Here is a 109293-nt window from a genome sequence, read left to right as displayed (position 1 = left end):
TATTATCTATTATGAAAATATGTTTTGGCTATTTTTAATTATGTAGGTGGAATTATTGTAATCCTAACAATTATTATTTATACTTTTCAACTCTTTTTAAATTTATTTTTGAACTCGAATTTAGAAAATAAAATATTATTTTTAATTTTAATCTTAATTTTTTTGACAATTCATATTAATCATAAAATACTATTTTAATCATAAATTTGGTAATAGGGATATTTTGGTAAAAAAAACCCTTATCTTGGTGCTTATCATATGTATTAACAAACATGTGGAAAGAAAAAATACAGTTACCAATGGATTCTAAAAAATTTAACAAACAGTCTGATAGAAATCTTGGAATGCTTCCCGGCCTTATCTTGATCATTCCATATCTTGGTCCGAAAAGTATCACAATCTTATCTTGATATCACCTTATCTTGCTCATTTTAACAAACGCCCCCCTAATAAATATATATAGAGAGAGAGAGAATAGTCCATTGGTGGCATCAACCAACCAACTGATAATCATATTCAGCTTTGGTAAAATTATCTTTGTGCAATATGTGTTATTTTAATTTTTTTTTGGACTTTAATGGGCTCAAGTGAAAACAAATTAAAATTACTGTAAATAATATTAGTTACCTAAATTCATATTTTTGTTTTTATATTTTCATATTTTTTTTGGTGCAATCATCTAAATTTTTTATTATTTTAATTATACTCTTAGACATACATTTTCAAATCAATTTAATTCATATACTTTGACATTTTTTTCGTATACCAATTTGAACTTTTTGTTGTTTTGATCATACATATAAACTTATATTTTCGAGTTAATTTAACTTTTATACTTTGATGTGTAAAAAAAAAAAAAGATAAAATGAGATGATCAACACTTGTCTGATCATGTCCAAATGATCATAATATGTCTGGTAAAAAAAGTAAAAGACTATGAGTACAAAATAAAACAATTGCTGGCAATATTTTTAATTTGACAAATCAACCAAAGTCCTCGTTCAAAGTGCTGACTCATTTTTTTTTATTTTTTTTTACACATCAAAGTAAATGGATTAAGTTGACTGAAAATGCAGGTATATAAGTTTAATCAAAATAACAAAAAGTTTAAGTTATCATATGAAAAAAAAAATCAAAATTCAAGAGTTAAATTGACTAAAAGATACAGTAATTGAAATAATAAAAAATTTAAATACACATAAAAAAATAAAAGTAGATAAACAAAAATATGAATTTAGCCATATTAATTACATGTTGTGAAATAATATATTATTTATATATCTTATTATTTTTAAGATTATGCTTGTAATTATGAGCCTTTCAGCATTTCAAACAATGAACTCTTGATGATTAGTATCAGGACTAGGGGCATGCATGAGTTATAGTCCGTGCCCGCTCTAGCCCTCCTCCAAATTTATCGTGAGATTTGAACTATTGAAGGTTGAAATGACTTTTGGATCTGGGGCAGCCCTCCCCAGATCCATCACTAGATCCGCCCCTGATCAGGACAACCCATAACACTCGCCACAGACACAATAGAGCTAGGTTCTTGGATGGTATGTGGGGAGAGAGATTTGTATAGAAAATTGTATATTAAATTTGTGAAAAAAGATATTTATTTATAAGTAATTGGTAATATAGATAATTAGCTAATAACTCTCTTTTAATCTCATATAATTATAAGTGAAAAGGTAAATTTTATATTTGAGGTATACTTATCCATTGGGCAAGCAAGAGGCCCATAACTTGGCACCTTGCCTAGCCCCCGGGCTAAATTCTTGCATTAGTAATAGATTCCATCAATCCCAAATAACTCGTGCATTGATTTTCATTAGCTCATAGTCCTCATTAGATCAAGTTTCTCGAGGATGATTCCTTTCATTATCATGCATCTTGAACTTTTATCCTTTCACGACGGCCAACGACACGTAAGATACTTTCATCTTTATATAAACCAAATTGATTATAAGCCAAGATATGTTCTTTCTGAGTCTTACTAATATTCTAGCATTTTGAATAGTATTGACTTGAGTGTTGGAGTACTTGTAGGTGTTGGCCACCCCCATCGCCCAAATCACTAGATCACGACACTCCGTCGCCATTGCAACCAATCCGATCAATCTCGTTGAGCCGAAAGGAACAATATCTGATTGAATGGGATAAATCATATATATCAATAATTCTAAATAAAAGAAATAATCAAATGATTTATCTGAGATGTATTTGTCTTATATAAATACAATAAATGTATCATCAATAGATAATTCAGTTCGTATAGGCACAATCATATATCTCTATCAGTTATGTACTTTACAAGATGATGTGTGAACCTTCTTAAATTGATATAAATTAAGTTAAGCGTTGTCAATAGGTGTGTACATGAATACGAAAACGCTACAACACTCCCATAATTGATACGGGGAAAGTTCCCCATCAGGTACAAACCACTAACATCAACACACGAAATATTTTTTAAATTAAAATATAAAATTATTAAAATAAAATTAAAAAATATTTTAAAATTATTATTAAATTTTTTAAAATATATTGGAAGACATATAAATTATTTTTTCTTATTAGTATGATCTAAAGATAAATTTATTTAGAAGGGAGAGTGATAAATTTATTTGAACAATTTAAAATAAGAAGTCACGTGACTTCTTTTTTAAGAATTATTAGATAAATTTAATAAATATAATATAAAATACTTTTATCTGAAATATTGTTCATATCTCATTTTTTCTAATTCATATCTTAATTAACAAGTACTATCTTAATTAGAAATGCTATGTTACCCACTGGCGGGTAATAGAACATCTACCCGCCAGTGAAAGGGGTGTGGGCCCCATGCATGTGGGGCTCGCCTCTGCACATGGCCCTATATGCATGGGGCCCGCGCCCCCTCACTGGTGGGTAAATGTTATGTTTCCCGCCAGTGGACAACATAGTATCACTGTTGTCTTAAAATATACACTAACAAACACTATCTTAATATATACACTAAAGCTAAATGTCATATAAGAGTAAGTCTTATAGGTCAAAATTGGTCAATGAATGAAGTACTAGGCAACAAGATAAGCACTAAATAGGCTTGACCATAGTTCAGTTCGAACCGTGAACCGATCAAAACTGTTATTCTAAAAATTGAACTGAAATTCGTCTTTTGGGTTTCGGTTAAAAGATTGAAACTGGACCTAGAACCAAAATTGAAACCGGTTTAAACTATTAAAAAGTAAATTAAATAAATAAATATCATACAACACAACAACAGTCAAAAATTAAATTTGACTAATGTTGCAATTTGCAATTAGATTCTAGTTAGTTTGAATTAGATTGCAATCTAATTCAAATTAGAATGGTGGAAAGAACATTCAAGCAATTTTCCTATTTTATCACAAATTGTTAAACAAATTTTAACAACTCATATCTCAACGGTGACAGTTGGACAAGCATTTAGTGTAGAATGAAGTATTATAAATGAGATGCGATCAAGTCTAACTATCAAATTGGTTGAGGCACAAGCTTGTGTGGGTGATTGGACCATATCGAAACTTAGACAACAAGAGATCATCGATAATGATAGTGAAGATTTATAATCAAATACACAATAATCAGTATTTCTGAAACTAATTTCAATTAAGATAAAAGGATTACAAATTCAAATGGTAAGGGAACTACGTTATTTTTTATTCCTTTAAACCCCAAAAAGATATATAAGTAATTTGATTTATATAAATTTAATTTAATTTTTTTTCTTTTTATTAAATTAGTTCAAACCAAAATCGGAACCATTTCAAACCAGAATTGAAATATTAGGGAAATGCAATCGAAATTGTTGATTTCGAAACCATAGTTGGGTCTAACCCTAAGTATTTCAAGATTAAGATAATCTTTCAAAGATGTCAATGATGCAAGATAAAGGTACGTATGAGATCATAGTGCCATATAAGAGAACTTCTAATCAAGTCATGTCCAATAAGGCAAATGTACCTCAATCCCTAATATTTCAACACAAACATCTCAGCTCTCGACTCCTATATATATATTTAAGCATTACAAAACTATAAAACTATACTAAATCCTTCATTCCTCTATACATAACTACCTATTAGATATCTTTTCCAATCACGTTCTCAAACAATCTCCATCTCCCTCTTATTTTATGTAATTTTACTTGACAAGCAATAAGTTTCGATCATCAACTGTCTAATAGTAACATTATATTGTTATTGGTGGACGCCTTGTCTTCTTATTTCAGAATTTCTTGGTTATCTTTACACTTTGATAACTAAAGATACCAAAAGTATTGGACGATCAAAGTCAACATAATTCTTAAAAAAATTCATGAATTGACGGTTCATTCTAGTGTTTGTTATCTACTCGATTTGGACAACTTAATAATTGGAGATTCATATCATAAATGTCCCCATTCATATAAAACCGTGATTTGAATTATGAGTATACTTATATACACTAAGTGATCTTTAGAGAAGTTATTTTTTTTTTAATGGGCTCAAAAAGTAACTTTAATGAAGATTTTCCTCAACAGTTATACATATTTTTTTTAATATTAAGAGAATTATATATTTTTATTAATTATTTAAATCTTCTACTCTGGTCTTTCGTCGAGACTCGGGATATAACAAATAAACAAAAAGAAAATACCAAAAGCATATATTTTAGGTAGCCATGATTGTAATTATAACTCAACTTTTAGCTATATTAGAGCATGCAATTTGTTCCTTTGCAGCCAAGTTTGTCGAAGAACTTTGTTAAAAGTTCATCTTTAATTTCAGTTTCTGATTGAAGAACAGGTTGAAGTGAATATATTGCGACGAAATATAATTGGTTTAATTAGTGCTGCCAAAAGTGTCACTAAAAGACAGTCTTTTGGTGGCATTTTGTGATTCGATGGTATTTACTAGAAATTGTCATCAATTCTCCTTCTATTATATATATAAGTAAACAGGGTATTTTAATAATATGAAACCTTTATTTGAAATATTTTGTTTTTTTACTTGTACATACATAACAGAGACCACATAGTTATATATATATATATATATTATTTCAGTAGTCTATATAATATTTTCTTTTTTGACTGTGAAGATGATGAAATACATATCACTTTGATATTTTTTATATGATTAGAATAACCTCTTTATAAGCAAATGATACATGCGCAAGGTCTATTGGACATCTTTAATATTCAAACTCACACTAATACTATTAAAAATATGAGATTTACTTGTCTGGTATAAATAATAAAGAAGAATAGTGGTCGATATAACAAATAAAGTCGATAGTGATAAGATAGTCTTGGATGACAACGGGATGATGATTATTATTCATCAACCATCATTTTTCAAAAAAACTTATCCATGCAAGAATTTATAGAATTATTTTTATAAAAATAAGCCAGTCATCATTTATCATATATATATATAGAGATGATATTACCGAAGCTTTGGAGCAACAATCTTATATTATTTTTGTAAAAATAAAAGCAAACTCCTAGCTATAAAAAAAAAAAACAAAAAATTAACTTCCACTATGAAGACTTTTCCTACACTTAAAAGCTTTTTATTAGCTTGCAACCATTGTCTATATATATTATTTGTTTATGAAGCCTTTTGTGACTTAAACATCAAAGAATTCAAAATAATTAATTTTTAATTATAATTGTAGATATCAACAAAGGAGTGTCATATATGAGAAAGTACTCAACCTCAAATTAAGATGGAAAGTAATTAATCTCGTCAGTGTTTCAAATTATTTATTATTAATTGGTAATATTTTTACACGATCGAACTTGTTATATAGTACCCACCAACCACATATAATATATGATGTGTGACTATGATCATGCATGCTTCACTTGCCACCACCCCTCGATCCCCAAGCAAGAAAAAAGTGGTCACAAAGTTCATATATTTCCACAAATGTAGCAAGCAAGCAGTCTTGATTATTTACCCTCCAATTGGACTTGAGGTATATATTCTGAAAATGGAGTGATCCTTCCCTAGCTAGGGTTTTTGAAAGTTGCTAAAGAGACCATCATTTCAGCTCGATTCACACTCCTGGAACTGCTCTCTCTCATTATAGTTTACTATTTGTTTGCTTTGAAAGTCACAGTGGCCTTTAAGTAACACCAAAATTAATGTGTTTTCAGAGGGCTTTTAAGTTAGGTCTTTCTTTTATGAATAAATTCTCTTTGTTCGACCCTAAGACCCCCAATCGATCACTAGCTAGCTATGAGGGTATTATACATTTGACAATAAAGAGTTTAGTGATGATGTCATTATTAAAACTTAGCAACAATATTGTCGGGGCCACAAACAAGTCTGAGTGCAATGAAAAAATACGTACAAAACACAACATAATAGGTTAAATATAATTTTTTGTCCATATATTTTCTAACATTTTTTTCATATGGTTACTCGAATTTTTTATTATTTCAATTATACTTTTAAATTTAATTTTTGAGTCAATTTAACCCTTATATTGTAATATTTTTTTCGTATGATAACTCAAATTTTTTTTATTTTAATTAAACTCTTGGATCTATATTTTTTAGTCAATTAAACTTTTATACTTTTATATATATAATAAAAGACAAAATGAGATGACTAAGTATACTGACTCTAAAATGTAAATTTAAGTGTGTAATCAAAATAATAAAAAGTTTAAGTTATTACGTAAAAAAAAGTCAAATTATATGAATTAAATTAATTTAAAAATGTATGTCAAAAAATATAATCAAAATAACAAAATTTTTGAGTAATTATATGAAAAAAATATAAAAATAAAAATATATAGAATTGACCTAACATAATAAGTGGGGAAAGAAACTATACCTATTATATATTCTTTTTAAGAAAATATATCTCTCAAAATTGAATCTCATCTGCCTCTAACAATTTACTTTTAAAAATTTAATTTGGCTACCTTTCCTTCATTTCTTTCTTTCTTTGAGAAGGGAGTGAAAAGGACATAAATGGGGGAGGGAGGCAGCTAACAAGCTAGCTAGCTGTGCTTTCTTCGAGGCTTTGGGGCCCCCTCTTGCTGCTGCAACAGAAGTCTTTCCCTTCCTCTCCTTTAATACATACATTGTGGGAGGGAACCAAAAGCAAAGCTACCTGCTACTGCTAGCTAGCCGCTGGGAACATTCCCCATCACTTTTAAATTTTTGTCCTCACTTAAAAGGGCCATAGAAGGAAGAAGGCACCTATATATATATATATATATATAATACTCATGCCGAGTGTTGTTTAGACAATTAATTCTGATACTTTTAGTGATATTTATATATTAATGTGATATAAAATATAATATATTAATATTACGAATATCTCTAAAAGTATCACAAAATGATAGTCTAAACAACATTTTCGAATATATATATGTATATATATTCTTCCCAACAAGGCATGAGATTCAAAAGGGATTTGTGGGCAAAATAATGTGCATAAAAAGACTTGCCCTTTGATCCCTAAAGGGTTCGATGACTTTACTTAATACACATCCGATGAACACTACTTGTTGATTTTAAAAAGAAAAAGAAGGAAAAAACCTTTTCTTCAACCTAATGTGATTAATTGTTGTATGTGGCATCCTATGCTTCATATCTACTCACTGAATTAAAAAAAAAAAAAAATGGGTAGGGTTCTTTAATTTGGATTTATAGAATTTTATTTATCAAAAATATAATCTGGGCATTCAAGTTTGATACTTATAATGATATTCTGTATTGATATTTTATATTATAAATTATATTAATACAAATGTATAAGACGTTAATATAGATTGTTGATAAAAATGTCAAATTTAAATGTCGGATAAGTATTTTTTTTAATTAATTTGTCTCTTATATATGAAGCAATGATTTTAGCATTTTGTGTTAAAGGACCTTTATAAGTAAATTGTGGGTAATGAAATAAATAAATTGTATAGATATTAGAAAAAAGATTAACCGGTTATTAATTTTTTAATACTAACTTTTTATAAAATTTTATTTTTTATTGTAATATATAAAATTTTCAGAAATAATTAATTTTTTAAACTTTTTTATGTCTTCGATAATTAATGTTATAATTAGCTTTAAGAATATCACTAATCATGATATTTCTAAATAATGTCCATAAAAACTAAAATAAGAAAAAAAAACACCTATATATCACTTTAGTCCATTAGATTTTTAATTTTTTGAAGAGACATTTTTTTATTTTTAAAATTACAAAAAAACCCAAAAAGACATCATACACACATACATATGTATTAATGAGAACCGTCGAAAAGGATAAAATTACCAAATTATCTTTGAGAGTGATGAATCACAACCTATCATATGTCCATATTTCAAGCAATAAGACAAAAATATTTGTCTTTTTATCCAACTTGAATTCAAAAGATAAATTATTGAAATTCAACTTACGGAATCTTAATCACGACACCTATATAAAAGATTCATCGTTATCTTAATTTGGTCTAACTAAGTCTTTGTTAGTTTAAAATAATTGAGCTCAAAAATCTCTAAAAAAAACTCCCCTTATATAAGAGTGAGAACCCAATAACTAAAACATTTAATTCATACCATTCAATATTCATTACATACTTATTGTTCATATTTTCTACTAACATAACTATCCAAAACCTAAATGGAAAAAATTAATGTTGCCCTTTACTAGAGATGCTACAAAAACCGACAAAAATCAGTCTTATCCATCATAATGTATTTTTTTTATTTTTGTTAGGATAGGGTAATTAAATATATATACGAAGAAAACAGCATAAGAATATGAATTAGACACTAGACAGCCTTTTTGAGACGTGCGTCAGTCTACTGAGACAAAGTTGACAAACATCACAAGTAACAATGAAAGAGAGAGAGGGAGAGAGAGAGAGAGAGAGGAGAGGGTAAGAAGCTGCTTTGGTGTGTTTGCTTTTATTGAAATCTTTCTGTACATTCTCTTTGCTCTTTTATATATTCTTTCTTACTGCTTGCTTGCTGGGTACATCCCACAATGGGGGCCATACTGAAAGAGAAAGATGGAATATTACAGAAAGAGTAGTAGCAGAGCGAGGAGCATCCCATCCCAATCCCATCCCATGAGCATGCTTTTCTTTATTTTCTTTTTTGTTCTAAATATAAAAGCTAGCATTTTTTAAGTCAACTTGACTACAAGTTTGATTGCTTAAGCTTTCAACCCTTTTTAGAAGCACTGATTTTGTCATAAAAAACTAACACATTAATTAATTAGCTAGAATGCCACCACTCACACACACACACACTCTATATATGTACATATCACCCATATCTTACTTGTTTAAACTTGATTACCAATTGAATTTTAGGATGTTCTACAGATACATATACTCCTCTCTCTCTCGAATATTCAAGAGATATCACCCCCCATTTTCTGTTTTATCGATACCCTTTCATAACTTAGAAGCCCACTCAATTTTTATTGCATTGGAAGTCCCTAACATTTTGAACCATGTTGTGTGTACGAGTACATCTCTCTATATGCTAGTTCACATTTTATGTATAAAAACAAAATGTCAAGTTCTTTAGTGTTAGCACTGAAGTCTCATAAAGGATATTGTCGATTTTATAAAAGATAGTTGGATATAACTAGAGAATATTAATATGAACTTGAAACTAAGCCCGACCTCATTAATGGAGAGAAAGACTCAGCTTAATTACTCATTTTACACAAATACTTCGTAAAGTTTAAGTTTATCTTCCTTCTCTAATTCTATCATAGAATAGAATATTATTAAATGATATGTTATTACGACACCTCTACAAATTAATATAAATGGTTCTAATAATATTTTATTCTACCAAATGCATATTAATTAATGAGATATTCAACTTAATTTGTAGGACATGAACATTTCTCTTTTTATAAAGGTTAGGAGTTCCTTTACACTTTTGGAAGCCAATTATTTTCTCCTTGCAAAGAGGTCAAGGGAGGGAATGATGTTGCCATGACTTCCCATTCACTACAATTAGGGCAACCATGCATGGATATATGTAATATTATGTGTACATACATACCTATACTATATTATGTAAATAGAAAAGGCATATTAATTATAAAATAATTTTTTAAAATATCTTTTATTCTTTAAAATAGGGTAAAATATCGAGATTTAATCTCAGGCTTTCTAAGTATAAAATATTTAATTTTATCGTTTTGTCAACTTTAACTTTCATCTAAATTTTATCTTAAAAAACATATAAAAATTGAACCACCACAACCCGTCACCTAATAAATTTTTATTTATATATATAAAGTTTTGATTTATTAAATAATGTTGTTTAGTTTATACTAAGAATGATGATATGACAACTCAAATAATAATTATATTTGAGTTGAGTCTTATATAATAAAATAGGTTATCAAATGGGAGGAATTTTATATAATAATTATATTTGAATTATTACCAATGTTATTTATAATAAATTAAGTAAAAAGATCAAAATTTATAAATATATATATATATATGTATGACAGCTATTATATATACTAAAGAGAAAAGGGTTCCAGTGAAATCATGATGCAATACATGATTGAATTAAAGTGGTTCAGAAAAGGGTTTGGCGATCCAATGCAAGAAGAAAAGAATATATATATATATATAGAGAGAGAGAGAGAGAGAGAGAGAGATCAGCAAAGTAAATGCATAACAACCTCAGAGAGAGAGAGGCGCATGCCATGGTTGCATTGCTCGCATGATAGAAGAGATGGAAGCTTTATTTTTCCACAGTACGCAGTTGATGAGAGTAATTAAATCTCTCAAAGATAAAAAGGGGACAAGTGGTCTAAAGTAACCGACTCAAAAAATATGGGACTAAACAGTACTAATTAACTGAGACCTTATTTATGGGTTGCATCACAAAAAATAATTCAGTCACACTCATATCTTTTCAGATTCAACTACATAAACCTTAAATTTTAGAGACGACGATATTCAGGATTTAAACTCGCTCATTAATATCCTCTTTCACTCATTTTTTAAAATTCGAATACTTAATTAATCATCAAAACTTATCTCGGAAGAAGAAAACTCCATGTTCACATAATGCAATAGATAATATATCTCGAGTCCCAATTCCTAACAATATAAGTAGTTTTGCTCATTATCCCACACATGCATATATATATATATATATGTTTTAAGTGAATAATTTCATAGTTATAAATTAAAGTTTGTAGGTCAAACGATGATAAAAGATGGTTGATTTGTTTGAGGCATTTGGTATTGGAGGTTCGTGAATATATGGATTATTTTGGCCTCCTGTAACTCGATGAACAAGTAGAAAGTTATTACAAATTGATGTCTTAAGGGGAGACAGCACAAGTTTTAATATTATTCATAATTTTGACATTATTATTGTTTGAATACAACAATAATATTTAAAGTCTTTTGAGAAATTTGTCTTCAAGTTTGTAAAATCTTATTGTAAGAATACCGTCAGAGGGGTCAGAGCCATCCTAACACAAATCTTCGATAATTAAATCAATATATGGTTGATTACTGAAAATTTACCAAACACTTGAAATCAGTAAAAATGACTTACTTAAGAGATATGGGTCCTGCTCTATTTATAGGGATGGTTTCCAAAAGAGGTAGGATTTGTTGTTGCTGTGGGAGAAGAATGACAAGTAGATAAGCCTTACTATTTGTTGAGAAATTTTTGAAGTAAACCATAAGAGATAGATTGCATGTTTCTTCGTGAGATACCTCGCGATCAATCACTCGGAAGACTCAGTCGAGGGAGATGTTTGTGACTCTCCTAGAAGGCTTTTTAGAAGCCGGCGTAGGGAGATGTTTGTCTCTCCTAGAAGGCTTTTTAGAAGTGGGCATACGTGAGGTGGTCTCTCGAAAACTCTTTCTCATTTAAGAGATTTTACTGAGTATTTTATTTTATTATTAGTTCGTTATATATTAATTTAAGATTTTATTAAATTTTTTAAATGAGAAATGACATGACATTCACAGGAGATGTACAATACATTTGTACTACTTCTTACTGATAAATTTCAACAACCATGTGGGTGAAGATCTCTATGTGAGACTCTTAGTTTGTGTATCAAAGGAAAGAAAGAGAGAGAGAGAGAGAGAGAGAGATTCATGTCATGTAGTGCAGTCACACTGTGAAAAGCCAAATAACAAGGGAACTGATCACTCTAGCTATCAGACAGACATATATATAATATATATTGGTGAAATTTGAAAACTCAGTTTGACAGACAGCCATGCCAGGATTTTTGTATGCAAGTGAGAAAAGGGAACCTACTTTTGCAGTGATTTTACGTATCATTTTACCAAGCTTCCATACTGCCCTCTTAATATCTCTTCCTTCTTCGGGCTCAGGTTATGAAAGAAGCAATCGAGAAGAATGCAATTTTATATGTCCATTCATTCAAGATAGCATCATTAATTCTCTTCTTCTTAAACTATATCTGAATCCGATTCAAATAAGAGATAAATCTTAAAAGCATAACTTATTAGGGATTTTATGTGTCGTTACCTTCGTATTTTAGTTTTTAGTTTTAAATTTATTTTTAATTTTATATTTTTAATCTTTGTTTTGAAATTGTAAAAAACACGTTATTTTTATCTGTAATACTTTCTGCGTTTTGAAAATTTTGAACTTATTTGTAATAAAATTATGTAAAATGAATTTTTATTATTTTTGAGTTTTTTTTATTTTCAAAAGTATGTTTTTGAAAATATGAAATTAAACACGTTTTTATTGTTTTAAAAAACTGAAAACAACCTGAAAATAGTAAAAAAAAAAAAAAAAAAACAAAATCTTAGGTTATGTTCTCTTTGTGTTTTAATTTTTACTTTTAAGTTTTGAATTCATTTTTATCTTTCTATTTTGGAAGTTTATTTCCAAAAAACTAAGAACGCGTTTTGTTTGTTATTTTGAAAAACTGTTTCTCAAAATAAAAATTTAGAAAGCGTGTTTTTTTTTAAATTTTGAGAATAATTTTTAATAATATTTTATTCAATAAATTTGATTATTTAATAATTTAGAAATATTTAATGTTAATATATTATTAAAAATATATATTTTTTAAAGTTAATGAATTTTGTAATATTTTTTTCATTATAATAATAAAATACAAATAAATAAATAAATATGTTTTAAATCTAGAGTTTGTTTTACATGAAAACACTCAAAATAATTTTTTATTGTTTTGAGTTTTTTTTTATAATTTTTTTTATTTTTAAAAATACATTTTTAAAAAAATATATATATATATATATATGTGTGTGTGTGTGTGTTTATGGCAGTAGCATGGTGGTAAGGCAAAGGTAGGTACGTTACATATAAATGTCAGAATGTTGGTAGGTTGTGGTGTGGAAGAATGCTCCCTCCTTTTTTGTTCTGTAAGGTCACTTTTCTTTGGGATAATTTGTGATGAATGAAACAACAATACGAGGTTTATTTTATTTTAATTTTTATTTAATTATTCATTTTTTTTATTTTTCTCAACTGGGTGCCCGCATTTTAGTTGCTTCATTGTTGTTTGGAGTGGCTTGCTTACACTAATAGTTCCAATTTCTTGATTAATTATTTTTGTATTAAGAAATAATAATAATAATAATAATAATAATAATAATAATAATAATATGAGTAATGCTAATAATTGTCTTAAATTTTAATAATACAAGTCTCCCTCTGGTTCAATTAAGGCTCCCTCACCCCACCCATTTAACCCCAGTTAACCATTTAAATTTAAAATTTATTTTATTTTTTATATTATATATATATACATATTAAATTCACTCATTTTTTTGTATGATAAATAGTTATACATATTTTTTAAATTAATTTTAAGTATTAAATAAAATTAAACTCAATTGAGATACAATTACTAAAATTAAAACATTTAAATAAATTAGCCACAATAATGTTTGAATTTTTTTTTTTTTGCTATTTGCCCTATATATATATATATATATATCAAACTGTTTGGTCTATTCATTTTAATATGTTTGGTCTATTCATTTTAATATGTTTGGAGTCATTAATTGATTATGCTTCATAGGACTTGGAATCCCTAGTCTCAGGAATTGAATTGTTTCTGACGAGTTGTTTCATATTAAATTGAAAGGATGGCGACTGATCGCATCTAGCAAGCTGCAGCAAATTCATTTATATGCATGCCTGCACAACACGCATGTGGTGTCTGGTGTTGTAATTGCTTGCAAGCCCTGTGGTCCGCACCCTTCTGATTCATTAACCATGCACATGATACACGAATTCAACATATTACTACTACACATAATGAAACCCCCATGGGCCTCATCTAAGTTGGGTCTCTTTCGACCACAACAACCCAAGCCCTGGCCTACTACTTGGTTTAGCTAGCTTTTGCTTAGATTGGATCGGGGATTCGGGAAACTCTTGGCTTTATGTTAGTTGTCCACTACCTATAACATAATCCCTCTTCTCTTCTCTTTTTATTCGGGTTTGGGACCAAAGCTGGGGAACCAACAGTTAGTTAACTGCAAATTGGATTAAGTGATTACAAAATGAGAATGTGAATTACAAATGTAATAAAAACTTACATACAGAGAACTAACTCTATACAACCTAATGTGACAACCGTTTCATAACAAAATTTAACTTCCCATTAGTGTTTTTCTTAACAAAATTTTACCTCTTCAGGAACATCTTTCTGAATTCGTCGTTGGATTTTGGCTTCTCATCTTCCCCTTCCTGCGCTTCCTCTGGTTTCTTTCTATTTTTGTCAGTCCATCCTAGGGGTCTGACGGCTCTTGGCACTGCAAACGTGTTCTTCCCCGTCAGCTGGATATTACCATCTCCCCGATGATTCGCCGACTGTGGCTGAGTTCCTGCACTACCCTTGGCTACAGTAGAAGAATTTTGGGAATCAGATTCCCCAACTGCACTGGGTGTTCCACTTGCATTCCCTGAAATTACACAGGGTAAGTGGAAAGCAGCAACTGAAAGCGTAGCTGACAGGGCAAGATAATAAGATTCTATAACCTGATTTCTTAATCACATTAACAGACAGTGAATTTACAGGGCAAGATAAATGAATCAATCCTTGCACTCCTTTTGCACAAACTTATCTCTAATTGGGGTCTACTACTTGAATCTAATTTGTCAATCATCTCTCTCTTGAACCAAATTTTTTTTTTTTTTTTTGGGGGGGGGGGGGTGGTGGGGTGGGGGGGCAAGTCTTCAACCATACAGGCTATTATATGAATCTACATATTATACATATATGCTTGCTTCGATCAAATTGACTTGTTTGATATCACTTAGTATTTTGCATTGAATTATTTTCAAATTGATTACTTGTGCCTCTTGTAGAAGTATGCATAGATATTAAACGTGTTTAATTATTCTGTATGAATTTCTGTATAGTCTTTAGATTGTTTCTATCTCTCAACATTTTTATGTTTCTCATATTATCTTCCACTTCCCTAAAACATTTTTATATGATAATTAATCCTATTACAGAATGAGTAAAACTGCCAGTGATGAGTATTTTGTTACTTCCCCCCTATCTCCACTATTGGGTATGAACCTCAAAATCTAAAACTCAAAGAATCTCCAAGGCTATGTTTGGATTAAGGGGATGAGGGGGGAAGTAAGGGTTTCAGAGAGGGAAGGAGAAAGAATCCTCTTATTTGGAACATATTTTAAAAGAAACGGGAAGAGAATTGGAGGGGACCTAATCCCCCTATGTCCTCTAAAATCTCATTCCTCCCAAGTCGAAGGGTATGGCAGGGGATGCAAATAAATATTATTGACTCTTTCTTTCCCTTTCATTTTCATTTGAACTCCCAAACAAGGGGGAAGAGAGTTCCCTTCTTTTTCTTCATTAAACATCCAAACAAGAGTGCGATTGACTCCTCTCTCCTTCCCTTCTCTTCCCTTTTTTTAATAAACCCTTCCATTCCCTCACCTCCAAAGCTCCCAAACACAGCCTTAAGGGCATCCTCAAAAGACAAGGCTCCCCTACTTTATGAGGGTCGGGGCGTCATATCTTTACATGACTTTCCTCTTGCTATTTTGCAAAGAGATTATTCACAATTTGAACTGACCTACCAGTCAGAGAGGCTAAGAAAGGACCTGTCTGATAATATATTAATTCAGTAATCAATCCTAAAACAGCCGTTAGAAAATCACAAAAAAAAAATGTTTACATAGGTCATAGGGTGTCAACAAACCTTGTTTAGGAAAAAGCATAAGAATACACTAAAATTAGAAAATACAATCAAATTATCATTTATCAATATGCTATTTTCCTAATTTGTGTTGATTTATTTTCCTAAAATCAATCCAAATCCCTAGATTTTGGTCCCCTCCAAAAAATTAGCAATACCAAAACAGTATTAGGATTAGAATTTATAAATAGTAAAAATATTAATAAAATGACAGAATTGGAAGAATAAATAGGAAAATATTAATAACAATATTATAAATTTTCTAATATTGTAAAAAAGAATTAAAATTTACAATCAATATCATTAATGACTTAACATTAATATTATAATATTAGCAATATCGTGAATATTATATTAGTAATAACAATCCTGCGATATTATCAATCTAAACTATTCACTATTTTAATATAATATAATTTAATATTCATAATAAATTGTTATCTCTAAAATTATAATATTAGTAATTTTATGAGTACTGTTTTGACAGTATTATTTTTATAAAAATGATCATATAATTATTAATTTTAATATTATAATAATAATATAATTATAACATGATATAATATTATAAGCGGTAATAAATGCAACTTGTTTTCAGATAATGTGCATTCCTTGTACCTTGTTTTTAATTTCTAGACAATTCTATTGATTAATTAAATGATTCAAAATATGATGCGTCAGCAAATAGAATTGGAGTCAAAAATAATGGCTAGCATTACCCTACATTATATAACAATTTAACACATGTTTTCTTAGTTATTTTGAGTCACATTTTTAATTTTCAAGATAAGAGATAAATTTCTATATTTAACAACTGAATGCATTTTTCAAATTTTCTATAGAAAAGAAAAATCAGGAAATAAAGTGAAACTGAAAAATATTTTCAGTAATTACATAGGCCCTTTTTATATACATACCATAACCTACTGTGCCTAAGAATTGTCTTTCTGATGATCCAAAAGTTTTCAGGAAAGGAATGTGCACGTGCAAAAACCCAGCACTGTTGTGACTGTAACTGGGTGAGTAGAAATCTCCATTGGCATAACACGGAAATAAAATGTTTCCCCATCAAAGGGAGAGGAAAAAACGAGAAGATTATGTAAGGAAGAAGAATACAAGCATACCATATTCCAACGGGGTGCTATGTCCAGCAGATTCTTTCTTTCTCCCCTGTTTTGGATCTGATCGCGCAATACTCAGTTTCTTGCCAAGAAACATTTTCCTGTTCTTTTCTAATGCAGCAATTAGGTGTGCATCAGAAGAGAAATCTACATATGCCAGTCCCTACAGAGTTGAGAAGGAGTACTGTGTTGAAATTGATTGGATTAAACAGTAATTAATACATATGCAACCGACAAAGCATGGGAATCAAAAACTTCACCAGTATCAAAAAGGCCTCCCCTCACCTTTTTACCCCAAGTACTTATTCTATACTAATATTTCAACAGTTCATTGCATATTCCCACAAATACAACGGTACACTTTATTTCTAGATCAACAAGAAGATCAAATATCACACTTTATTCAGACATGCACAATGCATAAGACAAAAGCCTCAATCACCATAATTGATGCTAGCAATAGAAAGAAGGCATTTGAAAAATCTCTGGCCTGGATATAAAAACATAACTGCATTTTTCATTGACAAACAACCCACTCATAATTGGAGCCATTATCATCAAATCCATGGCCAAAACTCAAGCTCCAAATCAACAATGACAATTGAACCACTTTTTATTCATTGTGGAAAAAAGGATTTCTTAAAGAGATGGCATCTGATAATGCTTCTATCACATGCTTTGTGTAATGACCATACCAATGGCCACAAAATGAAGAAAATGATATTTCAGCTCTAGTTCAAGGGGAATAAATGTAAAGACAGCGATTTTGGATAATAAGGGGTTCCCTTATACCTGCATAAACTACTACAAAACAATAAGGGATCAATGTTAAAGGGGAACAGAAGTGTCACGACACAGAAATTGCAAGAGAAATAACAATGAGAAGGTCAATGTCAGAGAGAGAGAGAGAGAGAAAAAAAAAAACTTTTTAAATAATGTTCCACAATTAATTGACTACAAAAGTGGTATGCTAAAACACCCACTAAAAAGTGAAGGACAATTAAAAACACAAGAGAACACTAACAGTTACCTGCTAAAATAATAGGAACATTTAAAATGCCACAACAATTATGCTAGCATGAACATTGCAATTGTGATTATTAGACATCATAAAGTAGCTTCCTATGTTGGGCAGTGTTCCAGTAAAAAGAAAGATAATATAACTAGGCAAATTGTAAATTTTTGCACACATCTTGAAATATGGTAGGTTTTCTTCCAAAACAAAGAATTTTACAACCCAATATGATCTTTTGGGGGGAAAATAAAATTAAGGAGAATGGAAACTTTGCATGAAAAAGAAATATAAAAAATTAAATGGCTATTATATACAAGAAAATACGATTGCATGATTAAATATAGACTATTATTTTTATCGGATCCCTAATCGTAAAAAGAAAATTGCTTTTAAGTACCTTAGATTCCAAAACTGAAAAACTGAACCTATACAAGTGTGCTGTTCCCCCCAATTGCATAACAGCATAGAGCATGTGGTGAAGCATGTTTCTTATAGTGAAGTAGGGTGAGTGCCCCAGAAATTTACATCATTTGTCAAACCATCCAGTGTAATACCCCGGGAGCCCAGAGAAGAATAGTATATATCGAGGATAGGCAAGGAAGGAAACAACACCAGCTAGATACCTTTTGGGCTGAATGTTGGCAAAGAACTCCCAAGTTAAGTGTGCTTGACCTGGGGTAATCCAAGGATGGGTGACCCCCTGATAAGTTTGTGTAGGCCCATTAAGGTAAGTTGTCCCGATCCTTCCTATCGCTCGATGCAGGATGTTACATCCAAACTGCCATGTAACTAGAGTCTTTTCTAAGTTAGGCTTCACACAAAGAGAAGCACAGCTTTTAGGGCAGAGCAGAAGCTCCAAAAATTGCGTCTTACTTATGTCCTGAGTTAAGAGGTAACACCACCCAAACCTCAGTTATGAGGTCTAAATGTGGTATACCAACTTAAAACACCAGACAAGTTTCTATTAAAAGCTAATTTAAAGATTGCCAGCTCTCTCTTGTTGCTATTTGCGAACAAACATAGATGAAGAGAGAGGAAGATAAAATGAAGGAACATGGACCTGTCTGGATATATTTGTCCAAACATTTATAGAGAGAGATGGAGACAGCCATACCCTTGATTTTCCTGTGTACTTGTCCTTTAAAATGCGAATACCAACCACTCCACCAGTATCACTGAAGAAACCACGCAGATCATCATAAGTTGCCTGCACAAGTTATCAATAGATGATTTAGTGGTCATACAAATGGCAACCTGTTTGTGTTTAAGATATGCAGGTGCACGGAAAAGAGCACGATGCTCAAAGCAGATGGAAGTGGCAGTAGATAAACAGACCTTAAGGCTAAGGTTTGATATAAAAGCAGTGCACTGGTCATTGTACTTGTGTTTTTCAGGGATAAAATCTTTCTTCTCTTTTTCATGTATAGTGCTAGTTTTGACATCATGGACTGGGAAACTTTCAATTTTATTAGCTTCAACCAAGTCCTCTGGAGCCTTATCCCTTTCACGTGCTTTTGTGATGTTTGACACTGTATCTCTCTGTCGCTTAGCTGTTGGTTGTTCATCAGCTATATTTTGGCCCTGCCTTTTCCTTTCCCGTGCACTTTTCTTGGAGGGCTCTCTCAGATTATTTATTGTGTCAATGTTTTTACTCTCCTGCTGCAACCTGAACAACTGCAGTTCTTCTAAACGAGGAGTCACCTGCTAAGTTAGGAACAAATAAAAGCATCACTAGCCAATTGTTTGATCCTGTAGTTCCCCTACAGATTTCAAGTAATTTTCTATGCATTTACTGTGCTAGGGATGCAAAAATTATAAACAGTAAACACCAAAATGGTTGCAAATAGGGTATTGATAATTTCAACCTGATTTGCAGTTTTTTTGTGGTACAGATACAGGTACATAATATGGCATTTTCTTCCATACACGATATGAGGGGTAGACTTAGTTGGAGTGCTATTTGGGGCTCACAGTTCAATTTGATGCAGGTCATTTAGACATGCACACAAATTCAAAAAGACAATTCTAACAGTTAATTAAATTGAGAACAAATTGAAGAGTTTTTATTTTTATTTTGCCAGTGTGTTAATTTTACATCCCTAGCTTTAGGTTACTTTAAATTTAGCACCTAGAAAATTCTCTTAAGAATTGTCTTCAATTTCTTTAATCACGTGTCCTCTAAAACAGGGTCTGTATATGTTTCCATCCACTGTGCAAATGTGCAAAGGCACCAAAATCAGGATTGCAGGATTCAAATCAGAGTTCTGTGGGGTGCCCTGCAATCCGTTAACGAATTAACATGCACAAGCACAACAATGGAATTCCAAGGATCACTAATCTAGGTCAGGATTGATGAACATTACAGGCAGAATGGTGCTATCAAATCAATAACATATAAGTTCAGAGCCTGATTGCACATTCTTTTCTCGTCTGCCAGACGTGGGTTCATCTATTCTCAGAAATAGAGAACATGGATCAAGGACAGTTGTGGATGAATAGCAGTTGATGGGAAATCCAACAGACAAGTAAACTATCCAGCTTATTGGATCATGACCAAATGTTATTTAATTGGGTCAACTAAACAAATTCCCCATCTTATAGATAAATCAAAGACAATGATGTTTGACATATCCGTAAAGTAACAGTGGCAGCTGTTTTTTACTTTCCAGAAGTTCTTTATATTCCCTTACATATCAAGATCATTTTTCTAGATAATAGGCAGCTTTTAAGGCCATAGGAGGCATGCAGCTACTGTAAATTTCAATAGTATCAGTACCACGCCTAATTAGGTATTTTCCACATGCATGTGTATGAGACACAGTTTAGCCATTGCAATGCAATAATTCATGAAATAAAATGAACTTATCTGCTAAATTGGATATTAAGAACCAAAAATGAAGCAGCAGCAGGAAACAATACCTTCTGTAAAGCATAATCAAAATCTTCCAGTGTGCCAAATTCCCTCTCAAAGCATAACCACAAATGGCATATGTCCTGAATGACAATGTTTTTTAGGAAAAGAAGGCATCATCTAATCCAAAAGGCAGTACTCAGTAACTAAATAAACCTCCTGCAAACCCAAAAGCACTAGACAGTACACAAAATAAGATCAGCAGTGGTATCACTGGCACCAACATGAGGACAGATTAACACACAACTTTCTGGGTCAAAAACAAGGAGAAAGAAACTGAAAACTAACCAGCCTAAAATCACAAATCAAGTCAACAAAGAAGAACAAGGGAAAACAATTACTCAACACCCCCACCCATCTTCATTTTGACTTGCAATTCCGAAAAATAACAGGAAAAAAAAAACCAATAATACAAACTAGTTTTCTCTCAAAAAGGTGGGATTCAAAAATCAAGTTGGGTTGAGATAATGAAAAAACATGTATTGTGGTTTAGTTAAAATTCTGGACTTCAATAGTGTTATCCCAGTCTTCCACTTCACTTATTCAAACACTCAACCCTCAAGAGTAATAGGAAACTCTCCACACACGAAAGAGAAAACAGAATAAGAAATTATAGACAATAGATGGACACACACAAGAAGACACAGAATTTATCTTGGTTCAGTTCCCTTGAATCCAGACTGCGTTAGGCCTCTTCTCCACTATCTTGAATCACAAGAATGATTACATGCACTGCAGAACACTCTCTCACTTCCCTAACCTCAGGCAATACAGAGTTAACACAAGATTACAAAGCATTCAACAGCTTTGCTCTCACACAGCACATACTCGCATGACTCTCTCAAGATAGGATCAAAAAACAGAATGAGAATGAATGACCCCCGACCCCCTATTTATTGAACATAAGAGGCGGACCAAACAAGACATAACTGGCCGTTACAACCTTGGCTGTTAAAACTAACCAACTAACAGAAAAACTAACTAATGAAATACCGAATACATCCTTGACATAAATGCCCTCCCAAGACTCTCTAGCTAATCTAATACAAATGATTTAACAAATAACATAAATAGTTGAAACATGCCAAACATTTTTAACTTATGAAGTTCACTGTAGTTTACTGCTTTGCCCTGTAAAAAAGCCCAAAACTTCAGCGCCACTTGATGCACTCAAGTAGACATGCACAATATCTTTAAACCCAAATGGACTAAATAACTAAATATTCTAGTAGAATAGTATTGGTTGGATTCTCAAGTTAACTATTTTTAAACCCAAAATCAACCCGAACTAATTTGGAACCAAACTCAAAACCTAACAAAATTTGATTGTTCAGTTGTATTTTTTTTTTCATTTGCATGTTACTGAATTGGAGCTTCTACAGGGTCTCCCTATAGTTTAGGGCTTTGAAAGGTAGTAAGAATATCAAGCTACTTTTGTTAGATTTAGTTCTTTCAAGGTGGAGAGCAGTACTAGGATTTGGTTTAGTTGGATGACTGGTGTGGCCATAGGCCTCCTCTGTGTGAGTGTTCCAGATTTCTTTTGGTAATTTCTTGTGGTTCCCTCTTTTAGGCTTAACTTGTTTGATTGTGGATTCAACTCCTTGAGAACTTTGTCTGATTTGTTGCATCATGCATGATAATGCTCCCTTGTAAGTAAGTTGGTTTCTTTTGTATAGGATTCCACCCCTTTTGCCAGTTCTTTCTAATATAACATAATGGTACTAATCTCAATTTGGCATACTATAATTCTTAACCTCCATTGGTCGCATCATGGATAAAGTAATGACAGGAAAATAATAAGTAGCAGACCTCCGAGCCTGTCCCTGGAAATCTTTTACTGTAACATCTCCGGTAAAGCGATCTAGCTTCACTAATGTTGCCCATTTCAATCTCCATAGCTATATAACCTTGCCAGGCTTCTAATGCAGAGCCACTACACAATAAACAGATTGGGACAGTTGAACACTTAGCTACAAACAGAAAACAACATGGAATTCACAGAAGGCAAAAAGGGATGACCAAACCTGTTTTTAAGTAAGCTCTCCCAGACTCCACGAGCTGCAACTAAATCATTTCCCAACTTTGACTCCAACCGTGCCCAATAAGAATGCATTCGCAATAAAGCATCTGTGCCCTTGAGGTGGGGTGATAAGTAATCAAATGCATGCTGGAACAAACAACAAACATATAAGAACATAAAGGGGAAGAAACAGCTTAATGAGCGTGCACAAAATTTATGCACAGCAGATAAATGAATATGGAATTCAGTATATTTTGCAAAGCAGAGACCTTGTTATATTAAAACAGGAAACTGCCATCACATAAATTGCAGAAGATGTCTTGGAGATACTCAAAGTTAATAAATCTGAGATTATTTAAGCTGAACTGCAGAACAACTCTTTTCAGGTGCTACTTCTTGTCCTGGAGAAGGGAGTTTTTATTATGAAAGCTACCAGAGGATGAGGATCATAGATGCCAAGCAGTTGAGACATACTAATTCATAAACGGCTATATTTTTTCAGTAGGAAAGCAATGTATACCTGAACAAAGATATGGCATTTTAGGCATTAAATATGACAACAGAAGCCATACATTTGTAGGAGACATTTCTTAGGGAAGACATACTCCTAAAGAGCACAGATAACACATGCCACATATACACCAAAACATGGGCATATCAATTGGTTAAAGAAATCAGCACGTGATGCTTTGGATACATGGGAACAAATAACTAAATGTTTATGAATATACATGAAAACACCATTAAGGATGGAATAAACCAAGAAATAGGTTGTGTGCGGGTGGCTTGAAGGAATTATAAGGGTTTTGGAATAAATACAAGAATAAAATGACTACTAGTGGATAATTGTAAATAGCTTAAGAGAGCGGAACAAAATCATATTTTCAGGTGCAACACCTGAGGTAAATAGCCAGGATCATCTGCAGAACAAGACAGCATTATTCTGGAGTTCTTCCCTCACACTATTAATCAAATTGCATAAAAGGAATCATTCTCACAAAACCAAGAGAAGACTTTTTTTTACCCTAATATGCCAGTTATATGCTCCAGTTCACTTGCCTTCATGTTTTAGGCATTTTTCACCACAAGAGAAAGCCCGCAAAAGAATATGCAGATGACTTAAGAAAATATATGTGGGAGATATGGCATTATATCGAAAGAGCTCCTGAAGGGTTGCAAGTTGCATGGGCTTAGGTGCCTATGCGCAAGCAAAGGAAGTATCCTGAATAGCATCATCATAATGCCTCAAAAGGTATTCAAATAAACAGAACCAGAACAGCAGTGCAAAAAAATAACATTTTCAGATGACCATTAGAAAGCATGCATACTTGATGAACTCCAAGTCCAACAACAGTGGAAAATATAGCAAGTCTGGTGGCCAGAATATTACATCAAGTTGCATATTGCCAACAAACCTGAAATGTCTCCCTTATTAGTGCATAATCCAACGCATCCCCTGCTTCACCAGCTTGTGATATTCTTCGCCTTATGCCATCAACCCTAGTGAGAAATATATCCAAGTACTGGAAAAAAAAGGTTGAACTGTCATTCAAAACAACATATTCCCACAAGATTCAGCAGTATTTTGCAGAACAACATCAAGGCTAAGACAAGTACAGTGATTGAACAAAACAAAGTAGATTCCAATTTCCATCTAATTTCATAGTCTAACAAAAAAGGGGGAAAAAATACCATCAGACTACAAGGATGGTCAATGGTGTGAATTTAATCAAAAACTTGATAAGCTATCTATTATAAACGATGCATCATAATAATGATTATTAAAAGTTCCACCAAATAATTTGATGCCGTCTAGCAACCTAGATATAAGGAAATCCATCTTTTCCCTCTCCTCAAGTCTTCTTTACAATTTTGAGCCTTTTGTTTTTGATAGATAAAAGTTTCATATCAAATCACTTTATATCCCCCCACCTATGCCACAAGAATTGGGTACAAGTGTCAGTATCAGCCCCAACCACCTGTAGATCCAACTCATTAATGGCATCTCCTTCCCTCTGACAAGAGCTCAATATTAATGCCAGTAAAGATCCCGCTCTGCTAACCACTGCAAAGCTACACCTTCAACCAACCTTTTCCCTAATTCAGCAATCCACCACCACCCTCCTCACACCTGACCATTGCAGTCCATAGCATGACATAAGCATCTCTGTCCAAAATTTCACTATTTCTTTTCTAAACCTTCAATCTCTCACAACACCCTCCTGCCTTCTCCACTTGCTCTTCCAGGCACCCAAATCAGCAACTGCCAATTGATGAAGTAAGTTGTCATTTGCCTCTTCTCACATTATCATTCCCACCACATAGCAAGCCTTGTTTCAGCTAACCCTCAATCCTATTTATTTCTCCTTGCAACCCGACAACCCATTTCAACTCCCCACTCCAGCCCCCAATGGCAGCAATAAAAATACCATGATTCGTACCTTAAGAGTAAAGGCCCAGCCTATCCACTGGAGCAGTTGGGACACTTTTCTTTTCTACAGTTGAAACTCCACCGTCTTTGTTTCTCTTTCTATAAGAGATCTTCATGATAGATCAACTTACCCCCCTCCCCCAACCCCTCTTCCTGGGATTTCAATAAAACCAGTTGAAATGATTATAAGATAAAGACCATGGAGTAAACTGGAGAAAGAAATCTTATGGCATTATTCAACAGAACTTGCTGCTTCTTCAGAAGGCCCAAATAAGCACACCTTTTCACCGTATCAGTCCTGTTACAATAAGTAGAATCAAATGTACAACTGGTAGAAAGGACCAATAAATTCCTAATATTATCTTTGCCCCTATTTGATTCACCTGCATAATTAGGTTCATCTCCATTTCTGAAACTATTTCTCCTGTCTAACCTACAATGCTTAATCAGGGTGAACTATCCAGCTAGGAGTGACTCGACCATAAAAGCGCCAACCTACAGCCTAATCCAAGCCACACCCTCTTTCAAGAATCAACTAGCCACCTCATAAATCCAAAAGGCCCCGTGACCTGATAATTGCCTTGTGCCCCAATCCTGAAGCCACACCCTTCCATGCCCAAAAAATAAAAAAGGTTCTCCTCACCCACTTCCCTCATAGAGGTTGTGAGGCCTATTTGCAACTACAAAGCAACCTCATATCTCAATCTACATAATATTTTACCTTGGCGTTCCTTTCTAGTTTGATTCTTATGTAAAACATGCTTCATGTCAGCCATTGCCTCATCAACCTTTACAATGGCTCCAACTTCGTCTCCAATTGCCTCAAAATAACCTCCGTGTTCCACAAATGAGCAAGGACCCACATTGCTTTTACCCATGCATATTGTGCACCAAGTGCAACATGCAAATACACCTCTCACCAATAAATCACAGGCAAAATTTCCTAAAAGCACCACCTCAGATCTCTAATGCACTAGGATCTTCTAAAGATGGAATAATTGAATAAATAACAAAAGTTCTTAAGATCCAGAATCTCTATATGTACCAACACTTTCTACAATCAGTCATTTCATTCCATTCTCGATTCTATATGTACCAACACTTTCTACAATCAGTCATTTCATTCCATTCTCTCATGTTTCCACCCATTAGCTTCCACCACAGGAGACTCCAGAGTCCAGACCACCCATACTTCCCACCAAGCAATGACTCCTAAATTTACAATTCAACACAAGAGGAAGATTTAAACAACTGCACACCCTCAGATTGATGCCACTGGCAGCGAGTATCTAGGCTGATCCTCCAGTTACATCCACAACCACCTCAATCAAAATCAACAATAGAGTACCCAGCGATCCAAAGTTCCAAACCTATCTCCAGATCTTGTTAAACAAGCAAATGCCAGTGCCAACCTAACAGAGAAGACCCCATCAACTTCACAAACTTCCTCCCTCCACATAATTCAGAACCTCTCAACCCTCCCCACTTCCTAAAGCTTCTAAATCTACATTTTCCATAGTTGTTTTGCCTTCTTCAACTTCAAACCCAACAAACACAAACCCTTAACAGAGTCAGCGCCTGCAACAAATCTCCCCTATCTCCACCATATGATGACACAACCATTCTCTTGAATGGACCAAATATGTTGTCTTAGCCCACTGAACAATCCACTCAGAGATCATCATCTCTCTTCTTACAAAAACAAATTGTTGCTACAACATAAATGTGTTATAAAGACAAAGGATGCAAAAAAGAGTGAAAAAGCAGAAATTTTCTATTTGCAATGTTAATAACTACATAATTGAGTGAAAGAATTATGTCCATACCTCCTCAAAGCTAGAAAAAGTACACAACAATGACCTTTCAAATGCCTGAAACATTTGGAAATTAAATAAGTAGCCAGACAATAAAGCTAAGAAAATCTCAAATGCATAACTTAGAAGGTGAGAGGAGATATCGAAGCACGCTAATCAAAATTATTTAAGTAAAGGAACTACATAAAAGCCGGAGAGACAGTAGTAATTGCTTTCATTGACCCTTTTTTGGTTTTGGGAGCAAGCTTGGCTCAAGTGAATCATATGGAATCCAGGCACACCCCCCCCCCCCCCCCCCCCCCCCCCCCCAAAAAAAAAAAAAGAGAGCCTAATTAGGACCAAGAATTGTGGTGTTAGTGCATATAACACATGAGCACAAATAAGAGACTTGGTAGATTATTAAAAAGAGAACTCAAAAGTATGTAACTACAAGAACGCCTAGGAGAAAAAATAGTTTTGCAAACAACATAACAGAACAAGATAAAGAAAGTATTAAAGATCCCAAAAGGGCAGAAATTCCCCATCCCTGCTCGAAAGGTACATAACACATGCCATCTAAAAAAACATATAATGTTTGATAAATTCTCTTTTTTGGGGATAAATCATACCATCTATACTTGTTTAAAAGTTACCAAGTTCTGTGTCTCATTTACTATGAACTGTTTTCATGCATGACACAGCAACTGCCTCTAAACAAGGAAGTATTTTCTTTTGCGTGTGTGTGTGTATCAGCAAGATAATTATCATTGTTTAGAACAGTCAAGCATCGGGGAGTTTCGAAGAAACTAAGATGATAGATCATTCTATATCCTTATCAAGAGAATCAAATGAAAACTTGTTCAGTAAATAGGCACCCAGGAGAAAGGGTAATTAGAGTCACATACCAAAGCAATCTCTTTCTCAGAAGCATGGCATCTTTCAAGGGACAGCAAGTATCGTACCCAAAGTTCTCCAACCCAGGGGCAGTTTTTCGTGGCCCTGGAATAAACATCCTTTATAATACTACCAACCTGGCACAGGAAAACTGATAATCACCTAACTGAAACTGCTAAAACAAAGCACAACAGAAGGCAAGATAAAGGCCAACCTTTAAGGTTCTGTCAAGATATCGAGTATAATCAAGCCAGAGATCATTAGATATAGGAAATTCGGTTACGGCACGTTCATAGAGAATTTGAACCCGAGCTGGGCCTCCAGAAGATTGTTCAAATTTCAGATAGGCCTGCAATAACATCACACCGGCATTATTTCTAGAATAGTGTATGATAACAGACAACACACATCAAATAGGACCAATATGCTATTATCAAAAAGAAAGTTTAGGTAGAAAGTAACTTAGCACCCATCAAACAGGACCAATGCACTACAATCAAAAAGAGCATTTAGGCAGATAGCACCTTCTGATTAATGGAGCATAATCAATACAGAACTACAAGTTTATACCCAGTTAGATCTAGAAACAAATCTATATATATTGAATAAAGGATATGGCTCTGGGAACGAGGAACAAAATTTCATTTTTTTTCTGTTAGGATTAGGAGCTCTTAGAAAATCAATCAATACTTCTTGTTTGCCAATTCTCTCAACACTCCTCACCCGAAATCAACCCACAACAGAAAAATATAAACTGGAAATGAAAGAACAGAATTAAACAAAGAAATAACAAAAAGATACAACCAAACCAAACAATAGGCACAAGATATATCCTGGTTCGAACTGATCAAAGATCAGTCCTACATCCAGCCGCAAATCCTGAGAGCAATCCACTAGAAATCGATGAAAACAGATTACAAGAACCCTCCACTCTCTATCACACAAGTACACTGCCCTCTCACAGAGATTACAAAGACTCTTTATCTCAAAGCCTTTTCTCTCCTCTCGGCAATTTCACTTGTATTCAGAGACAGAATTGAATGAATGATTTGTTATGTCCGACTGCCTACCAACGACTTCTATTTATAGACCATATGGGCGTTAATTACAAAGTCTAATATTTAGCCTACACAAAGACTAAAATAACCTTCATAATAAAACATCTAAGTTATCTATATTCTAACTTAGAATTCCAGTCGCATTCACTCTCCAAACGAGTTCTACTGTCTTCTTTATCTTCTAGACAGATTAATTCATGCAAAAATCCAACATTTTCCACAGCCAGGTCTGCAATGCTTCAACTAACTGGATAAAAAAATGAAATTAAAACTCAAATTCCCCACTGAAACAGGCAAAACACTCCAAAACATCTGAAAGCAGGCACTAGTTTCAGCAATTCAAGGAATTTCAAACAATAGTTATTCTCATTACAAAAATATATTAAGGCAACAATACCTATAACAACAATCACAAGCCTTAATACTACGATGTGGGTTGGCTACATGAATTCTAGACCTCTAGTCATCTCTATCCATAGTAACATCCTCAGTAAGGTCATTATATCCTCTTGAAGGTTTTTTTTTTTTTTTAGGTGGGGTCACCAAATGGCATTTAAATTCCTACCCAAATCCATCTTCCCAATTTCTTGGCCATCAAAGTAGGGACAGTGACCCAACAACACCATGCAATAAAAGGCTGTCATGTACCTAGGGTTTACCTAGGTTTTTGATAGGAAATTAAGGGAAATCAGAGGAGGAATCAGACTGAGGGGAAGGGCATTGCAGCAAGAAATGGGGGGAAGAATTATAGACAGAACAGCAAGGAGAGGGAAAACAGAGGGAGCAAGAGAGAAATTAGAGAATTCATTCAACAATTCAAAAACATATCCTTATCAACCCCAGCAGTGGCTTATATAGCCTAACAGCCTCCCACATGCACCCATGTGCATAACAAGCCTAACTAAGGTGTGCTGGAACATTCCTCCAGCTAGCAGCGTGCTAACGTGACAAAGGCTAGGCAGCATCCTTTCATTCTTATAAAATTTACCACTTATTTAAGTATTGCCATCTCCATTCTGCCAATTGCTAATGGAATCTTTTGATGATTGAATCAAAGACATGTTCCCACAAAGGAGGAGCTCAAATATAGGCCATGATAACCAACCACAAGCTATCCACTTAAAACCCCATAAGAAAGGTTAAACCCTTTATAAGTTTATCAACTAAAGAAGATAGTGTGTTGCCTAGCCCCATCCCTACTATCAAAGAACTAAACTAACCATTCACTCTCTGATATTTTCTCCAAGAAGTCCATGAAGCAGAAGGTAAACTAAAACAAGGTCCAATAAAGTCCCCACTCACAAACCATCCTCCCCTCCCCCTCTTAGCAAAGGGGGGGAAAAAAAGTGGTGTATGACTCCCCATCGCCAACTCATACGATCTTTTATACAATCTACCTTATACAAACCACTGCCTTTCAAAGTTTAAAATGCCTACCAATACACCATCAGCCTAGGATTCATCCCCATAGCTCTTCAAACAACCTCCACAAATAAATCCTCCACCAACACCTCCCAACAGAACCACCCATCATAGCCCAAACTAGATCTTAAAAAATTCAACTGAACAGCCTCTCACACTACAAACCTGATACCTTACCTAGAAGAACACAAAAGAAGATGGTGAACTAAGTCATAGCACCTCTACCAATTACTCACCAGTGGCATCTTGCAACTTGATGGGTTGTATTGAAGGTTGACAAACCCTACATTTCTCGAGTACTATTTGACTAAAAAGAAATTCCAAGATATGAAACTCAAGATTAAGCATAAGCCACAAAAGCTTTGAAAATATATTAGGAAATTTTAATAGTTCAAAACTAAATTTTGGCAACATTACAATTACAAAATTGACTCAATGCCTACTACATTATATAGAAACAGAACCTCCACATGTGATCGTTGTTTTTTTACAATTTTTCTCCCCAAAAATGATGAGCATTTCATAAAATAGTATTTTACAACTTCCCATTCACGGAGGACAATGCAATTCACCTTTGGATGCCCCCCCCCCCCCCCCTTTTTAAGGAGTTCCAAGGAGGGACTAACAGAGAAACAGAAAACAATTGGAATAGGAAGTGGGAAATGAGTTGTTATAATAGAGAAGAATGACTCATTTCTTCAATAGAGTCACTAGGTAATGAAGAGAATGATAGGTGGTTAAACAAGATCAATATTATACAAAAAGAACATAAGGAAAATGCATGTTTACTTTTGTGAGGTAATTGATCTATGCTAACTAGATGCCTAACATTTCCATTTACAAATATATCCTCATTGAAATATAACACACACATGAACTATTCATACTAACCTATACGCCATTAGTTTTGTTTCTATATCCACAACTACATTCTCTTAATCAAGCTATTTGCTGTCATTTTTTTAACAGTATCATTTCAACTATTGTTATATATTCCTCAAATCTAACAGTATCACAACAACAAAAGCAGATACACACCATGTATTCTTGAAGTCTTTCCACATCAGGTACAGTCTGCTTAGAAATTTGTTCCTCAAAATGAATGCGAGCATTTAACATTTCCAATGCTTTTTTATATGAGGAGGCAACATGAGAAGGAATTCCGTCCAAGTCATTTGAGTTGTCATTAACAGCATTCCTTTGTTCTACCTCCCAAGATTTGTAGGCAAGTAGTGTCGACTTTGAGTCACCATGTGGAACAGACAATTGCCTGTGGAATATATTCCGAATGCGCTGGACTTGCTTTTCTCTTGCCTGACAAAACAAACTTAACGCTTAATGTACATCATGCAGAAACCTAAAAGAAAAATAAACAATTACTACCACTGGTTATACTCCACTCAAATCAGCTGATTATAGCAGTAAAGCAATGAATAAAGCTTGGAGCAACCAGCAGATACAGACACAACAAGACTTCTCGGGTCCAGCATGTACTTACAGTTAGCAATTTGTGGTGAAGAAGAAAAAAATATAAGTTATACACACTAATCTACGGCTTCCTATATATAGCAACAAATGAAGACACAGTCCCAAGCCTTCTTCAGTGACAGCATATGCACAGATGTACATATGTATCTATAGTCAGCATTTTGTGCATTTTGTGGTCAAGCAAGAAAATGAAGTAGAGAAGAGAGAACAAGAAGTATGTTAAACAGCAAAATCATTATAGGAAAGATAACAGATTCCTTAAGTATTTCCTCACCTCAACATCAGTCTCACCAATAGTGCAAAGGACAGCTAGCTCAAACTCCCTGTATGCTTCCCATATCTTAGTACCTTCAGCAACATGTAGACCAGCTGCAGTAATAGCACGCTCAAACAGTTTCCTAGCCTTTGAAATACCCTCAGGTGACCATTCACGCACTGATGGATCATGTTCTTGAACAAAATTTAAATAGTCACACCACAAAGAGACAGACTGCACAAACAGAGGCAAGTTATTTTCTTCAAACTTTGCAGCACACCTTAACCCATCAGAAATGCTATAAGTTTCAAGTTCTTTTAACCTCAGCTAAGAAACAGACAACACACTTGCTTGAATCACATACACTTAGGTTACTCAGAAAAGGATATTTATATATACAGTTAAGAAAAATGCACGTGCATCAAAATTGTTTCTTATAGAAATCATTGATAGGAAATATTGGCTGAAAGCTGAAAAAAAAGCCTTTTAATTATTACCAATGCAAATACAGAAAATTGGAGTTTCATTTCTAGATTGCCTTCAAGTACCAAACATGAAAATTTTGGCCAAAAGTTAGGTGTGGGTCAGATGAATTGTCATAAATAGTTGATAAGCACTGGCAGCTGTAAATAAATGGAGATAATTTTCTTTCTCGAGAAGAAAAACGTCTGCTGAAAGGCTTCCTAGCAGAGGGAAAGAGGAATGGGGGTCTTTGCATGCATAAAATACACAATAGAAGTGATGGCTTTATCTACAAATTCTATACCCTGATAATCAATCAGAGAAAAGTTGGAAAAAATACTCACTCGATAAAGCTTATTGATATTAAAAACTAAGCACCAAATCTTCAAGTTATCTTCTCTTCCTCATGAACAGTGTGCCTCAGAAAAGGAGGATCACGTTTAGTAGGCTCAACATTTTTCCTTCTCTCAGCCTTAACAAATTTTATCATCATTTACATGCGCGGGCGATATATTATATATATATCTCTGTGTGTGCGTGTGAGAGAGAAAATAATTATGAGAAAAAACCTAAGAGACTAACCTCTCTTAGTTTGTTATTTATAATAAGCATAATGGACCTTAAACAGTTAAACCTATGGATTTAATCTAATTACAAAATAAAGCACACACATATAATAATTATAATATATACTAATAATTCTAACACTCCCCCTCAAGTTGGAACAAATATATCATATGCACCAATCTTGTTACAAATATATTCCACTCGAGCACCCTTTAGAGACTTGGTGAAGACATCTGCAAGTTGATCATTGGAGTTAACAAACTCTGTAACGATAACACCTTCAACCAACTTTTCTCTAATAAAGTGACAACCGATTTAAATATGCTTAGTTCGCTCATGGAACACTGGATTGGAAGCAATGTGTAAGGTAGCCTGTTTATCACAAATAAGTTTCATAGGAGACACTTCACAAAACTTGAGTTTCTGCAGAAGTTGTTTAAGCCAGATGAGCTCACAAGTTGCATTAGCCATAGCCCGATACTCTGTCTCTGCACTAGATCTAGCTACTACATTTTGTTTCTTACTTTTCCAAAAAACCAGATTTTCTCCCACAAGAACACAATACTCAAAAGTGACCGACAATCAGAAGGAGATTATGCCCAATTTGCATCTGCATAACAACAAATATATGTGTGCCACTTATCCTCATAGAGTAGCCCTTTACCTGGCGCTCTTTTGATATATCTCAGAATCTGGATAACAGCATCCCAATGAGAATCACATGGAGAATTAAGGAACTGGCTAACTACACTCACAACAAAAGCAATGTCAGGACGAGTGACTGTGAGATAGTTCAACTTGCCTACCAGTCTCCTATACCGTTCAGGGTCTGAATAAAACTCCCCCTGTCCTGGCGAGAGTTAGACGTTTGGATCCATTGGGGTGTCAGCCGGTTTGAAATTCACCATACCAGTTTCTTCTAACATGTCAAGTGCATACTTCCTCTGAGAAATTGAGATATCATCTCCTGATTCAGCAACTTCAATACCCAAGAAATACCGAAATCGGCCTAGGTCTTTGGTCTGAAAGTGCTGATGTAAATGTTCCTTCAACTTCTGTATTCCAACTTGATCGCTCCTTATGATAACAATGTCATCTACATAAACAACAAGATAGATACATAAGGAAGAAGAATGACAATAGAAAACCAAATGATCAGCCTCACTTTGAGTGAGACCAAAGGATTGAACCACAGTGTTGAAATTGCCAAACCATGCCCGTGGAGATTGTTTTAGGCCATAGAGAGACTTCTTAAGTTTGCAGAGTACATTAGACTCCCCCTGAGCAACAAAACTAGGTAGTTGCTCCATATATACCTCTTCTTGCAAATCACTATGAAGAAAGGCATTTTTAATATCAAGCTGATAGAGTGCCCAATGACGCGTAGTAGCTAGGGAGAGAAAGAGGCAAACAGAGGCCATTTTCGCAACAGGAGAGAAAGTATCGTTGTAATCCAGCCATAGATCTGTGTAAAGCCTTTGACAACCAAGCAGGCCTTAAGACGTTCCACCTGGCCATCAAGACCCACTTTGGGAGTGAATACCCAACGACAACAAACGAGAGTCTTTCCTGGTGGTAAAGACACCAAATCCCAAGTGCCATTTGAATGTAAGGCGTTAATCTCATCTAACGTAGCATGGCGCCAACCGGGATGGGACAGAGCTTCACCATGGTTTTAGGAATAAAAACAAAGGAAAGTGACGCAACGTGTAGCGCGTGTGAAAAAAACACACCAAATAAACTCTTGAAAGAACAAACTTCAATGGCCGAAATTTGGCTTTCAAGAAAACGCAAAAATAAGACTGTTTTGCTAAGAAAACCCAAATAGGTTGCTGAAATTTGATTGAGAAAAACTTGATTATAAACTCTAGATTCTAGGTATATTTAAAGTATTTGGCTAATCCAAATCCATCTAATATCTGTAAACAAAATCCAACTAAAATCGTAATAAAAATAAAATCTTAATCCAACATGAAGTAGAATCCTAAATCAAGTAGAATTCTAAAACTTAAGAAGTATTAAAATAACATGAAGTAAAATCCTAAATCAAATAGAATTCTAAAACTTAAGAAGTATTAAAATATTGTTCAGGCGTGGTCAGGTCGGCTTTGAGCTGAGTCTTGATTCGTGATCGCATTATTCACCTCCACTTGAAAAGAATTCGTCCTCGAATTATAATCTGGGTATGACAACTTAACGTCTGGCAAATACAAAGAAAAATCAGCAACATTGAATGTTTTGAAAATACCCATATGATTTGGCAAATCCACAACATAAGCATTATCATTGATCTTCTTTGTAATCTTGTAAGGACCATACTTCTTTGGCTTTAGCTTGTTCTGTTGTCCTGCTAAAATCCGTTCCTTCTTCAAGAATATCATGACTTCATCTCCAACCGCAAATACCTTGCGTTTCCTATACTTGTCAACTGTTGCCTTGTACTTCTTATTCATCTTGTGCAACTTTTGCTTGACATCTTCCTAAATTGCTTGAACGTGCTCGGCTATGTCACTAGCTGCAACACTGAAACCTTGTACCTTTAGCAAATTTACCAAATCCAATGCATGATTAGGAACTTTCATGTATACGATAAAGAATGGTGATCTTCCTGTTGAACTATGCATGGCGTTGTAGGCAAATTCCGCTTGAGCTATGACTAGGTCCCATTGTCTTGGCTTGTCTTTGCAAACACTGCGAATCAAATTTCCCAAGGTACGATTCACCACCTCTGTCTGTCCATCAGTCTGGGGATGTGTTGTGCTGCTAAAATTCAAAGATGAATCGAACATTCTCCACAAGGTAATCCAGAAGTGACTCAAAAATCTTGTATCACAATCCCAAGTAATAGTTTTAGAGAGTCCATGTAGACTAACAATCTCCTTGAAAAACAATTTGGCTATAGCTATTGCATCTGCTGTCTTTTTGCATGGAAGAAAGTGCATCATCTTGGAAAACCTATCAACCACTATAAAAACAGAATCCATACCTCGTTGGGTTCGCGGTAGACCCAACACGAAGTTTATAGACAAATCTTCCCAAATAGTATTGGGAACAAGCAATGGCATGTAGAGACCGGTGTTAGAAGAGTGCCCCTTAGCTGTTTGACATATATAACACATCGCCACAATAATAGAAACATCTCTCCTTGCTCTTGGCCAATAATACCTTCTCATAACAGCTTCAATAGTCTTGTCTCTGCCAAGATGCCCTGCTAAGCCACCACCCTGCAAATCTCGAATAATTTTCTCACGAAGGGATGTGCAAGGGATGCACAATTGATTTCCCTTCATGAGAAACCCATCATGCACATAGAAATCTCCTGACGGTTGCTGAGACATGCATTGTTCCCACACATGTTTGAAATCCTCGTCTGTCGCATATAATTCTTTCAAGCACTCAAACCCAACAATCTCAACACTAAGGGTCTTGATCAAATCCACACGCTTACTCAAAGCGTCCGTCATTCGATTATGCTGTCCCGACTTATGCACAATTTTATATGAAAAATTATCAATAAAAGCAGACCATCTAGCATGCATATCACTTCTCAATTGCCTTTGACTACTCAAGTACTTAAGAGCTTGGTGATCCGTGTAAAGAACAAATTCTTTGGCAATCAAGTAATGTTCCCATGTCTTAAGAGCCCTCACCACTGCATAAAACTCCTTATCATAAGTAGACCACTTTTTTCTGGCTTCACATAACTTCTTACTGAAAAATGCAATTGGTCTCTTCTCTTGGAACAACACAGCACCTATACCCACTCCACTGGCATCACACTCAACCTCAAACAATTTGTCAAAGCTTGGCAAAGCTAAGACAGGAGCGGTACATAATTTCTCTTTTATCAAGGCGAAACTTTGCTCATGTTCTTCACCCCAATGGAACTTTCCTTTCTTTAAACACTCAATAATTAGAGCTACAATACTACTAAAGTGTTTGATAAACCGCCTAAGAAATTTGCTAACCCATGGAAACTTCGCACATCACTGATATTTTTAGGGGTTGGCCACTCTCTAATAGCTCGCACTTTTTCCTCATCTACCTTTATGCCCTCTTTGCTTATAACAAAGCCCAAGAACAACAAGCTCTCACTCATAAAAGTACACTTCTTCAAATTAGCATAAAGTTTATTTTCCCTCAACACACTCAAACACATCCCGAATATGCCCCTCATGCTCATTAATAGACTTACTGTATATCAAAATATCATCAAAATACACCACAACAAATTTACCAATGAAAGGGCGTAATGCTTGATTCATTAGTCTCATGAAAGTGTTTGGTGCAATGGTTAGTCCAAAGGGTATGACTAACCACTTAAACAACCCATCTCCAGGTCGAATTCTGATTTGATGATAACCACTTCTAAGATCAATTTTGATAAAAATCACAGCCCCATCAAGTTGATCAAGCATGTCGTCGAGCCTAAGAATTGGAAATTTGTACCCAATAGTAATTTTGTTAAGGGTTCTACTGTCAACACACATCCTCCAACTCCCATCTTTCTTTGGTGTCAATAATGATGGCACTGCACATGGACTCATGCTAGTCTGAACGTGCCCTTTTCTCAACAATTCCTCTACCTGCTCACGCAAAATCTCATTCTCCCTAGGACTCATCCTGTAGTGTGGTAGGTTAGACAAGCTAGCACCAGGAACCAAGTCAATGTGGTGTTGAATATCCCTCATAGGAGGTAACTCATTAGGCAACTCCTCAAGAACCACATCGTGACATTCCTCCAACAATCCCTGCACCTCCACTGGAATTTGATTCACCTTCAGCGGCTCACTCATGCTCTCTCACTTGATAACCAATAAGTGAACTTCTCGAGTATCCTTACACTCCCTCACAAACTCAGTGTGCTTATGTGTTATGGTAAGAAAATTCCGCCCCTCCACTTCAAAAGCTTTGGTTTGGTTCTTTTCCACTATGGGTAACAAAGTATAACGCACACCTTCTTTCTCAAGCTGATATATGTTCTTTCTACCCGAGTGCTTAGCATCTACATCAAATTGCCAAGGCCTCCCAAATAAAATATGGCAAGCATCCATATCAATAATATCACAATAGACTTTGTCAGAGTACTTACCAATAGAGAAAGGCACCCTGCAACGTTCATCCACATGTATGCCATCAACTTCTTTGATCCATCCAATCATGCAAGGGCTTGAATGTTTTTTAGGAGGTAACTGCATCTTTGCCACCACATCTCTTCCTATGATGTTCTCCTGACTTCCACTATCAATAATCAACTCAAAGATTTTTCTTTTCACCGTACACCTCGTGTGAAAAAGCTTATGTCGTTGAGTAGTATCTTCATTCTTTAGAGATAGCATTAACTTCCTCCCTACACATGTATATTCCCCATGTCCATAATCTTCTTCACCATCCTCCCCATCAGGCCCGCAATATACTTCATCTTCAGCAACATCTTCCTCTTCCCTTTCTACAATGTTAACTGTTTTCCTCCTTGAGCAATCACTAGATCGATGCCCAATCTCATTGCACTTGAAACATTTTAAAAGAATAGGCTTTGCATAAGGATTAAGGGATTTTGGAAGATTAGAAGTAGCACCTCGAATGTTTCCCCCAATTGTAGCCTTATTAGGGTTGACTGTATGGGGTAGATTGGAGGCTTACGCTCCCTAAACCGACTTGCCTTTATCAAAAGCTGCTTGTTTATTTTCATTCCCACCATACCGACGATAGTTGTCATTACGAGCTCTCTCACTCAACATTAACTCAGCCTTTAAAGCCAAGTTCCTTACTTCTTGCACACTCAGAATCATCTGAACCCCAATTTTATCACGAATAGCAGGCTTCAATCCATTCAAGTAACGAGCTACTTGTAGATTGTCACTTTCTGACAATTGGTTTCTTTCTGCCAATCGCAGAAACTCAGAGGTATATTCATTCACACTCTTCATTCCCTGTGCATATATTTGATAAGCTTCAAACATATATTGTTCATAGTCATGGGGTAAAAACCTATCTCTTAACAGCTGCTTCATTCATCTTCATGTCTGAACTGGCTGTCGACCTTCCCTCAATCTCGTCTCTCTTAATCGCTCCCACCAAACAGATGCACCGCCCTTCAATCTATAAGCCACTAACTTTACTTGCCGTTCATCTGGGATCTCCATGTATTCGAAAAAACGGTCAACCTCAATGATCCAATCCAGGAACCCCTCAATATCAAGATCTCCACTAAAGGTAGGAATATCAACTTTTAGTTTATACTCATTGTTGCCCTAGTGGTTGTGCTGATGCGCATTCCTCCTAACCCCTCTACCACCAGGGTTAGCTATTGCTTGACCAAAATCATCCTCTTCATCGCTATCTTCAATCACTGGTCTTCTAGAATTAACAAGGACATGATTAGTGGGTGATCTTCCCGCTCCGGCTTGATTCACCACATTATTCAGGTTCCTGTCATCATAAACTCGTAATAAGGTGATCAATTGGTTGTTAATTTGCTCCAATCGTTGCTGGATAGTACAAGTTACTTCCCGTTGTTCTTCGATTGCTCTCCAAACTGCGAGCAACCCCTGATCACCGTCACGAGGCTAGTTGCTATCGTTACCTTCAAGATTGGCCATCTGATTGGTTGATTAACTGCTCTGATACCACCTGACACAACGTGTAGCGCGCGTGTAAAATAAACACACCAAATAAACCCTTGAAAGAACAAACTTCAATGGCCGAAGTTTGACTTTCAAGAAGACGCAAAAACAAGACTATTTTGCTAAGAAAAACCAAATAGATTGTTGAAATTTGATTGAGAAAAACTTGATTATAAACTCTAAATCCTAAGCATATTTATAGTATTTGGCTAATCCAAATCCATCTAATATTTGTAAACAAAATCCTAATAAAAATAAAATCATAATCTAACATGAAGTAGAATCCTAAATCAAGTAGAAACATGAAATTGAATCCTAAATCAAGTAAAATTCTAAAACTTAAGAAGTATTAAAATAACATGAAATAGAATCCTAAATCAAATAGAATTCTAAAACTTAAGAAGTATTAAAATATTGTTCCGGCGTGGTCGGGTTGGCTTTGGGTCGAGTCTTGATTGGTGACCGCATCAGAAAGACTCGAAACAAATGCACTATAAGAAGGAGACAAACGGTCATAGCATAAAAAGTTATAAATAGGATAGGGATTACGAGTAAACCATGTACCTTTGCAAAGAGCAACAAGAAGATTGTCATGCTCAGGATCCGAAGCAGGAGGGGCCATAGACGGAGAGTTCTGGGTTGGAGGAATGCTGGCGTCGGTAGCGAGATGAGGACGACGATGATATGTAAGAAGTGGAGGAGCCATGGTAGGTGGACCAAAAAACAGTAGGGTAGACACCACAGAGGAGACAGACGGACCTGATGAGGACAATGGAAGAAAATAAAAAGAAACAAGCAAAATCTACTAAAAACTCTGTGAATCAGGCTAAGCAATCGAAAAAAAAAAAAAACTGATGTTCAAAGAATGTGACACCAGCAGACAAAAAATAGCGATGCAGCTCAGGAGAATAACACTTATAGCTGTTTTGCAACCGGGAATAGTCGAGAAAGATACACTTGAGAGATTTTGCAGCAAGTTTATCCTATCCAGGTGAAAAAGAATGTACAAAAATAGATATATCCAAAAACATGAAGAGGAACAGAATAAAGTGGTTGCGTAGAGAACCAAAGGGAATGAGGAATTTGCTCATGTAACGCTGAAGATGGCATGCAATTGATTAGATAACATACAGTTAGAACAACATCGCCCCAAAATTTGGTGAAAAGATTGGCATGTAAAAGGAGCGTCCGTGCAGTCTCAATAAGATAGCGATTCTTACGCTCAGCAACACTATTTTGTTAAGGTGTGTAAGGACAAGAGGATTGATGCAGGATGCCATTAGCAGTCATAAAGGTAGTAAATAGAGAAGAAAAATATTCAGGGACATTATCACTACGTAAGGCACATATAGAAACTCCAAAATGTGGTTTTATTTCAGCAGTAGATGTCTGAAAAATAGAAAACAACTCAGATCGACTCTTCATAAGAAACAACCAAATGCAACGAGAAAAGTCATCAATGAAAGTAACTACCTCCGGCGCATGGAGACGGAGGCAACAAGTGGCGGCGGCGCATGGGTGGTCCGGTGGCGACAATTCTGCGACGATTGGCCGATCTAGGGGTGACGAACCTGATAGTGGTGGCGGTGTGATCCAATGGTGGTCGAACAGTGAGGTTCTAGTATTGGGCAATGATGTTTGGGTTTCACGGCTAGGGTTTCGGTCGCTGGAAAAAATACACAGCGACGGCTAGGGTTTTTTTCTCACCGGTGGCTCTGATACCATGTGAAAAAATAATTATGAGAAAAACCTAAGAGACTAGCCTCCCTTAGCTTGTTATTTATAATAAGCATAATGCGCCTTAAACCTATGGGCTTAATCTAATTACAAAATAAAACACACACATATAATAATTATAATATATACTAATAATTCTAATAATATATATAGAGAGAGAGAGAGAGAGACTACAATGATAGTACAAACTTGGTCCTAGCACAAAGCAATGCACTTCCTTAAATCAAGATGAATCGAGTGGAACCTTCCCACTTTTAATCAAATCATCAGTGGTTGAACTTGTACCTATGGCCAGTTTAGGAACAAAAAGGCAACATCTAACTTCCGAAACTCACTTTACCGAATATCAATGTTGTACTCCATCCTAACGATCCATTGCTAGAGCCACACCAAAAATATTCACAAGCATTTAAAGAAAGTACTATATCTAAACTAATTGGTAACCAAAGCATTTGCTACTTACAAGGGGCCTGCAGTACTTTAAAGCCTCAATCAGTAATGCCTTAGCAACCATATATCTCAAAGGCTTTTCAAGAAATAAGGCTCTTACAAGGAAGTACCCATTTTTCATTGCAATCCAAAAGAGCTCAAACATGTTCAAGGTATGCCCCACCAATAAGATACCCCCCAAAAGCTCACCCTATTTGGAAATCTCCACTCAAAAGCTAATGTACTGAAAGTATAACCAAACCTCTTTCAAGGTGTGCTCCACCCATAAAAGATCCCCAAAAGCTCATCCTATTTGAAAATCCCCACTCAAAAGTTAATGTACTTAAAGTTCAACCAACCTTTATATGCCTTAACACAAACTCTTGTATACTTACCTTTCACTAATCAATTGCCCCCAGGTCCCACTCATGATCAATCCCCCACTGACCCATTTCCCAAGCTATCTATTCATTCCTCATAAACAAAAGTGCATGATTAAACAGCACAAAATACCAAGGCAAGAACATATCCACATACATCAAATTCTTACTTCTATCATCCGCAGACTCATGAATTTAAGGGACAGAATCCAAAAGGCATGGAACTGCTAGTTTCAAGATTTTATCAGCCTTACAATAACAAATGAGAACTGTGATAGACTAGCGAAGAAAAGTTGCTTCAAATCCCTTGTTGGACATTGGCATTAAGAGATTTAAGCGATTCCAGATTTTTCAAGATCAGGATTGGTTATGAACTGACAGACCATAGAGTTTCTGAATCAATGAAAGAAATGCTATTTTGGCTAAAATAAATAACATCTTTCTTGGAGGTCTTATTCTTTGATATTTTCTTGTTCCAGTTATGGCCAAAGATTTTCACGTGCCACTTTTTCTATTTTGTTATTCCATATTGGGTATGATTCTTTCATGGAAATAAACATATGATGAGGAAATTCATATTCAGAAGTGTAGAATAAAGGTTTCTACAGTCCTCCCTCTTTTTTCTTATGATTTTTTTTATACAATAGCATTTTATATTTGTGACATTGAAGGAATCAAAAATTGTCAAACTACATAATAAACTATGAACCAACCAGATAGTCGAAGATGCCACGCTCGTAAAGCTTCTCAATTGCATGGAAAGACTCGGATCTGTAAAACAAAACAAATAATAATATACGAGACACCCCACAAAAAACAAGTAAACAAAGTATAAAGATCACCACCCAAATAATGGACCAGCATTAAAAAGCTTCTCATTTGCCAATGCATGGATGTCTAGTCTGAGCTTTCCTGTTTTATCTCCTTCATAATTGAAATTTTCAACATAGAAGGGAAGTTGGTAGTAGAATATTGGAATTTTGAGGAAGAGGGATCTTTCTCCAATTAAACTTCACAATTCTATTCTCCTGTTTTATCTCCTTCCTAATTGAAATTTTCAACATAGCAAGGGATTCGGTAGTAAAATATTGGAATTTTGTGGAAAATGGATCTTCTCCAATTGAACTTCCCAATTCTAATCTCACATTATTTTGCAGCATTTTCCATCTAGCTAGCCAATATAGGCACACAAAAAAAGTGGCAATTTTATGCATCTTGGCATCACTCTATCTACTGTTGAATATATTGTACAACTACTAGCAGGACAGTCATTCTTCATCCTACTGCTACAAACCAACTATATTATTGACAGTAGGGTTATACCCAGAGAAGGATTTGTCAAGTGAATGAAAATCAAAGAAAATTAAATGACTCACTTGCATATATATTTTGAGGATAATCAAATTATAGAAAAAAATGAAAGAATCTACTTATCTTCTTCTTATTTGATAGCCCAAAGAAACCCCCAAGAAAAAAAATGAATCCAGGTTCAATCTTTTTTATTTTATTTTCCTGTGTTCTCTTCTTCTCTATCTTTTCTCTACCCAAATCCTAGTTCTAAAAATGAACGTGAAGCAAAAAAGTAGATAAAAGAACGAAAGAAAAGTCATAACAACCATTGTTACCAATCCCAGGTTGTAAGAGCACCATAACAGCTATTTGTTTAGAAAAAGTACCAACTTATGTACGGCATAAACCATTAAGTCAAAGAAAAAATTAGTGATGACCCAAAAAACGGATGGTACCCAGAACTCAGGGTTGAACTCAAAGTTGCTTCGTCCTTAGCCCATTCCTGCCACATTGTAGGGCTCAGCGGAAACAACTTGCTCATGGCCTCCCTCGCCCCATGTAGCTTCTCAATCTCCCCCTTTTTCCTCAGAGCCCTTATGTACTGCACGCAAAACAAGTAAACCCACCCGTGTAAAACACTCCAAGATCAATGCACCTACCCAAAAAAAAAAAAAAAAAACGATTCGGAGAGTACTTGAACATGCGCGTCGTAGTTGGAAGGGTTACTGGCGAGCTCCGCTTCTAGGGTTTCAATTTGGAGCGTCTCCCGGGCTTCGTCGTCGGAGTCGGAGTCGGATTCGGAATCCGAACCGGCGTCGGGAGGGTTCGTGGGATTCTGATGCTCGGAGTCGGATTGCTGTTCCGCTTCTTCCATCGGTGCTTCAGTGGACTGTTGGTTTGCTGAATTTAGGGTTTCTTCTTCCATCTCGTAAGCTTATGGGTGGAACTGGTATCCGCTATTCGTGAGCGAGCAGAGCTAATGCTCCTTGACACCGACCGCACCTGCGTTAAATAATGCGACCAGAAACGAAGCAAGAAAGTGCAGTAAATTTGTGCAACCCATTGTAAGCGAAATAATACACGGCCCAACAACAGTTTTTTTTTATTTAATTTTTTTATTATTTTAATTATATTCTTAATTTTTTATTTTTTAATTAATTTAATTCCTATATTTTAATATCTTTTTAATATGATAATTTAATTTTTTTATTATTTCAATTACATCTATATTTTCAAATCAATTTAACTTTTATACATTGACAATAATTGTCTTCTTTAATTTTCATATTCTATTATTTTTTTTATTAAATAGAGATTAAGTTAACTCAAAAATATAATAAAATATTTAAATTATCACACGAAAAAAAGTAATAGTACAAGATAAAAATATAAATTTTGCTAATAATGCACTTAAATTGATATTTATCATAATATGTTATATTATATTAATATTAATATTGAATTTAAATGCCTAAATAACATTTTCTTTAATATTGTTGATTTATGACACGGGTTAAAGTGTGATAAGTATATTTTATTTTTTGAACATTGTGTATTTATTATGTTTTTAATTTATAAATAATTATATTAATTAATTAAATATTTTAATTTTTAAAATATAGATTTCACCTAAAAATATTATGTGTTTATTACACTTTAATTATTGCCTTAATAATAAAATATTTATTATACTTAATTTATAAAAATAAAATAGTTATTTTATTCTAAATTTTAAAAATAAAAGGAAGTGATTATCATTTTCTTTGAAGGATACATTTTATAATTAAATCAAATTTAAAGTGTAATTAATATAATTTATTATTTCTTTTGAACTATAAATGACAAATCACTTTTAAGCCAGGTTTAGATTAGGGTTGGCAATGGTTCGGTTTGGTTTCGGTTTTTGCCAAAACCATAACCAAACCAAACTTAAATTACTAAAACCAAAACCAAACCATTACCCATTTGGTTTTAAAAATTTAAAACCATAACCAAACCATTCGGTTTCGGTTTAACCATGGTTTTTTTAATTTAATCCATATCAACAAACAAAGACAAATAGCATTCATAAATTTTTTTGATAATTTCACAACAAACAAAGATAAATTCTAATAAAGTTACCTTATTCTTGCATAAAGTTACAAAACTTATTGGATATAAAATCACATTTCCAAACCTACAATTGTTAAGATCAATAAATTAATATGTGCATAATTAAATTGTAATTTAAGCTAAAAAAAATTAGCTACGAAAGTTAATACCTTTATCAACAACATTAATATATTCTTCGTAAATTGATGCATATCCATCTAAAATGAATAAGCCAACTCCATCTAACAAAATTATAAATATAAAAAATAAATTAATATGAAGAGAGATGAGGTAGAGAGTGAGAAGCAGCGAGGGTGAGAGAGAGCAAGAGGGGCTGAGCCCTAGCGAGAGCAAGAGAGATCTAGCGAGGGCGAGTGAGAGTAAGAGAGATACAGAGAGCGAGGGCAATTGGTGAGCTCGCGCGGAGGAACAAGAGAAATGAGGCAGAAAGGGTGAGAGAGATTAAGGGCAAGCGAGAGCAGGGGCCGAGCCCTGGCGAGAGTAAGAGAGATCCAGCGAGGGCGAGCGAGAGCAAGAGACATGCAGAGAGCAAGGGCGAGGGCGGGCGGACGAGCGAGGGTGAGAGTGAGGTTGAGAGAGGAAGGAGAAGAGAAGGGGAGAAGGGTTTGCAAGTAAGGTAATTGGGCTGGGGTGGGCTAGCCTCAGGTGGGCGGGGTTGTATATAATATATATTATATATACATATTATACATATTATATTATATATATAATATATTATATATATATATTCGGTTTGGTTCGGTTACCCACCATTTGGTTCGGTTTCGGTTCGGGTTTTGGTTTGGTTTTAGTGAAAACCATAACCAAACCATACCCATTGAAACAGTGTTCGATTTTTCCCCGAACCAAACCATTACCCAGTCAAACGGTTTTTAACCGCGTTGACCGGTTCGGTTTCGATTTGGTTCCCCACGGTTTCGGTTGCAATTGCCATCCCTAGTTTAGATAGACCGGTGTTTTGGATGGAATAGCCAAAAACTGTCCATAATCGAGCATCTCTAGAATTTTCTATATTATAAAAAATAAATAAATAAATAACAATATGACAAAATAAGAAAATGATAAAACCCTACAAATATATATATAAAAACAATAATCAAGTTTTAATTAAACTATAAATGAATTTGCCCGCGAACATGATCAAATTCAATAAAATTTTACATTTGAACTCAACCCCTCTATTAAACGAGCTTTAAAATTACATTTAAATTAATTAATTAATAGACATAAACGAGCTAAAACCAAACTAGTCACAAGTTGTTTAATTTTTCTCATGAGTTCAGGCAACAATGAGACCAATGTGGAAATTAAGAAAGACGTCTGTAAAACCGATCAAGATTTGCAAATTCACAAAATCTCCTTTTATCTTTTCCAAGACCATCTTCATCTCATCCACCTGCAAGAATTACACAGCAGCAGAGCACTTAAAATCTTTAAAATAAATCCAGAAGGTTGGTTCTCTGTAAGCTAACAGGATGGTGTTTTCAAGATCACCAGTCCCCTGCTTGTCTGAAAAGAGAACCAATGTTCAAAACAGTGGCTGCATATGCTACCAAGTTGTCACATTATCAATTTCATGAGAGAATTCAAGTTGCACCAATAATCCCACGTTTCAAAACGCCTTAATATCAACGAAGATAATGATATACTTCTTTAGAATCACGATCATCGTGCAATTCATGTAGTTATTAACAGATAGAAGAATCATTGCCATATAAACTTGCATGTAAAAGTTAAGGTGGTGTTCTCTTCGTATTCAGTTTTTAATTTTGAGTTTTGAATTCATTTTCAATTTTGTATTTTGAATGTCTGTTTTGAAATTTTTGAAAACGTGTTCTTTTTGTCATTTTGAAAAACTGTTTCTTAAAACAAAAAATTAGAAAACGCATTTGCTTTGAAATTTTGAAAAACATCATTTTATAATACTTTATTCAATAAATTTAATTTAAAATAAATTATAAACAATTATTAATAAATTATAAACTATTAAAAAATTTAATACAAAAAAATTATATTACATATCATATTACACATTCGCATTCAAATAAAACAAAACAAAAAATCAAATCAAAAAAGAATTCAAAACAAAGAACAGAATGGACGAGGTCTCGCACGAAAGGGAGGCGATGATGGTGGATGCGAGATGCAAGGGTAGCGACGGTGGGCGGTAGACGACGGCTCGCACGGTCGGTGGTGGGCGCGATCGACAGCGGTGGTCGCGGTGGCAGTGGCTGATGCGGTCGACAACGATGGCGGAGGCGGTGCCGTGTTTTTGGGTTTGTGATTTTTGGGTGTTTTGGAGAGAAGAGGGGGAGAATGGATGGGGTTTGCCAGATTTGGGGGGAGAGAGGTGGGTCAATGGCGGCTTTCGACGGTGGCGGGCGAAGTCGACGACGACTCTGGCAACGACGGAGATGGCGCGTGAGGTCGACGGCACCTCTGGCAGGGACGAAGATAGCGTGTGAGGTTGACGGCGACTCTAGCTGTGACGGAGATGGCGGGCACGGTGTTTGGCCGAGGTTTGAGAGAGAGAGAGAGAAGAGATTCGAGAATGGAGGCTGGGGCTGGGGGGGAGCGTCTGCCACTGTGTGAGAAGAAATGCAGCTGTTTTCCGTGTTTTCATCTTTTACCCGTGTTTTGGCTGAAAACAGCCAAAATGAGTTTTTGTTGTTTTGGATTTCCTTTACAACATTTCTACTTGTTTTCAAAAACGTGTTTTTGAAAATAACAAAGAGAACACATTTTGAGTATTTTGAAAAATTGAAAATAGAAAAATACACGTTTTGAGTGCATTTCTTTTCACGTAGTGGCAGGTGCTCCCCCCCCCCAGCCCCAGTCTCCATTCTTGAATCTCTTCTCTCTCTCTCTCAAACCTCAGCCAAACATCGCGCCCGCCATCTCCGTCGCAGCTAGAGTCATCGTCGACCTCGCGCGCCATCTCCGTCCTTGCCAGAGCCGCCGTCGACCTCGCCCGCCACGACCGAAAGCCGCCATTGACCCATCCCTCTCCCCCCAAATCTGGCAGACCCATCCATTTTCTCTCTCTCTCTCTCTCCTCTATTCTCTCCAAAGCACCCAAAAATCGCAAACCCAAAAACACAGCACCCCCTCCGCCACCGCCGTCGACCACATCAGCCACTGCCATCGCGACCACCGTCATCGACCGCGCCCACTATCGACTGTATGAGCCGCCGTCTACCGCCCATCGTCGCTACCCTTGCATCTCGCGTCCATCATCACCGCCTCCCCTCCGTGCGAGACCCCATCTATTTTGTTCTTTGTTTTGAATTCTTTTTTTATTTGATTTTTTATTTTATTTTGTTTTATTTGAATGCGAATGTGTAATATGATATGTAATATAATTTTTTTGTATTAATTTTTTTAATAATTTACAATTTATTAATAATTGTTTATAATTTATTTTAAATTAAATTTATTGAATAAAATAATATAAAATGATGTTTTTCAAAATTTCAAATCAAACACGTTTTCTAATTTTTTGTTTTGAGAAACAGTTTTTCAAAATGACAAAAAGAACACGTTTTCAAAAATCTCAAAATACAAAACTGAAAATGAAAATGAATTCAAAACTCAAAATTAAAAACTGAAACACGAAAAGAACACCACCTAAAGCATTCCATATTGATGGTAACAATCTTAAGATGAATGGTTCAAGTATTTGAATCAAATGGAAAGTAGCAATATACAGAGACCTGTAGCTGTAGGTACTATAGGAGGAGGCATGTAGAAGCTCGAGACATCCTCCCACCAATCACCCGAATGGTTCTGAGGAGAAATGCACGTCTGGATGTTGATTGTAGTTGCAAAGGATATACATACCCTTGGTGCTCTGATATTCTGACAAATCTCCATCTAGGACACTTTGATAAGGAAATTCGCAGCCTTGGATTACTTCTTGTCCACTATTTGATTGGCTAAATTCGTCTACTTGCTCGAGCACAAATTCTGTTGCGCATTCCTTTACCTGGAAACCAACCCCAGTAACCACTGAAACATTCAATTCATCACCAGCATGCAACTGATCAGTGAGATTCCAATGGCTTATCCACACCGTATCTCCATTCGTATGGAACATTGGGGCATAGGTCCATTCCAGACCCTTGGTCTTGTTACCAATTTTAAGATGAAAATCATGCAATTTTCCATCATTGTGGGGGTCAGAGCATGCATAAACAACACAAACATCAAAGCCTTTGATTCTGAGATTAGGAAAAGCAGGTACAGCGAAAGACATTTTGGAGTCGAAACTCTTAATACGGAACCAATATGGAACCATGCTGCCAGGAAGGAAAGTGCTGATTATACCAAATTCATAGAGCCCCTGTGTCACGAAAATTAATATTAAATAAAAAATATATACATGCATATATATAGGGAAGAAAAGGACAGAGAGGATAGTACCTGAAGAGGATACTTCTTCCTAGCAAATGTCAGGTTATTGCACAATTCCATTTCAGTCTGTCCCTTGTATCCCAAGCCAAGGAGCCCCAAATTGTTGATGATTTCTGGATTAAAATTTCCTATGGGTTCTAACCGGAACAATCCATCAATCTTAACCAGTTTGTCACAACCAGTTAGATGCATGACATCTAATGATTTCAACAGGTTTGGGGGAATAATCATTCTTTCCAGTGATTTGCAGTCTCTTACACTTAGTTCCTTCAAAGTTGGTGGAAGCTTTGGAAGTGAATGGAGCCTCGTGCATGTATCTAACAAAAGAGACTTGAGCATAGTAAGGCCTCTGATGCTATCCGGTAAGCTAGAAATTGAGTTTTGGCTCAAATTCAGTTCTAACAACAAAGACAAAGCACTGAGATCCGTTGGAATAGCATCATCAGACAGGTTACAGTCCCTCAGACTTAATTTCCTTAATGTGCATGGAAAAAAACCCAATGATGGATTGACATTTGTGCTCTGGGTTGATAGCCAAGACCGGAGTGTTTTAGACCATGAATCAATCCCTGCGTATGACTGACATATAGCTGTTCCACAAGTATGTAGCACAGTCAAAGGCTTCAATTTCTCAGGCTTCTTGGGCAACATTTCCAGCTTCGAGCAACCTGCTAGAATGAGTTTCTCAAGGGATTTTAGTTGACCAATATTTCTTGGAAGCGTCCTAAGATTTTTACAGCCTTTGAGATTCAGAACAAGAAGATTCTCTAGGTCCCCGACGGAATCATGAACCTCAGCCAAACTCGTGCAGTCCTTAAGCAATAGTCTTTCCAGGTAAGGAAGTCCTGAGAAGTCAGGTGTTTTGATAAGGCTATGGCAATAACTGAGATTCAGAAATTTCAATGATCCGAGGAACTACAAGAGACAGACAGAGGGGAGGGGGCAAAATTAGTCTACACCCTCAAATTTAATCAATAAGTTCAACACAGTTTGACACACAAAAAAAGAATTGGACATCACCTTTTTTCCTTTCCAGACTTGCTCCAATCTGCTATTGCACAACTCTAGAGCAACCAGGCTTTCCAAAGGAAAACCACTAGGAATAGATTTTAGAGGAAATTCAGACCAACACAACCATCTTAATTTTTTTGGAAACACTCTATAGCTTCCACTGAGTTGCACTAAATTAAGCTTAAGTAGTCTCAGTTTGTGCATATTTGCAAATGCATCAGTTTTGATATTCACTGCCTTTGGCATGAGAAATACTCCTGTTAAAGCATTAGTAATTGGTTGCCAAGAGAATAACCCAAGACGCTGCCTTTTCCATGAATTGCTTTGGCATGGCAGAATGGATCCATCTGATGTACCTTGCCCAGGGAGTCGCTTTGTTCGACTCAAATTAAAAGTCATCATGGAAGACTCATCTTTTTTCAGCATATTCATGTTGAGGATGAGACCCTGAACCTTTTCTGTACCCTAGTAGCAAATAAACAATGATCTAAGTAACAAGCAGGTAAACAGAAAGCAGTTACAATGTAACAAGAAGGTAAACGATAGTCAAATTTCTTACAGTTTTTCCATTCAGTACATGAAAAGAATCCATATGGTCACACAGTATGCTACGCTTCCCAGGATCTTCTGGTGATTCATCATGAATAATTTTTCTTGCCATGTCTTGGAGCAATTGATGCATCATCAATTTATTCCCTTCTCCAATTGTTATAAGACCTCTATCCTTGAGGTTCTCTATTCCAACTGTTGTACAAAAATCGCATTCATCTAGTACATTAATCACATATTCCTTGTCTTTCCCGATGAAAAATGAAGCAATATGGAGGAATAATTTCTTGTCGTGATCATCTTGCAAGGACATATAGCTCATTGCTAGCTTTTCCAGAATTTGATTGCCAGTGACTCTGTCCATTTTCTCCAATGCAATTTCCCATTCCTCCATAGTTTTGCCACAGAGAGAAGAACCCAACAGTTGTAAAGCTAAAGGAAGACCTCTGCAGTGATTTATTATACTTTTTGAGTGCTCCATGAAACCTTCAACCGGATGGCCTTGTTTGAAGGCATGCCAACTGAAGAGCTGGAGTGATTCATTGTTGTCCAATTCCTTAACCTTATAAAATTCATGCACCTTATATGACTTCAACAAATGTTCATACCTGGTTGTGATTATAATTTTACTCCCTGAGTAAAACCAATCTCCCATTCCTATTACTGCATTCAACTGGTCCAATTGATCCACATCATCAAGAACAAGAAGAACAGTTTTACAACTCACAGCATGTTCGATCTTAGTAGTTCCTTTGTCAACACTGCAAACTTTTTGCCTTTTACCTTTCAGAATATCTGAAAGAAGTTGTTGTTGTAAACAGACCAATCCATCAGGTTGTTTTGAAGTCTCCCTAATATCTGCAATAAAACTACTGCGTTCAAATCTGTCAAAGTTTAAGTTATAAACAACTTTGGCAATGTTTGTCTTCCCTATTCCACCCAATCCAGATATCACTCCTATGCCAACGTCACTTGCCCCATCTTGTAACCAAGAGTTGATTTTTTTAACTAAAGAATCTATTCCAACTTGATATTGGGCAACGCTAAGGACTTTACGCTTCAACTTGATTTGAATCTCTTTGACAATTTCCTGGATAAACTTCGCTTCATGCCTAAGAGAATGAAAGAAAGAAAAAGGAAAATAAAATAGATAAGTACTTCATGAGTTGAATAAAAATTCGCATGAAAACACTAAATGCAAGTTTTGCTATGTTCAACACTAGTCCATACCACTCAATTAAATTTTGTAGAATATCGCAAACTGAAGGAAATAAACAATTATCTATGTTAGGTACAGCTTACTACTTTTGACATGTTCAAAGGCAGTTTGATATTTTCTAATAATAACTAAATGATGCACCTTACTTAAAGACCTCAAGTAGCCAACCATAAGGGATAAGTATTAGGGGCTAAGACTTGCTTTAGCCTCCCTAATTTTAATATTTCTGCAAAAATGCAAAACCGCAAGATTGGCTGTGGCATGGTCTGCCTCTACCATTGACATAGGGTGATTGTAGGAGGAGATACTCCAACCATGATACATGAGAACCCTGGTAGGTTGATCCATTGGTCAGTTAGGCATGTTAGAAAATTACTTTGGAGCTGCTGAAGAGGTGTAGAGATCTGTCAATGGTTTATATTCCTAGTTTAATATAGTGGCAGATGTAAGTTGGTCCATTGAAATTTACAGAAAAAAAAAAAAAGAGTTGGTCCATTGAGCCCCAAGGACAGAGAGGTCAGTTTGTTTGGAAGCTCAGAATCCCCTCTATATGTTAGGAGATCTGTAGATTGAACAGATGATGTTGAGTTTGTTTCATTCTATGTTAGGGATCTACATGTCAGCTGATAGCTCTGGTTCTATGTGTGCTACAAGTCACCAAGAGGCTTTATTTGCCATGATATCTAGAGCAATAAAAAGAAGAAAACTGAACGGCTGATATTGAATTGTTATTAATCAGAAGTACAACAAGGCTTTAACAAATAATTCATCTGTGAAAAACAAAAACATGGCCCTAAATTTCCAAATCCCTCCAAAGACTAGATATCCAAAAGTCCTACAAGGCTAAAGCACATGGAGTTTGAAGGATCACAATTGCTAAAACTATGTAAAAGATTGTCAGGAAGTAGACTGCAACAAAAATAACACAAGAGGTTTATAGTGGAGTTTCTAATTCTTTTCTAATAACTGGCAGTCCATTCTTCTACAGTCTGTGTTGTTGCATTATCACAAACTTAAGCTATTTATGGCCTTAAATATTCTTTAAATCTATTATATTTTCATCAAAAGTAAAAGCCAATAATGGGTTATTAAGTATCAAAGATTACAAATATTTGGATATAAAATTGAGGAACATAGAACCTAATAGTGTAGCAGGGGTTTTAAGACTGAATTACCCATCAGATTGGTTTTCTAAGACCATTCCTCTTAAATTTGCAACTTCTTTGAGAGTTGTCCTCCAGCTCTCCACCTTCTCCATCAATTCCTTTGTTCTTTCACTTGTTTCTGCCACCAATTGCTTTTCTAGAGTTGCAAATGCTTCTCCAAAACACCCTCTCTGCTTCCCAACTTCAGATGGGTCCACCTTGTAGTAGATTGGCAAAAATTTATGCCCACCCGTCTTCCTGCATAGATTAACTTTTACAAGTTCATCCAGGCAATGTTCAGAAGAAGCATAGCTTTCTGAGAACACAATTGCCAAGATCCTGGATTCTTTGAATGCTCGTTGAAGTTCTGACTCCATGTCTTCTCCTCTCTCAAGCTCATCATCGGCCCTAAAGGTGTGAATTCCTACACGCTCCAATGCTGCATGAAGGTGATCTGAAAAGGTTGTTCCAGTATCTTTGCTGCTAAAACTCAAGAAGACCTGATAAGTATACCGGGATTTGAAAGAGGAGGCTGTCTGAGTCCTTGGAGCAGCCATTGGACAAAGCTCTGGACATAAATGAAAATCCAATAGTTGGAGAAGTACCAAGAATAGATAAATAAATTTCCTGAATAAACATAGGGAGTGATATAGTCAAAGCCGTTAAGCCAGTTTACCCTGCAAATAAAAAATAAAATAAAGTTCATGGAACCAAAGGATTGGAAATACTTTCAAGTTTCAGCACCGACCTCAATTAGACCTCCTTGTTAGCAGAAGGAAATACAATCCTGCTTAATTTTGTAATGGAACCCATCATCGCCATGCTACAAAATAAATATCCACACGCTGGACTGAAACTAATCTCCCCAAATATTGGCTGCCACAAAATGTACCTAAAACAAATATGTGTCCAATGTTTGACAAGCATACAAAGTTAGCAAGTGACCAAGGCCAAGTATCAACTCAGTATAACCAAATAGATGGGAAAGAACAAATTTATTGCAAACCCGCCACTGAAGCCATTGGCAACATCTCCTACATGAGATTAGAAACTTCTCTTGAAATATTTCATCAAGGGCTCTAATCTGATGGCATTGCCAGAAACTAGGCTATTCTTAATTTGGGTTCGGTTGGATTGAAAATTATATTAACCGATACTATGTTTAAGTCCGCTATATAATTTTCAATTTATTGAGCCAAAACAACATACATTATGACTGCATCCCGGAAACAATTTGATGGCCCAATCATGGTACAAACTTAAGAGTAACGTGGAACAGAAATAGCAAGAAGAACAAGTGGGTTGCAGAATTTACCGATCAATCGCCTATTCTTGGTTCAAACAGTGATTTCCCCCGTATTAGCAGAGCGTTGGTGATCAACCATCTACGGATGTGCGGGTCTGGTTATTGGGGGAAAATAAATTCTGGTTTCTGACCCACTTCTTCTGCCGTAGACAACTATGGAGTTGACAATCCGTCTGGTTTTTGGGCAGCGAAACTTCGAAGCATTTGCTTCTAGAAAAAGCCCACCCACGCGACGCGGTTCGAGTCTTATGAAAAAAAAGAGTTATGCTACTTGTACGCACTCTAATGACGGACAGGTTGACGCACAGGAGAAATCGCGAGAAATTGACAACTAAAATATCGCGATATTTTCATTATTTTGAAGGTTGAAAATCTCCCCATTATTTGAAGGTTGATCAAATGTAATAGAAAATGAATGGGCAAAACTCTCCTGTGCGTCAACCTGAGAGAGAGAAGAGAGAGAGAAGTGAAAAGAAGCAATTAATTTGAGTGGTAATTCCAAGTAATTTGAGTGGCAGTTTGAGGGTATTTCTATCATTTTTTTATGTGCGTCAAACCTGTACGTACAAGTAGTATAACTCAAGAAATAAAATCATTTTCGGTGGGTGGCAAGATTCTGCACATATGACGCACTATCCCACGCAATGATAATCGACAATTTTACTTATTATTTGATAATTAAGTTCAAATTGATTCATTTCGATGTAAATTAAATTACAAATTTTCAAAAAAAATTAGGCTATGAACTTAATCTTACATTTCAAATATAAGTTTCCATTATACTTGCCTCTTTGGGCAATTCATCATGCATTGACCAAACAGAAAAACGGGTTCTCAAATGTAGGTTAAACCATTACTACATCTAAGATGTAAGAGGAAATAAGATATTAATTCTTCAAATAAATTATAGAGTAAACAATTAGAAATTTTATACATCGTGGTAGTTTTATATCAATTAAAAACTTCATCTAAAGCTAAGATATCTATTTATTGAAACATTAGGAGTTCTCACTCAAAAGTGTTAGCTAAAATACTTTCTTGAAACCAAATAATATATCCAAGATGCCTTTAGCAAACAATCGATATGGGATCAAGTCATGACGGTTAAATACATTGTTACAACTATATGCAATGTAAATAGCTCCATCCAAGGAACTTATAACAGAAGGCAGTGAATCAAGACCATGGGACAGTAAACAAAATTCCACGAGGAAAGAAGACACCAAATCTGCAAGAAAGTTCAAAAATCCTCATCACTGTCCTCATTTTCTTCATCCTCTTCTTCTTCACCTGCAAAAATAGGAACCATCTAGAATCTCAAATCTTTTACAGAACATGGGTGATTGGGTACACATGCACATATTAGCAAGTCCACTTCTAAATAAATGCTCCTTTGTATGAAAACCAGAAGCCACAGGCTGTTGTCAGTTACCCAAAGTTTTTTGTTTGCTAAAAATAATTTTTTGCATTTCAAGAGGTAAGTGAAAATGCAACTTCTAAACATTTAACCCAGTGAGCCACACACCTGGAGAAAAAATTGGACGCCAAATTGAAGGGTCATACACTGTAGGGTCGTCCCAGCGTTCATCTGGAGAGTCTTGACAGGTATAGAACTCAGGATAGAGACCATAGTGGCTGAGAACATACACCCCTTCGCGCCTCTGATATAGTGATAGATCTCCATCCAGGACATTCTGATAAAAAGAACAGGTTCTATGTTGGATTACATCCTTTTCGCCATCGGATTGGCTCGAACTCTGTTCTTGATCATACATAACGTCAATTCCCAACTCTCTCACCTGAAAACCATACCCCACAACCATTGAAACATTCACCTCATCACCACCTTGAAACTGATTCCTGACACTCCAGTGGCTTAGCCATAGTATATCTTCTGGTTCATTGCCATAGAAAGTTGGACCATAAGTCCACTCTAAGCCCTTGGTGTTATTGGTGATTTTCATATAAAACTCATAAAACCGCCCATCTTTGTGACGGTCAGAATGTAAATAAGCAACGCATAACCTCAAGCCTAGGATCTTGAGATTAAAAAACCAAGGGACAGTAAAAGATGTGAAGGATCCAGTACTCTTATAGCTAAACGAATCTGGAACCCTGCTCCCAGGAAGGAAAGTGCTGAATATACCAAATTCCAAGAGCCCCTGTGTCATGGAACGACGATGTTGGTTATTTTTTAGACATGTTAATAGGGGAAAAGAGAGGAGAGAGACAGAAGTCAAGCACCTGGAGGGGAAGTTTCTGTCTAGTGGAAGTCAACTGGTTGCATAATTCCACCTCAACGGTTCCCATGGATTCCAAGTTAACAAAGCCCAACTTGTCGATGATCTTTGCATCAAAGTTTCCGATGAGTTCCAACTTGAACAAGCCATCAATGTTAGTTAGTCTGTTGCAACCATCTAGAAGCTTGAAGTCCATTGATATCAACATGCTAGAAGCCATTACCATTCTTTTCAGTGATTTGCATTCAGATATAATAATTTCCTTTAAACTCGATGGGAGCTCCGGAAGTGACTGGAGACTCGTGCATTTATCTAAAAAGAGGGACTTGAGCATAGTAAGGCTTTTGATGCTATCTGACAAGCTAGTAATTGGGTTTAGGCTTAGATCCATTTCCAACAATGATGGTAGGCCACTGAAGTCCTTTGGCATGGTGTTATCTGACAGACCGCACTCGCCAAGTCTTAGCTTTACTAAAGTGCAAGGTAAAGAAAACAATGGTAAATCCACATTCTTGCTTGGCTTTGGTACCGTTGACCAGAAGAGCTCACGCCATGAATCACCCTTTCTAGTGGCAAAGCATGATTGATTTACAGCCGTCCCATCAGCACGTAACACGGTCAAAGACTCCATCTTCTCAAGCTCCATAGGCAACCTTTGAAGCATTGAGCAACCGGACAGAATGAGTTTCTCAAGTGATTTTAGGCAACTAATTCCTCTTGGAAGCACACTAAGTTTTTCACAGCTTCTAAGATTTAAATAAACAAGTTTCTCTAGGTCTCCAATGGATTCATGAACCTTTACCAAACTTGTGCAATACTTGAGCGCTAGTCTCTCGAGACTAGGGAGCCCTGAGAAGTCAGGGGTTGTGGTAAGGCTATAGGAATAGCTGAGGTTCAGAAATTTCAACGATCTAAGAGACTGAGGGAGGAAAAACGAGGATTAGTAGGAAAGATAAGAAAATGTAATGCTTCCAGATGTAATATAAAACACAAGATTTCTTTTTTTCCATTGTGTAAGAAAATACAAGTTCCAGTACAAACTAAAGAATTTTTATGGGGAAAGAGGGGCCCAGGATGGACTGATCATACCTTGGTTCCCTTCCAGAGTTGCTTCAAGCTGCTCTTTTGCATGTCAAGTGAAACTAGGCTCTCCAAAGGAAAATCACTAGGTATATATTTCAAAGCAAATCCATGCCAACACAACCATCTCACCTCTTTGGGGAACTCGTAATAGCTTCCACCGACTTGCACGTAATTAAGCTTAAGTAGTTTCAGGTTATGCATCATGGAAAAGGCATCAGTAGTCAAGTTCACTTCATCAGGTACAAGAAATAATTTAGTTAATGCAGTAGCTATCGGTTGCCAGGAGAAGAAGCCAATTCGATGCCGTTTTGGTGCATTGCCCTGGTATGGCAAAATGGAACGCTCTGGATTATCTTGCACGTGATGTCTTTTTCTATTGTTGACATTAAAATTTGTCCCCTGGGAATTTTCTTCCATTACCATATCCATGTCGAGGATGAGGCCTTGAATCCTGTCTGTGCCCTGGTAGGAAAAACAACAATGTTTGGATAACCTCATACATGCAAATAAGAAATCGTAAATTTCCATACACCATTAAGAAGGATGCTGCTTAGTGCTTACAGTTTTTGTAGTCAATACATAATGAGAATCCTTTTCATGGCACAATAAGCTCCTTCTCCCTGGCTCTTCAGGTGATTCTTTCCGTATAATTTCCTTTGCCATGTCTTGGATTAATTGATGCATCTTCAACTTATTGCCATCATCAATTGTAATGAAACATCTATCCACAAGGCTATGAATTCCAACTGTTGGGTAGAGTTCACATTCATCTAGCACCTTAACTATGTAGTCCTTGTCCTTTCCAACAAAGAAACAAGCAATATGTAGGAAAAGTTTCTTGTCCAGATCATCTTGCAGAGACTCAAAGCTTACTGCTAGTGTTTCTAGGACATCATTATTAGGGATTGCTTCCAATTTTTTCAATGCACTTTCCCACACCACTACACTTCTGCCGCGGAGAGAGGAACCCAACACTCGAAGGGCTAAAGGAATCCCCCCACAGTACTGCAGTACATTAAGTGATAGTTCCATGTAGCCCTCATCTGGACGGGCTTTGCCAAAAGCATGCCAGCAAAAAAGATCAAATGATTCTTTATTATCCATTTGATCAACCTTAAACATCTTGCATGTTCCATGAGCCTTTATCAACCTCTCGTTTCTAGTGGTTACGATAACTTTGCTTCCAGGGTAAAGCCAGTCTTGCATTCCAAATACTGCATTTAATTGATCTAATTGATCCACATCATCAAGAACAATGAAAACCTTTCTACCACATATAGCATTTTTCATCTTAATGATTCCATCATCAACACTCTGTATCTTTTGCTTCCTCCCCTTCAAAATATCTTCAAGAAGTTGAGTTTGTAAACGAACCAAACCATTTGGTCGCTTTGAAGCTTCTCTGATATCAGCAAGAAAACTTCTATATTTAAATCTTTCAAAGTTTAAGTTATAAATGGTTTTGGCAATGGTTGTTTTCCCCATTCCTCCCATCCCATGTATTACCCCTATGACAGCATCACTTGACCCATCTTGTAACCACAAATTGATTTTTTTGACCCGGCGATCTAGGCCAACTGGATATTGGGCAACCATGAAAACTGTGCGATTCAATTTCTTCCCTATCTCTTGAACAATTTCCTGGATGAACAGCGATTCGTGCCTACAAATTATTCATTCATTGAAGTTGAAAAGATTGAAAAGTAAGCATGTCATCATTTCATTTAATTTAAAACATCACTTCTGCACAAATTTCTCTTGCCGTCATGTTTTTCCAATTCCAATGAAATGCAGTCGTATTGAAGGTCACATCGTGATGCTCATTAAACATACAAAAAAATGTAGTTAAAAGCACGTTACCATATAAATCAGTTATGTCAAAATACTCAAACAAGTTTCATTGGGTAAACATAATATTAGCTATTTGAGGGTTCTGAGAAATTTTCTTTCTTGTCAATTTGTCTAGACTCCTTAGAGCTAATACCCATTCCACTTCTTTCTTTCTTTCTTTTTTTTTTTTTCTTTTTCCAACCACACACAATGAGAGGCGTCTTCTGTTGTCAATTAGCCCCCACCCCAACTGGCAGGAAGGATGTTTATGACCTCCCAAACAATATAATAAATATGAGGATTTAATATGATATTGAAGATGATTTACCAAGCTAATTAACATATCAAGACCTCTTCCCTTCTTACCCGCAGGGTACAAAAAGGCTGTCCAAGCAGCTGTGCCTATCCATGTTAACAGACAATATCTGGCTTGTATTTGTATCGTTTTTGGCTTTGTTGTTATTTGTACAGTTAGTGTGGTTAGTGCGGTTATTGTAGTTAGAGTTAGAGCAAGGCATTCTCTTTGTATTTAAAAGGCTGCAATGCAGCTCTTTTTAGTGAATGAGAATTGGAGGTATTTTTCATCTCTCTATCTCAACATGGTATCAGAGCAATAAACTCACTTCCCCTTCACTGACTTCCTTCGTTGTGTTCCAAATTTCTTCCGCGACCAGCAACTTTGGTTCTTGCATTCTTCCTTGTTCAAAGACTGCAATCAATCTCTTTTCTTCTACATCAATTGCTTGTCCATATTTGTTCTATGGTGACAACAAATCCAGATCTATCCTCCTTGTCAATAAGCAATTCCACCATTGACGATGGATCTAGTCCATATTATCTTCATCATTCCGATAGCCCCAGTCTTCTCTTGGTTTCTCAGCAGTTGATAGGGGACAATTACGCTTCATGGAGTCAAGCGATGCTGATAGCCCAATTGGTAAAGAATAGGCTAGGTTTTTAAATGGATCTCTCTCGCGACCTCCAGGTGATGATCCTAGTTTTCTTACTGCATGGATTAGGAATAACAATATCGTTATCTCTTGGATTTTGAAATCAATTTCTAAAGAAATTTCTACTAGTGTGATCTATTCTGAGTCGGCGCACAACATATGGATAGATCTTAAGGAGAGGTTCTAACAGAGCAATAGACCTTGTATATTTCAATTGAGGCATGAATTGATGAATTTAACCTAGGGGCAATTGCCTGTAAGTGCGTACTTTACAAAGCTTAAAACAATTTGGGAAGAACTTAGTAACTATAGGCCTATATGTTCATGTGGAAAATGCTAGTGTGGTGGTACTAAGGCTCTTGCTGATCATTACCAAACAAAGTGTGTGATGTCATTTCGAATGGGATTACATGAGTCTTATACACAAGTTAGAGGCCAACTACTTCTTATGGATCCCATCCCTCCTATAAACAAAGTGTTTGCCCTTACCTCTCAAGAGGAAAATCAGAGAAACGTTGTGAGTTCTGTTGGAGGAAATTTCTGTTGGACATGATATGAGTAGGGAAAGTCATGGGAAATTTCAGAAAAGAGAGATGCCTATATGTACACGTTGTGGATTTAGTGGACACACCATTAACAAATGTTATAAGCTCCATGGTTATCCGCCGGGATATAAATCTAAACAGAGGAATAATCCTAATCCTAATCAAGTGAATTTTGCTGTGGTTAGTCAGGTATCTGATGCTAGCCCTAGTCAGTCCAAGAATCAGGATATTGGGAGTTTTATGCAGTCTCCAAATCCAGTGCAATACCAGCACTTGTTGAGTATGTCGAGTTCTCACCTTTCCTCTGTTCAGACAAGTGCAGAACCTGATGCACCTGATCAGGCTTCAGGTACTTGTTTTTCAATATCTATCAGTCCAATACTTAGTTGCCCTAGATATTGGATAGTGGATTCAGGTGCCGCAAGCCATATTTGCTTTAATGAATCATCTTTTGATTAGTTAAGAACTATTCAAAATGCCTATGTTTCACTGCCTGACCATAGCAGGATTTCAGTAATCTTTATGGGAATGTGATGCTTACTTCTGATTTGATGCTTGAAAATGTATTGTATGTGCCTCAGTTCAAGTTTAACCTACTGTCTGTGAGTGCATTGACTGAGAAAAACTCCATATGTCTCAATTTCTCTTCTCATACCTGTGTTTCTCAGGATATACTCCACTCAAGGATGATTGGCAAGGGTAGTCTTCTTGAAGGATTGTATGTGATCAATGCTGGAAATTTTGTATCTGATAATCAGACAGTAGGTAAGACATATAATTCCACTGCTACAATAGCCCATGTAGTAAGTAGGAATACCTGGCATAGGAGACTTGGTCATATCTCTTCTGATAAGATGAACAAGTTGAATGGCGTACTGAAATTTGCCTCTGATTGTAAGAACAAAGAAAATGTGCCTTGTTCTGTATGTCCTTTGGCTAAACACAGAGGTTGTCCTTTGTTTCAAACAATCATATGCCCAAATGTGCTTTTGATCTTATATATTGTGATACTTGGGGCCCATATCATGTACCTACTTATGCTGGTCATAGGTATTTTCTTACCTTGGTTGATGATTGCGCACACGGTTCACTTGGGTTTTCCTCATGAGGCACAAGTCAGATGTTAAGACACATTATTCCCAAGTTCTTTTCCCTAGTTGAAACCCAATTTGGCACCAAAGTCAAGAGGTTTAGATCAGATAATGCCTCTGAATTGCTGTTCACGGATTATTTTGCTTCTAAAGGGGTCATTCATCAATTTTCATGTGTTGAGAGACCAGAACAAAATTCAGTGGTAGAGCATAAACACCAGCATCTTCTCAATGTTGCTAGGGCCTTGTTCTTTCAGTATCGGGTTCCTATTAAATTATGGGGAGAGTGTGTACTCACTGCTGCTTATCTGATAAATAAGACTCCAACGCCTATCTTGAATCATTTGTCTCCTTATCAAGTGCTTTACCAAACCTCTGTTGATTACGATTCTCTAAGAGTTTTTGACAGTTTGTGTTATGCTTCAACCTTATCTTCGCATAGGATAAAATTCCAGCCTAGGGCCACAGCTTGTATCTTTATTGGCTACCCACCAGACATGAAGGGATACAAGTTATATGATATTATCAATAAGTTTACATTCGTTTCTTGTGATGTGGTATTTCATGAGGATGTATTTCCCTTTCATTCCATCACTACATTTCATGAATTGATTGACCCATTTCCTGATTTGGTTTTACCCAAGTCAGCTTCTGATTTCCCTTATTCTTCTTTATCTTCTCCTGGTCCTGTTGGCTCTTTACCTTCACCTGATTTGCCATATCCTTCTTTGTCTTCTCCTGAACCTAATGGCTCTTCTGATTCACCAAATTTGCCTGTGGATTCTTCTATTCTTGATTTGGCTTCAATTCCTGTTCGCAGGTCTACCAGAACCATAAAACCACACTCTTACCTTAGAGATTTTCATTGTAATCTCTTATCCAACAGTCCTTTGCCTGTTGTTCAAACCATATATCCTTTGCATAATTTTCTTTCCTATGCTCATCTTTCTTCTTCCCACAGCCATTTTCTTATGAAAGTGTCATCCACATTTGAACCCCAATATTTCCATCAAGCTGTCAAATATACTCATTGGAGAGATGTTATGGCTGCTGAGCTAGATGATATGCAGCAAAATAACACTTGGTCTATCATCACGCTTCCTCCTGACAAACATTCTATTGGATGCAAGTGGGTCTATAAGGTAAAATACAAATATGATGGCACTATAGAGTGGTACAAAGCCTGCTTGGTGGCTAAAGGATATACCCAGCAAGAAGGCAAGGATTTTCTTGACACTTTCTCCCCAGTTGCAAAATTGGTTACCATAAAGGTATTGCTTGCCCTAGCTGCTATTCATAATTGATCTCTTGTTCAACTTGATGTCAATAACGCCTTTCTTAATGGTGATATCTTTGAGGAAGTGTACATGGATCTCCCTCTTGGTTATCAACCCAAGAATTGTGCTCAAGGTCAGGGGGAGAGGTTAGTTTGTAAGCTTCACAAGTCCATCTATGGCTTGAAACAAGCCTCGAGGCAGTGGTTTTCTAAGTTCTCAAATGTTCTTGGTCAGCATGGTTTTCATCAATGAAGGTCAGATTATTCTCTTTTTACTAAGGGAACCGGTAATTCTTTTGCGGCTTTCCTTGTCTACATTGATGACATTATAATTATGGGTCCTAATGTTGCAGCTATCAATTCTCTTAAGACTTTTCTTCATAGTCAATTCAAGCTCAAGAATCTTGGCCAATTAAGGTACTTCCTTGGTCTAAAAATAGCTCAATCTACCAAAGGTATTTTTCTCTCCCAAAGGCACTGTACTTTGCAACTGCTTGAAGATTCTGGATTTTTGGCTAGTAAGCCAGCCTCTGTTCCTCTGATTCCTAATTCCAAGTTAAGCTCCTTTGAAGGAGACTTACTTGAGGATCCCTATTGGTAGATTACTCTATTTGATTGTCTCCCGACCTGACATTACATTTGTTGTTCATAAGTTGAGCTAGTTTGTCTCTCAACCTAGGCAGCCTCATCTTGATGCAGCTCACCATCTATTACAATATCTAAAGGCTGCTCCAAGTCAAGGTCTATTTTTCTCAGCCTCTTCTTCTCTTCAACTTCGTGCCTTTTCTGATGCTTATTGGGGCTCTTGTTTGGATTTAAGAAAATCTACTATCGGCTTCTGTGTGTTTCTTGGTGAGTCTCTGATTTCCTGAAAAGCTAAGAGGCAGAGTACTGTCTCTCGCTCATCTGCTGAGGCTGAGTATCGAGCCCTTGCATCTACTGCTAGTGAGCTTGTCTGGCTCACTCAACTACTGTTAGATTTCCAGGTTGCTTATTCATCCCCTGCTCAATTATTTTGTGACAATCAAGCAGCTATCCATATTGCTACTAATCCGGTTTTCCATGAACGCACTAAACACATTGAGCTTGACTGTCATTTCGTTCAGGACAAGATTGCTAATGGTTTTATCAAAGCTACTTCCTATCCGCACTAAACAAAAAGTGGCCGATGTGTTCACTAAACCTCTACCAACTGCTCAGTTGTTTCTTTTATTATCCAAGATGGCTGTCCTTGACATCCATAGTCCATCTTGAGGGGGAGTAAATGACGATATCTGGCTTGTATTTGTATATTGTTTTTGGCTTTGTTGTTATTTGTACAGTTAGTGTGGTTATTGTAGTTAGAGTTAGAGCAGGGCATTCTCTTTGTATTTAAAAGGCTGCAATGCAGCTCTTTTTAGTGAATGAGAATTGGAGGTATTTTTCATCTCTCTATCTCAACACACGTATCAGTGTTGGCTCTAGAAGTCTGACATCCATATATTTATATGATTGGGAAAGTAAATTGGTGCGAAACTTTTAACTTTTATACTGATGCACCTACCAGTTTATTTGTTTTATCTGTTAATGTAAATGTTGGCACGCCAAGGTTCAGATTAAGGCTTGATATTTATGTCAATCTTCTTCATGAAGAAAGAAATGCAAGCATTAACTTTAGATATCATATCATCATGAGTTTTGCACATACTCTATACACGAACATTAGACTCAAATATTGAAAAAATGCAAGAATGAACCTTCACTGAATCAAATGCTCAATCGATGGGGCACATTACTACATAAATAAATCAAACACGTGAAAAATCATATCTGGCATTTAATCATTGACCTTTTCTTAAATTGTCAATTTTTCTGTTTGTTGTATGCATATACGAACTCATATAGATATGGCCAAAAAAACCAAGCAAGAAGAACCCCCTTCACAGAATGATTTTCTATATGGCGATAATATTTTATCAAAGATTTGCCAAACTTACAATGATCAGTTTGTGATTGTGATTATGATTGTATATCCCTGTAAAGTTTAGATTATCAATTTGAGATTGTGACATACATCTCCAAAATGTTTCAAAGATTCAGACGGATAAGTATTGCATATTTTAAATATAAGCATTAAAGAATAGCAGCACTAGAATCACCAAGTTTATGAGATCCTGAATCCGAATTGTTATCTAACCAAGAAGGACTTACTCAAAAGAATTACTCTGTAGGATCTTTTCGCCTAGATTTACAACTTCTACGAGAGCTTCCTTCCATCTCTTCACTCTGTCCATCCATTCCTTTTTTCTTTCATCAGTTTCCGCGTTGGCTTCCTCTTCATGTCTAGCAAATGCTTCTCCAAAGGTCCCAGTCTGGTTCATGACATGGGCTGGATCCGCATCGTAGAAAACAGGCAAAACAACCTGCCCAGAGGTCTTCCTTCGTACCAGAATATTCACAAGTTCGTCAAGGCACCATCCTGAAGAAGCATAGTTTTTTGAGAAAACAATCACGGAAACCCTTGATTGTTGTATTGCTCTCCCAAGCTCTGACTCAATATCTTCTCCTTTCTCAATTTCATCGTCATCTCTAAAGGAGTGTATTCCTGCTTGCTCCAAGGCTGTATGGAGGTGGTCAATAAAAGTCTTGCGGATGTCTTTGCCTCTAAAACTCAAGAACACATGATAAGCACACTGAGACATGGAAGAAGAGGCAGCCTGATCTGTTGTAGCAGCCATCAAACAAAGCTCCAAGGGGTCAAGAGATGAATGAATAAGAGAAATTTGTGTAGCGTATGAGGAAAACTAAGTCCTTCTAGACGATGTCAAAAGACTCGAAACAATGAGAGACAATTTCTTAAAATAATCCAAGTCAATTCAATCCAATCGGGAAAAGGATAACAAGATAGTCCAAGGCAAATTCTTTCACAATTGCACCAGTCTAGCTGCAAGTGGACTCAATTTTTTCTTTTCCCCATTGGGTATGCCACCGTCGATCCACATCTAAGTAACTGAAAGATTGGGCAGCTGCAAAATTCCTTTCAACGCATGAAATACGATTGAAATTTGGAAGTCCTAGCTCCCCAATTCAAAGCATTTTCATGTTCGAACTTCTGCTATAGCTGGACCACCTTCCCTTCGGGCATTGTTAGATACCTAGTTCTTGTCCATGGAAAAGCTTTGGATCCTGCAAAAGTGATGTTTCCTATAGTTGGCAAAAGCTGTCCTCCACCACCAACATACCAAACTAAATATCCAAAACAGATTTATTTTGCTTCTGATCTGAACCTGCACTGTAGAACCCTAGCAAATTTCTTAATGTGCTTGGCACCTTCAACTTGTTCTCCTGAGTGGCATTTTTGGGTGGTCTCCTTAAGACAATATACCCACAAAGCTCCTGCCCTTCTCGACATGAAACCAACAGATGAGAATCAATTATAAGTCTCAGAAGAAGAAGAAAAATAATCTCTAGATCTTTAAATCATTTTAACTGAATGGTAATTTTGAATACCAAATGCGAGAAATAGCCCACACCATCAATTTCATACTGTTGAGGATTGTGAAGCATCAACTCAAACGACGCCGTTTTTGAACCAGGGTGTTGGAAGGCCAAATGGTAACCACACATTGTGTTTTGGAAGCCCATATGCTTGGACAGCCAAAACGGCAACCTCACTTGTCTTTCGTTTATTGGCACATTTGATTTGCTCGTTGCATTTTGTAGTATTGCTTATTGATGTGAATGTTGTTGATCTGATCATCAAGACTTATTTTTATCGTTGCTTTACCTCATACCTTATCTATTTAAATTTCACTATTATTTGGAAATCGTGACACAATCAGATTATTTTTTCCTAAAGTTTATTTTCGTTCTCTCTCTGTACATGTTCTTCTTTTTCATTTTCTCTAATTATTTGAGTATGTTTTTTTATGATCTTTGGACATTTTTGTTAGAGGACTAGTAAGTGTACAGTGAGGGTGTAACCATTTTGGATTAGTGCAATGAATTTCTCTTGCCTAAGCTCAATATGAATGTAACTCTATTTTTGAGGATAAATTACAGTAAAAATCTTATTGTGTTCCTTTAATATTTTGCTTATTGTTTTTCGTGTATGTGTGCGCTTCCAGCTTTTGAATATTTTTCAAATTCATTTGAATCTGAGTGTTAGAGATGGCTGTGCAGATTGCTCGTCCCAACACATACAAACATATTGATTTCAGAATGCCCAAATGCTGCAAACGAAGTAACGAACAAGTCAATAAGCTCCATGAAGTTCCATTGAATCGGAGATATCAGAAAAGCGGTCACTTACCAAGAAAGATGCCTTTGCTTTGATCGTTCATCACGAACAACTGAACAAGAGCTAGCTTCTTGTCAAAATTGTGAACTTTCAAACTTGTCATAATTTATCCTTACATAGTACTCCTGGCTTAATTAATTATGTGAAGCTAGAGGGGTGTTTGGGTTACCTTTTTTTAAAGATGACTAAGTTTTTCTACTTAAAAATTATATAATTTTTTTAAATTGAGTAGTATTTAAGTTAATACTATATTAAATAAATGTATTTTAAACCATTATTATATAATTATATGTTTAATTTAAAAAAAATTGATAAGTTATTAAAACTTAATAAAAAGATTAAAATGGATATATTACTGAATAATATGAATAAAATTTATAAAAAAATATTTTTTAATAAAAATAAATAATAAATTATTATCCAACTAATAAAAATTTTACCATAAATGTTGATAAATTTTATATAATTATTAAAAAAATATTAATACAATACTTTATATTTATATTTAAATTTAATTTATAAAAATATTAAAATATATATATATACACACACAAAGATAAGAGTAGGGGGTGAATGAGGCGATAATAGAGGCAACAATCGAGATGGAGATGGAGTTAGAGATGGCAATGAGGCGGCAACGACGACAAATGGAGATAGATGAGACGATGATGAAGGGCGACAATGATATGGATGGGGTTAGAGACGATGGTCGCCATGGAAGAGATGGAGACAATGATGAGAATAAGATGGAGAGAGGCAACAACGAGAAGGAGATAAAAAGAAGGGCAAAGAGAGTTTTGTAATATTTTTAGATTAAAAATATAATAGTTATTGGAAAGCAAAATTGTAAAATACTTTATCAATTAAATAAGTTATGCATGGCGCATTGAGAAAAGTTGAGGGGATGAAATTTTCTAAAACGTTGTCAAATAACGTTTAAATTTGACAATTTTTAAACTTTTTAATTTTTAAAAAACATGTAACTAAATAGTTATATAGCATTTAAGCTTCACTAACCATTTATAAGCAATCAAATCGCTCGGCCAAACACTCTCATAAACTAAAAAATTGACGGATATTTTGTTAAGTTTCAATAATGATATCATAAAACTATGATGTACAAAAAAGTTGTCGAATGTGTCATTTCGACATTTTCGAAATGTTTTTTGTATTCAAATGTCAAAAAATATCAACAAACAAAAATTGTAGGCCATTTTTGCAATTTTTAAAATATTTCGGAGCCAATTCATAATATTAAGAAAATATCGAAATCGCATTTTCGTCCATTAGTTACATTTGATTATTTTTTTTTCTAAATTTATTACTTTTATTATGTTTGCTTATTTTAAAAAAAATTGTTTGTTCTTAATTAATAAGTCATAATTCATGTATTATAGAATTTATGTTTATATTTATTTGAATGTATTATGAAATTTATGTTTATTTTTAGATTGCATAATTATTTTTTATAATTTTTATATTAAATATTATATTTATAAAAAAGGCCTCCTATATTTTTTATTTACTTGTTTTCCCACATCTTCATTTTCTACTTTTTTAAAAAAATATCGTTTGCCTATTTCAATTTCATATTGTCTTCATTTCCCTTTTCTATTTTTGTACAACCTAAATTAGATATAATTTAAAAGAAAAATAAAATTCACATAATTCAAACACTCACCCAAAGTTGATACCCACTGTCCATTCTCAAGTTCAGCACCCAAGTGATTTTCATAATTTATCATTCAAAGTAATTTTAGCTTTATCACTTTTTTTTTATCAAATTTATAGACATGTCATAGACAAAAATTTATTAAAAATACAAAAAATTAAAAATATAAAATAATTTTTGGGCCAAAAGAGGTATCATGCGAAATATCTAAATTCCAAAAGACTAAAAAATCATCAGAAGACCAAAAAATTAAGAGACTATTACGGTCTCTCGAAGACTGAGAAACTATTATAGTCTCCCGAAAACCTATACTAATAGTCTCCTAGAGACTGTAACCAAACTTCGACAGATTATAACATTTCAGACCTTGTTCTGTAATTTTTTTCTTGATTGGGGGTTCAAAATAAAGCACAAATAAAATAACTTTGACCATATGAAAATTCCTTCGAGAGTTCTACAAAAACATTACATATAAAAATTCTAATCCTAGTGAATCTCGAAATATCAAGATAGACACTACTCGTAAGAATTCTAATTATAATATATATTGAAATACCAATGATACTTATCACAAAATTTTATGTTCTTCTATAAATAAATGAGCTCTCATTCAAAAAAGAGTATGTCTCTGGTATTAATTTTAAATCTACATTAAATCTTTAGTGAAATTTAGTATCTAACTTAAATGTCGGAGTATTTGAGCAAGGACTCCGACCGTCATGCGCTTTTTAATCGTTTTATTTTTTGTAGAGTCTAAATAAGTTAACGACGACGTTTTTAATAAATAAATTCATTATTGTATTCGAACAATAACACTTAGTTTAATTGTAACATATTTTTATTTAAAAATATTTAGTATTTTTTCTCGTACACATTTCCCACAAAAAAAAAAGATAAAGACCGTAATTAAAAAAATAAAAGAGATAAACAAGATAAATCCACTATTCGCAAATGAGCGGAGTCGTTCATGAGAAAATGAAATAAACAAACCCATAGTTATTTCCATCTTAAATATGCTACGAATAAGATTATCTTCTTAAATATGTTATGAATAAGATGAATATTATCTCTTTTTCTTTATTTCTTCCTCCACTATCCCATTAATCCAAACTTAATTTAAAATTCAGATCAATGAGAAAAAAAAATATTCTTATTATATGCAAGGAGAACATTTCAATTCATTTATGATAAAAAGAAAATTATATTCTCACTTAGTAAAAGAAAAAAAATTCTGATTCCAATATGTGGATGTCAAATTGGGGAGAAAAATCAATCAAAGGTGAAGAAATACGATGTCTCACGTATGGGCTCCCGCGGTGGCTAACAAGCATTAAATTATAACAAGTGACCTTTTTTTATAAATCTTGAACATTTATAGTTATTTTTTATATATCTAAAAAAAAATAAAAAGATAAAGAAATGACAAGGGAGGAATAAACATGGCAGACGAATAAGGTTGCAAATGAGATGATCCATTCACGAGCAGTTCATTCGTTAATGTAAAGGAGTTGAATTTGAATTCAACTTTGAAATTCAATTTATAAGCGAGTCGAATTTGAGTTTAGTAAAATTCGTCCCATTAAAACTCGCGAACATATTTGATTATAATCTTATGAAAACTAATAAATTTGATTAAAAACTCGTAAACATACTTGATTAGAAATTTATGAATAGTTCATGAACAAACTTGTTTATAGACACATTCGTACATTTATTTATAACTTTATAAATATATTATTTAATGTAAAGTTGTCAAATTTTAAATTATTATATATATTAATTTAATTATTTAGCACAATATATTATGGTAGTATTCGTTAACCAAGATATAGACAAGAAAAAGTGGCATATGAAAAACATACCAAACAAAAGTATTTTCCATTGTATTTATTAAATTTATCTGACGACTCTTGAAAAAAAAAATCATGTAACTTCTTATTTAAGTTTTTCAGATAAATTTATCTTTCTTCATTTAGATAAATTTATCTTGGTTCTTGTAAATAAGAAAAAATGACGCATGTGTCATCTAGTACATTCTAAAAAATTTAATAAATAGTTTGATAAAAATATTGAAATGTTTCTCACCATTATCTTGATCATTCCATGTTTTGGTCTGAAAAACATTCCAATATTTTTTTAATACAATCTTATCTTATTCATTTTAACAAATATTACCTATATGTATATATAATAAAACAAAATAACAAATTAGATTTAAACAAAATAACATATTATGGCAAGTCCAAATCCGAGCTCGGCTCATCAAAAGCCCAAGTCGAGGTTGAGCTGGCTTGAGCCTAGAAATTGGCTCATGAGCTGAACCTAAGCTTAGCGAAGCTCGGGTTGGTGCAGTTTGATTGCAATTCTATCTACTCAATGACAATCAACAATTTTTATGAAAGTTATATGTTCAAATGTGTAGATTATTAGATAAATATATCAAGTTATATGTCCAAATGCATATATATAATTAAAATTATTTTCAAAATATTATATTTTCGATCTTTAAAATTTTGAATTCTTAAAAAGTCGCTAATAAGACCAATAGATCTTGTGTAAAATACAGAAAAATCACCTTTTATATCATTTTTCTTTTTATAATTTTGAACTAATCTCCCATTTCAAATGTAAGTTTTCATGTCGCTTGGCTCCTTGGGCAATTCATCAAGCTTGACCAAACAAAAGAAAGAGTTGTCAAACGTAGGTTAAGCAAATATTACATCCAAAATGTAAGAGGAAATAAGATATTCATCCTTCAAATAGATTACAATCATCCATAGAATAATACTCTACAATTAGAAATTTTATACATTTTGTAGTTTCATATTGTTGCAACATACCCACCACGAGCTTACCTCCAAAGGGCCTGAGGGAGTTCTTTCGGAGAAGTCAATATGAGCCTGGGAGAATGTCTTCTCTCGGAAAGATCTTCGAGGGCCTTACTCCCCAAAGACTTAGGTAGCCTTCCAAAAAACCTTTGAGGACTAGCTTCCCCAAAGGCCTATGTAGTCTTTCGAAGACCTTTCGAGAGTTAGCCTCCCCGAAGGCTTAACCCTACCAAGGTTTTCTCGAATTCTAACTCAAGGACAATTGAACACCTTATTTAAAGAGTTGTGCTAAGTGCTCTTATGCATGTGTGCCACATGTCCTGGTCTGTCACGTAACCCAATCCTTTGAGGCATATAAATACCCTCTGAACCCCCTCATCTTTTGGATCATTTTTTCGGACCTAAAATTTATCTCCAACTATTTAGCATATACTCTTTCAAAAACCCTCCTCTATTCCAGGAACACCATCCGACACTCATTCGCATTGCACCTGCATCCTTCAACAATATGGCCACGTTTAACTTAGGCATTGGAAGGCCCGTACGAGAGAAATCTACATGTGTCTTTTGACTATCTTCTGTCGTACAGGTCAAAAGACCTGGAGCTTTCCCAAAGACCTCTTCGAAAGAATCTTCCACGCAACTCTCCTTGGAAAACCCTTTCGCAACCTCTCATACCTGAGGACCCTTCTCCTTCCGAAGCTATCATTCTACAAGACCCTCTTCAGGTGACCCCTTTCGAGCAGACCTTGTCCTTTTGCATAGCCATGACGAGCTTTTGTTGAGCTTTCTCGAAACAAACAACTTTCAATTGTTGTATTCTGACAACAACACATATCAACCAAAAACTTAATCTAAGGTCAAGACTTGTGATTATTGAAATATTTGGAGTACTCAACCAAAAGTGTTAGCTAAAGTACTTTTAGAGTCTTAAGACCAAATAATATACCCAAGATGTCTCTAGTAAACAATTGATATGGGATCAAGCTGTGATGGTTAAATACATTTTTACAACTATATGCAATGTAAATAGCACCATACAAGGAACTTATAACAGAAGGCAGTGAATCAAGACCATGGCACAGTAAACAAAATACCATGAGGAAAGAATACCCCAAATCTGCAAGAAAGTTCAAAAATCCTCATCACTGTCCTCATATTCTTCACCCTCTTCTTCTTCATCTGCAAAAATAGGAACCATCTAGAATCTCAAATCTTTTACAAAACATAGGTGATTGGCTACACATGCACATATTAGCAAGTCCACTTCTAAATACATGGTTGTATGAAAACCAGAAACCACAAGCTGTTCCAAGTCAGTTGCCCAAAGTTTTTTGTTTGCGAAAAAGAATTTTTTGCATTCCAAGAGGTAAGTGAAAATGCAACTTCTAATCATTTAACCCAGTGAGCCACACACCTGTAGAAAAAATTGGAGGCCAAATTGAAGGGTCTTTCACAGTGGGGTCGCCCCAGCTTTCATCATCTGAAAAGTCTTCACTGGAATAGAACGGGTGATATAGATCATGGTGGCAGAGAACATACGCACCTTCGTTCAACTGATATAGTGATAAATCTCCATCGAGGACATTCCCATAAACAGAACAGGTTCTATGTTGGATTACTTCCTTTTCGCCATCGGATTGGCTCGAACTCTGTTCTTGATCATACATAACGTCAATTCCCAACTCTCTCACCTGAAAACCATACCCCACAACCACTGAAACATTCACCTCATCACCACCTTGAAACTGATTCCTGACACTCCAGTGGCTTAGCCATAGTATATCTTCTGGTTCATTGCCATAGAAAGTTGGACCATAAGTCCACTCTAAGCCCTTGGTGTTATTGGTGATTTTCATATAAAACTCATAAAACCGCCCACCTTTGTGACGGTCAGAATGTAAATAAGCAACGCATAACCTCAAGCCTAGGATCTTGAGATTAAAAAACCAAGGGACAGTAAAAGATGTGGAGGATCCAGTACTCTTATGGCTGAACGAATCTGGAACCCTGCTCCCAGGAAGGAAAGTGCTGAATATACCAAATTCCAAGAGCCCCTGTGCATGGAACGACAATGTTGGTTATTTTTAAGAAATGTTAATAGGGGAAAAGAGAGGAGAGAGACAGAGGTCAAGCACCTGGATGGGAAGTTTCTGTCTAGTGGAAGTTAACCGGTTGCATAATTCCACCTCAACAGTTCCCATGGATTCCAAGTTAACCAAGCCCAACTTGTCGATGATTTGTGCATCAAAGTTTCCGATGAGTTCCAACTTGAACAAGCCATCAATGTTAGTTAGTCTGTTGCAACCATCTAGAAGCTTGGAGCTCATTGATTTCAACAGGCTAGGAGTCATTACCATTCTTTTCATTGATTTGCAATCATTTAAAACAATTTGCTTTAAACTCGATGGGAGCTCCGGAAGTGACTGGAGACTCGTGCATGAATGTAAAAAGAGGGACTTGAGCATGGTAAGGCTTTTCATGCTATCTGGCAAGCTAGTAATTGGGTTTACGCTTAGATCCAATTCTAACAATGATGGTAGGCCACTGAAGTCCTTTGGCATAATGTTATCTGACAAACTACACTCGCCAAGTCTTAGCTTTACTAAAGTGCAAGGTAAAGAAAACAATGGGAAATCCACATTCTTGCTTGGCCTTGGTGCCCTTGACCAGAAGAGGTTACGCCACCAATCACCCTTTCTAGTGGCAAAGCGTGATTGATTTACAGCTGTCCCACCAGCATGTATCTCAGTCAAAGACTCCATCTTCTCGAGCTCCATAGGCAACCTTTGAAGCATTGAGCAACCGGACAGAATGAGTTTCTCAACTGACTTTAGGCAACTAATTCCTTTTGGAAGCTCCCTAAGTTTTTCACAGCCTCTAAGATTTAAATAAACAAGTTTCTCTAGGTCTCCAATGGATTCATGAACCTTTACCAAACTTGTGCAATACTTGAGCGCTAGTCTCTCGAGACTAGGGAGCCCTGAGAAGTCAGGGGTTGTGGTAAGGCTATAGGAATAGCTGAGGTTCAGAAATTTCAACGATCTAAGAGACTGTGGGAGGAAAAACGAAGATTAGTAGGAAAGATAAGAAAATGTAATGCTTGCAGATGTAATATAAAACACAAGATTTCTTTTCTTTTCTTTTTTTTCATTGTGTAAGAAAATACAAGTTCCAGTACAAACTAAAGAATTTTTATGGGGAAAGAGAGGCCCAGGATGGACTGATCATACCTTGGTTCCCTTCCAGAGTTGCTTCAAGCTGCTCTTTTGCATGTCAAGTGAAACCAGGCTCTCCAAAGGAAAATCACTAGGTATATATTTCAAAGCAAATCCATGCCAACACAACCATCTCACCTCTTTGGGGAACTCGTTATAGCTTCCACTGACTTGCACGTGATTAAGCTTAAGTAGTTTCAGATTATGCATCATAGCAAAGGCATCAGTTGACAAGTTCACTTCATCTGGTACAGGAAATAATTTAGTTAATGCAGTAGCTATCGGTTGCCAGGAGAAGAAGTCAATTTGATGCCGTTTTGGTGGATTCCCCTGGTATGGCAAAATGGAACGCTCTGGATTATCTTGCACATGGTGTCTTTTTCTATTGTTAACATTAAAGTTTGTCCCCGGAGAATTTTCTTCCATTACCATATCCATGTTGAGGATGAGTCCTTGAATCCTGTCTGTGCCCTGCTAGGAAAACAACAATGTTTGGATAACCTCATACATGCAAATAAGAAATCGTAAATTTCCATACACCATTAAGAAGGATGTTGCTTACAGTTTTTGTACTCAATACATAACAAGAATCCTTTTCATGGCACAAGAAGCTCCTTCTCCCTGGCTCTTCAGGTGATTCTTTCCGTATAATTTCCTTTGCCATGTCTTGGATTAATTGATGCATCCTCAACTTACGGCCATCATCAATTGTAATTAAACATCTATCCACAAGGCTATGAATTCCAACTGTTGGGTAGAGTTCACATTCATCTAATACCTTAACTGTGTAGTCCTTGTCCTTTCCAACAAAGAAACAAGCAATATGTAGGAATAGTTTCTTGTCCAGATCATCTTGCAGAGACTCAAAGCTTGCTGCTAGTGTTTCTAGGACATCATTATTTGGGATTGCTTTCAATTTTTTCAATGCACTTTCCCACACCGCTACACTTCTGCCATGGAGAGAGGAACCCAACACTTGAAGGGCTAAAGGAACCCCCCCACAGTACTGTAGTGCATTAAGTGATAGCTCCATATAGCCCTCATCAGGACGAGCTTTGCCAAAAGCATGCCAGCAAAAGAGTTCAAATGATTCTTTATTATCCATTTGATCAACCTTAAACATCTTGCATGTTCCACGAGCCTTTATCAACCTCTCGTTTCTAGTCGTTATGATGATTTTGCTTCCAGGGTAAAGCCAGTCTTGCATTCCAAATACTGCATTTAATTGATCTAATTGATCTACATCATCTAGAACAACGAAAACCTTTCTACCACATATCGCATTTTTTATCTTAATGATTCCATCATCAATGCTCTGTATCTTTTGCTTCCTCCCCTTCAAAATATCTTCAAGAAGTTGAGTTTGTAAACGAACCAAGCCATTTGGTCGCTTTGAAGCTTCTCTAATATCAGCAAGAAAACTTCTATATTTAAATCTTTCAAAGTTTAAGTTATAAATGGTTTTGGCAATGGTTGTTTTCCCCATTCCTCCCATCCCATGTATTACCCCTATCACAGCATCACTTGACCCATCTTGTAACCACAAGTTGATTTTTTCGACTCGCCAATCTAGACCAACTGGATATTGGGCAACCATGAAAACTGTGCGATTCAATTTCTTCCCTATCTCTTGAACAATTTCCTGGGTGAACAGCGATTCGTGCCTAAAAATATTCATTCATTGAAGTTGAAAAGAATAGAAAGTAAGCATTTCATCATTTAGTTTAATTTAAAAGAAATGTCATCACTTCTGCACAAATTTCTCTTGCCAAGTATTTCCAATTCCATTGAAATGCAATCCTATTGAAGGTCACATCGTGATGCTCATTAAACTTACAAAAAAGATGCAGTTAAAAACATGTTACCATATAAATCAGTTATGCCAAAATACTCAAACAAGTTTCATTGGGTAAACATAATATTAGCTACTTGAGGGTTCAGAGAAATTTTCTTTCTTCTCAATTTGTCTAGACTCCTTAGAGCTAATACCCATTCCACTTCTTTCTTTCTTTCTTTCTTTCTTCTTTTTCTTTGTCAAAGCACACACAATGGGAGGCGTCTTCTTTTGTCAATTAGCCCCCATCCCAACTGGCAGGAAGGATGTTTTTGACCTCCCAAACAATATAATAAATATGAGGATTTAATATAATATTGAAGATGATTTACCGAGCTAATTAACATATCAAGACCTCTTCCCTTCTTACCCGCAGGGTACAAAAAGGCTGTCCAAGCAGATGTGCCTATCCATGTATCAGTGTTGGCTCTAGAAGTCTGACATCCATGTATTTCTATGATTGGGAAAGTAAATTGGGTGCGAAACTGTTAACTTTTATACTGATGCACCTACCAGTTTATTTGTTTTATCTGTTAATGTAAATGTTAGCACGCCAAGGTTCAGATTAAGGCTTGATATTTATGTCAATCTTCTTCATGAAGAAAGAAATGCAAGCATTAATTTTAGATATCATATCATCATGAGTTTTGCATATACTCTATACACAAACATTAGACTCAAATATTGAAAAAATGCAAGAATGAACCTTCACTGAATCAAATGCTCAATTGAAGGGGCACATTACTACATAAATAAATCAAACACGTGAAAAATCATATCTGGCATTTAATCATTGACTTTTCTTAACTCGACAATTTTTTCTGTTTGTTGTATGCATATACCAACTTAAATATAAATGGCCAAAAAAAAAACAAGAAAGAACAACCCCTTTCACAGAATGATTTTCTAGATGGCGATAATATTTTATCAAAGATTTGCCAAACTTACAATGATCAGATTGTGATTATGATTATATATCCCTGTAAAGTTTCAATTATAAAATTGCAATTATGACATACATACATCTCCACAATGTTTCAAAGATTCAGACGGATAAGAATTGCATATTTTAAATATAAGAATTAAAGAATAGCAGCACTAGAATCACCAAGTTTATGAGATCCTGAATCCTAATTGTTATCTAACCAAGGACTTACTCGAAAGCATTACTCTGAAGGATCTTTCTGCCTAGATTTACAACTTCCGTGAGAGCTTCCTTCCACCTCTTCATTCTGTCCATCCATTCCTTTTTTCTTTCATCATTTTCCATGTTTGCTTCCTCTTCATGTCTAGCAAATGCTTCTCCAAAGGTCCCAGTCTGGTTCATGACATGGGATGGATCCGCATCATAGAAAACGGGCAAGACAACCTGCCCAGTGGTCTTCCTTTGTTGGAGAATATTCACAAGTTCGTCAAGGCACCATCCTGAAGAAGCATAGTTTTTTGAGAAAACAATTACCGAAACCCTTGATTGTTGTATTGCTCTCCTAAGCTCTGACTCAATATCTTCTCCTTTCTCAATTTCATCATCATCTCTAAAAGAGTGTATTCCTGCTTGCTCCAAGGCTGTATGGAGGTGGTCAATAAAAGTCTTGCGGATGTCTTTGCCTCTAAAACTCAAGAACACATGATAAGCACACTGAGACATGGAAGAAGAGGCAGCCTGATCTGTTGTAGCAGCCATCAAACAAAGCTCCAAGGGGTCAAGAGATGAATGAATAAGAGAAATTTGTGGAGCGTATGAGGAAAACTAAGTCCTTGTAGACGATGTCAAAACAAAGAGAGACAATTTCTTAAAATAATCCAAGTCAACTCAATCCAATAGGGAAAAGGATAAAAAGATAGTCCAAGGCAAATTTTTTCACAATTGCACCAGTCTAGCTGCAAGTGGACTTAATTTTTTTCTTTTCTCCATTGGGTCTGCCGCCGTCGATCCACATCTAAGTAACTGAAAGATTGGGCAGCTGCAAAATTCCTTTCAACGCACGAAATACGATTGAAATTTGGAAGTCCTAGCTCACCAATTCAAAGCATTTTCATTGTCAAACTTCTGCTATAGCCGGACCACCTTCCCTTTGGGCATTGTTAGATACCTAGTTCTTATCCATGGAAAAGCTTTGGATCCTGCAAAAGTGATGTTTCCTATAGTTGGCAAAAGCTGTCCTCCACCACCAACATACCCAACTAAATACCCAAAACAGATTTACTTTGCCTCTGATCTGAACCTGCACTGTAGAACCCTAGAAAATTTCTTAATGTACTTGGCACCTTCAACTTGTTCTCCTGAATGGCATTTTTGGGTGGTCTCCTTAAGACAATATACATACAAAGCTCCTGCCCTTCTTGACATGAAACCAAAAAATGAGAATCAATTCTAAGTCTCAGAAGAAGAAGAATCTCTAGATCTTTAAGTCGTTTTAACTAAATTGTAATTTTGAATACCAAATTCGATAAACAAAAATAGCCCACACCATCCATCTCATACAAATATATTGATTTCAGAATGCCCAAATGCTGCAAACGAAAAAGTCAATAAGCTCCATGAAGTTTCATTGAATCGGAGATATCAGAAAAAGGCCAAAACCCACGTAGAAAACGGCCAGAACTTCAATGGGCGGCGGTCACTTACCAAGAAAGATGGCTTTGCTTTGATCGGTCATCGCGAACAAGAACAAGAGCTACAGCTTCCCAAAGCAGTGAACTTTCAAACTTGTTATAATTTATCCTTATATAGTACTCCTGGCTTAATTAATTATGTAAAGATAATCTAAGAATTGATGGACATTTTGTTAAGTTACAATAATGATATCATAAACTATGATCCACCAAAATATTTTTAAGACATCGTTTCAGCGTTTTCACCAAAACTTCAAAAAAATATTAAAACAACATTTTTAGACCATTTCTGTAATTTCAAAAACATTTTGAGCTTAGGATTAAATAATATTTATTTCACAAAAGTTTGTTTTATTTTGGAAAACTTTTTTGACAAACTCAAAAGTTTGTTGCCTAATTTCATAAATTAAAGAATATTTATTTCACAAAGGGTTAAAACCGTAACACCCCAACTAAATTTAATCAAAATGTTAAAACAAATTGATCGTTTTTGTTTAGAAATCATGTACAGTTTTTTGCATCTAAAAAAAGAAATTTAAATAAATTATAATTTAATGCCAAAAATATAATTTGATGTTGTCAACCAATCGGGGAGAGAAATGCGCCTTAACCTGTGTTTGGTAATCTAAATGATGAGGAAAAGAAAGGATTTATAAACAAAAAAAAAAAAGGAGAATGAGATGTAAAATGAGAGTTATATTTTTTATATTTAAATATTTAATAAAAAATGTAAGAGGATTCCTTTTTCTTTTTTTTTCTCATTTGAGACTTAAAAGAGAATAAAAAAAATTATAACACATGTTTATTTAAAATATTCAATACTTTTATATCACATACCTTTCAAAATTTTAAAAAAATAAAAAAAAATAAACCCATTATCATCTTCTCATTAATTATGTCATGAGTAAGAGGAATTGTTTTCTTTTTTTCCTTCCTTCCTCCCCATGATGCATAGAAACATTTTAAAGATGTCGTTTTGATATTTTAAAATATTTTTATTTTTAAAATATTAATAAAACATTTCTAAACCATTTTTACAATTTCAAAAAAATAATTAGACTCATAATATTAAAAATATATTTTTTATTCGAAAAACATTTTCATCCATAAAAAAGTTAGAGATAATTTTTTCATCTCTAATTAATTTTTTTAATTTTTTTCAAAAATTATTATTAAAATTTATATTTATTTTTAAATTAAATAATTATATTTTGTAATTTTTATATTAAAAATTATATTTACCAAAAAAAACCCTTATATTTTTTTATTCATGTGTTTTTTCTACATTTTCATTCAAAAAATATAATTTATCTATTTTCATTTCCATTTTCCCTTAAACCGACCTTCCTCCATCCGCTCAATCTAAACTTAATTTAAAATCCATGAAAGGGAGGGACAACAAGAAAAAAGAAATATTCTTATTATATAAAAGGGAAACATTCCAATTCCTTTATGATAAAAAGAAAATTCTATTTCCACCAAGCCGAAGGAAGAAAATTCTGACTCCAATAAGTGGCTGTCAAGTTGGTAAGAAAAATCAATCAGAGGTGAAAAAATGACATCTCAATGATGGGCTCGGGCTATGGTAAGTATGAAGTCTTAAGTTTGACCCCTTTTTATAAATGGCGTGAACATTTATAGTTATTTCTTATGCACCCAAACAACAAGTGAGGAATAAAAATGGTAGACAAAACAGCATCAAAGTTTCAAACTTTTCATGGCATGAAAGCACGTAGACACAGTTCATAACACCACTGCTCCAAAGTTGATTACATGTTTGAACAAACAACCAAAGGTAACAGATCCATTTTTAAGGTTGAAAGCATTATTAAACACAGGAAAAAACTGAGATACGCTGTCAAGCTCTTCACTTGCGTCCTCGCACTCAAGCATTCACCTGCAAGAAATGAATTTCGAAGAATCAGTTTTTTGGGAACAAATGTCAACTGGGGGTACACTGGTTTATATGAAACAACCGTATTTCAATCGTCTGAATACAGGTTTCAATCCTAGTACTTGGCAGTACAAAATTAACATAGGATTCACAAACGCCTGCCTTTCCCTGCATGGTGGTTGTGGGTGCACCAGGGGCACGCTTGTGTTTATTTTCACAATTGAAAGAGTAAAACAGAGGCATTATCTATAGATGCTTTATTGTAATAAACAAAGGAGTAAACTATAGGTGAAGAAAAATTGTGCTGGAGTTTTCATAGAAAATTTTAGCCAAGGAAACAAGGACTATCCTATATAAAATTGTTAAGGTCATTGCCATGTTGATGCTACCCGGCAACAGCAATCAGCAAACTAGGCTCTCTCTCCACACCTAGTTACGAAATAGCCAAACATGTTAGCCAACTCTATATGGGTAATGAAAGTGGTCGAGATTAGTACTCCCGATCTAAAATAACTCATTCATCATTTAATGTAGAAAGCCTTGTCAGAAAAAACTGCCATCTCTACTCTATTCCCACGAAAACAAAACTTTGAGTACCAGATACAACGGCATAACTTGAGAAGAAGAAATAGCTTTATCTGTAATGACCCCTACAACAAAATTATCATTTTTAATTCTTTTGGTAAGGATACCAGCATTTATCTTTTATTGATTAGAATTGACATTTTTGGAGATGTGAAAGGTTAAAGAAATAACCAAAGACATTTCAGCAGATAAAAACATGGGCTTCAATACCATTCATTCAAACTTTTATAGCAGTGGCAGTATCAAAGAAATTCCAAAAAGAAAGCAAGGAAATCTTGCAATCTCTCTCTTTCCTCCAAATATCTGATAAATACAAAAGGAAAAATGTGATTTCAAATCAAGGAGGGGGCATGAGAAACAAAGAATCAAAGGAGACAAAATGAAAGGAAAAAACTGTGCAAAAACATCGACATTAAGTAAAGGTGAAAAAACTATTTCCAGTTCCTGGAAAACAATGTCCCCTTTATGAGGAAGAAGAGAAAACATAAAAGCAAAAGAACCTTGTCCAAGAAATTTATATGACTAAGCTTTAACGAAAAAGTGAAGGTAAATGGACAAAAGTTCAAAACCGTCTATAAGGTAAATGGGAATTTATTTAAAGTAGAAGGTGCCCCTCTAACAAATTCCTGATCACTGAACTTAGTAGCATTAAACAACCAATTCAAGCAAGTATCTTCACAGAGTATATGGGTTCTGGACTTGAACCACATAGCAAACATAATTATCAACTGTACTGTTAACAATTAGATTAGATGATTGCATTACCACCATTCCATCCTTAATGTTGGCAGCAATGATATCCCATTTTTAACTTCACATATGTGTCAAGATAAATAACAGTAACTTAGACCCGCATTGACGCGACCACCAATCAAGACCTGGCCCAAGTCCGACTTGACCAAACCGGAACAGTATCATCAGAATAATAACATTGGAACAATATTTTAATACTTCTTAAGTTTTAGAATTCTACTTGATTTAGGATTCTAATTCATGATTCTACTTGATTTAGAATTCTACTTCATGTTTTTACTTAATTTAGGATTTTACTTCATATTTGATTAGGGTTTTATTTTTATTAAGATTCCAGTTAACTTTTATTTATGATTTATTTATATTAGAATTCTAGTTGGATTTTGTTTTTCAAATATTAGATGGATTTAGATTAGCCAAATACTATAACTATGCCTAGAATCTAGAGTTTGTAATCAAGTTTTTCTTAATCAAATTTCAACAACCTATTTGAGTTTTCTTAGCAAACCAGTCTTGTTTTTGCGTTTTCTTGAAAGTAAATCTTTGGCCATTGAAGTTTGTTCTTTTAAGGGTTTATTTTGGTGTGTTTTCTTCACACTCGTGTTACACGCTGCGTCAGGTGGTATCAGAGCGGTTCATCAACCAATCAGATGGTCAATCTTGAAGGTAACAGTAGCAACCAGCCTCATGAGAGTGATCGGGGGTTGCCCGCGGTTTGGAGAGCAATCGAAGAACAACGGAAATAACTCGTACAATGGAGCAGCAATTGGAGCGAATCCGCAACCAATTGGGCATTTTACAACGAGTTAAGGATAATCAGAACCGAACTAATGGCGTGAATCAAGCCGGCTACGTTAAACCGGGAAGACTAGCCATTAATCCTGTCCTTATTAATCCTAGAAGACCAATGATGGATGATAGTGATGATGAGGATGATCTTGGTCGTATGATAGCCAACCCTAGTGGTAAAAGGGTTAGGAAGAATGCGCAGCAACACAACCATTGGGAAAACAATGAGTATAAACTAAAGAATGGCTTTTCGATGAGTTTGGAGCTTGATTTCGAAGATTATGTTGTCCCAACAACCTCAACGTTTACAAACTCAAGTCTGATTTATGCTGCTAATATGACAGAAACTCCAAGGTTATTGACTCATACTGGGGTATTTTCCAGTCCCGATGGCTCAGGCAGTGCTTTGCAACCCAATGATGGTGACGTTTCTTCTGATCGACTTGCGACTATAAAGGAGATGGAGGTCATGATAGCAAATCCTTCTACAGTTTATTCAAACTCTGGCATAGTTGAATCGAAGGCAATAGGAACATATTCACCTTCGCGATTGCAAAAGCAAGATGGTCACATGAGTCTCTTTGTGGATAGAGGTGTTGGATCTCCCAGGCTAGTTAACTCGGATAATACAACTACTTTCGGTATTAATTTGAAATTAGATTCTAAAACTAAGAATGTTGTAGCAGCTGCTGCTATAGCTAATCAAGTGCTTAGACCAAAGGAGGATTCAAACATCAATATTTTAAGTGATAGAGAGACTGTTGGTAGTCATGGAATAAGCCTCTATTCGAAACAGTTGCAAAAGAATACTTCTCCATACAAGAAAAATCTACAGATGAATTCGAAAGCTGTTGAGAAGTCAAAATCAAGAAAACTGATGAAAAGAGAATGACCTATAATAAAATTTACCATATTAGAAAAGCACTCAACATGGAATGTTCAACGTCCTCAATCTAACAGTAATAATACAGTGGAGGCAGATGGCAACAAACATAGCGATGGTTGGACCCATGCCAACCCAGATATGGCTAAAAAGGGGAGGAATGTCTTTGCTCATGTTCCCTTAGCAAAAAAGTTCAAGCGGTTTAAGAAAATGTCAAGCAAAGGTTGCACAAATAAGAAGTATAAGACGACAGCTGACAAGCATAGAAAGCACAAGTTATTTGAGGTTGAAGATGAAGTCATGATATTCTTGAAGAAGAAACGGATTCTAGCAGGAAAGCAAAACAAGTTCAAATTAAAGAAAAATGGTCCTTACAAGATTACGAATAAGACCAATGATAATGCTTATGTTGTGGATTTGCCTAATCATACGGGTATTTTTAAACATTCAATGTGGCTAATTTCTCTTTGTACTTGCCGAACGTGGATTTGTCCTACTCGGATCAAAATTCGAGGTCGAATTTTTTCTCAAGTGGAGGTGAATGACACGGTCACCAATCAAGACCCGACCCAAGTCCGACCTGACCAAACCGGAACAGTATCACCGGAATAATAACATCGGAACAATATTTTAATACTTCTTAAGTTTTAGAATTCTACTTGATTTAGGATTCTACTTCATGTTTCTACTTTATTTAGGATTCTAATTCATGATTCTACTTGATTTAAGATTCTACTTCATGTTTCTACTTGATTTAGGATTTTACTTCATGTTTGATTAGGGTTTTATTTTTATTAAGATTCCAGTTAACTTTTATTTATGATTTATTTCTATTAGTATTCTAGTTGGATTTTGTTTTTCAAATATTAGATGGATTTAGATTAATCAAATACTATAAATATGCCTAGGATATAGAGTTTGTAATCAAGTTTTTCTTAATCAAATTTCAGCAACCTATTTGGGTTTTCTTAGCAAAACAGTCTTGTTTTTGCGTCTTCTTGAAAGTCAAGTTTTAGCCATTGAAATTTGTTCTTTTAAGGGTTTATTTTGGTGTGTTTTCTTCACACTCGCGCTACACGTTGCGTCACGCATGAACTCAAATGTTATATTGAGATTGCCAACCAATTGCATATCATCACTTCGCCCCTTTTGTTAATTTTTATTTACAAAGACAACCCTCCACCATTCCTTACAAAGCGGGGAGTCTTGTCCCCTTTATCTTTAGTTGATTAAGTAGAAAAATATGAAATGTAATCCTATCCTCCTCGCACGAAACCGAATCAAGAAATTCAAACAAAACTCTACATAAGAATGTTCCACATATCAAATGAGTGTCTATATATAAATAGATAGCATGTGAATTGGTAGTACTAAAAGATTTAGGGGATGCTGCAAATAACATGGATCACTGGTATTTGGATCATGAAATAAGGGCTTCAATCATCATCATTAGAGAAAAACAGACGCTATCCGTAGTCTTAAACAGAAACGAATGCGTTTACCTACCAGGTCAAATGCAGGATTAAAAGCTGCGTACACATAAATATAGCATACAAATCAGAACGCCTCTATCAAAATATAGAAACAATAATGAAAAATATATCCAGATCAAAGTGTAGCAAAATAACCCTTATTCAGAAGCAAAGGTGTAGAGATGAGGAACAGAAGCCAAATGACCTGATAGATGATGAGTCCGTCGTCTCAGTGAGATTGAGAAGACGAAGAGGAAGAGTGGGAGTGGGACGGATGAGGAGCGTAAATCTTGTTGTAGGCGACCTCGCCGACGAGGTAGATGCCGAAGGCAACGAGGGCGATGCCGAGGCCCGGCGTGGCGTGGCGGAGCTGGTTGGAGAGCATCGGATGCTTCCTCCACTCGTCTCTCCTCCTGAAGAACTCTCCTGTTGGTCCCACGGCCTTCCCCATGAATCAATCAATCTCTCTCTCTCTCTCTCTCTCTCTCTCTGCTGGTGTGAATCGCGATGCAGTTCCGATCGGAACTCGAAGTTGGGATTTGGCAATTGGGCCTTTAGGGCTTCAGTTTGGTCTCGGGCTGGTCGAATATGGGCCCCCACGAGATGCGAGACGTAGGGTGCTCATGATTCATATTTATTTGAGTTTAGTATAAAAAAAGTAAATATTATGATCGAATTTAAAATTTTAAATGTATAACTAACATAATTATTAAGTAAACATCGAACAAATTCAATTCAATTAAATATGGGTTTCAAAAATTATATAATTTAGAATATATCGCATGCCAAATTAATAATATTTGCAAATGCTACTTTTAACATATTTTTGAAAAAAATAATAATAAGGACGAGCTAAATTAAATAGTACAAAAACATATATAATGAAAAGTAATATCTGAAATTACTTATAATAGTGTGGATTACTACAAGATTATAAAATCGAATCTGTATTATAAAATTATATGTGTTTTTTTGGTTTCTCTTTCTCTCCGCCTAGGTGCCCTAGGCGCTAGGCCCCAACCTAGAGTGGCGCCTGACTAGTACTTAGCGTATTTTAGAACACTAAAAACATAAAATAACTAAAAAAAAAAAACCAAATGATGCCATGACTGCAAAAAATAATTACAAAATAATTAAATTAAAACGATAAAACAACAAAATAACTTTTGTTTTATAATATAATAAAAATAGAAATTATTTTTTGCAAAATAACTAATAACCTCATATAATTTTTTATTTTCAATTTTATTTATCATGTAAAAACACATATATTATAAAACAAAAAAATAGAAAAATAAAATAAAAAATAAAAAACATAAACAATGTAACGAAGAGAAAGAGAAACCAATAACCAGAGACTCAGAGAGAGAAAAAGAGAGAGGTTACGAAGGAGATGGAGCTCGTTGGCAGCGCATATGGAGCTTGACGACAAAAACATGGTGGCGGCGGCGACGCTTAGGTAGCGAGGAGAATGCAAATGGCATAGAGACGGTATTGATGAAGCTTGACGGCAATGATAGAGCTAGAGACAACGATGATAATGAGTACCGGTGAGCTGACGGCGTTAAGGCGACAGCGGCCTTAAGGTGAGAAGGGGAAAGGCTAAGATACGAAATTAATAAATAAAATACCTTAAAATCGACTGATATATAAAGCAACAAATTAGGTAGCTCAAGCGATGCAGACCATAGCCGATTAATCATGCCGGTGCCTAAGAAACCCAACTAGGGCATACTTGAGGCGGCCAGTGACCGCCTAGAACGATCTTTAAAACACTGCAAATAATATAGTGTTCAAACTAAAAGGGTAATTTTTAATAAATACACAATTAATTTTGAATGGCGAGCAATATTTCAATTAAATCGAAATAATTAAATTGGGCCTGCAAAACACTTTGGTTTGGTTCAATTTATATTTTGATTTGGTTTGATTTTCAAATTTAAGTATTTTGATTATTTTGAGGTTGGTTCTATTTTCATATTAAAAAAGGTTGAAATAACCAAGTTTGCCGAAATTTAAAAAAAAATTGCCCCTTTTGACCACAATTTTTTATTTTTCAGTTTTTTTGATCAATTTTTTTTTTATTTCTCAATTTGTTGGATATAAGTATTTATTAGATTAATTCGGTTTGATTTTTTTTAAAAATGTAGTCTATTCGAGTTTGAATAATTTGGTCAATTAGATTACAGCTCACACCTATCAATTTTACCCCAAATTTTAACGGCGGTTAAGAATTTTTAGGGGCTAAACTGCTCAAAATCCTTAATCTCAGGGGACAATATTGTCATTCTCAAAATAGAGAGGTGTCCCTTGAATTTTACCTAACATTAGGGGTGAGAATGTAATTTATACTTTTCGCTTCCGGCGTTTTGTGTGTGTAGTAGACGGCTGTTGAAGGGGAATATATATGTAAGAAGGTGAAACTCACATGGAACACATTTGTCTGCTACCTTTTCTCTTGGAAGTTCAAAACCAGAGAGAAGAAGACGAAGAAGAAGGAATGTCGATTCATCAACTCGTTCTCTCGCTTTCTTCATCTTCTTCCACCTCTTCGTCGTCTTCAACTCGGTCGTCTCCACTATTCATCGGATGTGGTAATCTGCGGAGTCTCTCCAAATCCAAATCCGTTCCCGCAATTCCACAGCGCATCTCGAATTCCATTCACTCTCGTCCAAACTTACGGCCTATCAACGAAATTTCTTCCTCAAGAAAGAAGAGAATTGTCAAGTCCAACAAGATTGCATGCTCCGCCAAGGATGTGAAGCTGGAGGTCAGATGGATGTAGTCATTGTGCTTGTATTTAAATACGGCTTCGGCTGTTGTTAAGTTAATAATTAGTGTTTTTCTTCTCTTTGGAGTTAATTTGCAGAGTTCTGAAATCGTGAAAGCGAAAAGTGTGTCCGTCGTTCTTCTGGCTGGTGGAAAGGGCAAAAGGATGGGCGTAAGTCTTGCTGTTCATTGTTTTGTATTTGAACGCACAAAGGACTGTGCATTTTATATGTGCGATATGTCCAGTCATACAATTCATCTAATTGTGATATGGCTTCATTGGTTATGGTTACGCCCGGGATCTTGAATTGCTGTTGCATATGTTACTTTTTTCATCGGACAGTATATTATTGATTTGAGCGGCAGTTATGTAGCTCTGCTTCTTTCTAATAGCAGGCAGAATTTTCATGCCGATTGATGCGGCTTTGTATACAGCTCAATTGGGCTATTAGATGCTTTAGGAGGCAGGGTGGCTCATTTAGATCTTGCACTAATTTGAAATGTGCGCTTAACCTGTAAATACATATCTACAAGGAGAAATTGGATTTGCTAAATGACAATAATTTTTTTTTCCATGTTATCATCTATATTGATACATAATCAGTAAAAATAAGATTCATCATTCAAGTAACTTCATGGATTGCTCATCAGAACAGGAATGGAACTTTAGCATCAGCCATAAATTCAGAGGTTGTGGATTCAAACACAAACTGTACATCATGCTTCAGTAATAATTAATACTGGCACTTTGTTGTTGATTGCCAAATCAGGGTTTACTTTGTAGGGGTAGGTTTGGCCCTGCTTCTTGTTTTCAAAATAAAGTAAATAAAACTGAAATGACCTTACTACTGTTGTTAACTTTCGCCCCCCACCCCCCAAAGCATTTTTAATATTTTCTATAAGAATGGTGTTACAACCCTTGCCTAGAACTCACCCTCAAAAGCTAGCTGTCAAAGGGAGGGTGCCCAAGAGGTTCTAAACCTCACACCAAGAGCCTAAACTTCCGATGTGGGACAAATCTCATACCTTGTAGTGAACCATAACATACCACCACGTTTCGCAGTCCAGCACCCACGACGGTAGGTTTTGCACTATCCACAACTAGTCTCGGACGAACATTACAATGTCAGCGTCATCTCCATCGCCGCACGATTGCAACTGTGAGGTATGGCGCTAGCTCTGATACCACTATTACACCCCTTGAGTAAAAGTCATCCCCAAAAGCTAGTTGTCAAGAGGAGGGTGTCCAAGAAATTATAAACTCCACACCAAGAGCCTAAACTTCCGATGTGGGATGAGTTTCATACCTTGCAATGGACCGTAACATACCACCACACTCCGCAGTCTGGTGCCCACGACTGTAGGTTGCGCACTAGCCACAGCTAGTCTTGGACGAACAGTGCAATGCTGACATCATCTCTGTTGCCGTGCGATTGCAACTAGGAGACATGAGGCCAACTTTGATACAACTGTTACAACTCTTGGGTAGAACTCACCCTCAAAAGCTAACTGTTAAGGGGAGAGTGCCCAAGAGGTTATAAATCCCACACCAAGAGCCTAAACTTTCAATGTGGGACAAGTCCCATACCTTAACCATAACAAATGGCTGGTTATGATTCAATGAATCCCTCCAAGACACAGCAAGATTTAATTAATTCCTTTGCAACTTACAGCTTTCTCTCAAGTTGTCCTATTTTCTTTTCTTCCTTCCTGCCCACCCTCCTTTGGGTTCTAACTGGACTTCTGTTTTTCTTATCTCCATACTGCTTTTGTCATTTTGTGTACACGTGTGCAGCCACTAGGATATGGGATTGTGCTCCATCAAGCTTAATATTATCATGAAAAATGAATTTTTTGCCACAGCCCTTTGAGCATGATGGTTTTGTACAAAGTTTAATGTAAAATGGAGCATGGCATTGGATAGGTTTATGAGCCTAACACAAAAGCAGGCCACGTAAGGATATTCCAGGCCTGACTCCATAATTTTTGGTTATGCTAGAAAGTCGAATGCTAATTCTTCCTTGGTTGACCATCTTGCAGCTCTTAACTTTCTGAAACACGCACTGAATCAGTGCAAAATTATTTTTGTAGTTGCTCTAGGTGGAATGTAGCCACCCTCATTGTGCATCTATATACTTTCATAATAAAATGCAATAAAGTGTATTTCCAAAGACGTGTACCATCTGTTGGTATTCCCACTGTTCAGTTTCTGAATTTTCATCTGCCAGATGACATTTGTTATTTTTGTGCAAATAGGCAAGCATGCCGAAGCAGTATCTTCCACTTCTTGGCCAACCAATTGCTTTGTACAGGTAACTTGCCACTATTCATCTGATCTCTTGACAGTCTTATCCACCATTTTCTTGTTGACCAGATATAAGGGGACTTCCTGAAGTCAGTTTCGTTGTCCCTATTTAATGATATTTAAATCATATTGTGAGCAGCGTCAATCAAATTTTATAATGTACCTAGAACCTCCAGGCATCATGGATAGACTCCATTAAATAAACTTACAGGGCTATGTAAAATAAATAATAAATGATGATGAAAAGGTTCTCAGATGAAGCAGCGAGTGTTGAACACTGAAAATGTAATACAACATTCAAGGTCAGGTCTATAGCTCTATTCAATGAAACTAGTAATTAACACGAATTTCAAAGATCATTATGAATTATGTAGACCAAAGCTACTGAAGTAGACATTATACTGGTAAGAGTGCTAGTTGCTGTTCCTTGATTCAACAGATTGAACTGGTGTTATTAAATTATGTATATCTTAGAAAAAAATTCCTCTGTAGACTGTATGTTGATAAACAGACTAGTGACAAGCTCTCACTTATTCAATTTTTCCGTCATGCGTGCTTGAGACTGAAGTGATTTAGATATGGGGTCACCTGCGCACTCCAGGAATCAAACTTAGCTGGTTTTAGTGATTCAATTTATTGAACCAGACTGAATGTCCTTCTCTTTCTGAGTTGAACCAGTTCAACCAATTAGTTCGGTTTTCTTCTGATTAATATGATGTAAACTGCAGCTATACTACATGAGAAGAACATAGCATACGTAGGAAAAGATTTGGGGGGAACAAGTGCAACATTATTCATCTAGCTGACTGGCCACTGGTCGGTAGAATATCCTAGTTTAAGTATATTGTATTGACCAGAAATCTAAACTGCACCTAGTGGAATTAAGGCTTATGATTCTTGTTGTTGTTGTTCTTGTCTTCTTGTAATATCTTAAGCATTATTTAGCTTACATGTCGAGCACATGCTATTCATCATCTAGCACATGCAAGTTGCAGCCTAGGCAACTCAAGATTTGAAGTGAATTCTGTGTATATATGTATATATGTATGTATTTTTCTGGTCAAATCTTGGCCTAGATAGTTAGTTCCAAGGCAGATACTGATGAATAATGATTTGGTATACAAACATTGCTATGAAATGTCTAAAATGGTCTTTATTCTGCTATCTGCTTATGCTATGGTTTGTGCTGTCTTTTTTGCAGTTTCTACACTTTCTCACAGATGATTGAAGTGAAGGAAATAATTGTAGTTTGTGATCCTTCTTACAAGGACATTTTTGAAGGTTAGATTCTTCTCTATGAGTTACATGCAGAGACATTTATTTTTTTTATTCCTTGGGTGTTTCGGGCTGTACATTGTTTACTTTCTTTACTGTAGCAAGTGTTTGAAAAAGGTGGTGTTCCCTTTCTCAGCCATCAAAGAGAAGGTCCATATAGACCTGAAGTTCGCATTACCTGGGAAGGAGAGACAAGATTCTGTATACAGTGGACTTCAGGTGCATGCATTGTTTATTGAGTTAATTTGGTTACAATATGTATCTTTTATTTCTACTCAATGTCTTTAGTTTCTTATGTATTTGTTTCACTCATTGTTTACTTTCTTTAGTGTTGTTATGTTTGAAAATTCTATGATTAGGAAGCTTTTTCTTACAAAGAGAGAGCTCTAGCATTGAATTTTGGGAGAGTGAAAAGATATCTGCAGTTGATTATTTTTATATCAAAATTATTTAGTTTAAGTTTTATTTTTGGATTAATCAAAGTTTTGTTAGACCATTCTTTAATTTGGAAAGAATTGCAAATATCCAAGGTATGATTGGTCTGTTGGAGTGTGGGATCTCTTAGGCCTAACAGGTTGTCAGCTGGTTAATTGAATGAAGTTAGTTTTTCCATATGTCTTAGAAAGAAGTTATGGTTTAACCAGCATGCAATTTTATGTTTGGTGATGCTGCCTAGTCTACAGTGTTAGTTTAGTTCCACTAGGTGCCTGAACTGTGCCCTGAATATGATAAAACTATTCCAAGTAATGCAGAGCTTATGAGATTTTCCTGCATGCTTTAAGTTTTGATAATTCGATTAGTACTTGATATTTTTCTGTTTTATTTGGTACAAATCTTTTTCTCTAACCAATGGATGCCATTATCTGTTTACAGGTAATTGATTTGAAGTCTGAACTTGTATGTATACATGATTCTGCTAGACCTCTGGTGACCTCTGGAGATGTCAAAAAGGTTTGCTGGCTATCAGGAACTTCCTTCTTATTCTTTTCCAAATCTTGTCAGCACACTGCTAATGATTATTTGGCCTACTTCAAGGAGGACTGTGTTTTTTGGGGGGCCTCATCTTCCTTCTGTTCTGTATACATGTTCAAAGTTCAAACCATACAAATATGAGAAAGGTTAAAGCAACAAGCCAAAAAAAAAAAGAAAGAGAAGTAAAAACGAAGTGATAAGGTGTTCCCGTAAAGCTATGTTTAATTGCAGGGTTCTTCAAGTTCTGACATTTAGATGTCAAACCTTTGCTGCAGTAAGAACCGTTATCCATTGGAGCTTTGTTATTCAATTTTCAATGACCTTACAACAGTTATTGGTGGAACATGTCATATACCAAATTTTATGTTTCGTAACACATTATTTTAAAATATTTGAATTGTAACGTAACTGTTGGTTTGGAGTTGAGAAATTTTTGTTATTTCATGTTTGAAAAAATTGTTTATGTGAGAAGCTCCAACTTCTTCTCTTCCACAAAAGAAACAGATTCTGCGTCATATAATTTTTTTTATGTTGGCCAAATGTAATTAAGAATTTCAAAAACGCTTTTACTTAAGGGCATTTTTAAGCTAATACACAGCACAGCCAAAAAGGCACCAAATCTTTCAGAATAGCTTCACAACTTATGCGTCAGTTATTTCAGGATAACTGTCCTTGCCAGTTCAGAGATGCAACATTATGATGAGAATCAGTTTTCTTTTTTTCGTCAGGTTCTGAGGGATGGTTGGTTGAATGGAGCTGCAGTACTTGGTGTTCCTGTAAAAGCTACAATAAAGGAGGTACTAGTGCTAGTTACTTTTGCACGTAAAATTTTAGATGAGATTTTTGTCTACTCTTTTCTTTTGGACTTTTTCATGAGTAAATAACTTTGTTAAGTTCTTTCTATTGAAATGGTTTTCAACTGTCTTGTCTGCTTGATTGTGAATTAATACGGAATGTAAACTATATCAGTTAAATAAATTTTTCCTTCTTGTCTGTATTATGAAATGTAAAACTAATTTGCAGCTTCTGTGCAGGCAAATAGTGACTCATTTGTTGTGAGAACTTTAGACCGGAAAACACTTTGGGAAATGCAAACCCCACAGGTTTACAGTTGAAAATGTTCAAAATTCACTTGATAATTACAAGCAAAAATATATTTATGCATTAGATAGGATAACTGTATATGTTACCTTTTCTCCCAGGTCATCAAGCCAGAGTTGCTGAAGAAAGGTTTTGAACTTGTAAATAGGTACTATATAAGCTGGTGTTATTCAAGTCTCTTTATTCTATCTAAAATTGTATTCAACCCTCAAGTTATTGCATATTCCACATAAAAATGACTAAAAAATAAAATAAAATTATAGGTAAAATAACAGTTTTTGGGCATAAAGAAAAACGTTTATTGTTTTTGATTCTATCTTCCCTATTGTCAGTGAATCATTTCCTGTTTAATTAGTGAAATGTAATTTGTTGTAGAGTGCTATGAGCTTTGGTGTTTGCTTGCCTGGTTAAGCTGCCCAAAGTCCTGCCAAAGCTCTATTCATCTGTCACTATAAGTTTTTAGATTGAAGTGGGTTACAATTGCTACAGCCTACAGGTAGATAATTAAAGATCTTTAAAAGAGAAGTCATTTAAGTGTCAAAGTCATTAAGTCTGCAACATCATTTCCAGTCCGTATAGACCCAGATTTAGACAAATTTTGTCTTATGAATCCTTTGCTGCTATACGTGATGGCCCATTTAACACAAGTTGATCGTCTAAAAACAAGCTATGTGGTTAAAGAAGATTTCTTTGTTGCTGGCATGTTTGAAGGCAATTTTGTGACTGAGTATATAAGAAGGATCTAGTTTCTCGGAGGCAAAAGTGAGAGTACTCCCCCGACCCTCATAAAGTGGGGAGTCTTATGCACTAGGGACACCCTTCTTTAAAGAGAGACTAGGCTTGCCAAGTTGATATTTATTTATGTTTTCTTGCTAAAACAAACTATCTAGAAAGAATCATGCTAGGTGTATACCCATTTTGTACATCTTAGACTACATAAGGGGGTATTATGACCAAAATATCTTGTGCCTCACATGTGCCTCACGCGCCTCTATACGCCTCATGTGAGGTTTTTTTGTCATAATACCCCCTTATATAGCCCAAGATGTACAAAATAGGTGTACCAATAGCATTTTCCATAGAAATTAGCACCCTGGCCCTACCTAGCAAATCTTTTGGTTAGATTTCACATTTCCCGCCAGCATTGTCTATCATTAGTTGTATGAGTTTCTTTACATGTAGAAAACTATATGCAGGCAATACCTTATACTTCTCTTTATCGTAAAGATATTCCGCAGTCCTTTGTAGTTCACTCAAGCAAGTGAGATGATGAATTCCCATCAGAAAATTGACATTTGTTCTAAAGCTCATCAGTTATCAATTACTCATTGTTAAACCTTGAACAAAAGTTTATGTTTCAAGCATTTCTGCAGGGAGGGCCTAGAAGTCACTGATGATGTATCCATTGTGGAGCACCTCAAACATCCTGTATACATAACTGAAGGATCTTACACCAATATCAAGGTAGCGGAATTTGCTCAAAGGTCTTCAGATAAAAATTGGGTCATTTAAGTAATTTAACTTCCAAACATTGCTTAAGGATTTGGGCACGTGCTTTTGACTAGTCATTGTTTCGATACATACATGGGCATAGGTCAGATTAGAGCTTATAATAGTTGTTCTCTAGGCCAAATCTATATTTTAATTTTTTTTTATGTGATCACTTGAATTTTTTATTGTTTTAATTACACTTCTGAATTTACATTTTTAAGTCAATCTAATCCCTATACTTTGATCTTTTTTTTCATGTGGTAACTTGAACTTTTTATTGTTTTGATTACACCTCTGTACTTGCATTTTCGAGTTAAATTAACCTTCTATACTTTGACATGCAAAAAAGAGCGGAATTAAATTGACTCATTTCACTTTATTTTTATTTTTTTTTTACATGTCAAAGTATATTGAGTTAAATTTATTCGAAAATATAGATATAAGGGTATAATTGAAACAATTAAAAGTTTGGGTTGACATACAAAAAAATGTCAAAATATAAATATTAAATTAACTCAAAAATATAAATTTAAAAGTGTAATTAAAATAATAAAAAACTCATGACAGTCAAAAGTATGAGGTTAGCCTTGTTGTCTATTTATTTCTGAACATCTATCAAGAATACAATAACTGGCTTTACTTCATTTTGCTTATGAACTATTATGATGAAATTTTTCATGCCCACAGGTTACGACCCCTGATGATTTATTATTAGCGGAAAGGATATTGAACACAAGCTCCGTGGTGGCATCATAGTAAATATCACTCTTCTTCCCCCAGAATTCTGTTTTTTTTTTGGCACTGTAACTGTTCCGCTCTTGAGGCCAATCCTTGTTGAAATGCATATTATAAAAAGACAATTTTTATGCAGACGATTTAGGCAAAATGCAGTTTAAATATTGTGTCCGCTCATTAACATGTTCTAACTCTCTCGCCTAAAAGATTTGGTAAAACTTATATTTTTATTTTTTTATATAATTACTCAAATTTTTTATTTTAATTATATTTAAGATCTTGCATTTTCAAGTCCATATAACCTTTGTATTTTAACGTAAATATATAACATATATTTCATTATCTTATTTATCTTTTTTATTTTTTTACACATAAAAAGTAAAAAAATTAAAGTAATTTAAAAATATAAGTTTATAGATATAATTAAAATAATAAAAAATTTAAGTTGACACGTAAAAAAAATATCAAAGTATAACGATTAAATTGACAAGAAAATCAAGTTTAAGGGTGTAATCGAAAAGGAAAAAAAAACTTGAATAGCTATAAAAAAAAAATGAAAGCAAAGGATAAAAATATGGCCAAAAAAATTTAAAGTCTAAATCCTGCTAATAGAAGCCGTGTCCTGATTGGAAATTATGGTATCTCAAATCATGAAGCAAACTAGTAGTTAGAAGTAGCAGCGGGTGGGAACCTTATTGGGCATATAGCGGAGGGTGGGAAAAAATGGTTGGAAACGCAGCATCGTGATCCGATCGGTTATGTGGTAAAGGCTGCACGTTTTGTGTTTTTGTGATGAACAAGGTTTCATTCGGGCTTTTGCCATGGTTTGGTTTGGTTTGAACCATGAATGGAATCAGAATTATTCCTTTAAAAATTAAAACGAAATCATTTTTTAATTTTGGTTCAAAAATAGAATTAGAACCAAAGATTTATGTTTCAATTCTGGTTCTTAAAAATAAATAACCGAAATAGGAACAAGATTCCAATTTCAATTCAAACCATAATAAAAAAAAAAAACTATTTAAATGTGCAACAATCAAAAATAATATTTTAGCCGATGCACATTTAAATGATTTTTTTTTTTTTTTTTTACAATTTGAATCGAAACCAGAATCCAATTCCAGTTTTAATTATTTATTTTTAAAAATCAAAATCGATCCTAAGTCTTTGATTCTGTTTTCAATTTTTAAATCAAAACTAAAAAGATAATTTCGGCTCAGTTTTTAAAGGAATGAATTCAGTTCAAATTGATCCATGGTCAGCCCTAAGTTCCATCTTCTAATTCAAGGAGTAGGAACATAACAACATGTTCTAATGAAAGGGAGAAAATGTCCCAAAATCTTTCCTTTCCTTATTCTTTCGCATAAAAAGATCAGGTTAAATATAGAGAACTGCAGAAATTCAGCTGCATATAAAGCTTTACATTCTTCTCTTTGGTTACATCTGAATCCATAAAAAAATGGCTCTACATATGGTAAGAGACAAAAACACTAAGAGAAATATGTTTTAAGAAAAAATTGGGGTGGGGCAAGAGAGAATCACATTTCGCTTCAAACGTCGCATCTCTTTCCTTTCAATCTTCTTCTGGAACCTTCTTGTTTCTTCCATCATCTTTTCAACCTATTCTCAATCCTCTTCGGCTTTGCACACTCTCCAAACCATGCAAATCGCGCACCTTTGCGTGGACGGACTGGGTTCCCTTGTTTAATCTGATTGAATCGATTGAGTACGTAGGTTAAATCAAATCTCCTTTGTTTTACCCAAGTGTGTGTGTGTGTGGAAATTCCCAAACAGCATACCTTTGCCCCTTTGGGAGGCTTGGAACTATTCCAACAGAAAAGACCACTGCAGCCTCCTGCTCCTGCTCCTGCCCCTGCCCCTGCCCCTGATTCATATCCCCTGTAGAACAAACAAGAGAAGAGAATTAAGGCCGCCCCCCTTCAATTGTAGAAAATAGCCCTTATTTTTTGAGAAAAATAACATCTGCTAAAAGCAGAAAACAAGACACTATGTTCAGATAAGATCATTTTCCAAATCGAAACATAAATACTCTGTTTCCCTGTATTTTTCATTTAAAAGAACACCAATTTTCAGCCCAACATATTTAATAATTTTAGGTAAACAAACAAGATTGCCCTCGATAAATTATGATAACTACCATCGTGCTGCCTTTGTATTCAACAATTGAACACGTTTGTCCAATTTTTTGTGTAAAAGTTCACACGAGAGATGAAAAAAAAAAAAACATATTCTACAAACCAAACAAGTCCTTAGTTTTTATAAAACTGAATAAATTTGCAAACTGCTGTAAGAGATTTAAAATTGATATGGGATAACAACATTTTTTGACTATCCATTGGATTGTTATACTCAACGGTGTAGAGAATAGAATAAAAAAAATTCAAATCTTGTATCCAAATATCAATAACCAAAATAAGAATAATTCCTAAACTGGTCGGGCCTTTTTTGGTGCTAGGTAATTGGTGAAGTATTTATATACTCACAATAATAACCTAATTTGAATCATTCCTAACTGTGAAGTATTTATATACTCAAAATTTTCTACCCAGCGGAAAATGAAAAACTTAACATCCTAATCTTACTAAACTATGAATTCTACTACAAAACATTCCTAATTATCTAAATGGAACTATGAAATTCTAGAACAATTGAAGTAAAATTTTTTAGAACAGTTAGGACTCTTCGTCTCCATCACTCTTATCATCAAAAAACTAAGATGGTATCTAGCTTCCTGTTTGCTGAATGAAACAGATACCTATCTCTAAAAGAAGGCATGTTCAGAAACCATGCTCCAGCATGCCCCACACAGCTTTTGGCCACTTATTGGCATATCCTAAATATTGAGAACAATTACTTCAGATTATGTCTGATGAGGAGTCTTGTCTTCCCCAATGGTCCCTTGGATTTGTATCTTATGTGTTTCAACGAACAGCAAGAACATATCAGAGAGAGAATAAACGATTCCCTGCAAGTACATTCGAGCCTACAACTTTTCATTCCCAAGTAGAATTTGCCTGCATTTGGCCAAGTAACACTTTTGCTCATGGAAGGCTCACCAACTTGAAAGAAATCCCAACATCATAATAGGTGACAATAATTGACAGCATTCAAGCTATATATCCTTCCAATATCATAGTACTACCAGCAATAACCTCAATAACTTGACAGGGAATGCAAAATGGTTTTTATCAAGCAAATAGACAACTAATAAGAACTTAGTTGCATATGCTAAAAAGAACTAAACTATATGGACAAGCTAGTGATATGCATACCAGCCCATGAGTCCTAAAAGTTTAAAAATAAAGTTATTGGATGTATAAAAGATTTCAATATTGGAGAGCACAGAAGCCCTCCAAACAGAGGTGTTTGACTCCTAAACTGTCTTCTGAAGAAATTCAGGTAATTTTTGTTCACAAATTTGTTAATTTAGATACTTAAACATTACAGAGAGATTCCCAACCAAATTCATGATTGACCTTAGGTCTGTACTGCATCTCATGAAACTTAATCAGGCTATAGGTGTTAAACTTGATCACGCATCAAATTCCAAACAGAAGTTCAATAATCATATGCTAGTACATTGGCTATATATGGAATCAGGAAAATTATAGGCACATACACACAAGATATAAAAGATTTGCCAAGAACTTACATGTTGTCTTTGCCGATATTTCCCATAAAGCTACTATTATGCAATAAGCTTGGAGAGATGGGGCACTGATCCATCCTTTTACTAAGCTGGTCCTTCTGGACTGTCTTTGGATCACTAATCTTCAAAAGCTTGAATTCTTGAGTTAACTCATCTTCCCAATGCTGGGAGGATAAATCCATGGAATTCATGGATTCCATTTGATTCTGAGAGTATATGCCTTCTTGAGGCAGGATTTGGTTCTTCTCAGGTTTCAAACGACTCAATGACCCAGGAGTACCTTTCTCAACAGCTTGTAACCATGCAGTTTCTAACCTCTGTTCATGGATAATAGACTCTATTCTCTGCATCGGAATCCTCTCATTTGTGTGACTTGTTTTAGCATTCCCTTCTACCAATGGAATTGGTGATCCAGCAGCAGGCTGAAAGGTTCCACCCAGCCTACCTTCAGAATCATCGAGGCTTCTTCTAGGCATGTCTAGTGCACCCTTATGCAAATCAATATCAGAATAACCATCTATGGCATTGGAAGAAATTGCTTTTCTTTCCCTATTAATTAACTCAGTCGTATTGATCTGATTCCCGTCCAAAGAATATGGCAAACCAACTTCTTTTCCATTATTCATGGAAGTTTCATGTGAAAACAGAATGATTCTGACCTCTACATTGAACTGCAAAACAATTTCAAATGAGTTTGTGATACTGCTTAAAAACCTTTCAGCTCTGGTTTTGATGTCCTTATCCCCAAACGCAACATAAGCAACAAAAATACCTGCAACTAGGAAAAGTTAAGACTTCAGAAAATAGCTTCCCAAGTAAGAACTGTGTAACAATTCTAAACTGTTAAAAGTGGCTTTTCAAATACAAAATGCAGAGAAAAATCCATCAACTTCATTATTCTGAAACTGCCAGCAATTTTGTGGCAAAATCAATAGAATTTTTTTCTCTTATAAATGAAAGCTAACTGCTCATGAGCAAAGAAATTCAGAAAACAAACATAACATAAACTGTCTTTCGTACAATCTGTTCTGCAGCATTGTACATTGTATTTGAAGAAGAAGATGAATGAAACATGCAGAAAGGAGTGCTAACCTTCAACCTCAGATAGAGAGATAAGCTTTCCATGAGTAAAAAGCAGTTGCCTTAGTGTCTTTGAATGGCACCTCTCAATACATTGCAACCAGATATTGTCCAACTTATTTGAGATAACTGACAGATTGCCACTTATAAATCGGCTTTGGGGGTGTTTGGGAATATTAGCACCGTTATCTAGTAGGAGACTCTCTTGATTAGTCACATTTTCAACACCAGCTTTAGGCAAAGAGGTAGCAGAGGTTAACTTTTGGGGTGGAAAGTGAATGTCAGGTCTCTGCCTTTGGGCAGTAGATGAATCCTCCTCAGTTGTCTTTGAGCTCTGCCTCCTACTGCTCCCTGACTGAGTTGCATCTGATGAAGGCACTGATCCTAGCTGTAATAGGGTTGCTGTGAACCATGTGGAGCGCTCACTTGAAACTCTCAGCTGTTTCTCAGCCTCCGATAGAAGCTTCAAAGCATTCTTCAGTCTGTCTAGCTCTGCTTCAGTCACTGAGAAACATTTCCACAATCAAAAAGTTGGCTTAGGACAGCAGATAATAGCCAAATTGAAAACATACGAATTTAAAATTAAACAGACCTTTTTTTGTGAAGTTTTTATGTTAGGTAAGTAACTTCACTGACCAAAAATGTGAGAAGAAAATCCATTAATTAAAAAAAGTACTGGCTGATTTATAGTACATTTTGGCATATGATGGATTAACGATGGTGGATACAAGAGAATAAAAAGTGATATCACATAAATGCTTTGAATATAATGAACCCCCAAACCATCTGTGCTCATAACATATACATACATCATTAGTGATGCAACAGTCATATTGTCACAAACACATTGAGAATCCAGTTAAACTTGTTGAATAATGCTAACATAATTTTTTAACAGCATGCAATCCATTAACTCAGCACAATCCAAATAATCACACTGAATCCTCACAGTAGTCATGTAAGGAATTATGAATTCCCTTAACGTTCCACTCATACGAATATCAGCAAAACCAATTATCAACCCCTCAGTGACTTTAGTACCAATTAAGCCTATGACCCAGCAAGATCCAGTCTATCTGGACATATAATGGGAAATGAAAAGAATTATATCATTCCCAGTGCAATTAGACAAAGGCATCAAGTTACTTTTAGGAAAAAGACAAAAAAAATCAAGTTGCTATGAGTTAACTAGCAAAGGGCAATGCTTATAATCTCCATTATAGTGTTTCATGCACAGGCTAGTTAAAGCTTCCAAAGGTAAAATGAATGAACTTATTATGTTACTAGATGGTGTCCACTGGAAATACGAGCTTTGAAATAAGAAAGATGACTGAATGCTTGGACCAATCAGTTAATAGGCAGTTCAGTAGCACCTTGAAAATGTGGAGCTCGGAATCTTCTATATCCAAAAATTAACGACATTAAAGAACAACAATGAAGTGAGTGCACTTACAACTTCTCCCACCCAAGAGTGAACCATTACACTTGGAATCTATGATGTGGTATGTCCCAGCAATAATATCCATAATAAGGGCGGCCAACTGAGACATCACCACCATTGGATCAACCCCTGAGTCCATCAACTCTCTGGCTCTCTTAACAGTCTCTGCAGTTTCCGATGACATGGCTAATTCCAAAAGCTCCAGTAGTTTCTCATCTGAAACCACCCCAACCTGCATCAAACAATGCAAACCAAATCAAATATGAATCCTCTAACTAAACTAGTAATAACGCATAACAGGGGCCATAATATGCTAGTATTGTGAGTACCAGAAAAGAAGAATGAACAAAGCGCCAATGTCAAATGAAAGAAGGCCATAACAGCTAAACAAAAAATAAGTATCTTAGTCGTGAGATTAAGACTTGTTGTTCAGTCGTGGCCAAGATCATACATTATCAACCACGTCCACTCATTAAAAACATAAATTACTAAATCGGATGCACGCCACCAGGATAGCATATCCATGGTGTAAACTCTATTTGGTAGAAATTCAATTAGAAAAATAATAAAGAATTGAAAATTAAAGGATAAATGTAAAGGAAGCAACGCTAGAACAACTTACAAATTCATTTACAAGAGATGTCGTGATTCTTTTCCCAAGCAAACTAAGCTGGTCTAACATAGTTTCAGCATCTCGAAGTGAACCATCAGCATTCAAAGCAATCAAATCCAATGCATCTGATTGAACATCTAAATTCTCATCAGCAGAAATCTTTCTCAACCTGGTCACCATGTCACTGTCCCTGATTTTGTTAAACAAATACTTTTGGCAGCGGGACAACACAGTACGTGGTACATTGTCAATGTCAGTTGTTATGAATATGAACACAACACGTAGGGGTGGTTCCTCAAGGAACTTGATAAATGCTAGCCAAGTCTTGGAAGGTAACAAGTGACACTCATCAATAATAAAAACCTTGCATCGTGAACGTGCTAATGAAGGCCCTACAAGCAAGTCTTTCAAAAGGTGCCTAACTCTATCAATTCCCTTCTTACTGGTGCTATCAACTTCTCTCAGATCGCTACTCTTACCAGAGATGAACTCAGTGCATTCCCTGCAGACCCCACATGGTTTGGCTTCATCAGTGGCAAGACAATTTAAGGCAGCTGCAAAAATTCTGGCCGTAGATGTCTTCCCAGTCCCACGTGGACCATGGAAGAGATAAACAGGGGCAATTCTCCCCCTTGTGATTGCGTTCTTAAGTGACTGAACCACAATGTTCTGCCCAATCAGTTCTTCAAAGAACATTGGTCTGTATTTCTGACTCAAGCTTCTGATGTTTTCTGGTGTACTTTCGGTTTCTGCATCCCCATTTAAAGCTACGAGCTCTAATCCTTCCTGACTCCTACAACTTGATGACCACCTCCTCCCATCCAACCGACTCAAGGCTTCCAAATCTAGCTCCCCATAATTTGTGGAGAGCTCATCATCACTGTCCCCAGTTTCTATAGACGATCCTCCTTGCCCATCCCCACGATTGGTTAGCAAAGGTACAACACCCTGAGCTGTTCTGGAAGCAAGTCTCTTCTTTTTGGAACTGGAGGATGATCCCCTATGACGCCTTTGATACATAGTTTGGCTTCCACAAAAGATGCTACTTCCTTTTCTCCTCAAAGTATCTGACAGTGAAGGAGAATAACAACTTCCACAAGCTCCCCTATGCTTTGGGGTTGCCCTCTTTGACCAGTAGCAAGGAATCCCACATCCTTGACGACCTGGCAAATCTAACTGATCATCCACCTCATCATCCCCATCATTTAAGGACGCAGTAGTAGCATCCCAAGACCCAACAGTGCTTGGATTCCGATTTACATATCTGTTGTAAGAACTTGTTGACAATGCCGGAGTACTATTGTACGTATAAGATGAGTCTTCTTTTCTACTATTTCTCAACAATTTAGATGAGTGAGGCCAATTCTTGTTTTTAAGTCTGGCTAGCAATGGTGAGGCTGCAGAAATTCTTTGCAAATCCTCCGAGTTGTAGTAGTCCTCTGTATCATCCGATTGATCAACCAAGCTGGCCGAGTCCTCACGGCCCAAAGCCTCTAAGGGTTGCCTGGAATACCTCCTATTTTCCACTATTTGCTGTCTCAACGCCATAGCCAAATGCTTATTAACCTTCGATTTCTTCTTAATCGAATTCCGTCTAATCGATGGCGCAAGGTTTGTATCTTTGCATTTGAAGAGCTTCGAAGCGTACCGATCGGCAATATAAGTGTCACTCTTCGAGTCGCCGCCATTTTGCGCATCGCTCAAGCTGTCCTCTACACTCTCCTCCGGAACCGAAGACGACGAGGAGCCATCATTCCCGTCGTCACGGCCATCGCCCTCTGGTCTCTGCCGCCTCTTCTCCTCCGACTTCGCCGTCGTGGCGACGCTCTTCTCGCTCGAGGACCTCTGACCAGTCCTCCAATTGTGCAGAAATATCTTCCTGTCCCTAGCAAACGGAGACTGATACTGCAAAATCCTACCAGCATCGTCTCCGCCGCCACCGCTGCTCCTGTGGCGGTGGTGCGAGTAGTACTGATCCTGGTTCGAAGATGAAGCCACATTGGCCGCCGCCGCGGCAGCAGCAGCGGATCTGGCGGTGCTGAGCGGCGACCGCCAGGACGAGGTCGTGCCGGGATCTCTCAGCACCCGAGCTGCCTTCCGGATTTGCGTCAACTCCTTCTTCAAATGCAGATTGCTCGGATCAAATCCACTGCCTCGGCCCCGCATTTCTGACATCACTGCAAATCAATGAAAACAACTACTCCAAAAACCTCATTTACACATCACACATAAATTTATATGCACAGAGCGACACCAGTGAAGTGAATGAATGGAAGCATGGTGGATACAGAGGAGACGATTCGCAGATCTCTGAGAGCGAATACTGATTATTTTCTAGTAAGAGAGAGAGAGAGTGAGAGAGAGCGCAACTTAGGGTTTGATTTGAATGAAGCGAGCAATAATGGCTGAATATCGAGATGAAAATGCGAAAACTCCCTCCAATCCCGCCGAGACAAACTTTCACTGTTTTCACATCAACACACGCACACACAGACACAGACACAGACACACAGAGAGATTCTCTCTCTCTCTCTCTCTCTCTCTCTCGCTATCTATATTTCATTTCATTACACTCCACGGGCTCTGTCCACCTCCCCGTTTTCTACTGTTTTCCCGGAAATTTTCCATAATCCATAGATATAAGATTTTAAGAAACATTTCTATCCAAATTCACTCCAAATTGCTAAATTAGGGCTTCTTGATTGAGTTTTTAATTTTTAAAATTTCTACAATGAGTAAAGAGATGTCAAAAACATTCAACAATTAATTTTTAGTATCGATGAGTTAATATCGATAAAAAATAGAGACAAATAAGTAAATAGACAAAAATATGTTACCGAAATTATTAGAGAAAATTAAGGGATGACTAATCAAAATGATTAGTTTACTCTTACATTGATTTTAATAATAATGTTATTATTCGATGAAATTTATAAGCATATTGTTTTAAAATTTTTTAATTTTCAAAATTCACTTAAAAAAGGGTTATTTTTTATACTTATATATAATGATTCTTCTGCATTTTCTACATTTATATCCACCATTAATTACTTCTAAATAGTGTTTGTCATGACATATGTCAATGAAGATCACAAATGTGGCCCTAATTGGGAAACATTGCAAGATTGCATTTAGTGATAGAACAGTACATTTTGTCTATTAATTAATATAATTTGATGTTGACCATAAATTGTGAATTATTGGAATCATTGCACATAAAAAGAATAATATTTTGTTTATGTTTCTTCGTCGCACCTCGACACATAAGTTTAGTTTTTTTTACCTATTATCACCTAATGGGTACCCCTCAAATGGACTCCCTCTTAATACAAGAATTATGTATTTGCATGTTCTCTCGTTCAATTAACTTGTTTAGCTAACTCTTATAACATGTTCGGTTCAAGTATGACAAATTAATAATACTTTGATAGCGACTTAAACTCATATTTAATTTAACCAAAGATTAGGCTTAGTTAATCTTGGGTTATTTAGTCCGATCACCCCTTAGAATAAAATCAAACCACCAATTTCAATCGATTTAATTTAGTTATTTCAATTTAATTGAAATTTTGCTCATCTTTACGCAAAATAATCTACTAATTATTCTAGTTATGACCCAAGCAATTTATATTAGTCATGGCTAGTTCATTACACCATCAAATTTATTATAATATTTTATTTTAAAATAAACACTAGCACAAACTACATTTTTGACTTCTTAATTTATCAAAAGAGACCTTTTTATGAATAAAATAAACCTTAATTTTTCTCTTTTTTTTTTTCTCTAAGTTGGTGACCTCCCCATCCTCTTTGTTAAGTTGTTGGATGGGGTGACTTATTATTGTCTCTTTCCTATCTTTGTCTTTATTACTTGTCACTTTGCCCTGTTTTCATCAATCACCCCATTAGTTGTAACAAATCAACTTAAACCAAGTTAATACTCTTCTGATAACTTGTAAGAGTTTTCCTAAATATAAGTTGCTCGGATCATGTAAAGTTACTATATTGACTGTGTTCGTAAATTTGAAAATATCTAAAAATCGAACCATATTAATAAGTATTGTATTATAAGTAAAAGTTCATTAAAAGACAAAAAAAAGTTCAAAAGCTTAAAATAA

At 35.5% G+C, this 109293-nt stretch overlaps 6 protein-coding genes across 24 annotated transcripts; 1 reads left to right on the top strand and 5 right to left on the bottom strand.

The window, feature by feature from the left end:
- Positions 1-14527: 14527 nt before the first annotated feature.
- LOC127801673 (uncharacterized) lies at positions 14528-45159 on the bottom strand. Of its 3 annotated transcripts, none has more exons than XM_052336994.1 (16): positions 44825-45156; positions 44586-44731; positions 43554-43611; positions 32658-32873; positions 31934-32209; positions 28630-28764; positions 28427-28552; positions 27555-27599; positions 24713-24820; positions 23302-23444; positions 23087-23210; positions 21286-21360; positions 19702-20070; positions 19481-19573; positions 17355-17514; positions 14528-14964 (listed from the first exon to the last, which is right to left on the bottom strand). In XM_052336994.1, exons 1-16 carry the CDS (start codon positions 45053-45055, stop codon positions 14687-14689), a joined length of 2583 nt encoding a protein of 860 aa, XP_052192954.1. In that variant the 5' UTR covers positions 45056-45156; the 3' UTR covers positions 14528-14686. The 3 variants fall into 3 exon arrangements, with proteins under 3 accessions (XP_052192954.1, XP_052192955.1, XP_052192956.1); XM_052336995.1 differs by having other exon boundaries at positions 19702-20067; positions 44825-45154; XM_052336996.1 differs by lacking the exons at positions 14528-14964; positions 17355-17514 and adding an exon at positions 17528-19155 and having other exon boundaries at positions 44825-45159.
- Positions 45160-47361: 2202 nt separating this feature from the next.
- LOC127802726 (disease resistance protein RUN1-like) lies at positions 47362-56137 on the bottom strand. 4 transcript variants are annotated; one of them, XR_008023339.1, is made up of 8 exons: positions 55895-56137; positions 55328-55471; positions 54610-55147; positions 52226-53327; positions 51676-52131; positions 50665-51570; positions 49956-50584; positions 47362-47638 (listed from the first exon to the last, which is right to left on the bottom strand). XR_008023339.1 is itself a non-coding variant. In XM_052338715.1 (7 exons), the coding sequence occupies exons 3-7, from the start codon at positions 55134-55136 to the stop codon at positions 50015-50017; spliced, it is 3561 nt and encodes a 1186-aa protein (XP_052194675.1). In that variant the 5' UTR covers positions 55137-55256; positions 55328-55471; positions 55895-56137; the 3' UTR covers positions 49840-50014. The 4 variants fall into 4 exon arrangements, 3 of the variants coding, with proteins under 3 accessions (XP_052194675.1, XP_052194674.1, XP_052194673.1); XM_052338715.1 differs by lacking the exon at positions 47362-47638 and having other exon boundaries at positions 49840-50584; positions 54610-55256; XM_052338714.1 differs by lacking the exon at positions 47362-47638 and having other exon boundaries at positions 49840-50584; positions 54610-55206.
- A 769-nt stretch (positions 56138-56906) lies between these two features.
- On the bottom strand, positions 56907-81420 carry LOC127801393 (disease resistance protein RPV1-like). Of its 14 annotated transcripts, none has more exons than XM_052336489.1 (7): positions 79955-81338; positions 67091-67156; positions 59770-60871; positions 59215-59670; positions 58130-59044; positions 57411-58047; positions 56907-57175 (listed from the first exon to the last, which is right to left on the bottom strand). In XM_052336489.1, the coding sequence occupies exons 1-7, from the start codon at positions 80413-80415 to the stop codon at positions 57126-57128; spliced, it is 3687 nt and encodes a 1228-aa protein (XP_052192449.1). In that variant the 5' UTR covers positions 80416-81338; the 3' UTR covers positions 56907-57125. The 14 variants fall into 14 exon arrangements, with proteins under 14 accessions (XP_052192449.1, XP_052192446.1, XP_052192448.1 ...); XM_052336486.1 differs by having other exon boundaries at positions 67091-67243; positions 80042-81338; XM_052336488.1 differs by having other exon boundaries at positions 67091-68009; positions 80800-81337.
- A 1611-nt stretch (positions 81421-83031) lies between these two features.
- LOC127802792 (NADH dehydrogenase [ubiquinone] 1 beta subcomplex subunit 3-B-like) lies at positions 83032-88268 on the bottom strand. Its single transcript, XM_052338816.1, has 2 exons — positions 87929-88268; positions 83032-83244 (listed from the first exon to the last, which is right to left on the bottom strand). Exon 1 carries the CDS (start codon positions 88172-88174, stop codon positions 87953-87955), a length of 222 nt encoding a protein of 73 aa, XP_052194776.1. The 5' UTR covers positions 88175-88268; the 3' UTR covers positions 83032-83244; positions 87929-87952.
- A 1878-nt stretch (positions 88269-90146) lies between these two features.
- LOC127801084 (2-C-methyl-D-erythritol 4-phosphate cytidylyltransferase, chloroplastic) lies at positions 90147-98522 on the top strand. The gene is made up of 11 exons (XM_052335932.1): positions 90147-90493; positions 90593-90664; positions 92749-92804; positions 93999-94078; positions 94209-94291; positions 94946-95023; positions 95773-95841; positions 96079-96147; positions 96247-96293; positions 97519-97609; positions 98324-98522. Exons 1-11 carry the CDS (start codon positions 90152-90154, stop codon positions 98390-98392), a joined length of 1056 nt encoding a protein of 351 aa, XP_052191892.1. The 5' UTR covers positions 90147-90151; the 3' UTR covers positions 98393-98522.
- A 1231-nt stretch (positions 98523-99753) lies between these two features.
- Positions 99754-107734, bottom strand: LOC127802660 (protein STICHEL). The gene is made up of 6 exons (XM_052338599.1): positions 105185-107734; positions 104575-104794; positions 103134-103625; positions 102045-102813; positions 100171-100270; positions 99754-100080 (listed from the first exon to the last, which is right to left on the bottom strand). The coding sequence occupies exons 1-6, from the start codon at positions 107348-107350 to the stop codon at positions 99979-99981; spliced, it is 3849 nt and encodes a 1282-aa protein (XP_052194559.1). The 5' UTR covers positions 107351-107734; the 3' UTR covers positions 99754-99978.
- Positions 107735-109293: the final 1559 nt, after the last annotated feature.

The sequence above is a fragment of the Diospyros lotus genome, chromosome 5, assembly GCF_014633365.1.
Source record: "Diospyros lotus cultivar Yz01 chromosome 5, ASM1463336v1, whole genome shotgun sequence".
Lineage (NCBI taxonomy): Eukaryota > Viridiplantae > Streptophyta > Magnoliopsida > Ericales > Ebenaceae > Diospyros > Diospyros lotus.
The sequence above is the reverse complement of the archived record's forward strand: the minus strand, read 5'-3'. Positions and strand labels throughout refer to the sequence as shown.

Coding starts and splice junctions, on each gene's coding strand:
- LOC127801673 (XM_052336994.1), bottom strand. CDS start 45,055: ATGGAAGAAGAAACCCTAAATTCAGCAAACCAACAGTCCACTGAAGCA. Junction 23,445..24,712: donor TAATAAGGGAGACATTTCAG/GTTTGTTGGCAA, acceptor TGTTTGTTCCAG/CATGCATTTGATTACTTATC. Junction 14,965..17,354: donor TAGCACCCCGTTGGAATATG/GTATGCTTGTAT, acceptor GTGTAATTTCAG/GGAATGCAAGTGGAACACCC.
- LOC127802726 (XM_052338715.1), bottom strand. CDS start 55,136: ATGGCTGCTCCAAGGACTCAGACAGCCTCCTCTTTCAAATCCCGGTAT. Junction 53,328..54,609: donor TTAGAAAACCAATCTGATGG/GTAATTCAGTCT, acceptor TCATTCTCTTAG/GCATGAAGCGAAGTTTATCC. Junction 51,571..51,675: donor AAGTCTGGAAAGGAAAAAAG/GTGATGTCCAAT, acceptor TGTCTCTTGTAG/TTCCTCGGATCATTGAAATT.
- LOC127801393 (XM_052336481.1), bottom strand. CDS start 80,415: ATGGCTGCTACAACAGATCAGGCTGCCTCTTCTTCCATGTCTCAGTGT. Junction 78,562..79,888: donor CTTCAGAGTAATGCTTTCGA/GTAAGTCCTTGG, acceptor GAATATTTTTAG/GCACGAATCGCTGTTCACCC. Junction 74,862..75,096: donor GCCTCCAATTTTTTCTACAG/GTGTGTGGCTCA, acceptor CTATTTTTGCAG/ATGAAGAAGAAGAGGGTGAA.
- LOC127802792 (XM_052338816.1), bottom strand. CDS start 88,174: ATGGGGAAGGCCGTGGGACCAACAGGAGAGTTCTTCAGGAGGAGAGAC.
- LOC127801084 (XM_052335932.1), top strand. CDS start 90,152: ATGGAACACATTTGTCTGCTACCTTTTCTCTTGGAAGTTCAAAACCAG. Junction 94,292..94,945: donor CTGTATACAGTGGACTTCAG/GTGCATGCATTG, acceptor ATCTGTTTACAG/GTAATTGATTTGAAGTCTGA. Junction 97,610..98,323: donor GATCTTACACCAATATCAAG/GTAGCGGAATTT, acceptor TCATGCCCACAG/GTTACGACCCCTGATGATTT.
- LOC127802660 (XM_052338599.1), bottom strand. CDS start 107,350: ATGTCAGAAATGCGGGGCCGAGGCAGTGGATTTGATCCGAGCAATCTG. Junction 102,814..103,133: donor CTCTCTATCTGAGGTTGAAG/GTTAGCACTCCT, acceptor TCCTAGTTGCAG/GTATTTTTGTTGCTTATGTT. Junction 100,271..102,044: donor AATATCGGCAAAGACAACAT/GTAAGTTCTTGG, acceptor TTTGTTCTACAG/GGGATATGAATCAGGGGCAG.